This window comes from Lutra lutra, chromosome X (genome assembly GCF_902655055.1).
Source record: "Lutra lutra chromosome X, mLutLut1.2, whole genome shotgun sequence".
In the NCBI taxonomy this organism is placed as follows: Eukaryota; Metazoa; Chordata; class Mammalia; order Carnivora; family Mustelidae; genus Lutra; species Lutra lutra.
This window is the reverse complement of record NC_062296.1, coordinates 45509859-45654037: the sequence shown is the minus strand read 5'-3', so window position 1 is coordinate 45654037 and position 144179 is coordinate 45509859.

Sequence of the window (144179 nt, the reverse complement as noted above, 5' to 3'; positions counted from 1 at the left end):
CATATACAAAAATTAACTCAAAATGGATCAAAGACAAACGTAAGGTCTACATCTATAAAACTCCTAGAAGAAAACAGGCAGTAAGCTCCTTTTTTTTTTTAAAGATTTTATTTACTTATTTGACAGAGAGAGACAGAGCAAGAGAGGGAACACAAGCAGGGGGAGTGGGAGAGGGAGAAGAGGCTTCCCGCCGAGCAGGGAGCCTGATGCAGGGCTTGATCCCAGGATCCTGGGCTCATGAAGTGAGCCAAAGTCAGACGCTTAATGACAGCCACCTAGGCACCCCAAGCTCCTTTTTTTTTTTTTTAATATTTTATTTATTTATTTGAGAGAGAGAGAATGAACTTGAGGGGGGGTAGGCAGAGGGAGAAGTAGACTCCCTGCTCAGCAGGGAGCCCAATGCAGGACTCCATGCTGGGACTCCAGAGTCATGACCTGAGCCCAATGCAGTTGCTTAACCAACTGAGCCACCCAGGCACCCAGCAGCAAGCTCCTTGACATAGGTCTTGGTGATGATTCTTTGAATCTGATACCAAAAGCAAAAGCAACAAAAGCAAAAATAAACAAGTGGTACTACATCAAACTAAAAAGCTTCTGCACAGTAAAAGAAAGCATCAGCAAAATAAAAAGGTAATCTACTGAATGTGAGAATGTAATTGCAAACCATATAACTGAAAGAAGCTAATATCTGAAGTATATAAAGACATCATACAACTCAAAAGCAAGAAAAATATGATTTGAAAAATAGTCAGAAGATCTGAATAGACATTTTTTCCCAAGGAAGACATACAGATGACCAATAGGCAAATGAAAGATGTCGACATCATTAATTATCAGGAAAATGCAAATCAAAACCACAGTGAAATATCACCTCACACCTGTTAGAATGGTTAGTATCAAAACGACAAAAAATAACAAGTATTGGCAAGGACATGGAGAAAAGGGAACCCTTGCACACTGTTGCTGGGAATGTAATTAGGTGCAATCACCATGGAAAACAATATGGGGGTTACTCAAAAAATTAAAAATAGGGGTGCCTGGGTGGCTCAATGGGTTAAGCCTCGCGCACGTGTCATGATGAGCACTAGGTGATATTTGGAATTGAATCACCATATTGTACACCTGAAACTAGTGTAACACGGTATGTTGACTAACTGGAATTAAAATAAAAACTTAAACACTAATTCAAAAAAAGATATATGCACTCCTATGTTCACTGCAGCATCATTTACCCTAGTTGAGATATGGAAACCACCTAAGTTGCCATCAATAGATGAATGGATAAAGAAACTGTGGTGAATATATACAGTGATATTATTCAACCATTAAGAATGAAATCTTGCCGTTTGTAACATGGATGTTGAGGGCATTATGCAAAGTGAAATAAATCAGATAGAGAAAGACAAGTACCTCATGATCTCTCTTATATGTGGAATCTGAAACACACACACACACACACACACACACACACACACACACACACACACACACCCCAAACAAAACAAGCTCATAGATACAGAGAACTGAATGGTGGTTTCATGAGGTAGGGGTTGGGGAATAGTGATTTGAAGAGATAGGGCTGGGGATGGGACAAATGGGTGAACCGGTTTTTTTTAGTTTAAAGTAATTGAATAAAAAAAAGTTTAAAATTTACTCATGGCACTTTTGCTACTCATGACAGACACAGAACTGAGAACTCTGAGTTTTCTAAGGCATGTGTCTCTGCTGAGATTGAACAGGGCAATACTCTGTCTTCTTCTTTCAGCTCATATACTATAAACAAGAGTCCTTTTTGTGACCTACTTAGTGCCACATTTTTGGAATTTTATTATTCTTTTTGTTGGTACTTTGCTGTTTAAAATAGCCCTCATGTGTAGTGTTGAGGTGCTATCTAGCATTCCTAAGCACAAGACTGTGATATGTCTTACAGAGAAAATTTGTGTGTTAGATAAGCTTCACCCAGACCTGAGTTGTAATGTTGTTGGCTGTGAGTTCAATATTAATGAATCAACAATATATACTAAGTAAATTGCCTTTAAACAGAGGCACACATAAAACAAGTTTATGTACTGATTAGTTGATGAAAATATTGTGATCCAGAGACTCACAGGAACTTAACCCTGTATTTTCCTAGGAGTAATGATTCAAGATCATTAGTAGTTACATGACTGCAAATAATGAGGATCAACTGCACTTTTGTTTTTTCCTTCATAGCATTGGTCATGGGTTGTAGGTATATGTTTATTCATGTCATTTTTATTTTTATTTCTTTTTCTTTTTTCTTAACGATTTTATTTATTTATTTGACAGAAAGACATGTGAGCACACAAGTAGGGGAACAGCAGAGGCAGAGGGATAAGCAGGCTCCAGGGAGTCTGATGTGGGACTCAATCCCAGGACCCTGGGATCATGACCTCAGCTGAAGGCAGATGCTTAACTGACTGAACCACCCAGGTGCCCTATTTTTATCTTTTTCTTATGTTCAGTTAGCTACTGTATAGCACATCATTAGTCTTTGATATAGTGTTCAGTGATTTGTTAGTTATATATAACACCCAGTGCTCATCACAACATGTGCTCTCCCCAATACCCATCACCAGGCTACTCCATGCCCCCCACCCCCTCCCCTCAGAAACCCTCAGTTTGGTTCCCAGAGTCCAGAGTCTCTCATGGTTTGTCTCCTTCTGTGATTTCACCCCCTTCAGTTTTCCCTCCCTTCCCCTACAGTCTTCCGTGCTTTTCCTTATGTTCCACACGTGAATGAAGCCATATGATAATGTCTTTCTCTGTTTGACTTATTTCACTTAGCATAATCCTCTCCAGTTCCATCCATGTCAATGCAAATGATGGGTATTGTGTAATTTTTAAATGTTTTTCTTCTCCACTAGCATTTAAGCTTTAGGAGGAGAGAGACTAGGATTGTTTCATTTGATTAGACCTCCAGTATCTGATACAGTGCCTAATATAGAGCTAGTATCTGGTGAAAACTGTTGAAGAATAAGTGAATGAATGACTGAATGAACAAAGTGCCTGTAGTTATGTGGCACAGAGGAATACCTGGGCAGAAGCCAGGCAGGTCATTACAGAGGGAGGTTGCAGACTGTGGTAAGAGAGACCATCAGGGGGCGCCTGTGTGGCTCAGTGGGTTAAAGCCTCTGCCTTCAGCTCAGGTCATGATCCCAGGGTCCTGGGATCAAGCCCCACATCAAGCTCTCTGCTGAGCAGGGAGCCTGCTTCCCTCTCTCTCTCTGCCTGCCTCTCTGCCTACTTGTGATCTCTATCTGATAAATAAATAAAATCTTTAAAAAAAAAAAAAGAGAGACCATCAGTCTCTTCCCCTTTTCCATGATAGCTCTTGTCCTATAGTGTTGACTGTACTCAGTGTATAATGAAAGGATTTTCCTTTGAGAGTAAGATATGTTTCAGGTATCAAAGCAAAATAGCATCTTCCTTTAAGTAGTTTAATATCCGTTCATTTTGCTTACAGTAAAAACAGTCAAAAGCAGCTCCTACAACCTGGTGGCTACAGATACCATATAAATTCAGAAGGGCAATGGGGTTTTCTTCTTTTTTTCCATTGGCAGCTCCACGTGGGCTCTCAGATGTGGCCACCACTCCTTTTGGGGCTTATAAATGCTGACATACCCCAGGCAGAAGGCCTGGATCACATCTCTACATCAGTTTTTTTTTTTTTTTTTTTTTGTAATTAAATCACCCAGGCCTTTCTAGGCATCCTGACATAACATGGTTAGACAGATATTCATTTAGTAATCCCAGATCATAGCTGATGGAGCATAATCCATCTATCAGAAAGCCATCTTGAAGGGTCAGCCAGTTGGGTGATTATGGAAAGGAAATTCAAAATAGATATAGGGTCAAGTCAGGGAAGGTCATATCCAACTTAGTAAAGGAGGGTTTGAAAGCTGACCTTATGTGTAGGCAGAACAGTAAGTAACCTATACTGTGGTCACCTATGTAGAATGTTTCCAGGATCATCAGGGAGAGTCCTCCCACCCCTATTCCTTAATGAGATTTTTTTTTTTACACTCAAACTATGCTCTTGTTTGTTCTATTCCCCTGGATAGACCTTCCTTTTTTGTTAAAGCCATGCTAAATATCATTACCTATCATTCAAGGCCCTGCTCCTCTAAGAAGTCTTTCTGGACATTAGATGTCAGTGGTCTCTTGGAAGCCCACTGTCTGGGCACCCTAGGATGGCTTTGAGTGTACTGCCTATCTTTATCAGTGATAAACAGTGACACAATTAACATTGATGACTCTGTTGATGTTTCTCTGAAGGGAATTATATGCTATTGGAGGACAGGGACCATGTCCAGCATTTCCTTTGCATTCTCAAGATTCCTAGCACAATCTTCTGCACAGTTTTGGTTTTTAGGAAAGATTTGTTCAACAAATGGAGTTAGTCAATAAACCTTTGTAAAGCCTTTTCTGCCTACCTTATTTGGAAGGGATTTGTCTTTCCTTAGGATGTTATATTGCCTCAAAGTTCACTATATTGAAGAGACAACGTGGTTAAAGGAAGTTTGAGTGGTAGGGGCTGATACCAAAAATATGATTATCTTCTCCACCAACCAAGCAAAAGTTGTTTTTGGCATCCAAGGCCAGCCCAAACACACTTGCTCTGCAGATAGAGATGGTTTTTTATGTCCTACATTACATTTTTGGTTTCTTGTTTCCCCTGAGATTCAGTACCCTCTTGCCCATGATCCCACTACCCTATTCCAACTATTTCCTTTAGTTGTGTTTATATGGTTCAAATACATGCATATTGCTATTTCACTCCTCAGGTTTGCTCTAGTCCAGACTTAGATTCTTTCATCTGTCTTAATGAGTTATACCTGCTGATTCTCTGGTATCATATTTTAAGATCTTTTCTAGGCCTCTGCTCCCAGTCTGCTCAGCTCAGGGTATTTTTCCTAATAACTAGGATCTTGGATAGGGTTCCAGATTTCCCTGTGCCTCATTTGGACCCTGAGACAGTCCAGGCACCCCCAAAATGACTTCTGCAACTCACCACAGGTTAAGGCCAACCCCTGGCTCATTGGTAGGCCTAGGTATCTTTCAGCCTTGATGTTCTTCAGCTTCCCCCTATCTCAGAAATATTTGCCTTTTAGATTAATTTTTCCCCAGTTACATGATTTATTTTGTGGTTATCAAAATGGACACCTGGCTATTTCCTGTACATATTATTCTTCTTTTTGCATGCTGCCCGTGTCCCTGTTTCTGTTTCTCTGCTTTTTTCTGTGTTCCTTTCTGCTGAGTCTTCTCTTCTCTGTGAGGGTAAGTTACTCTCATTCATAGTAATGTGGATAGTGCTTCTAGAATTGTGATGGGAACTGTGGTTGTAAAGTCCCCTTTCAAGATTTCCAGGCATGTGAGAATTAGAGCATTGCTTTTAGGGCTCTTAATCAAAAGACCTCTATGGCAAGGGTGGACATTGTAATATCTGGCTCTGGCATTCCTCCATTGCCTTATTTTCTACTTCATTCCTCATATGTAGCTAAAAGAAGCATAGTTCCTCATCTTCAGCCAATTTCTTATACTCTATGTCAAACTTTCTCAACCTTGACACTCTTGACATTTTGGCCCACATAGTACTCGGTGTGTGTGTGTGTGTGTGTGTGTGTGTGTGTGTGCATGTGTGTGTGTATGCTGTACTGTGCATTATAGGACATCTAACAGCATCCTTGGCATCTACCTACTAGATGTCAGTGCATCCTCTTACCCTGTTGCAAACTCTTATCCAGTTGTTACAATTTAAAACGTCTCCAGACGTTTAAAACGTCTCCAGACGTCAAATGTCCCCTGGAGGGGGATTATCCCAAGTTGAGAACCACTTCTCTAGGTTCCCTTTGCCTTGGTTCTTAGTCCTTGAATGATATTCCCCTTTTATTATAGTCTTTTCCCCAGCCTTTCTTGGAAGTCTCCATCAGTTGGCTAATAACATCATCATGGAAGTAGCAAAGGGAACTCTAGACTTATGAGACTTGATTTTCATTGCTGGGTCCCCCACTTAATATGTGACCTGAACAAGTTACTTAATTCTCAGTTTCCTCATCTATAAAATGGAGATTATAAAATAATCCTGCACCAGAGTTTTTCTGAGGATTAAATATCTTTCTTCTTACTATTGTTCACCATTGCTGTTACCCATTCATGGATTCAAAAACTGAAATGATGGTGAATGGAGCCAAAGATAGGGTTGACAGTCTTCAACAGTGCTCTAACTCACAGTGGTATAGAAGAAAGCCACATATCTGGAAAGAAGAAAAACAGGAGCATTTGTTTGAATGCAGTTTAGTATCAGAATCATCTGGAGATATTTTTTGAAAGGACAGTCCTGTGCTATACCCTAGGTATCTTGAATGGCAATATCTGGGTGTGGGATAAGGGATCTGTAACAAACAAGCTCCCCAGTAGATTCTGATGATAAGCCATGTTTGGATACCACAGATTTAGATGATCTTTAAGGTTCCTTCTACTCCGAGAGTCTGTGATTGTATATTTTTATTTATTCTGTAAAGTATTACACAAACTGAAATTATACCTTCTGAGCATGATCTTAGGGAATTTTCATGAATGTTTTTGAAGACTGGAGTTGAAGAATGTCACCTTGTTCTAAGAAAATGAACTGCTTCTGGAGACATTTGAGCTTACAAGCAGGGAAGAGGGAGGCAGCTCCATGAAACATCAATCAGCAGTTTTTTTTTTCCCACTTTACTAATTAAAGAGCACAAACCTACAAACTGGCTGGTAAATAAACTTCAGTTAGTGGTCCAGAGACCTCACTGCAGATTAGGCCAGGAGAGATGGTAGGATTTCCAGGGGCCAGAGTCCTGAAATTCTCTCTGATTGGCTAGAGAATTGACTGAAAGGTTGGTCCAAAAATGTATACAACCCCAGAGAGTAATCTCTGGGATGAGAAAAGAAAGGCCCTTTCTGTTCTAGAAGGCTAGGAAGGCTTTGGAGGTAAAACAGAGCATAGTCCAGAACTTAGGGTTCTCGGTCTTAGTGTCTCGCTTTAGTATTGACTCTCTTACCCCAGATAGTGCTAAAGTGTTTGGAACATCCAAATATGTTCGGAAATTTGAAAACAGTGAATTGTCCAAAAAGAAAGAATGGGGATGGGATATCCCATTAGCTATGCCTGGTCAACCTGTGGAACTAATTGTGTTACTTTAGGATTAGAGTTCAATGTCAATTAGATTTACTTTAGGATTAGAGTTCAATGTAAAATTAGCTGGCTCTATGTTTGTGTTTGTTTACTGATTCCCTTGGTTTCCTAGTAAAAACTCTTTTTGACAAATACCAACTTTATCTTCATTGAACTAAAAGAAAAGAGAGATTTTTCCATACTATTAGTTTTCTATTGCTGTGTAAAACATTGCTACAAGTTTTGGTGACTTAAAGCAAAACAAACTTATTATCTCACCATTTCTACGGGTCAGGGCAGAGTATGGATTAGCTGGTCCTCTGCTCAGGGTCTCACCAGGCTGAAATCAAGGTGTCCACAAGGCTTTCATCTGAGGCTTGAGTCCTCACTGATTCTTGGCAGAATATATTTCCTTGTGGTTGTAGGACTGAGGTCTTGATTTTCTTTCTGGCTGTTGGCTAGGAACCACTCTCAGCTCCTATCGGTTAATCTCAGATCCTTGCCATGTAGCGCCCTCCATGGGCAGTTCAACAACATGGTTTGTTTGCCTCTCTGAGGCCAATAGGAGAACCTCTGCGGATTTAAGAATCTCTAAATTATCTCTAGTGTACATTTGATTAGGTCAGGTCTACCTAGAATAATCTTAAAGTCAACTGATTAGGAAATTTAATTGCATCTACAAAATCCCTTCACAACAGCACCTAAATTAGTGTTTGAATAAATGGAAGAAGATGTATACATCAAGGGCTGGAAATCTTGGGGGCACATCTTAGAATTCTGCTTACTATATCCAACTTAGTCAAGAAGTATTGTGATGGGGCCCAGAGAGAAAATTGTCGTAGGCTATGGGCAGATTGTGTCTGGGTTATGGTTTCCCCTATTTTGTAATGTATAATAGCAAGGATTGTTAGGCAAATCTTTTCAGCAGCTTGGCTCCTCTTGGAGAGGGGAAGGATGTCTTTGGACATGACCTGTGCCACCCTCTCTTTGCTACCCTAAATTACTTATTTGGCTTCCAGGGCAAATATTCCAGTCTTTCCCCCACCTGTGATTTTCAAGTAGATTGGACTGTGATTTGAAACAGAATCAAGGACAGTGTGGTATAGAAGAAAGGTACTTCCTTTGACAGAGACCTTTTCAGCCCTTTGCAAGTGTTCTGTCTCTGCGTACTCCAAATTAGGGTGCAACAAAGACAGATGAGAAAGGAGTCAGGTGACCATGAAGGAAGTTCTATAATTTCAGGTTAGGGTGACTGAATGTCTAGGGATGTGAAAGTTGGAGAAAATTGTCACTTTTGGGAGAAAGAACAAACTATTAGTGTGGGGACCTTAGAAAACCTAGGAGACCATTCCTGAATTTCTTTGTGTGTGGGGATAAGAGAGGAAGGAAGGGATGCAATGTTGGCAACTAGCCTACTTCTCTTAGGAGCAATGGAGTGGGCGGAATTTACTATACTAATAATGAGGATGACCTTTTGAGACTATTTTCTATATGTAGGCATTATTCAAAGTGTTTACATGTATTTTAAAAAGATTTTATTTATTTGAGAGAGAGCGAGCAAGCACACACAAGCATGGGGAGGGGCTGAGGGACAGGGAGTAGCAGATTCCCTGCTGAGCAGGGAGCCTGGTGTGGGGATTGATCCTAGGACTCTGAGATAATAATCTGAGCCAAAGGCAGCCACTTAACCAAATGAGCCACCCAGGCATGAGTGTTTACATATATTAAATTTCCCCCAAGTCTTCTGAGGTAGGTACTATTATTTCCCTCTTTTTATAGGTAAAGAAACAGACACAGAGAAGTTAAATGCAAATAATTGTAAACTATAGTTAATAACATGCATGCTAAAGTGTTTGGGGGGGGAGTATCCTGATGTATGCAACATGTTATGAGATACAACAACAAAAGGATGGTCTGTTACATGGATAGAGGGATGGATAGTAAGTATGCATATATATATATATATATATATATATATATATATATACACACACATACATATATATGATAAAACAAGTATAGTAAAATTTTAATGGTAGAATCTAGTGGTGGGTATATGGGTGTTCACTGTAAAATTCCTTCAACTTTTGTATATGTTTGGAAATTTGAAAAAAGTGAATTGTCCAACATCACACAGCTAGTAATGCTGGAGCCAAAATTTTAATTCAAGTAGTCTGTCTCTAAAGTATGTGAACTTAACAACTATGCCAATCTTCTCAGAAGCTGATTTTCTAAGGATTTGTAGTGTATTGAATGCTTGAAATTGTATGGCTTTCTCAAGTCAGTTGGTCTTTATAAGTTTTGCCATGGAAGCTATGGAATAGTGTCACAGTCTCTGTCACAGGGTCTTGCTGGGGAGGAAAATGTGACATATTTAAATCAACCCAAGAGGGGGTAAAATGAAGCAGTAGAGCTCTGGATGGGGACTGGTGGGAATGAATTGAAGGCATAGATTGTGGCACTGGTTGATTTCTTCAAAGACAGGAGGAAGGAGAGGAATGAGAGCTAGAATATAGAGTTTGAGATATTTGAGGTAGGGTGGAAGGAGTTGGGGCCTGATGAGACTATCTTGTGAGTATAGAAGGAGGTAAGATCATCTGCCAAGAAAGAGTGGATGGAGGCCAGTGCATTAAGGAAAGTGGGCAAGAATTGAAACTGTTGCTTTGGGGAGTGAACATGAGATGACTAGAAAATATGTTACCTAGTAGGCAGATCCCAGCTGGGGTGAGAGGGCAAGTATCTGCAGTTGTTCTAGACTTAGTACAAAGTGGGGTAGGCTCAGAAAAAGACAGGAATAAGACCAAGGAGACAAAGCTGACTTTGATAGGAGAATAACAGTGAGGACAAAAACCTCAGCTATCCCTCTCCTTGAAAATTCTCTGCTTAACATTGCTGTTCATGTGAGAATCTGACTACTTCCTACATCCTGTCATTGGCTTGCAAACCTTTCAAACGTGAGTACTAGCTCTAGCAACCTCACCTCTCAGGCCTTAGTTCTCCGTGAGTTTTTGCCCCATTTCTCAAAGTAATTGGGTCCAGAAGTTCATCCTTGCCTCTCTTCCAACTTCAGATAGGAGCTAAGTTGTGATCATAATGAGAAGAAGGGGTCACCTCCTTGCATAACCCCCCAAAGGGTGGTCTTGTTGGAGGACTGAATTAATAGCAGGTGGAAAAGAGAGCTTGGTGAGGGTAAGCATTGATATTCTTTGTACATGGGTGTGATTCACATACTTTGGGCACATTAGCCATTATGCCTCTTGGCATCCTTAGTACCCCTACTTCAATGCTTATTCGTACATATGTAGACTCATGCCCAGTCTCTTCTTGTGCCTGCTGTGGAAGCACCCTTCTCCCAACACCCATTCTTCACATGCCACCCCTATCAGCCTCAATTTAGATAACCTTCAGACTCAGAAAAGAGTAGAGGATGGGGCCTGGAAAGGTGGTGTGTGTTTTAACTCCTCTGTTGTCCTTGGAACACTCTTATCCACTAACTGAGGACTAACTGAGGGATAGTGGGCAGAACAAGTTTATTCTATACTTTGTCCTTTATTTTTGGATAAGGCTTTTCATTTTCTGTGCAAACCCATATGAAGGCAGGCTAAGAAGCCACTATTATCTTTCCCTTCCCGATGAGAAAACTCTGTGAAATGATTTGGGATAGGTAGGCCTAGGAGTACCCGGCTGCTCATTTTCAGCCTAGGGCGCTTGCCAATTCCCCACACAACTAAACTCAATTCCTGGAGGTCTTGTTTCCTAATTCAGGTAAGCAGTTAGCACTTAAGGGAGATATTTCTGGGGTCAGGCTGAGCGGGATTCTGTTTGCTTTTCTTAGGAGATGGTGAGGCAATCAGAGAGCAGGGGACTGTGAGCTGCTGTGAGAAGGAAAGGAAAGGCTTGGGACTTGGGCCCTGGAATTCCCATCAGGAATGAAACACTTTCCACCTGCTGCCACATGAAGTGCCTAACTCCATCATGGAATTTCCATGCAGATAGTTAGATCAGACTTTGGAAACAGAGGATGAAAAACGAGTTTCCTTCTTTCTGTTCACAGAGGCCAGCCAAGAGCCAGAACTAAAGCCAGGTCTCTGGTCATAAACTAAACAACAGAACCAGTTATTGGTTTCAGGTCTGACTGCCTCCTCTTATAAGGACTTTGGAACTTGGAGAGATTCCCTTACCTTTTATAGACAAGCAGAAAGAAGTAGGATTAAGACCCCATATAGAATGGCTGGTATATTCAAAGGTAGAATGGGAGGTCAAAAGTTCTACTTAGAATGTAATTAGTAATTTTACTATTTTAATTTTTCCATATGTCTATGAAAAACTGGCTGGGAAAGATCTGATTTGGGAGGTTGGAGGTAAGAATTAGGTAGGCAATATGAGGTATTAGGTAAGTACTTGGACCCTTGGAATTATGGGCTGGGAACTTAAAGAGATATAACAACCTGGGGCCCAGGGACAACCAATAGCTAACCAGGACAAGAATGTACCAGGAGGCTAATCCTCTAGTCAAGTCTCCCAGATGGGAGTTGAATATACAACATGTGGCCTCATCTTGGCACCTGTTTTTGACTCTTGACTTTTTTACCTACTAACTGTAGGATGAAAAACATGTCTGGTTACCCGTCTGGGTCTCAATTGTCTTTTATGTTAAATGGGGATAATGCTTAGCTACCTCACAAGATTGTTGCGTGTATTAAATAGATCTAATAAGTATAAACAGGCCTTATAAACCTTGGAGCCTTGTGTAGATATGAAGGGTTAATGTCATTATTACCATATGATCCTGTGGCTTTTCCTAATTAGCACCTTTAGGAGAGATGAAGGAAATCCTAGGATCAAGGGGGAAACACAAATGAGTATTTTAGTCTGGGCGACCTCTAAAGAGAAATGCATGTTTGGGGAGGTTGAAGCTCTTCCAATGATACCTGTTTTCTGAAATGTGTGTTCACTTTGTCCTCAGGGTGGAGGTGTCAAGTTGGGCCTTCAGTTTGGGCCAGAACTGCCTTTTGGATGTCATCCTCAGTTGCCCCTCTGCTTGGTTAGAATTTGAGTAGGGAAATAAAACTAACTTTGGGCCAGTTAGCTTTATATCAAAATAAAGACTGTCTCCATAAACAATGGCTGGGCTAGCAATCAGCCCAGCCAGAGAGGCAATATAGAGTCAGGGAAAAGCATTTGACTAGGAGTCAAGTCAGAGGTTCTGCTCTGGCTTTTCTCCTGAGTAGCTGTGAGACCTTGCATGAGTCTGAGAGTTATGTATACATTATCAAATGTGAGAGCCCCTTTTAAGCTGTATGGTAACATATAAATGGAAGCATTTATTATTATATTATGTGATGTAAGGAATTGTTATTTTTATTATTTTGTCTTCAAATGTGATGTCTTTGGTTGCAAAGGGGACAGACATGTTGGATTGGTATATCCCATTTCCGTTTATTAGATAAAAAATTGAAAATGCAGTATCTATTTTTTCATCATCATCACATTTGAAGAACAGATGTATTCAATAGCGGAGGGGACCTTAAAGATCTCTGCCCAGATATAGGGTGTATTTGGGGGGTGTTGGAAATGTTCTGGAAATAGAAGGGATGATGTTTGCATAACATTGTAAATATACTAAAAAACCCATCAAAACACTTCAAAATGGCAAATTTTATTTCAATTAAAAAAATTACAAAACAAAAATCTCTGCCCAGAAGTCATGAGGGCAGTGAAGCCTAGATTTAAAGCAGTGAGAACAGGCCCAGAGCAGGTAAAGCAAACATTATTTTTTTACTGTGTGAACTTTACACTTGTAAGAGATAGGGGAGTCTTTCAGGTGGTGTGTGTATAAGAGAGACTGAGTACTTTGTGCATCCCAGAAACAGTCAAGATGGAATAGCATTGATAATGGATGTGGAAATGATGGTCCCAGTACAGTTTTTGGAAATCTCAACTGGAGGATCCCTATTGGTTCCAGGGATGAGTAGCTCACATTTACTTATCTGAGGGCTGGGGGGCCAGTTACTGTTGTAAATGAAAATTTAGGTTGACCAACTATCCTGGTTTGCCCAGAAATAATGGATTTCCTGAAATGTGGGTCTTTCTTTTTTAATTTTCTAAAAGACCATTTTTTCTAGCTTTAGTGAAGTATGATTGCCAAATAAAAATTATATATATTTAGGTTATAAAATGTGATTTTGAAGGTATACAACATGATGATTTTAAATATGTACATATTGTGAAATGATTACTACAATCAAGTTAATTAACACATCCATCACCTCACATAGTTACCATTTCTTTTATGTGCATGATGAAAATGTGTAAGATCTACTCTCTGTAAATTTCAAGTATACAATATAACATTATTAACCATAACCACCATGCTGTACATTAGATCCCCAAACTTACTCATTTAACTAAAAGTCTTTGTCTTTGCTTTTTATTTAAAGATTGTATTTATTTATTTGGCAGAGAGATAGAACCAGAGAGCCCAAGCAGGGGGAATGTCAGAGGAAGGGAGAAGCAGACTCCCTGCCGAGCAGGGAGCCTGATGCAATGTGGGGTTCAGTCCCAGGACCCTGGAATCATGACCTGAGCCGAAGGCAGATGCTTAACCGACTGAGCAACCCAAGGCACCTGGAAAGTTTTTGTTATTGACCAATAATCTAAGTACCCATCATTAGATGAATAGGTTAAGAAAATGTGTTATATATTTATACATGGAATATTATTCAGCCACGAGAAAGAAATCCTTCCATTTGTGACAACATAAAGGAATCTGGAGGACATTATTCTGAGCGAAATAAGCCAGATGCAGAAAGACAAATACTGTATGATATCACTTGTACATGGAATTACAAGAAGTTGAACTCATAGAACTAGAGAGTAGAACAGGGGTTGCCAGGAGCTGGAGGATGGGGAAAATAGGGAGATAGGGGACTTTCTATGTTAAAAGTGGGAATGTCCTGGACAAACCATGTTGCCCTAAAACTGATACCCCTGTTAGCAGAAAGAATTAAAGGGCCTAAGGAATGCTTTACAATTCTTTGTTTCTGTCACTTAAAAAAAAATATTTATTTGACACGAGAGAGAGATCACGAGTAGGCAGAGAGGCAGGCAGAGAGAGAGGAGGAAGCAGGCTCCCTGCTGAGCAGAGACCCCGATGTGGGACTCGATCCCAGGACCCTGGGATCATGACCTGAGCTCAAGGCAAAGGCTTAACCCACTGAGACACCCAGGCGCCCTACAACTCTTTGATTTAGAAGAAAGTGAAATGTCATCTCTGATTAGGATAGGAGAAAACCATTCAGAAAAGAAGCCAGAAGGAAAAAAAAATTCTGAGTGACACTGGGGAATGAAAGCCATTGTCAAGATACTGATAAATGAGAAACTATGTCAGAGATGACAAATAAGGTCTTTTGGTGTACCTCTGGGCCTTAGAAGTGATAAAGGATGTCATCCACAGAGGATAAAATTTGGGGGAGCAGCAGCACTTCTCCAGTTTTGCTACAAAGCATAAGGAATATTTATACAAACTGGGAATCGGGGAAAAATTAGGTTCTTGGTTCTCTGCATCTAGAAACAGATTGGTGGCTCACTCTGTTTTGAAGATGACAGAGGTTATCATCATACCTAGATCTCAAATGGCTGATTGAAGTTAAATTTCCTTTGGGACCTTTATTCAAGCTAAGGCATTAGTTCATATGTTCACTGCCTGCCTATAGTGAACTAGATCATATACTAGAGTGTGTTATGGATAAAATAGTAAACCAGATTGACATGATCTCTGCCTCTACAGCAGGTAATCATTTAAGTCTTACAAGAGAAGTATGGAGCCTCAAAGAGAAACTAGGAGGGAAACCTAACACGGTCTCTGGAGTCAGGGAAATCTATCCAATGGAAATAAATTCTAAGCTTAGGCCTAAAGCATAAGGATGAGTTAGGTGATCAGATGGAGGACAGGCATGGAATAGACAGAGAACAGCATGGGCTAAGACAAGGGAGAGAAGAGATGATGTACATTTGAAGAATTATGGTAGGATCCTCTATAGCTAGAGTAGGCTGTAACTGCTGGTGTGGTCTACAAACCATCTGCATCATCTGCATCAGAGTTAGACTATTTTTTAAAACTCAGATTTCCAGACTTACCGTGTATCTGCAGTGGGGTCTGTGAATCTGCATTTTAATTTGTTCCCTTGGTAATTCTGATGCTTTAAAATGTTCTATATAATATAGATGTCAAGAGTATATACATTCATGTATCAAGAAAAAGAGTGTGTGTGTGTGTGTGTGTGTGTGTGTGCGCGCGTGCGCGCACTTAGAGCTAAAAAAGTGGTTAAAGAAGGAGGGAAGCATCAAAGTTCTGAAAGGTCTATTGCTGACCTTGTTTGTAAGTCAAAAGACTTCTCTTCCTAAGGTCAAAGTCTCTGGGGATCATCTGCCCTGGGCCTCTCCACAGGGCTGAGGGGATCAATATCTGTGTGTACCTGTAATTTATTTAGGGCTTAGGGCACACTGGTTGGCAAGTTCTATTGTTGGCCATGATAAGGAGTATAGACTTTGCCCAATAGGCAATGAGGGTCCACTGAAATGTTTTATTAAGAAAGTGTCTTAAAGGGATTTGTTGCTTAGAAAAATTATTCAATTTAGAGAGAGAGACTGGATTAGAGTGGGGCAAGATTAAAGATGGGGAGATTATTTAGGATAATACTGCAACAGTCAAGCTCTTCAACTGATGTTTAATGTGACACAAATAACAAACTTGGTTTGCCATGTGGACAGGTTCCTCCATACCTGATAAATAAAAATATATTGTTTTATTTAGTCATTAGAGGTTAACAACATTCTTTTCATCTCTTCGTTTTCTTTATGCCTGATATAACCAGGCACTGTTATGAGGGTCAGGAGCTGCCAGGAGAAGATTCTGTCCTATATTTGAACTTAACCAATTATAACAGCAAAGATTCATCATCATACTTGAAATTTCTTAACTTGGAAGTATGGGAAACTGAAGGCAATGGAGGTCTTCCCTTATTGGCTCTGGGTTTGGTTCATGGGACCTCCCACATTGAATCGGAGTGATGAGATCAGAATCCCTGAGATGGAGTGCAAAATCAGAAGCCAAGAAGATACCAGTTGGTGCATCAACTTGAAGAAATATAAATACCAGAAGGCAAGTGATAGCTGGCAGTGAGGAATAAAGTGCCCAAAGTAAATGAGGCACGTTCTGGCTGACTCATATCCCATTCTGCCAGTTCCCTTGGGATCTGTGGACAGTGATCCGCTGCATCTATGGATGGTAATCTTGAGAGCACAAAGAGATCGGCAGAGGACAGTGGCGTATGAGCTGAGGGATTTGGAAAGCTACTTGTATATGAAGCCTTTTTCATTTGGGGAGGGAATAATTCTTTTGGGGAGGAACCATCTCCTGGAGATGTATGGTATGGTCTGATCTCCTGGAGCCAGCATGGCCTGCTCAGGCTCAGTCTTCCCACCCTAATTAAGACTTTTGCTGCAAGGAAAAGAAATGGCTGCTGCTATCCAGTGTAAATTAGGCACAAATAAACCTGCTCCTCATTCTGTCTCCTGGTTTCCCATAAATGCCTGGAGCCCAGTCTTTAAGTTGGTATGTACTTTTAATTATTTCAAGAGCTGGCATTGCTTGCCTCATAGTAAAAGTGTCATGAAATTACTGTAAGGTTGCATGAATTGGGGCCATAAATCTTATTCACTTCGGCTACATCTCATACCTTAAATCACTGGAGTATAAAATGCCATTTACACTCGTTCTTAGTTCACTTAATCATAATTAAATGACCTCAGAGGGCAGTAATTCATTGAGGCTCTGGCTTTGATGTGACACAAATAACAAACTTGGTTTGCCATGTGGACAGTTCCTCCACACTTTTACATTGGTCACAGACCTCATGGAGCATATAATGTTGGCTATTTGGTATGGGCACGTGCTCTGGTTACATGGAACATCTGGGACACAGATGTGGTTGAAAGGACCAGCTAAATGGTCCCCTTTGGAATTTTGTTGCACCATCTTCAGGGCCCTCTAGGCCTTCCTTTGGTTCCTTTCAGTTCTCCAAAGATGAATATTTGTCCATGTTGGGCCTAGATACATGGTGATGTGGGCACTTCTTTTTTCAGCTTCTCATCCTTGTTATTCCCTTTCTAAAATGACTAAGAGATCAGTGGCTCAAGGGCTTTAAGAGTTTGCCTCCAAGTATAAAGCTCTCTAAGTTCTTGTTCCTAGTCATGATGAGTTTCCTGGGATCTAGATCCTCAAGATCAATGGTTCTGGGGATTATTGCCATTTGGACACTTCACTTCACTTGGCAAACCCTTGTTGTCTTCCCATCCAAATGAATTCTTTTTATTTTCTCCATCATCATCAATGGTATTACCATCCTTTTGAGCTCCTAAGTTCTAACTCCTGAAGACTGTGGCTGGAAAAATAGTACTCCCAAACTGCAAAAGATGTCCATGTCCTAATCTCAGAACCTGTGAATATTGTAGCTTACATGACAAAGGAGAATTAAAGTTGTAGGAATTAAGGAATTAGGATTGCTAATCAACTGACTGAAATGGGGAGGGTCTCCTGGATTAACCAGGTGAACCCAGTGTAATCACAAGGGTCCTTAAAAGTGGAAGAAGGCAGCAGAGGGAGAGTCACACAGGCAGTTGTGACTAGGAATGAAAGCCTCAGAGAGATGCAGTGCTGCTGGCTGTGAAGATGGGGAAAGAGGGTCATGAAGCAAGGAATGTGGGTGGCCTCTGGAAGCTTGAAAGGGTAAGGAAAGTAATTCTCACCTACAACCTCCAAAAAGGAGTATAGTTCTGCTGACACCTTGATTTTAGCCCAGTGAGACTCATATCAGACAGAATAGAGCTGAAAAATAATAAATGGGTGGTGTAATTTGGCACAACATCAATAGAAAATCAATACAAAGCCCATTTTGACTTCTTTTTCACCATATCTAATTAGATTGTAAATCTTGTGGATCCTTTTTCAGCTACATCTCTAAGATTCTTTAAAAAATATTTTATTTATTTATTTGAGAAAGAGCATGCACACAAGCAGGGGGAGCAGCAGAGGGAGAGGGAGAATCAGGCTCTCTACTGAGCAGGGAGCATGATGTGGGTTTCGATCCCAGGACCCTGGGTTCATGACCTGAGCTAAAGGCAGATGCTTAACTGACTGAGCTACCCAGGCACCCCTAGAGTTTTATGGCTTTTGACAAATACACAATGTCATGTATTCAACATTATAATATCATACCAAATAGTTCCACTGCCCTAAGACTCTTGTGATCCACCTATTCATCTCTCCCTCCATCTCCATTCCCTGGGAATTACTGAACTTTTTATTGTCTCCATAGTTTTGCCTTTTCCAGAATGTCATATAATTGGAATCATGCAGTATGTAGCCCTTCCAGACTGGCTTCTTTAACTTGCAATATGTAATTAAGTTTCATTTTTCCTTTTGTTGGCATTTGGTGGTACAAGCAGGTCAGAAGTAGACCAGACTACAACCTCAAGGCCTTCTTCCTCTTGTGATTTCTACCATGCATTATTTTTGGAAGACATTGAATAGTTTTTCATGAGGAACCCTGACAGGATGGGAAAATAAGAAGACAATTGTGCTAGCTACTGGTGTATCTGGCTAACTGCTGATCAACAGCTGTGGTAGATTGTTAAAGTAATTGTCCTTAATGAATCATGCCTCCTAGGATCTATGTGCTTTTATGGTTCCCTCCCATATTGATGCTTGGCCAAGTAATTTGCTTTGGCTATTGGAATAGTAGCAAATGTGACCTAAAGAGAAGCTCAAAAACAATTTGTGATTTGTAGTGCTTTCTCATGCTCCTTTGATTTCTCCTGCCACCATATGAAAAAGACCAGGCTGGCCATCTTGAGGAGGAGAACCCACACTGAGAAGCCCAGCTGACAGACAGAACCAACTGCCATACATACGGGTGAGGCCATCTAGACCTTCTGGTAGTTATAGCCCTATGAGTGACCTGAGAGAGTCAAGTAGTAGAAGCACCAAGCTTAGCCCAGCCCAAACTCCTTATTCCCAACATTCGTGAGCATAATAAAATGTTTGTTTTTTGCTACTAAGTTTTGAGGTGTTTTGTTACCAGCAATAAGTAATTGCTTCAATAAATTTGATTATGGATCATTGGCTAAAACTGGCCTTGCTCTAATATGCAGCTAGGACCTGAACAGGTACAGATAAGAGTAATTAAACACTTTGAAGGAACCAAAACTTTACGTTCTTTTGAAACTAAGAAATGGGGGCGCCTGGGTGGCTCAGTGGGTTAAGCCACTGCCTTCGGCTCAGGTCATGATCTCAGGGTCCTGGGATCGAGTCCCGCTTCCGGCTCTTTGCTCAGCAGGGAGCCTGCTTTCCTCTCTCCCTCTCCGCCTGCCTCTTTGTCTACTTGTGATCTCTCTCTCTGTCAAATAAATAAAATCTTTAAAAAAAAAAAAGAAACTAAGAAATGTTGTTTTTAAAGATGCCCCCCCTTTTTTCATATAACTGAGAGCCACTGATTAATAGGATGGAAATTTAATCTTATCCAACAGACAATAAAAATTATAAATATGTAAGAATCAATTTTGGAACTACGTGCAGAAAGTTACAAAATTTAGTGAAGAACATAAAACAAATATGAAGATATATGCTAGGTTTCTGGACAGAAAGAACTAATATAAAAACCTCAGTTCTCACAAAATTAATAAATAAGTTAAATGAAAGTATGTTATTAGAATCCCAGTGGATTATGGGCTGGATATACTTTACTGCTCTAGATGCACCCTCTACCCTTCTCCATCCTGATCTGTGCCCCCAGGGGGCTACCCCATATGGAATATATCAACACCCTCTCTTACTCTCTGGTGCCTGGCTGGATTTGGCTAATAGGAAGCATTGGTAGGAGTTCTGGAGATAGGAGGAGAGGAAGGTCAGGACATTGATCTCCACAGCTTTTTCCTAGCCAGGTGATATGGGTCAACTATGGCTTCTGCAGAAGCCTGAAGAATGCTATAACTCCTGTTGGGAACCTTCTCCAATGTAGATATTCTCTTAGGACTCTAGTTAAACTTCTGCCTTCCCTTCAACCTTCAGACCCAGGGGTGGTAATGGCTGCTTGCTATAGCTAGCCTGAAGGTGTCTCACCATCTCCTTTTGGTACCCCTCATCTAATTCACACATATCCCTTTATTAAACTCTTTCTAAGAGTAATCTCCGTTTTTGAACTCTGAAAACATCTTTCTTTTAATTTGTATTTTAGTTCATTAGCCATGTGACTTAAATCTTTTTAAGTCCCCCTCCCCACTTTAAAGAAACTTACTTGTTGAAAACCTTTCTCCTATGCAACTGGTGATAACCCCAACCTTCCTTAGTATCAACTTATTTGCCCAGATGTGGCAGTATCACATGTACACTTGCCTGTATGGTATTGACTGTGTATCTATGAAAAGATTGTTTTTTGTCAACCTTTTTTTAAAACCCACATCATTTAGATACTATCACTTAAAGTTCTGATTATAATTATTTGTAGATACTGTCTTTCTGCTTTTAAGTAAGTGCAGCACTATAACATAGTGATTCAAAGAACATGCTCTGGTGTCAGACTTAATTTTTTTAAAAATTTATTTGAGGGGCACCTAAGTGGTGCCATTGATTAAGTCTCCAACTTTTTGTTTCAGCTGAGATGATGATCTCAGGGTTGTGGGATTGAGCCCTGCATCAGGCTCTGCACTTAGCATGGAATCTGCTTGAGATGCTCTCTCCCTCTCCCTCTGCCGCTACTCACCCCACCCCATGCTCTTTCTCTAAAATAAATAAGTATTTTAAAAATATTATTTGCATATAGTTGACACACAGTGTTACATAAGTTTCAGGTGTACAACTTAATGATTCTGCAACTCTATAGGTTATGCTATACTCACCACAAGTACAGCTCCCATCTATCACCATACAATGTTATTATGATATCAGTGACTATATTTCTTATGCTTTGCCTTTTATCCCTGTGACTTATTGATTCTACAACTGGAAGCCTGTATCTCCCATTCCTCTTCACCCATTTTGCCCATTCCTCCCATTCTGGCAACCATCAGCTTGTTTTCTGGAGACTTAATGGGTTTTTTATCACAGCTCTCCTACTTACTAGCTGTGTGACCTTGGATTAGTTACTTAACTTTATTGTGCTTCAGTTTCCTTGTCTGTAAAATCAGCATTATAATCTGTTTCCTAAGTCTGAGATGATTAAAATGATGTGATTCACATACAGCACTTATTAGAGTGCCTACCACATATTCTCAAACAATATTAGCTTTTGTTATTATATAATGTGGACAGTATCTCAGACCCTAAAGACGGCTTCTTGTCAGGCCAGGCCTTGCACGGAGCACTGGGTGTGGTGCATAAACAATGAATTTTGGAACACACACAAAAAATTAAATTAAATTAAAAATACAGAAACAAAAAGGATTAAAGACCTAAATGTGGGGCCTGAATTCTAAAATCCTAGAACACAGAGAATAATTTTCTGACATAACTATAGCAACATTTTTCTAGATATGTCCCTCAATATAAGGGAAACAAAAGCAAAAATAAACTATCAAGCCTATGTCAAAATAAAAGATTTTGCACAGTGAAGGAAACAGTCAATAAAACAAAAGGCCAACCTATTGAATGGGAGAAGGTATTTGTAAATGGTATATCTGATAGGGGGTTAATATCCACAATATATAAAGAACTTCTACAACTCAGCACCAAAATAACAATCTGATTAGAAAATGGGCAGAGGAATTGAATGGATAATTTTTCAAAGAAAAACAGATAGTCAATGGACACATGAAAAGATGTTTTACATTACTCATCATCAAGGAAGTGCAATTCAAAACCACAATGAGATATTACCTCACAGCTGTGGCTAAAATAAAAGAGACAAGTAATAAGTGTTGGTGAGGTTATGGAGGAAAAGGTACCCTTGTACACTGCTGGTAGGAAGGTAAATTGGTATAGTCACTATGGAAAGCAGTATGGAAGTTCCTCAAATTTAGAAGTAGAAATACCATTTGTTCCAATAATTCCACTACTGGGTATTTACCCAATGAAAATGAAAACACTAATTTGAAAAGATATATGCACCCTTATGTTTATTGCAGCATTATTTACAATAGCCAAGATATGGGAGCAGCTCAAGCATCTATAGATAAATGAATGGATGAAGAAGATGTGGCACACACACACACACACACACACACACACACAGAAAGAGAGAGAGAGAGCCTGGAATATGACTCAGGCACAAAAAGGATGAGATTGGGCCATTTGAAGCAATATGGGTGGACCTAGAGGGTATTATGCTTAGGTGAAATAAGTCAGACTGAGAAAGACAAAAACCACATAATTTCTCTCATATGTGGAATCTGAAAAAAAAACAACCCAAATGAATAAACAAAATCAGAATCAGACCTGGAAATACAGAGAACAAACTAATGGTTGCCAGAGAGGAAGGGGGTGATAGATGCGCAAAGTAGATGAAGAAGAGTGGGAGATACAGGCTTTCAGTTGTGGAATGAATAAGTCACAGGGATAAAAGGCAGAGCATAAGAAATATAGTCAATGAGGGGCGCCTGGGTGGCTCAGTGGGTTAAAGCCTCTGCCTTCGTCTCAGGTCATGGTCTCGGGGTCCTGGGATTGAGCCCTGCATTGGGCTCTCTGCTCAGCGGGGAGCCTGTTTCCCTCTCTCTCTTTCTCTGCCTGCCTCTTCGCCTACTTGTAATCTCTCTCTCTCTGTCAAATAAATAAATAAAATCTTTAAAAAAAGAAATATAGTCAGTGATATTGTAATAGCACTGTATGGTGACAGAGGGTGAGATAGCATAACCTACAGTTATGGAATCATGAAGTTGTACACCTGAAAGTAATGTGACATTGTGTGTCAACAAGACTCAAATAAAAAAAATGAAAAATGAAAAAAAAATAGTAAGTCTTTATTAGAACCTTACCATGTGCAAAAGTTCTCTGTTAGGGGTATAAAAATGAAGCTTTTATAAGGAAGTATGGCCACCTGACATTCTGCTCCTATGCCAACGCCCTTATTTTATTAGTTGGTGAACATGTCTTTATCACATATTGTTTACTGTGGACCTGCTGTGGAGAATATGAAAAATCATTGTATGCTATCCTTTCTCTCAAGGAGCTTCTAGGAAAGATTAAATAACTGATAAAGATGGTAGTACAGGATATATTAGAAGACAATCTATGCTAAGTGCCAAGTGACAGTAAGTGTAGAATTTCAGGGAAGGGTGAAATCTGTGAGGCCAAAGGAGGCAAGACGGATTTCCTAGAAAACCTAATACTTGAGCTGAGCCTTGAAGGATTTATTAGATAGAAAGAAGGAAGGAAGACATTCTAGGCAGGGCATACAATCTAAATAAAGCCAGAGGCTGATGGGGCCATGTGAATTCTGGTGACTGAAAAAACCATTAAGGGACGTACCGAGGGACCCTCAACTTGCAGTGTTTGAGTTTTCCCCACATTTAAGCCCCCCCTGCTCTTCTCTTCTTCTCTTATACTTCTAGCACAACTGGTTCCCCTCAGAGCCTCTGCCTAATAAGATTACATTGTGGGTATTTATTTGGCTCTGTAGGTAGAGGGATCATTCAGCTCAAGTCCAGGCTCCCTGAGGCTGTTACAAAGTCCTTATCTAGCCAGTAATGTTCTGTTCATATTCAAACATGTGTTTTTTGTCTGTTGTATGAAATGGGAAGAAGAAAAGGATGTAAGAAGTTTGTGGCAGAAATCAAGTTCTTAAGTCTGATAAACTGCTAGGATCTTTAAGAGAAATTTCTCTTTAAGAGAAAATTTTGAGCAGCCTAAAACAGATTAACTTTTATGCAGCCATGTGCTCCAAAGAGCAGGGAAATTAGATAGGAGAGGAAACATGTGGAGAGATCTCCTGACAAGGATGCAAAACCATAGGGCTTCACCCATAGACATTCTGGAGCATACAGCCTATGCAAATATATGGCATTTTAATGTGGGGGAAATTTTTCTTTATCCAACTGAAACAGGGTCACAGCAGAGAAGACTCATATGGAGCTGAAAGGTTTTTTTTTTCCCCTCTGTGCGAAAAAGATGCAGGACAAGTATTTTGAAGGTTCTGAAATATAAATGGGAGCATACTAAGTAGGTCACTCATCACTTTCTCTCTTACAATTTCTAAGAATATGGAGCAATAGAAATTGAATAGTCACAAAACATATGGTACAAAAATTTAACATTTTTTCCTTTGTATTACAGAGTTTGACTTTGCTCTGAACCCAGCTCAGACTCATACAGTGAGAAAGAAGCAGAGGGTTCCTCATAAGTCCAAGTTTTTATTTAAATTCCAGTTAGCTAACTCACACTATAATATTAGTTCCAGGTGTAGAATTTAGTAATTCATCACTTGCATATGACACCCTGTGCCCATTACAAGTGCCCTCCTTAATACCCATCACCAATTTAGCCCATCCTCCTGCCCACCACTCCTCCAGTACTGTTTGTACTCTATAGTTAAGTCTGTTTCTTGTTTGCCTCTCTTTTTCTTCCCTATGTTCATTTGTTTTGTTTCTTAAATTCCACATATGAGTGAAATATGGTATATCTTTCTCTGACTGACTTATTTCACTTAGCATAATACTCTCTAGCTCCATCCATATTGTTGCAAATGGCAAGATTTCATTCTTTGTGATGGCTGAGTAATATTTCATTGTCTCTTTATATACCACATCTTCTTTATACATTCATCAGTCAAAGGACACTTGGGCTATTCCCATAATTTGGCAAATGTAGATAATGCTGCTATAAACATCAGGGTGCATGTGTCCCTTTGAATTAGTATTTTTGTGTTCTTTGGGAAAATGCCTAGTACTGCAGTTGCTGGATCATAAGTTGGTTCTACTTTTAAATTTCGAGGACCTCCATACTGCTTTTCACAGTAGCTGCACCAGTTTGCATTCCCACCAACAGAGCAAGAGGGTTCCTCTTTCTCCACATCCTTGCCAACACCTGTTGTTATCTGTGTTGTTAATTTTAGCCATTCTGACAGGTGTGAATCTCATTGTAGATTTGATTTATATTTCCCTGATCTGATGTTTAGCGATGTTAAGTATTTTTTTATGTGTCTGTTAGCCATTTGTAAGTCTTCTTTGGAAAAATGTCTATTCATGTCTTCTGCCCATTTTTAAACTGGATTATTTGTTTTTTGGGTGTTGAGTGGTATCAATTCTTTATATATTTTGGATACTAACCCTCTATCAGATATGTCACTGGCAAGTATCTTCTCTCATTCCATAGGTTGTTGTTTAGTTTTTTTGATTATTTCCTTTGCTGTGCAGCAGCTTTTTATTTTGATGAAGTCCCAATAGTTCATTTTTGCTTTTCCTTCCCTTGCCTCAGGAGACATATCTAGTAAGAAGTTGCTATGGCTGATGTCACAGTGGTTACTGCCTGTGCTCCTCTCTAGGATTTTGATGGTTTCCTGTCTCACATTTAGGTCTTTCATCCATTTTGAATTTATTTTTGTATATGGTATAAGAAAGTGGTCCTGTTTCATTCTTTTGCATGTTTCTGTCCATTTTTCCCAACACCATTCATACAGTGATTTTTTTCTTCAATTATTATAATTATTATTATATCAGGCCACATCTTTTGGGCCTTGTGCATACACTCACTGTTGAGGACCACAGATATTGCCAGGTCCTTCTCTAGATCCCTATATTTTGGTACCTCCTCTTCTGTCTCATTAATGTTTCTTTTAGTATTTCTATGTTCTCTTTCTCCTAATGGGGCCTTAGGAACCCTCTGCTTCTTTCTCTACATCCTGCAGAAGTGTGTAGGCTCATGCAAGTATGTCCTCAAGCCCACTTTCTTTGCTTTTTCTTTTAATCCTAACTACTCCATAGCTTTCACACCATACTGTGCAAAGAACAAGGGCTTTAGGGGCTTCCCTGTGAATCTTTTAGTATCCTGAGGCTATGGCTGGGGAAACAGGGCAGAAGGCTTAGATTTTTTTTTTATTCCCCAATCCTACCTGGTGTTCTCCCCCTGCAATTCCACATGGAAGTTTCAATTTCATGAGTCAAACCAAGAGAATCAAGTCTCAATTCTTTTTCTTCCCTCTTACCCCATCCTTTCTTCTCCAGCTCTAGAAGGCTTCTCTTTTTCCTGTGGGGTGGAACATTTCTATATATTATAACTTGCATTCTCATTCTATGATTTAATTTATGAAGAGTTCTCCAATTTTGGTTATTGAAATTTAACAGCTCAGCCCTTATGATTTTGAGAATAGCTTTTCTTTTCCTTAGAAGGCTGAGTTTCAAAATTGATGACTTTTTTATGAACTTTCAAAAATCTACCTAGAAACTTAGAGCTGAGCAATGACTTTTCTTATAGGCCACTGGTCCTTCTCCTTTATAAGAAGTCATAATCTCTGGGATCTAGTTTTAACCACAGAAGGTCTAGGTCAATGGTACTCAACTAGGGTGGATTTTGTTTTCTAGAGAACGTTTGACAAAATCTGGAGACATTTTTGGTTGTCACAACTGGAGGTTGGTGCTACTGGTGTCTAGTGGGTAGAGGCCAGGGATGCTCCTAAACATCCTACAATGCACTGGACAACCTCCTACAATGCCAAGAATACTTGGCAGAGAAACCCTGGTCTAGGCCATACCATTAAAGACCAAGAAGGGAAAAGCTATTGAGTGATATTTTAAAATGTCACCCTGCTGCTTTTAGTATGCAGTAATGTGTTATAGGTGTTGATATATAATCACGTTGATACTAGTAGTTTTTTTTTAAATTTAGTCTTCACTGTAGCCTTTAAACTTATAAAACTGTTAGTAATGAGTTATTAGCTAGTATTTAAACTTTTCAATTTAACAAATAGCAAACCACAAGTATTATTATCTGTGTTCTAAGTTATATCTACCAACCCCAGCCTGCATAAAAGTTTGCTTATAAAGCCATACATAGGTAACACTGTATACTTACTGGGATTCTTCTGAATAATAGGCATAGTGCCCGAAAGAACTAATCAGCCTTGACAGTGTTGGGCATGGTAAACCCAAATGTACAATGTGATAACAAATGTTATGGCTAAGATGACCATATAGTTTACTTCCCAAACTAGGACATATTTGAAAATGAGAGTTCTATTAATCATATTAGGACAACAGGTATAAACTGAAAGTGTCCAGGAGCAAAGCCTAGTTATAGCCCTCTTGAAAGTGACTACCAATGAATAGCCAGTCAATTCCTCATGAAGTATAAATGCTAGAAGCTTACAATATATCTCTTTCTAGAAGGAACTGTATTTTCCCTTGGGTCTTTAGGCGACCTAAGAGCCTTAGAATCTAAAATAACACAGTTGTGACAATACTGGGGTTGACTAGCAGGGGAAAAATTGGGAGCAGGAAATAACCTTTGTGGGGCTTCTCAAATTCTACTAGGCAGGTGGTCACATTTTCTGCCAATCTTTTGGTGGATGTCAGTAGTTCTGGGCTCCTATGAAACACTTTGATGACAACTCTCGTTTTTACACGTGAATCATTCAAAATGGTTATATGACTGAAACAAGTAAGTCACCTTGACTAATTAGTGCTAGTTGTTTAGCTTTTAAGTAAGGTAGGTAGTTGACATTTGGTTTCCAGAGCTAACTTAATGCCAGCAGATGGTGCTAAAATATACAGTTTCTCCCTCTTAAAATAAATATCTAAATTTCCCTTAAAATCATAAACTAAATAAATGTGGGCATATTAACTAATTGCTCTGGAAAGTTGAGGTGTGGGTTTTGCTTGTCACCATTTAATTTCCTTGAACAGAGCTCCACCTGAAACCTAGGGGCCCCCTTACATTCATATATCCAGGCTCCTTTCAAGCTAAATCAGTTTTCCTTGAGTTGGAATTTCATCCACAGAGAGGCAATTAAAACACAGAATATTTTTATCTCATGACCTAACTGGGAGGCAAAACTTAACCAGAGATCTATCTGCATAGCTCAGCGAAAGATGATTGTTTGCTACATCTTCAGATTTTTAGTGTTATTTCTTCTCAGCAGAGTACCAGTCTCCCAAGAAAAAAAATTCTTTATTTACGAATCTTTCTTCATAGACATAAAGAACATTAGAGTTTATAGGGCACTTAACAAGCGAGAAAGCCAGTAGCTTTCCAACTATTTTTAGCATCACAACAATTTTTTTTCAATTGGAAGTGGAAGCCTATTTATAAAACAGATAGAAGGTGAACTGCTCTGTTGAAATGTGTTAAGGGCTGTGGATTTGTCCTCTCTTGGCCTCTCTTTAACTTTCTCATCTATGAGGTAGCCATTGAGCCATGTGTTCAAGCCATGCCTTAGAGTTTGAAACCTAGGGCTCCACAGAACAGTTTGAAAATTATGATTCCATTCCAGTGCCATCATTTACATACTGGAAAACTGAATCCAGTGAGGGAAAGTGCTCGAGGGTATAAAAGATGGATGGGGAGGAGTCAAGATGGCGGAGAAGTAGCAGGCTGAGACTACTTCGGGTAGCGGGAGATCAGCTAAATAGCTTATCTAAAGATTGTAAACACCTACAAATCCAACGGGAAATTGAAGAGAAGAAGAACAGCAATTCCAGAAACAGAAAATCAACCACTTTCTGCAAGGTAGGACTGGCGGAGAAGTGAATCCAAAGCGACGGGAAGATAGACCGCGGGGGGAGGGGCCGGCTCCCGGCGAGCGGCGGAGCAACGGAGCAAAATCAGGACTTTTAAAAGTCTGTTCCGCTGAGGGACATCGCTCCAGAGGCTTAACTGGAAGCCCAGGCCGGGTCAGCGCGGCCTCAGGTCCCGCAGGGTCGCAGAAGGATCGGGGGTGTCTGAGTGTCGCAGAGCTTACCGGTATTAGAACGGGGAAGCCGGCTGCAGAGACAGAGCCGAGGAGTGACTCTCAGCTCGGGGTTGCCTTGAACCGGTCTCAGGCTCGGTCAGCTCGGAGCGTGGCCGGAGGCCAGGGTGGCGGGAGTCTTTGGGCGCTGTTCTCTGAGGGCGCACTGAGGAGTGGGGCCCCGGGCTCTCGGCTCCTCCGGGCCGGAGACCGGGAGGCCGCCATCTTCATTCCCGTCCTCCGGACTCTACGGAAAGCGCTCAGGGAACAAAAGCTCCAGAAAGCGAACCCCAGCGGATTACTCAGCACGGCCCCGGGTAAGGGCGGTGCAACTCCGCCTGGGGCAAAGACGCTTGAGAATCACTACAACGGGCCCCTCCCCCAGAAGATCAACGGGAAACCCAGCCAGGACCAAGTTCACCTACCAAGGAGAGCGGCGGAATTCCAGAGGAGAAGAAAGCAAAGCACAGAACTCATGGCTTTCTCCCCATGATTTTTTAGCCTTGCAGTTAATTTAAATTTTTTTTCTTTTTCAATTTTTTTTTCTTTTTCTCTTCTTCTGCTGAATTTTTTTTAACTTTTACCGTTTTCTTTTTTTAACGTTTTTTAAATAGTTTATCTAATATATATATATTTTTCCTCTTTTTATATTTTTTCTTTATCGGCTTTCTTTTTTTTAATAGTTTCTTTTTTTTTTTTTCTTTCTTTCTGAACCCCTTTTTTCCCCTTTCTCCCCCCTCACAATTCGGGATCTCTTCTGATTTCGCTAAAGCATATTTTCCTGGGGTTGTTGCCACCCTTTTAGTATTTTACTTGCTCCTTCATAAACTCTTATCTGGACAAAATGACAAGGCGGAAAAATTCACAACAAAAAAAAGAACAAGAGGCAGTACCAAAGGCTAGGGACCTAATCAATACAGACATTGGTAATATGTCAGATATAGAGTTCAGAATGATGATTCTCAAGGTTCTAGCCGGGCTTGAAAAAGGCATGGAAGATATTAAAGCAACCCTCTCAGGAGATATAAAAGCCCTTTTTGGAGAAATAAAAGAACTAAAATCTAACCAAGTTGAAATCAAAAAAGCTATTAATGAGGTGCAATCAAAAATGGAGGCTCTCACTGCTAGGATAAATGAGGCAGAAGAAAGAATTAGCGATATAGAAGACCAAATGACAGAGAATAAAGAAGCTGAGCAAAAGAGGGACAAACAGCTACTGGACCACGAGGGGAGAATTCGAGAGATAAGTGACACCATAAGACGAAACAACATTAGAATAATTGGGATTCCAGAAGAAGAGGAAACAGAGAGGGGAGCAGAAGGTATATTGGAGAGAATTATTAGAGAGAATTTCCCCAATATGGCAAAGGGAACAAGCATCCAAATTCAGGAGGTTCAGAGAACCCCCCTCAAAATCAATACGAATAGGTCCACACCCCGTCACCTAATAGTAAAATTGACAAGTCTTAGTGACAAAGAAAAGATCCTGAAAGCAGCCCGGGAAAAGAAGTCTGTAACGTACAATGGTAAAAATATTAGATTGGCAGCAGACTTATCTACAGAGACCTGGCAGGCCAGAAAGAGCTGGCATGATATATTCAGAGTACTAAATGAGAAAAACATGCAGCCAAGAATACTATATCCAGCTAGGCTATCATTGAAAATAGACGGAGAGATTAAAAGCTTCCAGGACAAACAAAAACTGAAAGAATTTGCAAATACCAAACCAGCTCTACAGGAAATATTGAAAGGGGTCCTCTAAGCAAAGAGAGACCCTCAAAGTAGTAGATCAGAAAGAAACAGAGACAATATACAATAACAGTCACCTTACAGGCAATACAATGGCACTAAATTCATATCTCTCAATACTTACCCTGAATGTTAATGGGCTAAATGCCCCAATCAAAAGACACAGGGTATCAGAATGGATAAAAAAACAAAAACCATCTATATGTTGCCTACAAGAAACTCATCTTAAACCCGAAGACACCTCCAGGTTTAAAGTGAGGGGGTGGAAAAGAATTTACCATGCTAATGGACATCAGAAGAAAGCAGGAGTGGCAATCCTTATAGCAGATCAATTAGATTTTAAGCCAAAGACTATAATAAGAGATGAGGAAGGACACTATATCATACTCAAAGGAACTGTCCAACAAGAAGATCTAACAATTTTAAATATCTATGCCCCTAACGTGGGAGCAGCCAACTATATAAACCAATTAATAACAAAATCAAAGAAACACATCGACAAGAATACAATAATAGTAGGGGATTTTAACACTCCCCTCACTGAAATGGACAGATCATCCAAGCAAAAGATCAACAAGGAAATCAAGGCCTTAAATGACACACTGGACCAGATGGACATCACAGATATATTCAGAACATTTCATCCCAAAGCAACAGAATACACATTCTTCTCTAGTGCACATGGAACATTCTCCAGAATAGATCACATTCTTGGTCCTAAATCAAGTCTCAACCGGTATCAAAAGATTGGGATCATTCCCTGCATATTTTCAGACCACAATGCTCTAAAGCTAGAACTCAATCACAAGAGGAAATTTGGAAAGAACCCAAATACATGGAGACTAAACAGCATCCTTCTAAAGAATGAATGGGTCAACCAGGAAATTAAAGAAGAATTGAAAAAATTTATGGAAACAAATGATAATGAAAACACAACGGTTCAAAATCTGTGGGACACAACAAAGGCAGTCCTGAGAGGAAAATATATAGCGGTACAAGCCTTTCTCAAGAAACAAGAAAGATCTCAGGTACACAACCTAACCCTACACCTAAAGGAGTTGGAGAAAGAACAAGAAAGAAACCCTAAACCCAGCAGGAGAAGAGAAATCATAAAGATCAGAGCAGAAATCAATGAAATAGAAACCAAAAAAACAATAGAACAAATCAACGAAACGAGGAGCTGGTTCTTTGAAAGAATTAATAAGATTGATAAACCCCTGGCCAGACTTATCAAAAAGAAAAGAGAAAGGACCCAAATAAATAAAATCATGAATGAAAGAGGAGAGATCACAACGAACACCAAAGAAATACAGACAATAATAAGAACATACTATGAGCAACTCTACGCCAACAAATTTGACAATCTGGAAGAAATGGATGCATTCCTAGAGACATATAAACTACCACAACTGAACCAGGAAGAAATAGAAAGCCTGAACAGACCCATAAGCAGTAAGGAGATTGAAACAGTCATCAAAAATCTCCAAACAAACAAAAGCCCAGGGCCAGACGGCTTCCCGGGGGAATTCTACCAAACATTTAAAGAAGAACTAATTCCTATTCTCCTGAAACTGTTCCACAAAATAGAAATAGAAGGAAAACTTCCAAACTCATTTTATGAGGCCAGCATCACCTTGATCCCAAAACCAGACAAGGATCCCAACAAAAAAGAGAACTACAGACCAATATCCTTGATGAACACAGATGCAAAAATTCTCGCCAAAATACTAGCCAATAGGATTCAACAGTACATTAAAAGGATTATTCACCACGACCAAGTGGGATTTATTCCAGGGCTGCAAGGCTGGTTCAACATCCGCAAATCAATCAATGTGATACAACACATTAATAAAAGAAAGAACAAGAACCATATGATACTCTCCATAGATGCTGAAAAAGCATTTGACAAAGTACAGCATCCCTTCCTGATCAAAACTCTTCAAAGTGTAGGGATAGACGGCACATACCTCAATATTATCAAAGCCATCTATGAAAAACCCACCGCAAATATCATTCTCAATGGAGAAAAACTGAAAGCTTTTCCGCTAAGGTCAGGAACACGGCAGGGATGTCCGTTATCACCACTGCTATTCAACATAGTACTAGAAGTCCTAGCCTCAGCAATCAGACAACAAAAGGAAATTAAAGGCATCCAAATCGGCAAAGAAGAAGTCAAACTATCACTCTTCGCAGATGATATGATACTCTATGTGGAAAACCCAAAAGACTCCACTCCAAAACTGCTAGAACTTGTTCAGGAATTCAGTAAAGTGTCAGGATATAAAATCAATGCACAGAAATCAGTTGCATTTCTCTACACCAACAACAAGACAGAAGAAAGAGAAATTAAGGAGTCCATCCCATTTACAATTGCACCCAAAACTATAAGATACTTAGGAATAAACCTAACCAAAGAGACTAAGAATCTATACTCAGAAAACTATAAAGTACTCATGAAAGAAATTGAGGAAGACACAAAGAAATGGAAAAATGTTCCATGCTCCTGGATTGGAAGAATAAATATTGTGAAAATGTCTATGCTACCTAAAGCAATCTACACATTTAATGCAATTCCTATCAAAGTAACATCCATTTTTTTCAAAGAAATGGAACAAATAATCCTAAAATTTATATGGAACCAGAAAAGACCTCGAATAGCCAAAGGAATATTGAAAAAGAAAGCCAAAGTTGGTGGCATCACAATTCCGGACTTCAAGCTCTATTACAAAGCTGTCATCATCAAGACAGCATGGTACTGGCACAAAAACAGACACATAGATCAATGGAACAGAATAGAGAGCCCAGAAATGGACCCTCAACTCTATGGTCAACTCATCTTCGACAAAGCAGGAAAGAATGTCCAATGGAACAAAGACAGCCTCTTCAATAAATGGTGTTGGGAAAATTGGACAGCCACATGCAGAAAAATGAAATTGGATCATTTCCTTACACCACACACGAAAATAGACTCAAAATGGATGAAGGATCTCAATGTGAGAAAGGAATCCATCAAAATCCTCGAGGAGAACACAGGCAGCAACCTCTTCGACGTCAGCCGCAGCAACATCTTCCTAGGAACATCACCAAAGGCAAGGGAAGCAAGGGCAAAAATGAACTTTTGGGATTTTATCAAGATCAAAAGCTTTTGCACAGCAAAGGAAACAGTGAACAAAACCAAAAGACAACTGACAGAATGGGAGAAGATATTTGCAAATGACATATCAGATAAAGGGCTAGTGTCCAAAATCTATAAAGAACTTAGCAAACTCAACACCCAAAGAACAAATAATCCAATCAAGAAATGGGCCGAGGACATGAACAGACATTTCTGCAAAGAAGACATCCAGATGGCTAACAGACACATGAAAAAGTGCTCCATATCACTCGGCATCAGGGAAATACAAATCAAAACCACCATGAGATATCACCTCACACCAGTCAGAATGGCTAAAATTAACAAGTCAGGAAATGACAGATGCTGGCGAGGATGCGGAGAAAGGGGAACCCTCCTACACTGTTGGTGGGAATGCAAGCTGGTGCAACCACTCTGGAAAACAGCATGGAGGTTCCTCAAAATGTTGAAAATAGAACTACCCTATGACCCTGCAATTGCACTGCTGGGTATTTACCCTAAAGATACAAACATAGTGATCCGAAGGGGTACATGCACCCGAATGTTTATAGCAGCAATGTCTACAATAGCCAAACTATGGAAAGAACCTAGATGTCCATCTACAGACGAATGGATAAAGAAGATGTGGTATATATACACAATGGAATACTATGCAGCCATCAAAAGAAATGAAATCTTGCCATTTGCGACGACGTGGATGGAACTAGAGGGTATCATGCTTAGCGAAATAAGTCAATCGGAGAAAGACAACTATCATATGATCTCCCTGATATGAGGGAGAGGAGATGAAACATGGGGGGTTGAGGGGGTAGGAGAAGAGTAAATGAAACAAGATGGGATTGGGAGGGAGACAAACCATAAGTGACTCTTAATCTCACAAAACAAACTGAGGGTTGATGGGGGGAGGGGGTTGGGAGAGGGCGTGGGGTTATGGATATTGGGGAGGGTATGTGCTATGGTTGTGAAGTGTGTAAACCTGGCGATTCGCATACCTGTACCCCTGGGGATAAAAATATATGTTTATAAAGCTGTAAAAAAAAAAAAAAAAAAGAAAGAAAGAAAGAAAGGATGAATACCCAAGTTTTGTAGCAACATGGACGGGACTGGAAGAGATTATGCTGAGTGAAATAAGTCAAGCAGAGAGAGTCAATTATCATATGGTTTCATTTATTTGTGGAGCATAACAAATAGCATGGAGGACTAGGGGAGATGGAGAGGGGAGTTGAGGGAAATTGGAAGGGGAGGTGAACCATGAGAGACTATGGACTCTGAAAAACGATCTGGGAATTTTGAAGGGGTGGGGGGTGGGAGGTTGGGGCACCAGGTGGTGGGTATTGTGGAGGGCACAGATTGCATGGAGCACTGGGTGCTGTTATGCTGAAAAAATAAAAAAATTAAAAAAAAAAAAAAAAAAAAAAAAAAAGATGGATGGAAGGCCAGTTAGTCTGTTTGGCAGAGTTAGAGTCCATGTGTATGCACAGAACATGTAGTAGAGCTCTAGTTCTCTGGAACTGGTAGAACTCTAGTCTCTCTTATTAATGCTTGTAGATGTGTACACAGGTCCTGTCCTACTTACAACCATATTTAATGTTTTAGTAGCACTCCTTCAGTTCATATCCCTGGGTGAAGCATATCTTCCTCACCTGTGCCAAAGATACATTTGGATTAATACCTCATGACCCTCTGATACATACCCTCACTGGGTATAGTTGGTTCACTTTTGTTTTGTCCCAAATAAATTTTTGAAATCTTCCACTTATCTTAAAGCATCCTAGTATTACCTTTCTGTGACTTTCTTTTCTCCTATGTACTTGGGTTTTTATGCTAGGGAGAAAAAGATCCGCTGATCTTATTCAGGCCAAGATGCTTTCTTCAGATGTTCTATCTTCAACCAAATTGAACCTATTTATTTCTTTTGTATAATGCAAGCTCTCCTTCCTTTGAACAGAGAAGCCACTTCCCATGGAATTTTTGGGGAGGAGACCAAGGCAGATGTCCAGAGATACATGCCTTCTCAGTGAAGTGGGTACCTGAGGTTTTGGAGTGAGGGACTCCTATGTCAATGGTTAGTGAGAAAATAGGCTTTAAACGAGCATACATGGCCCAAGACATATATGCCATGGCAGGAAACATACTCAAAAAGCATTTGTCAGGTTCCCTTAAATATAATGTCAGATGATCTCAGGGCCTCAGGTGGGTATCCACCACAATGTGAATGGTATTCCTGAGTTGTATAACTCTGAGGTACTAAAGTTGACGTTAATTAGATTTAAAGCCCCAACTTCTGGGGCTCTAACATGGATATATTTCTGTGGACAAATCATGATTATTAGGACCAGAAGGTCCATAGAGATTACATAGTTCATCTGTGTGATTTTACAGATGAATTTTTTAAAGTAGTTTCATGCCCAGCATGGAGCTCAACATAGGGCTTGAACTCATGACCATGAGATCAAAACCTGAGCTGATATCAATAGTTAGATGCTTAACCAACTGAGCCATCCAGGTTGAACTTTAAAAGCCCAAATAATAGAAATGGATTTCTCAAGGCCACTTACATGATGGCAGAATTTGGGCCAGAAGCGAGGCTTCCTAAGTCCCACTTGATTGTTCTGACCAGCGCACATGATGCTTGCTCCTCCATAAGTGTAAGGATCATGAATCCAGCTTCCCAGTGGGAAATGGAGTTCTATGAATGGCACTAAAGTATTTATATTCTTCACTTGTATCTTGAAGTGTGAAGAGGAAGATGAGGTGGTTGCTAGAGGAGCTGAGATATCTGAAGGGTCTGGGGAAACCTACCTGGGTTTATCATATCAACCCAGGAAATCTTAGACCCAGGTGAGTGCTGGAGCCTTTACTAATAGGCTCAAAACCTTAATAGGAAGAATGTGGACATTAAAAAAAATCTATGTCATTGACCAGCAAACTCTAAGACCACCTTCAGTGCTAAGGGATAAAACTCAAACACTGGCAGATTTTCTTATCATAGTCAGACCTGAGCACCTAAGATAACTTAACATACTAAAATAATACAATTAAGCAGACTCATCAGGCCCAGCTTCCAGTCTTATTCACTTAAAAAATTAATTTAGGTAACATCATGAAAAACAGCATTCTTCTTGTGAGTGGATGTAGATTGCAAGAAAAATGATCACATGTCTTAGCTTTGGTAAGTGGAGAGAAAGCACTAAATTTGGCCCTTATGAAAATGTTTTGTAAGTGGTTGGTGATCACACAAGTGAGAGGGCTTGTTTAACACTCGTGTGTGTGTGTGTGTGTGTGTGTGTGTGTGCATGCTTGCATATTTAGGTTATAGATTTGCGGATGTCAGCTCTCAAAGTAACCTTATTTATCCTAAGCCCCTTTTTCTACAGATGGTAATGAGTGAGAATGAAAAATGGGCAGTGACTTGTCCAAGGTCATGCAAGGCATCAATGACAAAACCTAGGCTAGATCTAAGTCCTGCACTCTTTCCTCCCCACCTTACTTTGCACTGGACTAATAAAATTGGGGCACTCCTCCCACAAGCCATCATAGTCAACCTTAGTCATACCTCTATAAAAAGTTAACTCTTTTCTTTGCTTCAAACAGTGGTTTTTGCCTGTTGTCTTTGAAATAATATCCTTTACTATAACAAAAGGATTATCTGGAGACTGGAACTTGCATATATTAGGCTGCAAAAGCCCCTACTGCTCTTGAGACAAATCCCTGGTGAGGCAAAAACGTGGGCAGGAGAGCAGAGTGCACATGGCTGCAAAAGGCCATATGAAAAGCAGCCCTAAATTGGAAGCCATATGGCCCTTTGAAGTAAGTGACAGTGGCATAAAGGGAGTTCAGGGTGACCATTGTGACTGATTAAAAAACATTTATTAAGGACCAATTTTATATCAGATACTTGGTATAGTAGAACACAACTTTTAGCATTTGAATGTCTAAATTCTATTTAGACCACTTGCTAGAAGTGTGATCTCAGACAGATCATCCAACGTTCATTTCTTTCTTTCCTTCTTTTCTTTCTTTCCTTCTTTGCTTTCTTTCTTTCTTTCTTTCTCTCTTTCTTTCTTCCAAGATTTTATTTATTTATTTGAGAGAGAGAGAGTGAGAGAGGGAGAGGGAGCATGAGCTAGGGGGAAAGGCAGAGGGAGAGAGACAAGCAGACTCCCTGTCCAGTAGAGAGCCTGACACAGGGCTTTATCTGAGAACTCTGGGATCATGACCTGAGCCGAAGACAGATGCTTAATTGACAGCCACCCAGGTGCCCTGGTCATCTCATATTTCTGAGCCTTAGTTTTACCATTTTTTATATAGGAAGAGTAATAGTATCCACCTTCCAGGTTTGTTGGGAGGACTTTAGATGAAATAATATATGTAAAGGGCCTATACAACTTCTAGTGTGCAGTGAGTGTGGACTAAATGTTCTTTATTTGCCACGTGGAATGAAGAGGTGAACATGTAGGAGGTAGCCTACCAAAGGAGGTTGATTTCTTCTTTGGATTGGTACTGGACTTCTATACAAAGAGAATATATTAATAATGATGTATATTGGCTTCTGCAAAATTTCTTTGTGATGTCTTTGTGGACAGAATGAAGAAACATGGGCTGAATGATGGAGTAGCATAGAATCCATAAGTTTAACTCCAAAATAGTTGATTTAAGTTTTATGACAGTCTAAAAGAGATATCTAGTTCTATACTAGACTTGTTCCTTTTCTAGACAACATTTTAATCAATGATATGGATGAAGATATAGACAGTGATATAGACAGTGATATGATTAAATTGAAGTTGACAGAAAGCTGGGGAAAAGCGTTAATATGTTGAATGTCAGAATCAAGATGTAAAAAAATGTTGGATAAACTAGTATAGTATGTCAGAGCAAACATAATAACATTAAATATGAACAAAATAGGTCTTGCTTTTGCAACTACAAATGTCTAGGACAGGGAGGCTGACTGGATTACAATTCTTATAGCTAAGACTTGGGAATTGCAAATGATAGAAAGCTCAGTTATGAGCTAAAATTATGACATGGTTGGTAAAAAAAAAAGCTGCTAAAACCACAGGCTGCTTTTTTGGTATGCAGATAAAAGGAAAGCTAGCTCCAGGGTATGGTAGACCTTGAGAGATTTTCCACCCTTTGTATTTTAAGGCACAATACTCTCCTTCTTGTACTGTTCTTTGTTTATTCTTCAGTGTCATTTGAGTAACTCTTTCCTTGTCTCTATTTCCCCACACTCCTAGCTTTATTGAGGTATGACTGATAAATAAAAATTGTATACATTTAAGGTATAGCATGTGATATTTTGATACATATATGTATACATTGTGAAATGATTACCACAATCTAGCCAATTAACACAGTCTTCCATTAAGGGATCGATCCCATTTGTAAATGCACCTAAAACCATAAGATACCTAGGAATAAACCTATCCGAAGAGGTAAAAGACCTGTACTCTGAAAACTATAAAACACAATGAAAGAAATTGAAGAGGACACAAAGAAATGGATAAACATTCCATGCTCAGGGACTGCAAGAAAAAAAATTGTTAAAATATCTATACTATCCAAAGCAATCTACACATTTAATGCAATCCTTATCAAAATAACACCAGCATTTTCCACAGAACTAGAACAAAGAATCCTAAAATTTGTACGGATCCATGATAGACCCCAAATAGCCAAAATGATCTTGTAAAGGAAAAGCAAAGTTGGAGGCATCACAATTTCAGACTTCAAGTTATATTACAAGGCTGTAGTGATCAAGACAGTATGGTTATGGCACAAAAATAGACACATAGATCAGTGGAACAGTATAGAAAACCCAGAAATGAAGCCATAAGTAAATGGTCAGTTAGTTTTTGACATAGGAGGAATAAATATCTATTGGAAAAAAGACAGTGTCTTCCATAAATGATGTTGGGAAAACTGGACAGCTACATGCAAAAGAATGAAACTGGACAGCTTTTTTCACCATACACAAAAAATACATTCAAAATGGGTTGAAGACCTAAATGTGAGCCCTGCAACCATACAAATCTTTGAGGAAAGCAGAGGTAGTAATTTCTGTGACATCAGTCACAGCAACTTATAAAACTTACCAACACAAAACCAAATAATCCAAATAAAAGATGGGCAGTAGACACAAACAGACATTTTTCCAATGAAGACATACAGATGGCCAACAGACACATGAAAAGATGTTCAACATCACTGATCATTAGGGAAGTACAAATCAAAACTACAATGAGGTATCACCTCATACTTGTCAAAATGGCTAAAATCAACAACACAAGAAACAACAGATGTTGGCTAGGATGTGGAAAAAAAGGAACCCTCTTGTACTATTGATGGAAATACAAACTGCTGCAGCCACTGTGGAAAACAGTACAGGGGTTCTTAAAAAAATTAAAAATAGAACTACCCTATGATTCAGTAATTGAATTATGGGGTATTTACCTCAAAATACAAAAACACTAATACTATGTTGAACTAAGTGAACAGTAATACTATGTTGAATAAGAGTGGTGAGAGTGGGCATCCTTGTCGTGTTCCTGATCTCAACGGGAAGGCTGCGAGCTTTTTCCCATTGAGGATGATATTTGCTGTGGGTCCTTCATAGATAGATTTTATGAAGTTCAGGAATGTTCCCTCTATCCCTGTACTTTGAAGAGCTTTAATCAGGAACGGATGCTGGATTTTGTCAAATGCTTTTTCTGCATCAATTGAGAGGACCATGTGGTTCTTCTGTCATCTCTTATTGATTTGTTCTATCACATTGATTGATTTGTGAATGTTGAACCATCCTTGTAACCCAGGGATGAATCCCACCTGGTCATGGTGGATAATCTTTTTTTTTTTTTTATTTTCAGCATAACAGGATTCATTATTTTTGCACCATACCCAGTGCTCCATGCAATCCGTGCCCTCTCTAATACCCACCACCTGGTTCCCCCAACCTCCCACCCCCCGCCCCTTCAAAACCCTCAGATTGTTTTTCAGAGTCCATAGTCTCTCATGGTTCACCTCCCCTTCCAATTTCCCCCAACTCCCTTCTCCTCTCTAACTCCCCTTGTCCTCCATGCTATTTGTTATGCTCCACAAATAAGTGAAACCATATGATAATTGACTCTCTCTGGATAATCATTTTAATGTGCTGTTGGATCCTGTTTGCTAGGATCTTGTTGAGAATCTTAGCATCCATATTCATCAGGGATATTGGTCTGAAATTCTCCTTTTGGGTGGGGTCTTTGCCTGGTTTGGGGATCAGGGTAATGCTGGCTTCATAAAAAGAGTCTGGAAGTTTTCCTTCTGTTTCAATTTTTTGAAGCAGCTTTAGGAGAATAGGTGTTGTTTCTTCTTTGAAAGTTTCGTAGAATTCCCCAGGGAATCCGTCAGGTCCTGGGCTCTTGTTTTTTGGTAGGTTTTTGATCACTACTTCAATCTCGTTACTAGATATCAGTCTATTCAGGTTGTCAATTTGTTCCGGGTTCAATGTTGGGAGTTTATAGTTTCATGCATCCATTTCATCTAGATGCTTAGCTTATTGGCATTTAACTGTTGATAATAACTTCTGATGATTGTTTCTACTTCCTTGGTGTTAGTTGTGATCTCTCCCTTTTCATTCATAATTTTATTACTTTGAGCTTTCTCTCTTTTCTTTTGGATTAGTGTGGCCAATGGTTTACCAATCTTATTGATTCTTTCAAAAAACCAGTTTCTAGTTTCATTGATACGTTCTCCTGTATCTCTGGTTTCTACCTCATTGATCTCTGCTCTAATATTGATTATTTCCCTTCTTATGTATGGAGTTGGTTTGATTTGTTGTTGATGCTCCAGTTCTTTAAGGTGTAGAGACAGCTGGTGTATTCTGGATTTTTCAATTTTTTTGAGGGAGGCTTGGATGGCTATGTATTTCCCCCTTAGGACCACCTTTGCTGTATCCCATAGGTTTTGGACCAAAGTGTCTTCATTCTCATTGGTTTCCATGAATTTTTTAAGTTCTTTGATCTCCTGGTTGACCCAAGCATTCTTAAGCAAGGTGGTCTTTAGCTTCCAGGTATTTGAGTTCCTTCCAAACTTTTCCTTGTGATTGAGCTCCAGTTTCAAAGCACTGTGATCTGAGAATATGCAGGGAATAATCTCAGTCTTTTGATATCGGTTGAGTCCTGATTTGTGACCCACTATATGGTCTATTCTGGAGAAGGTTCCATGTGTACTTGAGAAGAATGAGTATTCTGTTGTTTTAGAGTGGAATGTTCTGTATATATCTATGAGGTCCATCTGGTCCAGTGTGTCATTCAATGTTCTTGTTTCTTTATTGATTTTCTGCTTGGATGATCTGTCTATTACTGAGAGAGGTGTGGTAAGATCTCCTACTATTAATGTATTCATATCAATATGACTCTTTATCTTGATTACTAGTTTTCTTATGTAATTGGCTGCTCCCATATAGGGGGAATAGATATTTACAATTGTTAGATCATCTTGGTGGATAGTCCCTTTACGAATTATGTAGTGTCCTTCTGTATCTCTGACTACAGTCTTTAGTTTAAAATCTAATTTATCTGATATAAGAATCGCTACCCTGGCCTTCTTTTGAAAGATGCTTCTTCATCCCTTCACTTTCAGTCTGGGTGTATCTTTAGGTTCAAAATGGGTCTCTTGTAGACAACATATGGATGGGTCCTGTCATTTTATCCAATCTGCAACCCTGTGTCATTTTATGGGCGCATTTAGGCCATTAACATTGAGAGTGATTATTGATAGATATGTTTTTATTTACATCGTGTTACCTTTGAAGTCTTTCTTTCTGTAGATTGTCTCTATATTTCTGTTCAATGCTATTCTTAGGATTTTTCCTCTTTTATAGAACCCCCCTTAATATTTCCTGCAGTGTCGGTTTGGTGGTCACATACTCTTTTAAGCCTTGCCGGTCTTGGAAACTCTTTATCTCTCCATCCATTTTGAATGTCAGTCTTGCTGGATAAAGTATTCTTGGCTGCATGTTCTTCTCATTTAGTACCCTGAGTATATCTTGCCAGCCCTTTCTGGCTTGCCAGGTTTCTGTGGACAGGTCTGACATTATTCTCATGGGCTTTCCTCTGTATGTAAGGAGCCTCTTTGTCCTAGTGGCTTTCAAGAAATTGTATCTACAATTATTATTTCTCAATTTTACTATCAGGTGCCTTGATTTTTTTAGAATCTATAATCTCGCGGGGAGACTGTTCTACCTCTAGTACATGAGCGCTTGTTCCATTCGCGAGATTGGGAAAATTTTCATGGAGAACTTGTTCCACTATATCTTCTAGACTTCTTTCTTTCTCCTCCCCTTCAGAGATTCCAATAATTCTGATGTTGGAACATTTCATGGCATCATTTATTTCACTGATTCTGTTTTTGTGGCTTCTAAGCTGTTTTTTCCAGGCTTCCTCCTGATCATTTCTCTCTATTTGTTTGTCCTCCAGATCACTAATTCTATCTTCCGTCTCAGTTACCCTAGCTTTTAGAGAATTTAGATTAGTTTGGAACTCATTGAGAGCATTGTGAACCTCATCCCTGGTGGCTTTCAGTTCTGCCCTAACATTGTGAACGTCATCTCTGGTGGCTTTCAGTTCTGCCCTAATCAATTCCGTTTGGTCATCCATGGCTTTCTCCAACCTAGCTATTGCCTGGATAATTGTTAGCCTGAATTCCCTTTCCGACATATTGTCTATGTTGATAGCCATTAGCTCTGTTGCAGAAGGCCCATGCTCTCTATTTTTCTTCTGTTGGGCATTCCTCCTCCTAGTCATTTTGGTGAGAGATGGCTGAATGGATACAGCTGGATGTATTGACTGTGGTGCAGTCAAGGTGCACCCTGGAATGTTTCTGAGCAATCAGGATTCCCCACCCAAATGAGAGAAAAAAGAAAAGAAAAAGAAAAAAAAAAGAGAGAAAGAGAGAGACAGGAAAAAAAGGGACGATAAAAGAGAAGGCTCAGCCCAAATGGGCCCCAGGGTAAGACTTATGAAGTATACTAACAAAAACACTGATAAAAGTATATGACAAGAGAAAAAAAAATATGTATAAAAGCAAAAAAAAAAAAAAAAAAACCTCCTCAAAAAGAACCCCAAGTATAAGATTTATATGCTATCAGGACAAACATAAATACACAGAAACACTGGTGGAAGTAAAAGATGGGAGAGTGGTTATAAATTCTCAGTGTGGTCGAGGAAGGTTATTTTGATTCTTCCTGAATGTATCTTGTTATCTTTGTTAAAGGACTCAACTTTCCTAAGATAAAGGGGGATTAAAAATTGCTTTACCTGTAGGGGTAGCATAGGTTGGGGACAGGGGATTACCTTGAAGTTTAATTCTATATGAATATTAAAAAATAAAAATAAAAAAAGAATAAGCTAAGCTAAACTAAGCTAAAATTTAAAAAAAATTAAAAAATAGAAAAGCAAAAGAAAAACACGGGTATATGTATCAAAAGGTTCAGGTTAAAAGGTTATTATGGAATTTGATGTACTGGACATCTCACTGTGATGGTAAGTAGGTTAAAAAAATAATCTATATATTAAAAAAAAAATGAACCAGAATAGTGGGAACGAATCAAAACCAAAAGTTGTATCTAAGAAGTATTGGTGGTTGTTCTCTTGTCGTCTTTTTTTTTCCTGGTTGGTTTTCTGGGGGAGGGGCCTGATGCATGGGTTTTCAGTCAATGATGCTCCCTGAGTTAAGTCCTCCCGCCCCCCTCAAGGGGCTGGGCTTTGAGGGAACTGGTTTTTCAGGCTTTTGTTCTCTGGAGGTTTTTATGTTTGTTTCTTTTCTCTCACCTTGACAGCTTTTGATGGTTTTTGGAGGTTTAGAGGAAAGCAAACTGCACCCCAACCTCCCTCTCAGAGAGAAGCCTCAGTCTGTTCCCCTGTGAGTGCTCCAGAGCACATAAATTCCCCCTTGGCCACTGGCAGAGCAGGTTCCGAGTCGCGGTCCCTGGGGACACAGGAACTCCTGCTCGTAACCAAAACCATGGCAGCAGTGGCTGTCTGGGCAGCTCCAGACCACCAGAGAGGTTCCAAGCAGTGATTGCACGCTGAGATTTTCCTGCTGGCCCGGGCTGGGAGTGCCTGTTTTTTCCGGGTCTGAGAGCACTGGGCTGGCGCCTTCAGCACCTCTCTCAGGGGAGGGTGTGGGGCGCGCGCCTCAGGCTCTGATAGTACGGCATAACGTTCTGCCAGCTGGCGAAGGTCCCAGCCCCTTACGGGAGCCGGACCCCACACATTCTCAGGCATGCTGGTGACTCAGGGACCAAGACCTCGTTTCTCCGCTGCACTCTCTCTGGCTCAGCGCCAGGGGTGGCTGTCCTGGGTCCGGGAACTTAAGCCCCTATCCCTAACCACCCCGAGTCCCACAATTTCCCCCCGTGATCCTTTGTTCTTTTTGAGTGCTTTCAACCAGACTCCAAGTTAATGCTGGTCCCAAGACGCAGGGCACTCTCGTATTGGGGTATTATTTTCCAATGGGACGCCTCTGGAGGCTCCCTCCCCCTTTTGTTTATCTTCCAATATCAGTCCAATGTTCCCACTCCACTTTACCTGCCCACTGGTGTCTTCTGCCCCTGTAGAGATCCAGATGTGTATAATTCTGATCTCAGGCTGATTTCATGGGTGATCAGAGTTCTTTAGTAGGTAATCAGCTCAGTTTAGGGTACAGGTTGAAATGGCACCTCCTCCTACTTCCCCGCCATCTAGTCTCCCCCTCCATTAGATATATTACCACATCTTCTTTATCCGTTCATCAGTCAATGTACATTTGGGTTCTCCCTTATCATCAAGGAAATATAAATCAAAACCACCATGAGATACCATCTCACAGCAGTCAGTACAGCCAAAATTAACAACTTAGGAAACAATAGATGTTGGTGAGGATGTGGAGAAAGGGGAACCCTCTAACTCTGTTGGTGGGAATGCAAACTGGTGCAGCCACTCTGAAAAACAGTATGGAGTTTCTTCAAAAAATTAGAAATAGAACTACCCTATGACCCAGCAATTTCACTACTAGGTATTTATCAAAAGGATGCAAAAATAGTGATTTGAAAAGGCACATGCACCCCAAAGTTTATAGCAACACTAGCCACAATAACCAAAATATGGAAATAACCAGTTCCTATTGATGGCATTTAATTATTTTTTAGCTTTTTAATTTTATGAACAACGTTGAAAAGTTTTATTCACTTATTTATTCTTATAAACTCATTTTATTTTATTTGAGTATAATGGACAGTGTTACATTAGATTCAGAAGTACAACAGTGATTTAACAACTCTATTATGTTATGCTGTGCTCACAAGTGTAGTTACCATCTGTCACCATATCATGCTGTTACAGTATCATTGACTATATTCCCTATGTTGTGCCTTTATTCCCATGATTTATTTATTCCATAACTGAAAGCCTGTATCTCCTGCTTCCCTTCACCCACTTCCTTCCCTCTGGCAACCATCAGTTTGTTCTCTGCAGTTGTATATCTAATTCTACTTTTAAAAATTATTAACATATAATATATTATTTGTTTCAGGGGTGCAGGTCTGTGATTCATCAGTCTTACACAATACACAGTGCTCACCATAGCACATACCCTCTTTAATGTCCATCACCCAGCTGCCCCATCCCCCCACCTCTGAGTCTGCTTTTGTTTTTTAAAGATTTTATTTATTTATTTGATAGACAGAGATCACAAGTATGCAGAGAGGCAGGCAGAAAGAGAGAGGAAGCAGGTTCCCCACGGAGCAGAGAGCCCAATGCGGGGCTCAATCCCAGGACCCTGGGATCATGACCTGAGCCGAAGGCAGAGGCTTTAACCCACTGAGCCACCCAGGCTCAGCCACCCAGGGGCTCAGGCCCCTGATTCTGCTTTTAAAAACATCTTTATTACATGTGTTGTTAAACACATCTCCAGCATGACAGAAGAGCTATTGTGTCTATTTCCTGAAATAACACTTGTCAAAATAGCTGAATGCATAGTTTTATACCTACATCTTTGCACAGTTCTGATTTTTTCCTTTCCTTAGATCACATTCTCCTAATGAGAATTACTGGGTCAAAGGGTATATGTTTTTCAAATTTTAATACATTGCCAAACTTTACTTCAGAAATGGTGTGAAGACTTTTTAATTCAAGATGTCTTATATCACATAGCTATCTACTTCTAAGACCAGTCCCATAATCCCGTGTATAAAACAGCACTCAAGAGCATGTGCAAATGGGGACAAAAGTAGGACAAAAAAAGAAATTACAAGGTCAGAAAAGAAGTCACAGGGAACTACTGAATTTATAACATCACTGGAATTTAGCCCCACATCTTGCTGTACCGAAAGTAATTAAGAGAAAAAATTAAATAAAGGAATGCCATTATTGACTTATAAAATCAATAAAGGTAATGATACTTAGTGTTGGTATGGTTGTAGGAAATATGCATTCATACATTGTTCATGGAATGAAAATTGGTACAACTTTTCTAGGGGACAATTTGAGAATATTTTAAAAAAACTTTAAAGGGGGCACCTGGGTGGCTCAGTGGGTTGAAGGCTCTGCCTTCGGCTCAGGTCATGATCCCAGGGACCTGGGATCGAGCCCCACATTGGGCTCTCTTACCGGCGGGGAGCCTGCTTCCTCCTCTCTCTCATCCTGCCTCTCTGCCTTCTTGTGATCCTCTCTGTCAAATAAATAAATAAAATCTTAAAAGAAAAGAAAACAAAACACACACACACACACAACTTTAAAGTTGTTCTTGCCCTTAAACTAGTAGTTATAATTATAAGATTTTATACTAAGGAAAGAATCAATGTGAACAAAGGTCTGTGTGTATGGATTATTCAATAAATTGGTATTGGGTAGTCATCTGTCAATATTTAAGGAAATATATTCAGATATCCAACTTGTACCATATAGAAGAATTCCATAGGATTTGAGATACAAATATAAAAAGTAAACTAGAAAGGTATTATAAGAAGATATAGGATATTTGTATAACTTCTCTTTGGTTTCTAAATGTTTATTTTTTTGTAGCATCCTGGTTTAATTTCATGTTTACAATACCTTAGAACCCTGAGAATAACAAAAGTTTCCTTCTACTCTTTATTTCACCTGTTTTACTTGAATTGCTTGTTTTGTTCTTTGTCTTTAATATAGGAGGCTTTCCTATAGGGAAGGGCTTATCAACTGGTGATCTTCACTTTAAGATGACTGAAAAACTGGCTAGCTTACTGGGGACCCCCTCCAAATGGCATAATCATAGGTCTTTTCTCTGGGAGTAGTTCCAGTTTTTTCAGAGATGAATTCTCCAATTTTCTATCTGGAAAATACGTATCTGGCTGCTTATGTTCTTATTTTAAAATTTCATAGAGTGCCCTTATTTTCAATGTAATGCTATTTCCCTACCTCCCATTCTACCTGGGACATCTGGGCCTGGGGGCTTCTATGGATCAATTTTTAAAAACAAACATTTAGTCTCCTGCCAAAGTAGGGAAATTGTATTTTTCTGGCTAAGCAGGATGAGGGAAGGAACCTGAGAGTGTTGTAACAACACTTCTTACACACATACAACCAAGCCCTCTGTTTTTAGGCTCCTGATGCACCCCTGTTTTCTTTAGTCACTGCTATCTCTAATTTCTGAGCTTTCCAGGAGTTCTGTGGCATGCATTATCTTCCTTCTCATTTCGCATCCCCACCTTCTGCCACAGGCACTTGCTTTTCAGCTCTTTCAGCTGTGCTAACCTGCATCTGATTTCCATCTTAAAAAATGTATTTCTATATCTTCAATTTTGAGTTTATCTTTGTGTATGGTATAAGACAATGGTCTAGTTTCATTCTTCTTTATGTAGCTGTCCAATTTTCCCAGCACCATTTATTGAAGAGACTGTCTTTTTTTCCATTGGATATTTTCCCCTGATTTGTCAAATATTAGTTGATCATAGAATTGCAGGTCCATTTCTGGAGTCTTTATTCTGCTCCATATGTGTCTGTTTTTGTGCCAATACCATGCTGTCCTGGTGATCACAGTTTTATAATATAGCATGTAGTCAGGCAATGTGATGCCCCAGGCTTTGTTTTTTATTTTTTAACATTCCCATAGTGATTCAGGGTCTTTTCTGGTTCCATACAAATTTTAGGATTGTTTGTTCCAGTTTTTTGAAAAATGCCAATGGTATTTTAATAGCGATTGCTTTGAAAGTATAGATTGCTCTGGGCAGTATAGGCATTTTCACAATGTTTATTTCTCTAATCCATGAGCATGGAATGTTTTTGTGTCTTTCTCAATTGCTTTCATAAGTGTTCTGTAGTTTCTAGAGTATAGATCATTTACCTCTTTGTTTAGGTTTATTCCTAGGTACATTTTGTTTTTTTGTGGTATTGTAAATGGTATCAGTTACTTAATTTCTCTTTCTATAATTATATTGTTAGTGTATAGAAAAACAATTGATTTCTGTGCATTGATTTTGTATTTTGCCACATGGCTGTATTGCTATATGAATCCATCAAAATCCTGGAGGAGAACATAGGCAATAACCTCTTCAAAATTGGCCACAGCAACTTCTTTCAAGACATGTCTCCAAAGGCAAAGAACCAAAAGCAAAAATGAACTTTTGGGACTTCATCAAGATAAAAAATCTTCTTTTGTGTGTTGAGTTTGAGGAGTTCTTTATAGATCCTGGATATCAACCTTTGTCTGTACTGTCATTTGCAAATATCTTCTCCCATTCCGTGGGTTGCCTCTTTGTTTTTTGACTGTTTCCTTTGCTGTGCAGAAAAGCTTTTGATCTTGATGAAGTCCCAAAAGTTCATCTTTGCTTTTGTTTCCTTTGCCTTTGGAGACATATCTTGAAAGAAGTTGATGTGGCTGATATCGAAGAGGATACTGCCTATGTTCTCCTCTAGGATTCTGATGGATTCCTGTCTCACGTTGAGGTCTTTTATCCATTTTGAGTTTATCTTTGTGTATGGTGTAAGAGAATGGTCGAGTTTCATTCTTCTGCATATAGCTGTCCAATTTTCCCAGCACCATTTTTTGAAGAGACTGTCTTTTTCCCACTGTATATTTTTTTCCTGCTTTGTCAAAGATTATTTGCCCATAGAGTTGAGGGTCCATATCTGGGCTCTCTACTCTGTTCCACTGGTCTAGGTGTCTGTTTTTATGTTAGTACCATGCTGTCTTGGTGATCACGGCTTTGTAGTAAAGCTTGAAATCAGGTAACGTGATGCCCCCAGTTTTATTTTTGTTTTTCAACATTTCCTTAGTGATTTGGGGTCTCTTCTGATTCCATAAAATTTTAGGATTATTTGCTCAAGCTCTTTGAAAAATACCAGTGGAATTTTGATCGGAATGGCATTAAAAGTATAGATTGCTCTAGGCAGTATAGACATCTTAACAATATTTATTGTTCCGATCCAAGAGCACAGAATGGTCTTCCATCTTTTTGTGTCTTCTTCAATTTCTTTCATGAGTGTTCTGTAGTTCCTCGAGTACAAATCCTTTACCTCTTTGGTTAGGTTTATTCCCAGGTATTTTATGGTTCTTGGTGCTCTATAGTAAATGGAATTGATTCTCTAATTTCCCTTTCTGTATTTTCGTTGTTAGTGTATAAGAAAGCCACTGATTTCTGTACGTTGACTTTGAAAAACAATCTGAGGGTTTTGAAGGGGTGGGGGTTGGGAGGTTGGGGGATCCAGGTGGTGGGTATTGTAGAGGGCAACGATTGCATGGAGCACTGGGTGTGGTGCAAAAATAATGAATACTGTTATGCTGAAAAAATAAAAAATTAAAAAAAAAGATAAAAAGCTTCTGCACAGCAAAGGAAACAGTCAACAAAACTAAGAGGCAACCTGAGGAATGGGAGAAGATATTTTCAAATGACATTACAGATAAAGGGCAGGTATCCAAGGTCTATAAAGAACTTCTCAAACTGAACACACAAAAAACAAATAATCCAGGCAAGAAGTGGGCAAAAGACATGAACCAAACAATTCTGCAAAGAAGATATATAAATGACAAACAGATGCATTAAAAAAGTGCTCAACATCACTCAGCATCAGGGAAATATAAATCAAAACCACAATGAAATACCACCTCACACCAGTTAGAATGGCTAAAATTAACAAGGCAGGAAACAACAAATGTTGGCAAGAATGTTGAGAAAGGGGATCTCTCTTACACTGTTGGTGGGAATGCAAGCTGGGGCAGCCACTCTGGAAAACAGTATGGAGGGCCCTCAAGAAGTTCCCAAAGATACAGATGTAGTACAAAGAAGGGGCACCTGCACCCCAACGTTCATAGCAGCAATGTTCACAATAGGCAAACTGTGGAAGGAGCCGAGATGCCCTTCAACAGATGTATGGATAAAGAGGATGTGGTTCATAGATACAATGGAATATTACTCAGCCATCAGAAAGGATGAATACCTACCATTTGCATCAACATGGATGGAACTGGAGGGGATTATGCTAAGTGAAACAAGTCAAGCAGAGAAAGACAATTATCATATGGTTTCACTCATATGTGGAACATAAGGAATAGCACTGAGGACCATAGGGTAAGGGAGGGAAAACTGAATGTGAAGGGGAAGAAATCAGAGAGGGAGACAAGCCATGGGAGACTCTGGACTCTGGGAAACAAACTGAGGGTTACAGAAGGAAGGGGGGTGGGCAGATGGAGTAGCTGGGTGATACGCATTAAGGAGGGCACGTGTTGTGATGAGCAGAGTATTATACACAACTAATGAATCATTGAACACTACATCAAAACTAATGGTGTACTATATGGTGGCTAACTGAAAATAATTAAAACATTTTTTTTAAACTAATGATGTACTATATGTTGACTAACTGAGCATAATAGATAAATAAATTAATTAATTTAAAAAGGTGGAGTCCCCCCCAAAATAAATAAAATAAAATGTTTCTCATTTCAGAAAGAAAGAAGAAAGAAGAAAGAAAGAAAGAAAGAAAGAAAGAAAGAAAGAGAAAGAAAGAAAGAAAGAAGAAGAGAGAGGGAGGGAGGGAGGGAGGAAGGAAATGTTGCAAGTCAGAGGAAAGTGGCAGGATATATTTAAAGGGTTGAAAGGGGAAAATTTACAAGGAATATTCTACCTGGCAAGGTTATCAATCAATTGAAGTAGAGATGTTTCCCAAATAAACAAAAATTAAAGAAATTTATCACCACAAACTGGTGTTGTAAGAAAGAGTAAAGAGTCTCCTCTAAGTGGGAAATAAATGACTAGAAATAAGAAAACATAGGAAATTTTAAAATCTCACTGGAAAAACAAATATATTGGAAAGGCTGTGGATCAGCCACTTAAAAAGCTAGCATGAAGGTTAAAAGAAAAATAGTTATATCAACTGTAACTACAACAAGAACTTAAACAATACACAAGATAAAAAGATGTAAAATATGACACCAAAAATATTAAAACAGGTAGATGGGGTAAAAATGTAATATTTTTAGAATATATTCAAACTTAGGCAACTATAAGCTTAAAATAGACACACATACACACACACACACACACACACACACACACACATATATATGAATCCCATGATAACCACAAAACAAAAACCTACAACAGATACACAAAAACAAAGAGAAAAGAGCCCAAATATTACACTAAATAAAGCCATTAAACTACAAGGAAAGAGACCAAGAGAACTACAAAAACAACTAGAAAACAAGAAAATGGCAACAAGTACATACCTATCAATAATTACTTTAAACGTAAATTCCTAGGAATAAATTCAACCATGGAGGCAAGCACCTATACACTAAAATTATGAGATACTGATGCAAAAAACTGAAGAAAGATACAAAAAATGGAAAGCTCTTCTGTGCTCATGGATTAGAAGAATTAATATTGTTAAAATGTCCATACTACCCAAAGCAATTTATAGATTCAATGCAATCCCTATCATAATCCGAATGACAATTTTCACAGAAATAAAACAAATAATCTTGGAATTTGTATGGAGCCACAAAAATACTCCAAACAGCAAAATCAATCTTGTGAAAAAAGAACAAAACTAAAGACATACTTCCTGATTTCAGACTATACTATAAAGCTATAATAACGAAAAAAATAATGAGATCTTGCCTTTTGTAACAACATGGATGGATCTAGAGGGTATTTTGCTAAGTGAAATAAGTCCTAGAAAGAAAAATACCATTTAATTTTCCAGTTTTCTAATTGTAATTTCTTTTTAAAAAAATTTTTATTTATTTTTTAAAATTTCTTTTCAGTGTTCCAGAATTCATTGTTTATGCACCACACCCAGTGCTCCATGCAATACGTGCCCTCCATAACCCACCACCAGGCTCACCAAACCTCCCACCCCTAACCCCTCCAAAACCCTCAGATTGTTTTTCAGAGTCCACAGTCTCTCATGGTTCATCTACCTCTCCAATTTCTCCCAACTCCCTTTTCCTCTCCATCTCCCCATGTCCTCTGTGTAATTTCTTATGCTCCGCAAATAAGCGAAACTATCTGATAATTGACTCTTTCTGCTTGGCTTATTTCACTCAGCATAATCTCTTCCAGTCCCCTCCATGTTGATACAAAAGTTGGGTATTCATCCTTTCTGATGGAGGCATAACACTCCGTAGTGTATATGGACCACATCTTTCTTATCCATTTGTCCATTGAAGGGCATCTTGGTTCTTTCCACAGTTTGGCAACCGTGGCCATTGCTGCTATAAACTTTGGGGTACAGATGGCCCTTCTTTTCACTACATCTGTATCTTTGGGGTAAATACCCAGTAGTGCAATTGCAGGGTCATTGGGAAGCTCTATTTTCAATTTCTTAAGGAATTTCCACACAGTTTTCCAAAGTGGCTGCATCAACTTGCATTCCCACCAACAGTGTAAGAGGGTTCCCCTTTCTCCACAACCTCTCCAACACATGTTGTTTCCTGTCTTGCTAATTTTGGCCATTCTAACTGGTGTAAGGTGGTATCTCAATGTGATTTTGATTTGAATCTCCCTGATGGCTAGTGGTGATGAACATTTTTTCATGTGTTTGTTAGCCATCTGTATGTCTTCATTGGAGAAGTGTCTGTTCATGTCATCTGCCCATTTTTTGACATGATTATGCGTTTTGTGTGTGTTGAGTTTGAGAAGTTCTTTATAGATCCTGGTTATCAACCCTTTGTCTGTATTGTCATTTGCGAATATCTTCTCCCGTTCCGTGGGTTGCCTCTTTGTTTTGTTGACTGTTTCCTTTGCTGTGCAGAAGCTTTTAATCTTGATGAAGTCCCAAAAATTCATTTTTGCTTTTGTTTCCTTTGCCTTTGGAGACATATCTTGAAAGAAGTTGCTGTGGCCGGTGTCGAATAGGTTACTGCCTATGTTCTCTAGGATTCTGATGGATTCCTGCCTCACGTTGAGGTCTTTTATCCATTTAGAGTTTATCTTTGTGTAAGGTGTAAGAGAATGGTCAAGTTTCATTTTTCTAATTTCATACTGTGGTGGTCAGAAAAGAGGCTTGATATGACTTCAATCTTCTTGAATTTATTTAGACTCGCTTTGTGACCCAAAGTGTGATCTATTCTGGAGAATGTTCCATGTGCACTTAAAAAGAATATGTATTCTGCAAAGTTTGGATAAAATGGTCTGTATTTACCTGTTTAGGCTATCTTGCTTAATGTGTCTTTTAATGTTGATGTTTCCTTATTGATTTTCTGCCTGGATGAATTACCTATCAATGTAAGTGTGATATTAAAGTACCCTATTACTGTGTTACTGTCAATTTCTCCCCTATGGCTGTTAATATTTGCTTTGTATATTTAAGTGTTCCTATGTTGCTGCACAAATATTTATGAATGTTATATCTTCTTCTTGGATTGCCCCCTTTACCATTATACAAAGACCTTCTTTGTCTTTTGTTTCAGTCTTTGTTTTAAAGTCTAGTTTGCTTCAATATGAATGTTGCTACTCCAGCTTTCTTTTTGTTTTCCTTTGCATGGTATAAATTTTTTCATCACTTCACTTCCAGTCTGCGTATGTCTTTAGGTCTAAAGTGGGTATCTTGTAGGCAACATATAGAAGAATCTTGTTATTTTTTATCCATTCAACCACCCTATTTCTTTTAATTGGATAACTTAGTCCTTTTACATTTAAAGTAATTATTGATAGGTATGTACTTGTGGCCATTTTCTTAATTGTTTTCTGGTTGTTTTGTAGTTCTCTGTTCTTTCCCTATTCTCTTGGTCCCTTCCCTTGTGGTTTCATGGTGTTACTTAGTGCAATGATTGGGCTCTTTTTATTTTTGTGTATCTATTGTAGATTTTTATTTTGTGCTTACCATGAGATTCAGTGTAGTACTGATATAAAAACAGACACATATATCTACAGTAATGCTAAATATAAAGACATCAATAGAGATAGATAGATAGGTAGATAAATTAAAATAAGATTACACTTCAATTAAAAAAAAGTTTAAGATGGAAAACTACCAAGGCACCTGGATGGCTCAATTGGTTAAGCAACTGCCTTCAGCTCAGGTTATGAACTCAGGGTCCAGGGATCAAGTACTGTGTCAGGATCCCTGCTCAGCAGAGAGTCTGCTTTTCCTTCTCCCTCTGCCCCTCTGTTTGCTCTCTTCCTCAAATAAATATTTTTTAAAAGATAGATAAAGGGATGCCTGTATAACTCAGTCAGTTAAGCATCTGCCTTCGACTCAGGTCATGATCCCAAGGTTCTGGGATCAAGTCCCATATTGGGCTCCTTGCTCAGTGGAGAGCTTGTTTCTCCCTCGGCCTGACACCCCCCCCATGTGTGCTTGCTCTCTCTCTCTCTCTGATAAATACATAAAATATTTTGTAAAAGATAGATAACTGGTGGTGGGTATTAAGGAGGACACATATTGCATGGAGTACTGGGTGTGGTATATAAACAATGAATCTTGAAACACTGAAAAAATATTAATTAATTAATTAATTATAGATACATAGATAGATAATGGCCAATGTGACTCTATCCAACATAAAATAATAATAACAATAAAATAAAATGGTTAGAAAATAGATTTAAAAAGAAGTATTAGAAATCATAATTCTGGATCACTCTCTTTGAGAGCCAGAGATTTTAACATTTCATAGGGCATTATAGCAACAGAGTAATCCTCCTGGTGAGCAGGCCTCAGTAAGTAACATATACCTTATGAAGCTCTTATCCTAATGAGGTCCCTTGACCAATACTCAATTACTTCATGTGCTCCTCACATCAGCTCTGTAGCAGTCTCAGGGTGATAAAAGCTCATGCTCTATCTACCACAGACTGTGAAGCAGTGATCTCAGCCTCTTTCCACAGCAGCATTTCAGAACCAAAAACAGACATTACAGACTGAACTCCAGGAGTCTCAAGGCACTCTATAACCACAGGTCTAGAGTGTAACCAGGATACTTAGCAAATTTCTGTATTTTCATGGAGATGTGGGAGATTCTGAGGGCAGAGAAGTGAGCTATGTTTTAGACACATCACAGCTCCCCCAAAAAACAGAAAGAAAGGAAAGGAATGGAACAAGAGATACCACACTAACACTAATCAAAAGAAAGCTGAGGTGGCTTAAATTTCAGACAAAACAGACTTTAGAACAAGGAAAATTATTTTTAGTATAATTGGAGATTTCAACATTCCTCTCTCAGAAATGGACAGATCCAGCAGGCAGAAAATTGGTAGGGACATAATTGAACTCAACAGCACTCAGTCAACTGAATATAATTGATATCTATAGAATATTTCAACCAACCAACAAACAGTAAGTTGAGGAGAGAGAGCTAGTAGAAAAGTTGAAGAAACAGAAGCATGGGTATGCAGGTGGGGGTAATTGATCATATAAATGTTTGAGGAAGCAGGATAGAATGAGATCCAGAGCTTGGGTAGGATATACACACAACAAGAAAAGCTATACCTCCTCCAGTGAGGTAGAAAGAAAGGAGTAGATAATAAGTCCAGATAAAATTGAGATTTTAGGCGGAAAGGGAGGAAGTTGAAGGAGGTCTTACCTGATTATCTCCATGTTCACAGCCAAGTGGGAAACAAAGTCAACTTCCACGAGTGAAATGAGAAAGGATAGAATAGATAAAGAGGAATGGAAACACAGAATAGCCATAAAGAAATTCAAGAATGAACTACCTAGTGACATACAGAAGGGTTGCTGTGCAGCTAGGTGAGGACTTAGCAGAGAATAGGAAACCATAAATTTCTATTAGCTCCAAATTTAAGTGTGTGTGTGTGTGTGTGTGTGTGTGTGTGTGTGTGTGCATATATATCTGTATGTGTGTTTTCCAACAGCTTGAGTGTTGAATGGAGAAATGGTGAGAACTTATACTTACCCTGGGTTGCAGCTTCAGAGGGCAAGTGTAGCAAAGGGACTAGGGAATATGGAAAGAATGAATGAGATCAAGCTCCCAGGCTTAAGATGGAGTCCTCAGGAACATCAAAATGGAAAGGGCAAACAGAAGAGGATCATGCAAATGTAAATGAGAAGGAAGAGCCAGAATCCACTGGTGTCACAAAAGAAAATGTCCTGAGAAGTCTAGCATTCTGAAAGCCTTTTGGGATCATGTAGTCCAAACCTTTTATTGCAGTAGATAAATAAAGTGAGACCCCAAGAGGGGAAGGAACTTGCCCAAGGTTTACAAGGAATTAGTGACAGAGCTAAAACTAAAATTCAGGTATTTTAACTCTGTCCCATGTTCTTATTTACTCTATGGTGCTTTATTATCTTTTCTTCTCTTATTTTAAAAGTAATATATATTTTCTATAGAAAATTTGAATATAATATAGAATATAGAATATATGATATATATTATATATCATATATAAAATATATAATATATTATAGAATATATTATAGAATATAGAATATATTATATATATTTTCTATATAAATAAAGAAAAACTCAAAAAGGAATAAAGAATAAAATTTAAATCTTTTGCCACTGACTGTAAACATGTTGGCATATATGGTAGTTTTAAAACAAGTTAAAAAATTCTTTGACATTTGTCCCATCAAGAAGTAAAATCTAAAAAAAAAAAAAAGAAGTAAAATCTAGTTCCCCTCCTTTAGAATATAGGCTAGCTTTAGTGACTTGCCTTTAAAAAATAGAATGCAGTGGATGTCATGTTGCATGATTCCTGATGCCAGGTCATAAAATCAGTATGGCTTCCACCTGGCTCATGCTGGCTCTCTCTCTCTCTCTCTCTCTGTCGATACTTTTTCTTGGAACCCAGCCACCATGTTATGAGGAAACCCAGGACACATGGAGAAGCCAATGTAAGTGTTCCAGCTGAAATCCCTAGCTGAGTTTCTAGCCAGCAATTAACATCAACTGCCAGACATGTAAAGGAGGATGGCTTTGAGATTTCTCCAGCTCCAGCCATTGTCTGACTGCAACTATATGAAAGACTGTGAGCAAGGTCTATGTAACTGAGCCCAGTCAATTCTAAGAGTCTTGAGAGAGAATAATAAATTATTGCCATTTTACATTGCTAAGTTTGTTATACAGTGATAAATAACCAATATAGCAAATCTCCTTCTAATCTTTTAAATGCACATATATTTAAATTACCATATTGGAGGGGTACCAGGCTGGCCAACAGTGGGTGGATCATGTGGTTCTTGATCTCAGGGTTGGAGTTCAACTCATGTTGGGTGTAGATATTACTTAAAAAATAAAAAAAATATTTTAAAAATAATAAATTACAGCATTGTAATTACAAAGTATATACTATTTAATATTCTATTATTTTCACCTGGCATTATTTGTGATCATTTTAATGCAACATTAAAATTTTTTTAAAAGATCATAATAGGGGGTGCCTGGGTGGCTCAGTGGGTTAAAGCCTCTGCCTTCAGCTCAGGTCATGATCCCAGGGTCCTGGGATTGAGCCCCGAGTGGGGCTCTCTGCTCAGCGGGAAGCCTGCTTCCTCCCTTCCTCCTTTCTCTCTGCCTGCATCTCTGCCTACTTGTGATCTCTGTCAGGTAAATAAAATCTTAAAAAAAAGAGATCATAATAGGTACATAATATTCTGCCACACAGACATTTCAAGCATAAATAACAAGTCTTTATTTTTAAACAATTATTTTCCAATTTTTCACTATCATAGTTAATGTTCCAGTGTACATTCTTGTATCTATAAGTTTTTGAAAGTGTGTTTGTTTTGCAATTTGAATAACAAAAGCAACACAGGTTAACTGAACAATTCAAATGTAATACAAAGTTCCTAAAGTTAAATTGATGTATTCTGGGGTGGGTGGCTCAGTGGGTTAAAGCCTCTGCCTTCGGCTCAGGTCATGATCCCAGGGTCTTGGGATCGAGCCCCGAATCAGGCTCTCTGCTCAGCGGGGAGCCTGCTTCCTCCTCTCTCTGCCTGTCTCTCTGCCTACTTGTGATCTCTGTCTGTCAAATAAATAAATAAAATCTTAAAAAAAATTGATGTGTTCTTTCACTCCCTTTCCAAAACTATCCCCTTAATGTAACCACTGTGAACATCTAATGTGAATAGTTACACATTTGTACCTTCACATATACAAATATATGAACATATAGTATGAGTTTACTTTCTTTCACAAAAATGGGGTTACTATAACTTTCTTTTACCTAGCAGTGTGTCATAGTCTTCCAAGTCAATATGCCTTACTCCTTTCAACTACTACATAATAAATGGTATAGATATACATACCATAATGTTATATAACTAGTTCTCTATCAGTGGACATTCAGGTTGTTACTCTTACAAAAAAAATTCAGTAAACACCCTTGTACACTTACCTATACATACTGACACTTTTATTTCTGACTGTTAAACTATCATAAGTGAGATTTCCAGGCCAAAGAGCATGTGAACTTTTCATTTTAATAAATACAATTAGAGGACTTCCCATTATATATGACAGATTAAATCCATGTTTATTATCTTTTCTAAAGCTGCACTAAAATAACAGGAAATGAGTTTTTTAAGGGGTATAAGTCTGCAAAGACAAAGAAAGCAGGAATGAAGGCAGCAAACAACAAGATATGTAAATAAATTTTTTTTATGTTCAGTTAGCCCCCATATAGTACACCATTAGTTTTTGATGTAGTGTTCAATGATTCATTAGTTGTGTATAATACTCTGCTCATCACAACACGTGCCCTCCTTAATGCGTATCACCCAGCTACTCCATCTGCCCACCCCCCTTCCTTCTGTAACCCTCAGTTTGTTTCCCAGAGTCCAGAGTCTCCCATGGCTTGTCTCCCTCTCTGATTTCTTCCCCTTCACATTCAGTTTTCCCTCCCTTACCCTATGGTCCTCAGTGCTATTCCTTATGTTCCACATATGAGTGAAACCATATGATAATTGTCTTTCTCTGCTTGACTTGTTTCACTTAGCATAATCCCCTCCAGTTCCATCCATGTTGATGCAAATGGTAGGTATTCATCCTTTCTGATGGCTGAGTAATATTCCATTGTATCTATGAACCACATCCTCTTTATCCATACATCTGTTGAAGGGCATCTCGGCTCCTTCCACAGTTTGCCTATTGTGAACATTGCTGCTATGAACGTTGGGGTGCAGGTGCCCCTTCTTTGTACTACATCTGTATCTTTGGGAACTTCTTGAGGGCCCTCCATACTGTTTTCCAGAGTGGCTGCCCCAGCTTGCATTCCCACCAACAGTGTAAGAGAGATCCCCTTTCTCAACATTCTTGCCAACATTTGTTGTTTCCTGCCTTGTTAATTTTAGCCATTCTAACTGGTGTGAGGTGGTATTTCATTGTGGTTTTGATTTATATTTCCCTGATGCTGAGTGATGTTGAGCACTTTTTTAATGCATCTGTTTGTCATTTATATATCTTCTTTGCAGAATTGTTTGGTTCATGTCTTTTGCCCACTTCTTGCCTGGATTATTTGTTTTTTGGGTGTTCAGTTTGAGAAGTTCTTTATAGACCTTGGATACCTGCCCTTTATCTGTAATGTCATTTGAAAATATCTTCTCCCATTCCTCAGGTTGCCTCTTAGTTTTGTTGACTCTTTGCTTTGCTGTGGCCTGCAACATTTCTGCTGAAAAATCAACTGATAGTCTTATGGGGTTTCTCTTATATGTCACGGGGTTTCTCTTATATGTCACTATTTGTTTTTCTCTTGCTGCTTCAACATTCTCTTTTTATCTTTAAAATTTGCCTTTTTAATTATAATATATCTTGGTGTGAATCTTTTTGAGTTCATCTTGTTTTAGACTCTGTGCTTCCTGGATCTGGATGTTTGTTTTCTTCCCCAGATTAGAAATTCTTTCTGCCATTCTTTCTTCAAATAAGTTTTCTGCTTCATTATCTCTTTCCCCTCATTCTAGGACCTATATAATGTGATTGTTAGTATGCTTGATGTTGTCCCAGAGGTCCCTTAAACTATCCACATTTTTTTGAGTGGGAGAGGGGCAGAGCAAGAGGGAGAGAGAAAATTTTAAGCAGGCTTCATGCCCAGTATGGAGCCTGATGTGGTTTTAATCTCATGACTCTGAGCCAAAATCAAGAGTTGGATGCTTAACTGACTGAGCAACCCAGGCATCCCATCCTCATTTTTAAAAAATTCTTTTTTTCTTGTTCTGACTGTGTGATTTTCACTATTATGTCTTACAGATCACTGATCTGTTCTCTATCATCTATGTACTGTTGATTCCTTATAGTTCATTTCAGTTATTGTATTCTTCAGCTCTGATAGGTTCATTATTATATTTTAAAAAACTCTTTATTGATATTCTTACTGTGTTCCTCTATCCTTCTGAGTTCAGTGAGCAACTTTATGACTTTACTTTGAATCCTTTATCAAGAAAATTACTTATCTCTCTTTCACTAGGGTTTTTTTCCTAGGGTTTTATCTTACTCTTTCATCTGAAACATATTCCTCTATCTCCTTATTTTGTTTTACTTTCTGTGTTTGTTTCTATGAATTAGGCAGAGCAGCTACCTTTCCTAGTCTTGAAGGAATTGTCTGGTATAGGAATATCCACTGTGTAGACTGCATGTGCCTGGTGGTTTTGGTGGGACAGCTGGAGCTGAAGCTGGAGTAGGAATAGGCTGAGGAGTCCTGGAGAATTACACACTGGGGCCACCTTAATGTGATGGCTGGAGCTGCAGTAGGCATGAGTGCAGAGGGGGTGTTCTGGGACATGCCATTGTACCTTGATTGGGTGGCCAGATCTGGTGCAGGTCAGGTGGTCTTGACATGTATGGCATTATGGCTGCTTTGGCAGGATAGCTGGGGCTGGAGTGAGTATTGGCTTGGAGAGTCCCAGAGTATGCCATGCTGAGGTCACCTTGAAGGGACACCTGGAGCTGAGATGGGCATGGGTGAGGGTGTTCTGGGTTGTGCTGTGCTGGGGTCATGTTGCTGGGATGGCTGGATTGGGCATATGCTAAGGAGGGTTCCAGAATGTGTTGCACAAGGGATCCCTTGGAAGGTTGGCTAGAGCTGGGGGTGTTGTGTGTTGGATGTCCACATTGTGCTGTGCTATGGCCACTTGGGGGGATGGCTGGAATTAGTGTGGTTCAGGGGCCCAGAGTGAGCTAAAGCATCTCTAGCAGAGAGGTTTAATAAGCCTGGACCCTCCTTCCATCCATACTATTAAGATGCAGGGGGAATATAAAAATGTCACTAACTAGTGCCTCTGACACCAGAGAGAGTTCCAACAGTTCCTTGCCAATTTGACAGATGTTCTAGATTTAGTAAATCGATTTTATTCACTTACACTTTAGTTGATTTTTAAACTGCTTTTTATGTGCACCTCAGGGTGTACGACTCTCTGCATAGGCCCCTCAGTGATATCTCTCCATACTGCAAGTTGCTGCAATGAGGATGAGGTTCCCCTTGTTGCTGTGTTTCCTACCATTCTCTACGTTGCCCCTGTATTTTTTAAAATTAACATATAATGTATTATTTGTTTCAGGGGTACAGATCTGTGATTCATAGGCCTTACACAATTCACAGCACTCACCATAGCACATACCCTCCCCAATGTCCAAAACATTCACCCTAACTTTCCCACCTCCCTAACAGGAGGTGAAATAAACAGGAACCTTGTTTATTTCATGAGATGAAGAGTCTCTTCTGGTTTGTCTCCCTCCCCGGTCACATCTTGTTTCATTTTCCCCTCCCTTCCCCCCACGAACCCCGCCCTGCCTCTTAAATTCCTCATACCAAAGAGATCATATGATAGTTCTCTTTCTCTGATTGACTTATTTTGTTTAGCATAATACCCTCTAGTTCCATCCACATTGTTGCAAATGGGGAGAGTTCATTTTTGAAGGCTGCATAGTATTCCACTGTGTGTGTGTGTGTGTGTGTGTGTGTGTGTGTGTGTGTGTATACCACTTCTTTATCATATCATCTGTGGATGGACATCTAGGCTCTTTTCATAGTTTGGCTATTTTGGATATTGCAGCTATAAACATTTGGGTCCATGTGCCCCTTTGGAGCAATACATTTGTATATTCAGGGTAGATACCCAGTAGTGTGATTTCTGTGTCGAGGGTAGCTCTATTTTTAACTTTTTGAGGAACCTCCATACTGTTTTCCAGAGTGGCTGCAGCAGCTTGAATTTCCACCAACTGTGTAGGAGGGTTCCCCTTCCTCCACATCCTTGCCAACATCTGTTTTTTCCTGACTGGTTAATTTTAGCCATGCTGACTGGTGTGAGGTAGTATCTCACTGTGGTTTTGATTTGTATTTTCCTGATGCTGAGTGATGTTCAGACTTTTTCATTTGCCTGTTGGCCATGTTGAGGTCTTCTTTGCAGAAATATCTGTTCATTTCTTCTTCCCATTTCTTGATTGGATTATTTGTTCTTTGGGTGTTGAGTTTGATAAGTTCATTATAGATTTTGGATACTAGCCCTTGATCTGATATGTCATTTGTGAATATCTTTTCCTATTCTGTTAGTTGTCTTTTGGTTTTCTTGACTGTTTCCTTTGCTGTGCAAAAGTCTTTCATTTTTCTAAAGGTTTTATTTATTTGACACAGAGATAGAGAGTACAAGTAGGCAGAGCAGGAGGCAGAGGGAGAGGGAGAAGCAGGCTCTCCACTTAGCAGGGAGCCCAATGTGGGGCTTGATCCCAGCACCCTGGGATCATGACCTGAGCCGAAGGCAGCTGCTTAACCAACTTAGCCACCCAGAAAACCCACAAAAGCCTTTTATATTGATGAAGTCCCAAAAGTTCATTTTGCCCTTGCTTCCCTTGCCTTTGGAAATGTTTCTAAGAAGAAGTTGCTGCGGCTGACGTCAAAGAGGTTGCTGCCTGTGTTCTCCTCCAGGGTTTTGATGGATTCCTGTCTCACATGGAGGTCTTTCATCCATTTTGAGTCTATTTTTGTGTGTGGTGTAAGGAAATGGTCCAGTTTCATTACTCTGCATGTGGCTGTCCAATTTTCCCAACACCATTTGTTGAAGAGGCTGTCTTTTTTTCCATTGGACATTCTTTCCTGATTTGTCGAAGATCAGTTGACCATTGAGTTGAGGGTTCGTTTCTGGGCCCTTTATTCTGTTCCATTGATCTATGTGTCTGTTTTTGTGCCAGTACCATACTGTCTTGATGATTACAGCTTTGTAATAGAGCTCGAAGTCTGAAATTGTGATGCTTTCAGTGAAGGTCTTCTTTTTTAAGATTCTTCTGGCTATTCAGGGTCTTTTCTGGTTCCATATAAATTTTAGGATTATGTGTTCTATTTCCTTGGAAACAATTGATGGTATTTTGATAGAGATTGCATTAAATGTGCAGATTGCTGAGTGAAATAAGTCAAGCATAGAGAGTCAGTTATCATGTGGTTTCACTTGCTTGTGGAGCATAAGGAATACCACGGAGGACATTGGGAGAAGGAGAGGAGAAATGTGTTGGCAGAAATTGGAGGGGGAGATGAACCATGAGAGACTGTGGACTCTGAGAAACAAACTGCAGGTTTTGGAGAGGAGGGGGTGGGGGGTTGGGTGAGCCTAATAGTGGGTATTAAGGAGGGCACCTATTGCAGGGAGCACTGGCTATGGTGCATAAACAATGAATCTTGGAACACTGAAAAAAATAAAATTAAATTTAAAAAATGTATAGATTGCTCTAGGTAGCATAGACATTTTCAAAATATTTGTTCTTCCAATCCAGGAGCATGGAACATTTTTCCATTTCTTTGTGTCTTCCTCAATTTCTTTCATGAGTATGTAGCAGTTTTCTGAGTACAGATTCTTTGCCTCTTTGGTTACGTTTATTCCTAGGTATCTTGTGCTTTTGGGTGCAATTGTAAATGGGATCAACTCCTTAATTTCTCTCTCTTCTGTCTTGCTGTTGGTGTATAGATATGCAACAGATTTCTGTGCATTGATTTTATATCCTGACAGTTTACTGAATTCCTGTATGAGTTCTAGCAGTTTTGGAGTGGAGTCTTTGGGATTTTCCACGTAAAGTATCATATCATCTGCAAAGAGTGAGAGTTTGACTTCTTCTTTGCCAATGCAGATGCCTTTTATTTCTTTTTGTTGTCTGATTGCTGAGGCTAGGACTTCTAGTGCTATGTTGAATAGCAATGGTGATAGTGGACAGCCCTGCTGTGTTCCTGACCTTAGGGGAAAAGATCTCAGTTTTCCCCCATTGAGAATGATATTCGCTGTTAGTATTTCATAGATGCCTTTGATGATATTGAGGTATGTACCCTCTATCCCTACACTTTGAAGAGTTTTGATCAGGAAAGGATGCTGTACTTTGTCAAAAGCCTTTTCAGCGTCTATTCAGAGTATCATATGGTTCTTGTTCTTTTATTAATATATTGTATCACATTGATTGATCTGCAGATGTTGAGCCAAACTTGCAGCTCCAGAATAAATCCCACTTTGTCATGCTGAATAATCCTTTTAATGTACTGTTGGATCCTATTGGCTAGTATTTTGGTGAGGATATTTGCATCCATGTTCATCAGGGATATTGGTCTGTAATTCTCATTTTTGATGGGATCTTTGTCTGGTTTTGGGATCAAGGTGATGCTGGCCTCATAAAATGAGTTTGGAAGTTTTCCTTCCATTTCTATTTTTTGGAACAGTTTTAGGAGAATAGGAATTCATTCTTCCTTAAAAGTTTGGAAGAATTCCCCTGGGAAGCTGTCTGGCCCTGGGCTCTTGTTTGTTGGGAGATTTTTGATGACTACTTCAATCTCCTTATTGGTTATGGGTCTGTTTGGGTTTTCTATTTCTTCCTGGTTCAGTTTTGGTAGTTTATACATCTCTAGGAATGCATCCATTTCTTCCAGATTGTCAAATTTGCTGGTGTATAGTTGCTCATAATATGTTCTTTACTTGTTTGTGTTTCTTTGGCGTTGGTTGCGATCTCTCCTCTTTCACTCATGATTTTATTAATTTGGGTCCTTTCTCCTTTCTTTTTGAGAAGTCTGGCCAGGGGCTTATCCATCTTATTAATTCTTTCAAACAACCACCTCCTAGTTTCGTTGATCTGTTCTACTGGTTTTTGTTTGCTTGTTTGTTTGTTTCTATTTCATTGATTTCTACTCTGATCTTTATTATTTCTCTTCTGCTGGGTTTAGATTTTCTTTGCTATTCTTTCTCCAGCTCCTTTAGGTGTAGGGTTAGGTTGTGTGCTTGAAATCTTTCTTGTTTCTTGAGGAAGGCTTGCATTCCTTTGTACTCTCCTCACAGGACCGCCTTTGTTGTGTCCCAAAGGTGTTGAACAGTTGTATTTTCATATTCATTTGTTTCCATGAGTTTTTAAAAAAATTCTTCTTTAATTTCCTGGTGGACCCATTCATTCTTTAGTAGGATGCTCTTTAGTCTCCATGTGTTTAAGTTCTTTCCAACTTTCCTCTTGTGGCTGAGTTCTAGTTTCAAGGCATTGTGGTCTGAAAATATGCAGGGAATGATCCCAATCTTTTGGTACCGGTTGAGACCTGATTTGTGACCCAGGATGTGACCTATTCTGGAGAATGTTCCATGTGCACTAGAGAAGAACGTGTATTCTGTTGCTTTTGGATAGAATGTTCTGAATATATATGTGATGTCCATCTGGCCCAGTGTGTCATTTAAAGCCTTTATTTCCTTGTTGATCTTTTGCTTGGATGATCTGTCCATTTCAGTGAGGGAAGTGTTAAAGGCACCTACTACTGTTGTATTATTGTCAATGTGTTTCTTTGATTTTGTTATTAATTGGTTTATATAATTGTCTGCTCCCTTGTTAGGGGCATAGATATTCAAAATTATTAGATCTTCTTGTTGGACAGACCCTTTAAGTATGAAATAGTTTCCTTCTTCAACTCTTATTATAGTCTTTTGCTTAAAATCTAATTTATCTGATATAAGGATTGCCACCCCATCTTGCTTTTGATGTCCATTAGCATGGTAAATTGTTTTCCACCCCCTCACTTTAAATCTGGAGGTGTATTTGGATCTAAAACGAGTTTCTTGCAGGCAGCATATGGATGGGTTTTGGTTTTTCATCCATTCTGATACCCTACATCTTCTGATAGGGACATTTAGCCCATTTACATTCAGGGTAACTATTAAAAGATATGAATTTAGTGCCATTATATTGCCTTTAAGGTGACTGTTACTGTATATTGTGTCTGTTCCTTTCTGGTTTGTTACTTTTAGGCTCTCTCTTTGCTTAGAGGACCCCTTTCAGTATTTCCTGTAGAGCTGGTTTGGTGTTTGCTAATTCTTTGAGTTTTTGTTTGTCCTGGAAGCTTTTTATCTTTCCTTCTATTTTCAATGACAGCCTAGCTGGATATAGTATTCTTGTCTGCATATTTTACTCATTTAGTTCTCTGAATATATCATGCCAGTCCTTTCTGGCCTGTCAGGTCTCTGTGGATAGGTCTGCTCCCAGTCTAATATTTCTACCATTGTAGGTTACAGATGTCTTGTCCTGAGCTGCTTTCAGGATTTTCTTTTTGTCTCTGAGACTTGTAAGTTTCACTATTAAATGATGGGCTGTTGACCTATTTTTATTGATTTTGAGGGGGATTCTCTGAGCCTCCTGGATTTTGATGTTTGTTTCCTTCCCCAAATTATGGAAGTTCTCTGCTATAATGTGCTCCAATATACCTTCTGCCACCCTCTCTCTTTCTTCTTATTCTGGGATCAATTATTCTAATATTGTTCCATCTTATGGTATCACTTATCTCTCGAATTCTCCCCTTGTGAGCCAGTAGTTGTTTATCTCTCTTTTTCTCAGCTTCTTTATTCTCCATCATTTGGTCTTCTATATCACTAATTGTCTCTTCTGCCTCATTTATCCTAGTAGCAAGAGCCTCCTTTTTTTAAATTGCACCTCACTAATAGCTTTTTTATTTCGACTTGTTTAGACTTTGGTTTCTTCATTTCTCCAGAAAGGGATTTTATTTCTCCTGAAAGGGATTCTCTGGTATCTTCCACGGTTTCTTCAAGCCCAGGTAGCATCTTGATAATCGTCATTCTGAACTCTGGTTCTGACATCTTACTATTATCCATATTGATTAGGTCCCTAGCCATTGGTACTGTGTCTTGTTCTCTTTGTTTGAGGTGAGTTTTTATGCCTTGTCATTTTATCCCGATAAGAATAGATGAATGACAGAATAAAATATTAAAATGGTAGCAACTACCCCAGAGAAATATACACTAATCAAATCAGAAGACACCCAAAACCAGGAGAAGAAAGGAGAAAATATATATATATATATAATTAGAAATAGAAGATATATATATATATATGTGTGTGTGTATATATATATATATATATATATATATATATATATATCGAGAGAGTGAGAGAGAGAGAGAGTTGTGAATAGAATAGAGCCACACACTTGATTTGGGGTGTATTTTGGTTATTAGAGGAAACTGCCTCCCAAAATTTTAAGGAAGGAAAAACTTATATATATACACAAAAATAAGGATAAACACAATGGAGAGATGGAATATGAGTGTAAAGATGAAAATTTAAAAAGATTTTAAAAACGGAAGTGATAAGAAGTTGTTTGAAAAAAGAGGGGGGAAAAAGGAGAGAGTTTGATCAGGCTGGAGACTAGTACAAAGCCATATGCTAGATTTAGGGTATATTTTACCTGTTAGAAGAAACTGTATCCCAAAATTTTAAAGAAAGAAAAATATATGTATACAAAAAATAAAATTAAATACAATAAAGGGATAGAATATGACTATAACAATGAAAATTAAAAAGATTTTTAAAAAGGTATTGAAGAGATTATGCTGAATGAAATAAGTCAAGCAGAGAGAGTCAATTATCATATGGTTTCACTTATTTGTGGAGTATAACAAATAGCATGGAGGACATGGGGAGTTAGGAGAAGGGAGTTGGGGGAAATTGGAAGGGGAGGTGAACAATGAGAGACTATGGACTCTGAAAAACAATCTGAAGGGTTTGAAGAGGTGGGGGGTGGGATGTTGGGGGTACCAGGTGGTGGGTATTAGAGAGGGCATGGATTGCATGGAGCACTGGGTGTGGTAGAAAAACAATGAATACTGTTATGCTGAAAATAAATTTAAAAAATGATTAAAAAAGGGTATTGATAGGATAAAAAAATTAAACAAGGTTAAAATGGGAAAGAAGAAAAATTTAAAAAACAGAATAAGAAAAAAATAAAATTGAAAAAAATTTGTTTCAAAGACTGAAGAATCATGGGGAAAAAGCCATGAATTCTATGGGCTGTATTCCTGTAGCTCTTTAGTTTTGCAGTTCTCATTGATTGGTGAACTTGATCTTGGCTGGATGTTCTTGCTGACCTTCTGAGGAAGGGCCTGATGCCGTGATTCTCAAATGTCTTTGCCTGAGGTGGAATTGCACTGCCCTTGCCAGAGGGCAGGCTAAGTAATCTGCTCGGTTTTGCTCTTGTAGCTTTTGTTCCCTGAACGCTTTACATACAGCTTTGGAGGAGGAGAATGAAGATGGCGGCCTCCTAACTCCAGCCCCAGAGGAGCCGAGAGCTCAGGGTCCCTCTCCTCAGTGTGCTCTCAGAGAAAATCAGTCAATCACTCCTGTTTCCCTGGTCTCTGGCCACGCTCCGTGCTCACCTGGCCTGTGACTGAGTGTTTCTATCTCTGGCGCATGACCCCATTTGGAGTCTCCAAACCCAGCAGATTCCTGTACCATGCTCCCCCCGCCGCTCCTGCTGGAGGAGGAAGGTGAGTATCCCTGGGTCTGCCACTTGTGGGGTCCCTCCTGGAGGAAGAGTGGCCCAACTGTGCCGCAGATCATGGTTTAAGGTAACTGCAAGCTGAGAGCACACTCCTCAGCTCCATCTCTGCAGCTGGCCTTCTCACTCTGATACCTGAGAGCTCTGCCACACTCAGACACCCCTGGTCTTTTTGTGACGCCAGGGGACCAGAGACGACACTGCCCCTGTGAGGGCTCCAACCCCAGCTTAGCCTCTGAAGCGACGTTTCTCAGTGGAGCAGACTTCTAGAAGTTCTGATTTTGTGCTCTGCTGCTCTACTGCTTGCCGGGAGCTGGCCCCTCCCCCTATAGTTTATCTTCCCATTTATTGCCTCGGATTCACTTCTCCACACACTTTATCTTCCAGAAAATGGTTGCTTTTCCTTTGATAGAATTGTTGCTATTCCTCTCTTCAACCTCCTTTTGATTTTGTAGGTGTTCAGAATGGTTTGATAACTATCTAGCTGAATTCCTGGGACCCAGTGATATTTAGGTGTCCTGCTCCTCTGTAATCTTGCTCCTCCCCCTGTATCTTTTTCTTTTTTCTTTTGTTTTTTTTTTTGTTTTTGTTTTTGTTTTGTTGTTGTTTGTTTGTTTTGTTTTGTTTTTGAGTGTGTGCAGAAGCTATTCAAACAGTCCTCAGTTCTTCAGGAGGAATCGCTCTGTATGTATGTATAGCTTCAAATTGTCTGTGGAAGCTGGTGAGTTCAGAGCCTTCCTATGTCACCTTCTTAGACCACTGTATTTTCACTTTCTTGATAATGCTCTTTGATGTACAAAGTTTTTAGCTTTTAATGAAGTCCAGTTATTTTTTTTCTTTTGTTGATTGTGCTTTTGGTGTCATGTGTAAGAATAGATTGCTAAATTTAAAGTCACAATAGTTGAGCTTTTTTATTCTTGTTATTTTTATTTTATTTTATTATTATTTTTAATCATTTTTTAATTTATTTTCAGCATAACAGTATTCATTGTTTTTGTACCACACCCAGTGCTCCATGCAGTCTGTGCCCTCTCTAATACCCACCACCTGGTTCCCCCAACCTCCCACCCCCCCCACCTCTTCAAACCCTTCACAATAGTTGAGTTTTGCTAACACTATTTCTTCCTCCATTGAATGGAGCAGGCATCCACACTGATAATCAATTAGCCATATATGTATGGATTTATTGCTGGACTCTCATTTTTCCCATTTATTTATATATCTATTCCTATGCATTACTGCACTATTTTGATTGCTGTAGTTTTGTAAGTTTTGAAATCAGAAAGTATGAGTCCTTCAACTTTGTTCTTTTTCAAGATTGTTTTGGGTATTTGGGCCTATTGTATTTCCATGTGAATTTCAGGAGCAGCTTTCCATTTCTTCAAAAAAGCCTATTGGAGTGTTGATAGTGATTGCATTGAATCTGTAGATGGCTTTGGGTAGTTCTGACACCTTTTATCAATAATGAGTCTCATAACCCATGAACATGGGATGCATTTTCATTTATTTACTACTCTCAGCAATGTTTGGTAGTTTTCAGTGTACAAATCTTTCACCTCTTTCCTTAAGTTTATTCCTGGGTATTTTGTTCATGTTGATGTTGTTATAAATGGAATTGCTTTCTTAATTTCCTTTTATTTTATTTTTAAATTATTTTTTATTATGTTATGTTAGTCACCATACAGTATGTCATTAGTTTTTGATGTAGTGTTCCAAGATTCATTGCTTATGTACAACACCCAGTGCTCCATGCAATACATGCCCTACTTAATACCCATCACTGGACCAACCATCTCCCTAACCCCCCTCTCCTCTAAAACCCTCAGTTTGTTTCTCAGAGTCCATAGCCTCTCATCGTTTGTCTCCCCGTCCGATTTTCCCCCCTTCATTTTCCCCTTCCTTCTCCTAATGTCCTCCATATTCCACAAGTAAATGAAACCATGTGATAATTGACTTTCTCTGTTTGACTTATTTCACTCAGCATAATCTCCTCTAGTTCCATCCATACTACTCAGCCATCAGAAATGATCCTAACTTTTGCATCAACATGGATGGGACTGGAGGAGATTAATTTCCTTTTAGGTTGTTCATTACAAGTGTATAATGGTACAACTGATATTTGTGTCCTGATTTTGTATTCTGCAACTTTGCTGAATTCACTTATTGACTGTAGTAGCCTTCTCATGGACTTTATGGGATTTTCTCTATATAGGAGCATGTCATCTGAAAATAGAGATAATTTTATTTCTTCTTTTGAATTTGGATGTTCTTTATCTCTTTTTCTTGTCTATTTAAACTGGCTAGAATTTCCAGTCAATGTTGAATAGTAGTAATGAAAGCAGACATCCTTGTGTTTTTCTTGTTCATAAGGGAAAGAGTTCAGTCTTTTACCATTGAGTATAATGTTAGCTGTACATTTCTCATAAATGCCCCTTATCATGTTGAAGAAGTTCCATTCTATTCCTAGGTTGTTGAATGTTTTTATCAGACCATCTATTGAGATGGCCATGCATTTTTTCCCCTTCAGTCTACTAATGTGGTGAATTACACTGATTTTTATATATTGAACCACACTTGCATTCCTGAGATAAATCTCAGTTGGTCACAGTCTATATTCCTTTTGATGTTGTTTTATTTGGTTACTAGTACTTGTTATTGATGCTTTTTTGCATTCTCTTCTCATAAGGAATATCGATCTATAGGTTTCTTGTGGTATCTTTTAAAAATTTTTAAATTAAATTTAAAATTTTAATTCCAATGTAGTTAACACCCAGAGTTACATTAATTTCAGGTATACAATATAGTGATTCAACAATTCTATACATTACTCAGTGTTAATCATGATAAGTGTACACTTTAATCTCCATCACCTATTTAACCCATCCCTCCACCCACCTCCTGTCTGATAACCAGCAGTTTCTTCTCTATAGTTAAGAGTCTGTTTCTTGGATCGTCTCTCTCACTTTTTCCCCTTTGCTCATTTGTTTTGTTTCTTAAATTCCACTTAAGAGTGAAAACATATGTTCTCTGTCCTTCTCTGACTGATGTATTTCACTTAGTATCAGACTCTATAGCTCCATCTATGCTGTTGCAAATGGCAAAATTTCATTCATTTTTATGGCTGAGTAATCCATTAAATAGATACACCACATCTTCTTTATCCATTCATGGATACTTGGACTGTTTCCATAATTTGGCTACTGTTGGTAATGATAAGCATCCAGGTGCATGTTTCCTTTCCAATTAGTATTTTGTATCCTTTGTGTAAATACCTAGTACTGCAATTCCTAGATCATAAGCTTAGGTCTACTTTTAACTTTTGGAGGAACCTCTATAGTACTTTCCACAGTAGATGCACCGGTTTGCATTCCCACCAACAGTGCAAGAGGGTTCCTCTTTCTCCACATCCTTGCCAACACCTGTCATTTTCTGTGTTGTTAACTTCAGCCATCCCGACAGGTGTGAGGTGATATCCCATTGTAGTTTTGACTTGTATTTCCCTGATGAGCAGTGATGTAGAACATCTTTTCATGTGTCTATTGGCCATCTGTATGTATGTCTATCCATATTTTCTGCCCATTTTCCAAGTGGGTTATTCGTGTTTTGTGTGCTGAATTTTTTAAAATTTAAATTTGATTAGCCAGCATAGTGTACATCATTAGTTTCTGACGTAGAGTTCGGCAATTCATCAGTTGTGTATAACAACCATTCCTCTTCACATCACGTGCCCTCCTTAATGCCCACCATCCAACTGAGTTTTAAAAGTTCAATGTCCACAATTGCCAAACTGTGGAAGGAGCCAAGATGCCCTTCAACAGACAAATGGATAAAGAAGATGTGGTCTATATATACAATGGAATAGTACTCAGCCATCAGAAAGGGTGAATACCCAACTTTTGTATCAACATGGATGGGACTGGAGGAGATTATGCTGAGTGAAATAGGTCAAACAGAGAAAGTCAATTGTCATATGGTTTCACTTACTTGTGGAACATAAGGAATAACTTGGTGGACATTAGGAGAAGGAAAAGAAAAGTGAATTGGGGGAAATCAGAGGAGGATATGAACCATGAGAGACTGTGGACTTTGAGAAACAAACTGAGGGTTTTAGAGGGGAGGGGGGTGGGGCGTGGGTGAGCCTAGTGGTGGGTATTAAGTAGGACACATACTGCATGGAGCACTGGGTGTGGTACATAAACAATGAATCTTGGAACACTGAAAAAAACAAAACAAAAAATAAAAAAATTAAAGTTCTTTATGTATTTTGGATACTCTTTATAAGATATGTCATTTGCAAATATCTTCTCCCATTCCAAAGTTTGCCTTTTAGTTTTCTTGATTGTTTCCTTCACTGTGTAGAAGCTTTCATTTTGATGTAGTACCAATAGTTTATTTTTGCTTTTGTTTCCCTTGCCTCAGGAGACCCATCTAATAGGACATTTGTTGCTATGGCCAATGTCAGAGAGGTTACTGCCTGTGTTCTCCTCTAGGATTTTGATGGATTCCTGTCTCACATTTAGGTCTCCAGCCATTTAGAGTTTATTTTTGTATGGTAAGAAAATGGTCCAGTTTCATTTTTCTACATGTGGCTGTACAATTTTCTCAACATCATTTGTTGAAGAGACTGTCTTTTTTCCATTGGATATTCTTTCCCGCTTTGTCAAAGATTAGTTGACCATATAGTTGTGGTCCATTTCTGGGTTTTCTGTTCTGTTCCATTGATCTATGTATCTGTTCTTGTGCCAGTACCATACTGTCTTGATGACTACAGCTTTGTCAAATAGCTTGAAGTTCAGAATTGTGATGCTTCTACCTTGTCTTTTCATTTTCAAGGTTGCTTTGGCTAATTGGGGTCTTTTGTGGTTCCACACAAATTTCAAAATTGTGTGTTCTAGCTCTGTGAAAAATGACATTGATATATTGATAGACATTGCATTAAATGTGTAGATTGCTTTGGGTAGTGTAGACATTTTAACAGTGTTTGTTTTTCCAACCCATGAACATTTCCATTTCTTTGTGTCATCTTCAATGTCTTTCATAAGTGCTGCATAGTTTTCAGGGTATAGATCTTTTACCTCTTTTGTTAGATTTATTCCTAGGTATCTTTTGGTTTTGGGTGTAATTGTAACTGGGACCGATTCCTTGATTTCTTTTTCTTTTATTAGTGTATAGAAATGCAACAGATTTCTGTACCTTGGTTTTGTATCAAGCAACTCAGTACATTGATTTTATATCAGCAACTTTTCTGAAGTCATGCACTAGTTCTAGCAGATTTTGGTGGAGTCTTTCAGGTTTCCTTTACAGAGTATCATGTTGTCTGCAAACAGTGAAAGTTTGACTTCTCCTCTGCTGATTTAGATCCCTTTTATTTCTTTTAGTTATTTGATTGCTGAGGCTAAGACTTTCAGTACTATGTTAAATAGTAATGATGAGAATGGACACCGCTGGCTTGTTCCGGACCATAGGGGAAAGGCTCTCAGTATTTCCTCATTGAGGATATTATTATTTGTGGGTCTTTTGTATATAGCCTTTGTGATGTTGAGGTATGTTCCATCTATCCCTACTTTCTTGAGGGTTCTTATCAAGCCTAAATGTGTTTTGTTGTATGCTGTTTCTGCATCTATTAAGGGGATCATATGGTATTATCCTTTCTTTTATTAATGTGGTGTATCATTTTGATTGATTTGTGAATGTGGAACCACCCCTGCAGCCCAGGAATAAAATTCAATTGATTGTGGGGTCATTGTAATAATTCTTGTAATGTACTATTGGATCTGATTTGCTAGTATCTTGTTGAGAATTTTGCATCCATGTTCACTGGGGATACTAGCCTGTAGTTCTCTTTTTTAGTGGGGTCTTTGGTTTTGGAAATTAAGGTACCGCTGACCTTATAGAAGGAGCTTGGATGTTTTCCTTCCATTTCTGTTTTTTGAAACAGTTTAGGAAGAATAAGCATTAACTCTTCTTTAAATGTTTGATAGAATTCCCCTGAGAAATCATCTGGTCCTGGACTTTTGTTTGTGGGGAGATTTTGATTATGGATTCAATTTTATTTGCTGGCTATGGGCTTGTTAAAATTTTCTGTTTCTTCCCGTTTCAGCTTTGGTAGTCTGTATGTTTTTAGGAATTTTTCCATTTTTTCCAGATTGCCCAGTTTGTTGTCATAAATTTTTCATAATATTCTCTTACAATTGTTTATATTTCTGTGATGTTGGTTGTGATTTCTTCTTTCTCATTTGTGATTTCATTTATTAGGGTCCTTTGTCTTTTCTTTTTTTTTTAATTACATTATATTAGTCACCATACAGTACATTACATTATTTTTTGATGTAGTGTTCTATGATTCATTGTTTGCGTATAACACCCAGTGCCCCGTGCCATACATGCCTTCCTTAAAACCCATGAATACTATGGACCTGGAGTCCATAGTCTCTCATGGTTCATCTTCACCTCTGATTCCCATCCCCCTTCATTTTTCCCCTCCTTCTCCTATGCTATAACATGCTACACCTTACATTCCACAAACAAGTGCAACCATATGATAACTGACTTTCTCTGCTTATTTCCCTTAGCATGATCTCCTCCAGTCCCATCCATGTTGATGCAGAAGTTGGGTGTTCATCCTTTCTGATGACTAATATTTCATTGTATATATAGACCACATCTTCTTTATCTATTCATCTACTGAAAGGTATCTCAGCTCTTTCCACAGTTTGGCCATTGTGGACATTGCTGCTATGAACGTTGGGGTGCATATGGCCCTTCTTTTCACTACATCTGTATCTCTGGGGTAAATTCCTGGTAGCGCAATTGCTGGGTCTTAGGGTAGCTCTATTTAAAAAAAATTTTTTTTTGAGAAACATCCACACCGTTTTCCAAAGTGGCTGTACCAACTTGGATTCCCACCAACAGTATAAGAGGCTTCCCTTTTCTCCACATACTCTCCAACATTTGTTGTTTCTTGCCTTGGTAATTTTTGCCATTCTAACTGGTGTGAGGTGGTGTCTCAATGTGGTTTTGATTTGAATTTCGCTGATGGCTCATGACAATGAACATTTTTAAACGTGTCTGTTAGCCATTTGTATGTCATCTTTGGAGAAGTATCTGTTCATGTCTTCTGACCATTTGTTGACTTGATTATTTGTTTTTTGGGTATTGAGTTTGAGAAGTTCTTTATAGCTCTTGGATATCAGCCCTTTGTCTGTAATGTCATTTGTGAATATCTTCTCCCATTCCGTGGGTTGCCTCTTTGTTTTGTTGACTGTTTCCTTTGCTCTACAGAAGCTTTCATCTTGATGAAGTTGCAAACGTTCATTCACGTTTTTGTTTCCCTTGCCTTTGGAGACGTGTCTTTTCTTTTTAATAAGGCTGGCTATGGGTTTACCAATTTCATTAATTCTTTCAAAGAAACAGCTTTTGGTTTCATTGATCTGTTCTGCTGATTTTTTTTTCTATATCATTTATTTCTGCTCTAATGTTTATTATTTCCCTTCTTTTGCAGGCTTTAGGCTTCATTTGTTGTTCTTTTTTATTTAGCTCCTTTAGGTGTAAGGTTAGGTTATGTATTTGAGAATTTTCTTGCTTCTTTTGATAGGACTGTATTGCTATTTACTTCCCTCTTATGACCGTTTTTGCTGCATCCCAAGTGTTTTGGACTGTTGTGTTTTCACTTCATTTGTTTAAATGTATTTTTTTAAAAATTTCTTCTTTAATTTTCTGGTTGACCTATTCATTGCTTAGTAGGATGTTCTTAAATATCCATGTATTTGTGGCCTTTTCAAATTTTGTCTTGTGGTTGACTTCATGTTTCATAGTGTTGTGCTCAGAAATATGGTGGTGTGACTGGTGTGACCTCAGTCTTTTTGTACCTTGAGAACTGATTTGAAATTGGTATGTGATCTAACCTGGAGAATGTCCCATGTGCATTCAAAAGCAATGTGTGTTCTGCTGCGTTAGGTTGAAATCTTCTGAATATATCTGTTAAGTTCATTTGGTCCAGTGTTTCATTCAAAGTCATTGTTTCCTTGTTGATTTTCTGTTTAGATGATCCATTGCTGTAAGTGGGGTGTTAGCAGCCCCAACTATTATTGTACTACAATCAACGAATTTCTCTATGTTTGTTATTAGTTGTTTTATATATTTTTGTGCTCCCATGTTGGGGGCATAAATATTTATAATCGTTAGATCTTCTTGTTGAATAGACCCCTTTCTTATGATGTGGTGCTCTTCTTCATTTCTTGTAGTCTTTGGTTTAAAATCTCGTTTGTCCAATATAAGTATGGCTACTCTGGCTTTCTTTTGATGTCCATTAGCTTGATGGTTCTTCATCCCCTCACTTTCAATATGCAGATGTCTATGGCTCTAAAATGAGTCTCACGTAGGCAGCATATAGATAAGTTGTGTTTTTTAATCCCTCCTGACACCCTATGTCTTTTGATTGGAGCATTTAGTCCATTTACATTCAGAGTAATTATTGATAGATGTTAATTTAGTGCCATTTTGCCATTGTTTCCTGAGATTTTCTCTGTTCCTTTACAGTCTTTGTTGCTTTTGGTCTTTCTTTCCCATTCAAGGAGCCCCTTTTAATATTTCTTGCAAGGCTGGTTTAGTGGTCAGGAACTCCTTTACTTTTTGTTTCTCTGGGAAACTCTGTATCTCTCCTTCTATTCTTAGTGATAGCCTTGATGGATAGAGTATTTTTGGTTGCATATTTTCCCCATTCACCATGTTGGACTTATCACGCCATTTCTTTCTGGCCTGCCATGTTTCTGTGTAGAGATCTGCTGCTAACCTTATTTGTCTTCCCTTGTAAATAAGGACTTCTCTCATCTTCTTCCTTTTAGGAGTTTTTCCTTATATCTGTATTTTGCCAATTTAACTATGATTTCTCTTGTTCTTTGCCTGCTTTTGTTGATTTGATGGGGGTTCTCCGTGCCTCCTGGATTTGGATATCTGTTTCCTTCCCCAGATTAGGGAACTTTTCAGCTACAATTTCCTCAAATAAACCTTCTGCCCCTTTTCCCTCTTCTTCTTCTGGTACTTCTATGCTATGAATATTATTACACTTTATGGAGTCGCTGAGTTCCCTACCTCTACATTTGTGATCTAAAAATTTTTCTTTCCCTCTTCTTTTGAACTTCATTATTTTTCATAATTTTGTCTTCTACATCACTTCTTTCCTCTGCTTCTTTATCTCTGTGGTCATTACATCCACTTGATTTTGAATCTTGGCTAATGCATTTTTCATTTTAGTCTGACTAGTTTTTTAGGTCTTTTATCTCTGGGGTAAGGGACTCCCTGGTGTCTTCTATGCTTTTCTCAGGCCCAGTTTTTTTTACGTGACTGTTGCTTTGAATTCTGAATCAGCCATATTACTTATATCTCTTTTGATGAGATCCCTGGCCTTGACCTCTTCTTGTTCTTTATTTTGGGATCAATTCCTCTGTCTTAGCATATTGTGTACATCTTGGTCTTCTTCTCTGTGTTAGGAGAACCTGTTATACTTCCTGCTCCTCAGAATAATGGCTTTATAAAGAAGAGGACATACACTGTCCAGGGCCTGGCACTTCAGTAAGTATCTCTGGTGTATGCTGTGTGCATTCTGCCACTGTGTTTTGGCTGCTCTTTCACCCAGGTCAGTCTTCTGCAGAGTTTCTGCTTGCCTCCAGTGAGGAGTGCTTTGACTCTGGCCAGACTGCAGTGAGTTTTAACTAGGTGTGCTCTGGTCCCCTTGTTAAGGGAGACCTGATGTTATTTCCACTAGATGCTATTTGCAGAACTCTATGATCAGCAGATGTGGTGCGTGTGGGGGTTTTGTGCTGGTTTTCTGGGGTAAGGGCCTGCTGCTCTGGTTCTTAGGCACACTTGCGAGAAAAGCAGGTCCTGCAGAATGCAGCAGAGTGGGACTTGGTTTAAGCAGTTTAGGCCACCCATGTTGGCACTGTACTGTTTACCGAAGTTATTTTATTTCGAGGTGTGGAAGAGGGAAATGGTATCAGCCAGCTCCCTTGTCCCTGGAGAAGGGATGCACTCTGCTATCTGGGAAGCCTTCGCAGAAGAGTGGACAATCTCCCCTCATGTGTCCCAGGAATTCTTCAGGTCACTGCTTTCACACTGTTTGTGTCTGGGTTGCATGCCTGCCCGGCAGTGCAGGGCACTATCTTGGCACCTTGGGCTCTATCCCAGGCAGGTGGTTTGAGTTTTAAAACTCCAAACGTTAGGGACCTGGCATGACCAGACCCCATGCTGGTCTTCTTGGGGAGGGTCTCATTACACTGGCACTGATGCAGGTTTGATCGAGAAGGGCAGTCACACCAAAGCACAGGAGCATGGGATTTGGAGTAAAGTTCAGCAAAGAGCCTGTGTCCCAGTTACCCTACCTCAACAAGTGTTTTTGCACCTATGCAAAAAAGGGGTGGGGGAAGGAAAGTTCTGCCCACCAGTTCCTTTGTCCCTGGAAAGGCAATGTCATTTCTCCCAGATGTGCTCAAAGAAAGGGGAAAGGGTCTCTCCCAGTGTGTCCCAGGGTATCCTCAAATTGCACTGTCTGTTCCCAGGTTATCTGTCCTCCTTCTCCACAGGAGCACTACGATGACCTCAAGGCTTCACACTGGCCACGCTGTAGACCTCTAGAGCTCCAGTCTTTGAGCCCCGCTGGCTGTAAAAACTCAGAAAAATCAGCCTCTCTTGTTTTCCCAGTCAGTGGCTTTGGGGAAATGTTTTTCTTGTGCAGTCCTCTGTGCACTTCCCTCCTCTCTCTGTGTGTCATCAGGGCTTCCTCCCCTCTACAGCACCTACAGTCTGTTTCTCCTCCAAATCGCATCTCTGTACCTCCTGCCTTCCATGATGCAGCCTCTTCTCTCTTCTAGTTGTGCAGTTTGTTCTGTCAGTCCTCAGATTGATTTCTTGGATATTCAGAATGATTTGATATTTATCTAGCTGTGTTTGAAGGATGAGGCAGGCCTAGGGTCCTCGTACTACTCTGGCATCTTAGCTACTCCCTTGGACTTCAGTAGAGTTGATGAGAGCTGGTGGAGGGCAGAACCATCATAGTCAGTCTAAGGATGGAAAAAAGTGGAAAACTAACCTGAGGGGTAGATTTCTATGCAGAGGGCATGGTATGTTTGAACGCCCAGTGGTGTGAGTGACCATGGCAACTTCATGAAACTGAAGGAGTTTTAGTGTGTTGGAAATACTGAGTGTGAAGGGCAAGAGGCAAAAGATGAATCCTTGTAGGCCATGGTAGGGAGCATGAAGTTGATTCTGTAAGTGGTGGAAAGCCATTAGTGTGTCTCAGGCATGGAGTGCTGTGATCAGAGTATGTTTTAGTAATATTACTCTGGCTGCGGCAGCAACTAGGAAGTCCATTTGAGAGGCTGGTACAGAAACCCGTGCCACGAGCAAAACTAGCCCTCTAAGTCAGGAGGGTCTTCTTGGTACCACTATAAAATGTCAGAAGGACAGATTCTACTCCATTGCTTTGCCTCTCCTCTTGGGAGGGGTAGGAAGTATCTTTTCTGGCCCCTAGAATTAATAACACTAAAAACTAGCCACTCCTCCCCCAGACTCTCTATATCTGTGAGCCAGGAATGTAAAGGCTTCTGGGGATGAAGGCAGAGAGGGTAGAAAAATAGGGCTTGTGTGCCTTTTGTCTTATCTTAGAAATGTTACTTCTGCTGGCTATTTCTACCCATTAATGTTTGGGGCTACCCAGACAACAGAACCGGAGAGCTGGAGATCTGGCAGCCTTGGCAGCTGTGATAGATTCCAACAGGCCTGGAAGGAGGCAAAGCCATCCAGACTTGAGGATTTAGAGAAGTCAGGGAAGGGAGAGACTCAAAGGGAAGGTCTCTGAGAATATGAGTGACACAATGACAGCACCCATGCTGTCTTTACTTGTACCTCACAGAGGCCTTCAGAACTAGCACCCTTGTTTTCCTTTCTTGTTCCTTTCATCTCTTCACTCCTTCCTTGAGAACATTATCTTTGTTATAAATTGTCAGTCAGTGCAATGCAGCCTTGGCCACTGTTTCTCTTCTATTCTTTTCCTTTCACAGAACCAGGCAATCTCAGGACAAAAAGGTCATCAAACACATAGGTCCAACTTCTCCACCTGATGTGCCAGAATCTCCTCTATAAACTGTGCCTGACAAAAAGTTGTCCAGAAGGTGTTTTAAGACCTCTTATGATGGTGAACTCGGTGTAACCCCTTCTGTCTCTGCCTATTTCTGGCCAATCTTATTTGTAAGATTCATTACTTGTAATTCATTCTTCTGTAACTTTTATTTCTTAGCTGTACCACTTGGGGCTGCACAGGATAATGTTTCATTTATAGAAATTTATTTTTTTTATAATTTATTAAGTATGGCCATTCCATGTAATGGGTTAAGGTATTTTTGATCCTGATTCTACCTTTTCCCTCTTTCTTCCTTCTCCTTTCTTTTTCTTTCCTTTTTTAGACCAGGCAGTCTCACTTAGAGAGGCACCTAAGAATTGTATCATCTTATAGAAAAGAGAGTTCATTAGGATTATCAGGGAGGGCTTCTGAGAGGAGAAATATGACCTAATTTGTGAAGAAATATTTGTTCAGGAGGTAGGGAAATGGGAAGCTATTCTAGACAGGGATAACAACTTGAGCTTCCATTGACATGGTAATGAAGAGGTCAGGGATGACCCATGGGATAACCATTTTAGTTGAGTATTTGGGGCAGAAGCCAGACTCAAACAAAAAACACAAAACCCAACATATATTTGGGACGTGCTCATTGACTCTCAGGCTCTGTGCTAGGTGTCGAAGATGCCAAGATGAATAAGAAAGTGTGAGTTCTCAAAGAGTCTAGTTTGTAGAAACAAAGAAGCAAGCAAATAATTAGAATTTAGGGTTATTGTAGAGATAAGAACACAGTGATAGGGATTCCTTGTGGGAAAAATGATTAATTCCTACCTTGGGGAGAGGGAGGGAGACTCTAACTTTTATAGAGGGCCCATTATGTGTCAGGCACTATGCCAATCAACTTAAGTGTATTATCTCATCTAGCTTTCACAACAACCCTATGAGGTAGATATTATTATCTCCATTGTAAAAATGAGGAAAGTGAAGTTCATGGTGGTTAATAACTTGCTCAAGTTCACACAGCTAGGGAATGGTAGTCAGGATCTGTACCCTGGTCATGATTTTTTTCAATTACACTATGTTGCTCATAGTGATCTTCTTTGGAGATGACAGTTGATTTGAGATATGAAGGGCAACTTCACCCAGGAAACCGAGCAAAGGGTATTGCAGGAAACTGAAGGGGTATGTACAAAGGCATAGAGTTGCTAGTGAGAATGGTTGGTATGTTTGGGGGAATGGTGAGTTTTTGGGTGTGGCTAGAGTGAGGAATGTTTGGTGAGGAGTGGATAAAGATGATACTGAAAAGGGAAACAAGGTCCAGAGCATGCTGAATCTTACAACTCTTTAAAAGCGTTTCTATTTGGGGGTGCCTTGGTGGTTCAGTCATTAAGCATTGGATTGTTGGTTTTGCTTAGGTCCTGATCTCAGGGTTGTGAGATTGATCTTCACATTGGGCTCTGAGCTTAGGGGCGAGTCTGCTTGGGATTCTCAATCTCTCTCTTCCACTGCCCCTCCCCCGTTCATGCGCTATCTCTCTCTCTCTCAAAATAAGTGAATAAAACCTTTTAAAATTAACATATAATGTATTATTTGTTTCAGAGGTACCGGTCTGTGATTCATCAATCTTACACAATTCACAGCACTCACTATAGCACATACCCTCCCCAATGTCCATCAACCAGTCACCCTACCCCTCCCACCCTCATCCCTTCCAGAAACCTCAGTTTGTTTCCCAAGATTAAGAGTATCTTATGGTTTATCTCCCTCCCCGGTCCCATCTTGTTTCATTTTTCCCTCCCTTCCTCTATGATCCTCTGTCTTGTTTCTCAAATTCCTCATATCAGTGAGATAATATGATAATTGTCTTTCTCCAATTGACTTATGTTGCTTACCATAATACCCTCTAGCTCCACCCATGTTGTTGCAAATGGCAAGATTTCCCTCTTTTGATGGCTGCATAGTATTCCACTGTGTTTTTATGTGTGTGTGTGTGTGTGTGTACCATGTTCTTTATCTATTAATCTGTTGATGGACATCTGGGCTCTTCCCATAGTTTGGCTACTGTGGATATTGCTGCTCTAAACATTGGGGTGCACATGCCCCTTCAGATCACTACATTTGTATCTTTAGGGTAGATACCCAGTAGTGCAATTTCTTGATCAAAGGGTGGCTTTGCTTTCAACTTTTTGGGGGAACCTCCATACAGTTTTCCAGAGTGGCTGCAGCAGCTTGCATTCCCACCAACAGCGCAGGAGGGCTCGCCTTCCTCCACATCCTCGCCAACATCTGTCATTTCCTGCCTTGTTAATTTTAGCCATTCTGACTGGTGTGAGGTGGTATCTCACTGTGCTTTTGGTTTGTGTTTCCCTGGTGCCGAGTGATGTTCAGCCCTTTTTCATGTGCCCATTGGCCATTTGGATGTCTTCTTTGCAGAAATGTCTGTTCATTTCTTCTTCCCATTTCTTGATTGGATTATTTGTTCTTTGGGTGTTGAGTTTGATAAGTTTTTTATAGATTTTTGGATACTGGCCCTTTATCTCATATGTCATTTGCAAATATCTTTTCCCATTCTGTCAGTTGCCTTTTGGTTTTCTTGACTGTTTCCTTTGCTGTGCTAAAGCCTTTTATCTTGATGAAGTCCCCAAAGTTCATTTTTGCCCTTGCTTCCCTTGCCTTTGGCAATGTTTCTAGGAAGAAGTTGCTGTGGCTGAGGTAGAAGAGGTTGCTGTCTGTGTTCTCCTCAAGGATTTTGATGGATTCTTGTCTCATATGGAGGTCTTTCATTCATATTGAGCCTATTTTTGTGTGTGGTATAAGGAAATGGTCCAGTTTCATTCTTCTGCATGTAGTTGTCCAATTTTCCCAAAACAATTTGTTGAAGAGACTCTCTTTTTTCCATTGAACACTCTTGCCTGTTTTGTCAAAGATTAGTTGATCATAGAATTGAGGGTCCATTTCTGGGATCTCTATTCTGTTCCATGGATCTATGTGTCTGTTTTTGTGCCAGTACCATACTGTCTTGATGATGACAGCTTTGTAATAGAGCTTGAAGTCTGGCATTGTGATGCAGCCAACATGGGTTTTCTTTTTCAACATACCTCTGGCTATTTGGGGTCTTTTCTGGTTCCATATAAATTTTAGGATTATTTGTTCCATTACTCTGAAAAAAAAAATGATGGTATTTTGATAGGGATTGCATTAAATGTGTGGATTGCTCTAGGCAGCATAGACATTTTCACAATATTTGTTCTTCCAATCCAGGAGCATGGAATATTTTTCCATTTCTTTGTGTCTTCTTCAATTTCTTTCATGAGTACTTTATAGTTTTCTGAGTACAGATTCTTTCCCTCTTTGGTTAGGTGTATTCCTAGGTATCTTACGGTTTTGGGTGCAATTGTAAATGGGATTGACTCCTTAATTTCTCTTTCTTCTGTCTTGCTGTTGGTATATAGAAAGGCAACAGACTTCTGTGCATTGATTTTATATCCTGACACTTTACTGAATTCCTGTGTGACTTCTAGCAGTTTTGGAGTGGAGTCTTTTGGATTTTCCACATAAAGTATCATATCATCTGCAACGAGTGAGAGTTTGACTTGTTCTTTGCTGATTTGGATGCATGTTATTTCTTTTTGTTGTCCGATTGCTGAGGCTAAGACTTCTAGTACTATGTTGAATAGCAGTGGTGAGAGTGGACATCCCTGCTGTGTTCCTGACCTTAGGGGAAAAGCTCTCAGTCTTTCCCCATTGAGAATGATATTCACTGTTAGTATTTCATAGATGCCTTTGATGATATTGAGGTATGTACCCTCTATCCCTATACTGTGAAGAGTTTTGATCAAAAAAGAATGCTGTGCTTTGTCAAATGCTTTTTCAGCATCTATTGAGAGTATTATATGGTTCTTGTTCTTTTATTAATGTATCACTTTGATTGATCTGCAGATGTCGAACCAACCTTGCAGCCCCAGAATAAATCCCACTTGGTCGTGGCGAATAATCCTCTGTTCCATTCTGGTCTGTTACTTTTAGGCTCTCTCTCTCTCTGCTTAGAAGATCCCTTTCAATATTTCCTGTAGGGCTGGTTTGGTGTTTGCAAATTCTTTTTTTTTTCTTTCTTTATTTTTTTTTTTAATGTTCAGTTAGCCACTGTATAGTACAATTATTCCTTCTTTTTTTAAAATCTATATAGTTTTCTTTGTTTTTAAAAATTTTTTAAATTTATTTTCAGTGTAACAGTATTCATTGTTTTTTGCACCACACCCAGTGCTCCATGCAATCCGTGCCTTCTCCAATACTTTAATTTTTATTTGTCCTGGAAGCTTTCATGTCTCCTTCTATATTCAGTGCCAACCTAGCTGGATATAGTATTCTTGTCTGCATATTTTTCTCATTTAGTTCTCTGAATATGTCATGCCAGTTCTTTCTGGCCTGATGGGTCTCTGCGGATAAGTCTGCCATTGTATATTATGGACTTCTTGTCCTGGGCTGCTTTCTGGATTTTCTCTTTGTCACTAAGACTTGTAAGTTTTACTATTAGATGACAGGGTGTGGACCTATTTTGTTGATTTTGGGATGGATTCTCTGTGTCGTCTGGATTTTGATGCTTGTTCCCTTTATCACATTAGGGAAATTCTCTACTATAATTTGTTACAATATACCTTCTACCCCCCTCTCTCTTTCTTCTTCTTCTGGAATCCCAATTTTTCTAATATTGTTCTGTCTTATGGTATCACTTTTCTCTCAAATTCTCCCCTTGTTGTCCTGTAGTTGTTTGTGTCTCTAGTGCTCAGCTTCTTTACTCTCCACCATTTGGTCTTCTATATCACAAATTCTCTCTTCTGCCTCATTTATCCCAGCAGTAAGAGCCTCCCTTTTTTATTGCAGCTCATTAATAGCTTTTTTTAAAATTTCAACTGGGTTAGACTTTAGTTCTTTTATTTCTCCAGAAAGGTATTTTATTTCTCCAGAAAAGGTTTCTCTAATATCTTCCATGTCTTTTTTGATCCCAGCTAGCACCTTGAGAACTGTTGTTCTGAACTCTAGATCTGACATATTACCAATATCCATATTGATTAGGTCCCTAGCCATCGGCACTGTCTCTTGTTCTTTTTTTTTTTTTTTTTTTTTTTGTGGTGAGTTTTTCTGCCTTGTCATTTGATCTAGATAAGAATATACGAACGAGAGAATAAAATACTAAAAGGGTGGCAAAGACCCCGGAAAAGCATACGCTAACCAAATCAGAAGAGATCCAAAACCAAGGGGAGAAGAAAGGGGGAAAAAGGAAATAAAAATTAAAAAACTAAAAATAAAAATTATATATATGGTGGAGAGATCAGAGCGACCCACTTGATTTTGGGTGTATTTTGGTCTCATAGAAGAAATTATCTCCCAAAATTTTAAAGAAAGAAAAACTTATATGTATACAAAAATAAGGGTAAACATGATGAAGGGATGGAATATGACTGTAAAGATGAAAATTTTAAAAAATTCTAAAAAAAGAATTGATAGGACAAGTTGGTTGGAATAAAAAAGAAAACGGAGGGTATGTGTTCAGGCTGGAGACTAGAACAATGCCATGTGCTAGATTAGAGTATATTTTGATCTATTAGAAGAAATTGTATCCCAAATTTTTTTTGCAGATTATTTTTTTTTTTATTTTCAGCATAACAGTATTCCTTGTTTTTGCACCACACCCAGTGCTCCATGCAATCCCTGCCCTCTCTAATACCCACCACCTGGTTCCCCCAACCTCCCACACCCCGCCGCTTCAAACCCCTCAGATTGTTTTTCAGAGTCCATAGTCTCTCATGGTTCACCTCCCCTTCCAATTTCCCCCAACTCCCTTCTCCTCTCCATCTCCCCTTGTCCTCCATGTTATTTGTTATGTTCCACAAATAAGTGAAACCATATGATAATTGACTCTCTCTGCTTGACTTATTTCACTCAGCATAATCTCTTCCAGTCCCATCCATGTTGCTACAAAAGTTGGGTATTCATCCTTTCTGATGGAGGCATAATTCTCCATAGTGTATATGGACCACATCTTCCTTATCCATTCGTCCGTTGAAGGGCATCTTGGTTCTTTCCACAGTTTGGTGACCGTGGCCATTGCTGCTATAAACATTGGGGTACAGATGGCCCTTCTTTTCACTACATCTGTATCTTTGGGGTAAATACCCAGTAGTGCAATGGCAGGGTCCTAGGGAAGCTCTATTTTTAATTTCTTGAGGTATCTCCACACTGTTTTCCAAAGTAGCTGCACCAACTTGCATTCCCACCAAATTTTTTTAAGCAAAAAAAAAAAAAAAAAAAGTCTATATGTATACAAAAAATAAGATTAAATACAACGAAGGGATAAAATAGGACTATAACAATGAAGGTTTAAAAAGATTTTTATGAAAGGTATTGTTGAGATAAACTAGTTAAAAGAAAACTTTAAAAGAGGAAAAGTGTGTAAAAAACAGAATAAGAAAAAAATAAAATTAAAAAAATTTAACTTTTCAAGACTAAAGGATCACGGAGGAAAAGAGTCATGAATTCTATGTGTTGCTTTCCCTTGGTCTTGGCTGGATGTTCTTGCTGATCTTCTGTGGGAGGGACCTGTTGCGGTGATTCTCAAATGTCTTTGCCCGAGGCAGAATTGCACCACCCTTGCCAGGGACCTGACTAAGTAATCTGCTCTGGTTGGCTCTCGGAGCTTTTGTTCCCTGAACACTTTCCACAGAGCTTTGGAGGACGGGAATGAAAATGGCAGCCTCCCAATCTCTGGTCTGGAGGAGCTGGGAGCTCGGGGCCCCACTCCTCAGTGCGTGTTCAGAGAAAAGCAGTCAAGCCCTCCCGTCTCCCTGGTCTCTGGCCACACTCCAAGCTCATCCAGCCTGTGACTGACCATTTCTATCTCTGGCACACAGCCCTGTTTGGAGTCTCCAAACCCAACAGATTCCCGCCATGAACTCCTGTGCTGCTCCTCCCAGAGGGGGAAGGAGGGGGTCTTTCCAGATCTGCCACTTGTGCGGTCTCTACTTGAAAAGAAGTGGCCCAGCTATGCCTTGGATCATGGTTTAAGGTCCCCCCAAGCTGAGAGCTCAGTCCTTGTCTCCGTCTCTGTAGCTGGCTTCCCCACTCCGATACATGGGAGCTCTGCCACACTCAGATACCCGTGGTCTTTCTGTGACCCCGTGGGTCCTGAGACCACATTGTCCCTGCGAGGGCTCCACCCCCACTTAGCCTCTGGAGCGAAGTCCCTCAGTGGAGCAGACTTCTAAAAGTTCTGTTTTTGTGCTCTGCTGCTCCACTGTTTGCTGGGAGCCGGCCCTTGCCACCGTGCTCTATCATCCCGTCGCTTTGGATTCACTTCTCTGCGTGTCCTACCTTTCAGAAAGTGGTCGATTTTCTGTTCTTGGAGTTGCTGCTCATCTTCTCTTCTACCTCCTGTTGAGTTTGTTGTTATTCAGAATGGCTTGATAACTAGCAGAACTCCTGGGACCTAATGATATTTCAGTCTCCTACTCACCCATCATCTTGCTTCTCGCTAGTTGCTTTTTTAATCGTGGCTTTCTCCCTGTGTCCAAGGACAGAGGAATTTGTTTATGGCCCCTCAATACTATCTGTCCCTCTTACACTTTGCAGCACCAGGAGTGGGGGTTCCCTTTGGTTACCATGTCTTTATCTTTTGCAGTTCTATCTGTTTATTCTTTTGAAGATCTATCTTTTTTTGTGCAGAGTGAGCCCTCAGTTCTTCAGGAGGAATTGTTCTATAAATTGGAGTAATTTGGTGTGTTTTGGGGAGGGGGTGAGTTCAGGGTCTTCCTAATTGCCATCTTAGATCAGAACCTCTCTTTTTTTCTTAACGTAGGCATTTATCACTATAAACTTCCCTCTTAGAACTGCATCTCATAAATTTTGATTCATTGCATTTTTATTTTCCTTTGCTTCAAGGTATATTTGATTTCCCTTTCAATTTCTTCTTTGACCCATTGGTTGTCCAGGAGTATGTTGTTTAACCTCCACATATTTGTGAGTTTCCCTTTTTCTTCTTGTAATTGATTTCTAATTTCTTACCATTGTGGTTAGAAAAGATGCTTGATATTTACAAATGACACCACAGATAAAGGGCTGATATCCAAGATCGATAAAGAATCTCTCAAACTCAACACCCAAAAAAACAAATAATCAAGTCAAAAAAGTGGGCAGAAGACACGAATGGACACTTCTCCAAAGAAGACATACAAATGGCTAACAGACACATGAAAAAACGTTCCACGTCATTTGGCATCAGGGAAATATGAATCAAAACAACAATGACATACAACCTTACACTAGTCAGAATGGCAAAAATTATCAAGGCAAGAAACAAGAAATGTTGGAGAGGGTGCAGAGAAAGGGGAACCCTCTTATACTGTTGGTGGGAATGCAAGTTGGTGCAGCCACTTTGGAAAACAGTGTGGAGGTTCCTCAAAAAATTAAAAATAGTGCTACCCTATGACCCAGCAATTGCACTACTGGGTATGTATTCCAAAGAAACAGATGTAGTGAAGAGAATATGCACCCCAGTGTTCATAGCAGCAATGTCCACAATAGCCAAACTGTGGAAAGAGCTGAGATGCCCTTCAATAGATGAATGAATAAAGAAGATGTGCTCCATATATACAATGGAATATTCCTCAACCATCAGAAAGGATCACTACCCAACTTTTGTATCAACATGGGCAGGACTCACGGAGATTATGCTGAGTCAAATAAGCCAAGCAGAGAACGTCAATTATCATATGGTTTCACTTACTTGTGGAACACAAGGAATAGCATGGAGGACATTAAGAAAGGGAAGGGAAAAATGAAGGGGTGGATCAGAAGGGGAAATGAATCGTGAGACACTGTGGAATCTGAGAAACAAACTAAGGGTTTAGAGGGGAGGGGTGTGTGGGGATGGGTTGGCCCAGTGATGGGAATTAAGGAGAGCATGTATTGCATGGAGCAGTGGGTGTTATTCGTAAACAATGAATCTTGGAACACTACATCAAAAACTAATGACATACTGTATGGTGACTAAAATAATAATAATAATAATAAAAGAAAAGATCCTTGATATCATTTCAGTCTTCTTATATTTATTAAGACTTGTGTTATGGACTAACTTATGATCTTGGAGAATATTCGATGTGCATTTGGGAAGAATGTGCATTCTGCTGCTATTTAATGGAATGTTATGTACATGTCTGTTGGATCCATCTGGTCTAATAGTAGTTTATGTCCAACATTTTCATATTAATTTTCTGTCTGTATTATCTACCCATTGTTGAAGGTGAGATTTGAAGTTCCCCGATGTTAGTGTACTGCTGTCTATTTCTCCCTTCAGGTTTGTTAATATTTTCTTTATCTATCTAGGTGCTCCTATGTGGATGCATAAATATTTACAATTGTTCTATCTTCTTGGTGTATGATCCTTTTGTCATTTTTTTAATTTAAATTCAATTAGCCAACTGATAGTACATCATTAGTTTCAGGTTTAGTGTTCAATAAGGTATTAGTTGTGTATAACATCCAGTGTTTATCACGTCACCTGCCCTCCTTAACACCCATCACTCAGTTACTCCTCCCTCCACCCACCTCCTCTCAGTTTGTTTCCTATAGTTAAGTCTCTCTTGTTTCTTTCCCCCCTCTGATGACTTCCCATGCTGTTTTCCCTCCCATCTCCTATGGTCCTCTGCCCTGATTCTTATATTCTACATATGAGCGAAACCATATGATAATTGTCTTTCTCTGTTTGACTTATTTTGCTCAGCATAATACCTTCCAGTTCCATACACATCAATGTAAATGGTAATTATTCATCCTTTTGGATGGCTGAATAATATTCTAGTGTGTGTGTGTGTGTGTGTGTGTGTGTGTGTGTGTGTGTATCACATCTTCTTTATCCATTCATCTGTCAATGGTCATCTGGACCCCTCTTTCCACAGTTTGGTTATTGTGGACATTGCTGCTATGAACATTGGGTGCAGGTGCCCCTTCAGATCATTACATTTGTATCTTTTGTGTAAATACCTAAGAGTGCAATTGCTGGGTTGTAGGGTAGCCCTATCTCTAACTTCTTGAGGAACCTCCATACTGTTTTCCAGAATGGCTGTTCCACCTTGGATTCCCACCACCAGTGTAAGAGGCCACACCCTTGCCAACATTTGTTGTTTCCTGTCTTGTTAATTTTAGCCATTCTCACTGGTGTGAGGTGGTATCTCATTGTGGTTTTGATTTCTATTTCCCTGATGCCAAGTGATGTGGAGCATTTTTTCTTGTCCCTGTTGGCCATTTGTTTATCTTCTTGGGATAAATGTCTGTTCATGTCTTCTGCCCATTTTGTGACTAGATTTTTAGTTTTTTGGGTGTTGAATTTGATAAGTTCTTTATAGATTTTAGATGATAGCCCTTTACCTGATAAGACATTTGCAAATATCTTCTCCCATTCTGTATGTTGCCTTTTAATTTTGTTGACTATTTCCTTTGCTGTGCAAAGGCTTTTTATCTTGATGAAGTCCCAATAGTTCATTTTTGCTTTTGTTTCCCTTGCCTGTGGAGACATATCTAGCAAGACATTGCTGTGGTCATGGTCAAAGAGATTGCTACCTATGTTCTCTCTAGGGTTTTTATGGAATCCTGTCTCACATTTAGGTCTTTCATTCATTTTGAGTTTGTTTTTGTGTATGGTGTGAGAGAATGGTCCAGTTTCATTCTTCTGGATGTGGCCGTCCAATTTTCCTGATACCGTTTATTGAAGAGACTGTCTTTTTTTCCATTGGATATTCTTTCTTGCTTTGTCAAAGATTAGTTGACCATACAGTTAAGAGTCCACTTCTGGGTTCCATAGTCCCTTTATCATGATGTAATCACCTTATTTGTGTCTTGCTACAGTCTTTTCCTAAAGTCTGTTTTGTCATATATAACTATAGCTACGCTTATGTTCTTTTGGCTTCCATTTGCATGAAATATCTTTTTCCATCCCTTCACTTTTAGTTTCTGTATTTCCCTAAAGCTGAAGTGAATCGCTTGTAAGCAGCATATAGTTGAGTCTTGATTTTTTAAAAGACTTTATTTTTATTTGAGGGAGAGAGAGAGAGAGAGAGAGACAGTATGAATGGGGTGGGGGAATGGATGGAGGGAGAAGGAGAAGCAGACTCACCACTGAGCTGGGAATGTGACAACCTGGGCTTGATCCCAGGACCCTGGGATCATGACCTGAGCCTAAGGCAGCCACTTAACCAATTAAGCCACACAGGTACTCCTGGGTTTGTGTGTGTGTGTGTGTGTGTGTGTGTGTGTGTGTGTGTGTGTGTTGTTGTTGTTGTTGTTGTTTTAATCTATCCAATTAATTACTCTATGTCTTTTGAGTGCAGAATTTAGTTTTTTTTACATTTAAAGTCATTATTGATAGGTATGGACTTACTATTGACATTTCATAAATTGTTTTTTGGTTATCTTATAATTCTTTTCTTTAAAACACTTTTGCTCTATTCCTTTTGATTTGATGATTTTCTTCAGTGGTAGGCTTTGATTTTTTTCTCTTTATTTTTTGTGTATCTACTGTAGGCTTTTCCTTTGTGGTTCCATGTGAGTTATAGAATACATCATACATTTATAACAATGTATTGTAAGCTATAAGAATTTAACCATGAACGCATACAGAAGTGCCCCCCCCAGTTTATATTTTTGATGTCACAGTTAACATTTTATTATATTGCATATTCATTAGGAATTATTATATTTATAGTTATTTTTAATATTTTGTTGGAGAATGTGAGGCCCTAGATGTGTGTACAAGATCTTTCCAGGGAGAGCTATAGAAAGATATAGATATATGGCCCAAACCTTTGCTCCTCAACAAGAAGTTGGGAATTGGGGGGTTATCTCCTTATTGTATGGCATTGTGATGGGAGTGGGGATTATGAGAGTGTGTCTCAGCTTCTGTTACACATTTTAGTGTAGGTATTTTCTCAGAGTCATTGTGCTGGTTTCTGGATCTTTTTCAGTGGAAATTGCTCTATGTATCAGTACATTTGGAGTGACTGTGGGGAGAGGGTACCCCAGAAACCTCCTATGTCATCATTGGTTGACCTTTTTCCAAAATTACTTTCTTAATTAATTTCTTTCATGATTTTTCAAAAATACTTGAAAACTATTAGCACATTAAATAGACATTATTTACCTACAGCTTCATAACAATATATACCAAATTTTAGTGGCTTAAACAACAATAAACATTTGTTATCTCATACAGTTTCTTCTGGTCAGGAATTTAGGAGTGACTTGGACAAATGATTCTGTTTTAGAGTTCTCATGATGTAATTAAGATGTTGGCTAGGGCTACAGTCATTTAACTTTTTTCCATGCCAGTTTAATTAAGATACAATTGACACCTTACATTATATAAGTTTAAGTGGCACAATGTGATGATTTGATACACATACATATTTTAATAGATTTAGCAAAATAAGAGTAGTTAATACACTCTTTACCTTACATAATTACAATTTTCTTACTGTTGTTGTTATGGTGATAAAATTAAAATTGTACTTTCTAACAACTTTCAAATATACAATATGATATTTGTTTTATTTTATTTAAATTTAGTTAACCAACATGTAATACATCATTGGTTTTTTATATAATGTTCAATGATTCATTAATTGTGAAAACACCTAGTGTTCACCACATCATGTGCCAACCTTAATGGTCATCACCCAGTTACCCCATCCCCCCACCCACCTCCCTTTCTGCCACTCTCAGTTTGTTTGTTTGTTTCTGGAGTCAAGAGTCTCATATGGTTTGTCTTCCTCTTTGATTTTTTCCCCTTCAATTTTCTCTCCCTTCCCCCATGATCCTCAGTGCTATTCTTTATATTCCACATATGAGTGAAACCATATGATAATTGTCTTCCTCTGCTTGACTTATTTCACTTAGCATAGTCTGCTCCAATTCCAACCATGTCTATGCAAGCATTAGGTATTCATCCTTTCTGATGGCTTAGTAATATTCCATTGTATATATATGGACCATATCTTCTCTATCCATTCATCTGTCAAAGGACATCTCAGCTCCTTCCAATGAGTTTGGCTATTGTGGACATTGTTGCTATGAACACTGGGGTGTAGGTACCCTTTCTTTTGTTAACTGTAGTCATCATACTGTGCATTAGATTACTGGAACTTATTCATCTTATAACTGAAAATTTGACCCTTTAACCAACATCTTTTTATTTCCCACACCAAGATCCCTTGGCAACTACCATTCTACTTTCTGTGTCTATGAACAGGATGATTTTAAACTCCACATGTAAGTGAATGCATACAATATTTATTTTTTTCTGTCTGACTTATTTTACTTAGCATAATGCCTTCAAAGTCCATTCATCTTCTCAGTAATTGCAGTATTTCCTTATTTTTAAAAATAATTCTCAAAAAGATTTTATTTTATTTATTTGACAGAGAGATCACAAATAGGCAGAGAGGCAGGTAGAGAGAGGGGGGGAAGCAGGCTCCCCACTGAGCAGAGAGCCTGATGTGGGGCTTGATCCTAGGATGCTGAGATCATGACCTGAGCCGAAGGCAGAGGCTTAACCCACTGAGCCATCCAGGTGCCCAGTATTTCCTTACTTTTATGGCTGAGTAATATCCCACTGTATAAATATCTACCACATTTTCTTTATTCACTCATCTGTCATTGGTCACTTAGGTTATTTCTATGTCTTTATTATTGTGAATAATTTTGCAATGAACATGGGAGTGCAGACTTATTTTTAAATAATTAAAGACTTACAGGAAGTTGCAAAGATAATAAAGGAGTCCAATGTACTGTTCACTCAGTTTCCTATAATGGTTATATCTTAATGATAGTACAATATCAAAATCAGGAAAATGCCATTTGTACACAATGCATATGTATTTTTCTATGTCATTTTATCATATGTATAGATTTGTGTAGCAACTGTTATAATCAAGACACAAAATAGTTCAATCACAAATATCCCTCATATCACCTTTCCAATAGCCATAGCTTTGTCTCCTTTTCCCCATCTCTAACATCTGGGAACTACTAACCTGTTCTGTATCTCTATAGTTTTGTTATTTCATACAGTATGTGATGTTTGTGATTGGCTTTTTTTTTTTCACTCAGTATAATGTCCTTGAGATCTATCTAAGTTTTTTTTTAAAGATTTTATTTATTTATTTGACAGAGAGAGATCACAAGTAGACGGAGAGGCAGGCAGAGAGAGAGAGGGAAGCAGGCTTCTTGCTGAGCAGAGAGCCCGATGTGGGACTCAATCCCAGGACCCGGAGATCATGACCTGAGCCGAAGGCAGCGGCTTAACCCACTGAGCCACCCAGGCGCCCTCTATCTAAGTTTTTATGTGTATCAATAGTTTGTTCCTTTTTTACTGTTGAGAGGTACTCCATGATATGTTTGCACCACAGTTGAACAACTTATCCATTGAAGGGCATTTTGGTTGTTTCTGGTTTTCTGGCTATTACAAATAAAGTGGCTATGATGTATCATATTAGGTATTTATGTAGATATAAATTTCTATTTTTCTGGGATGAATGCTCAGGAGTGACCCTCCCTTGTTTTTTTCCTCTACACACTGAGAAACATCAGATTCAACCATTCAACCATCAAACTTAAATTTGAAAACTCCTGAAGAAGAGTATTCATTTTCTTGATTTTTGTTTCTTCCCAATGCTCTAAGCTTTCTGTATTTCTTCAAAATTCTGTTTAGAGAACTTCCTTTCACCATTCTTTTAGAGAAGGTGTGCTACTGACAGATTCTTAGTTTTTGTTCATCTGAGAATGCTTTCATTTCCACTTCATTCATGAAGATTATTTTCACTAGATATAGAATTCAACCCTCCTGAGACTAGTTTATAAATTTCCATAGCATCCTTCCTTTTTCAAAACACTCATTTCACTCTCAATCACTTGATTCATGTCTATTTTTACCATAAGACCAGCAATTCACAGCTTAACCTGAACATTAAAAATTCTACTGCCATGCTGTATATTAGATAAATTAAATCATAGTCTTTGGGCTGGGAGACCAAGACATCAGTATTTTTAAAAAATTTCCCCAAGTGAGTCCATCCTGAAGCCAAGATTGAGAACCAGTGCCCACGTCAGACTTACGGTTTTTTGTGTATTTTATTCTGTCATTTTTTGTTGAAATTAATTGAATTAATTGGAACTGACATAATGAACATTTATAACTCCACATTTGTTTAATAAGGTTCCAACTTATTGAAGAGATATTTGATTTCACAGTCCAATTCTCTAAAGCCTGTTGAGACTTACTGCATACTAAGTGTTGGGCATATTAAATTTAATAAGATACAATCCTAACCTTGACTACCCCATAGTCTAGTGGGAGAGAAAGGGAGACAAAATATAAGTGGCTAGTGGAAGCCATAAAATTTTATATAAGGTACAAAGAGATGGTAGAAATGAACTTTGTCTGGGAGATGAGGCAGAAGAAGTATGAGCATATGTTCACAGATAATCTTTTCAAAAATTTCATTTTATTAAAAAACACTATTTTGGGGTATGATTGGCATATAAAACTGTATATATTTAATATAAAATTAATAATTTAATATAAATATTAATATACTTAATATATATTTAATAATTTGATGAGTTTGGAGATAAATATGCATCTGTGAAACCATCACTACAATCTAGGCCATATTACTTCCAAAAGTTTTCTTTTGCCCTTTTTATTTATTATTATTACTTTTGTAATAATAACACTTAACATAAGGTCTACCCTATTAGCAAATTTTCAAGTATAGAATACAGAATTGTTAACTATAGACACTAAATATACAATAGACCACTAGAACTTACTTATCTTGATAATTAAAGTTTCATACTCTTTGACTAATACCTTCCCATTTTCCACCCTCCCCTCAGTCCCTGGCAACCACCATTATGCTTTCTGCTTCTATGAGTTTGCGTATTTTGGATTCCTTATATAGTGATGTCATACAGTGTTTGTCCTTCTGGGTCTGGTATATTCACTTAATGTAATGTCCTTCAGGCTCATCCATGTTACAAATGGCAGATTTTCCTCTTTTTAAAGGCTGAATAATATTTCTTTGCATGTGTATTTTCTTTTTCTTTTTCCCTTTTCTTTCCACTTTGCCATTGATAGACACTTAGGTGTATTTTCTTTTTCTTTTTCCTTTCCAATTGTCCATTGATAGAAACTTAGGTTGCTTTCTTATTTTGGCTATTGGGACTAATGCTGCAGTAAGCATGGGAGTGAAGATATCTTTTCAAGATACTGTTTCAACTCCTTTGCATATCTACCCAGAAATAGGATTTCTGGGTCATATGGTAGTTCTATTTTACATTTTTGAGGCACCTTCATACTGTTTCATACAGTGGTTACACCAATTTACATTCCCACCAAGAATGTACAAGGGTTCTTGTAGAACATCTTTAGTGAAGATTCAGAGAGGCTCAAATGATAAAATGATTGGTTCCAGATTGATTCGTTCTTTCTTTTTCTTTTGTTTTTTGTTTTGGTGTCTATGTGTGTGCTAAAACCCACAATTTAATGATTTCTCTCTTAAGTAGAAAAGATTTGAGATTGATAACCCTCAAGGATGAAAATGCTATAGTCCTGTATGGCAGATATGGTCCTTGAAACCTGTTGGGACTTCCTAGGTGCTTTTGTATCTGTTGCACTCCTCACAAAAAGCCCATGATGTCATTGGCATGGGGATTATTTTCCTTATTTGACAGAGGAAGAAACTAAGGCTCAGAGAGATTAAGTGATTTTCTTCTCAAGGCTTCATAGCCAGTTAATAGGAATGTGGAGATTTGAACCTAGGTCTCCTGACTGCCAGTCAAATGCTGTTTTCGAAGGGGCCATAAATAGATTCATCTTATATCATGGATCGGGGTCACAGTCATGGAGAAAGTTGGAAAGCAGGTTTGGGCCAGCTTACCGAGGGCCAGATATTCAACACAAAGAAATTTGGACTTTTCCTGGTTAATAGTGGGAAGCCATAGAAAGATTTTGAACACTAAGAGTGACTATGCCTATTAACTGGTCTTCCTTGTCACTTCAGTACTCACTGTTTGGCACTTAAAACCAAGCTGACAAGTTAGTTTTACACCCCTATCAGCATGTAAGAATGTAGTAGTTTGTGGTAAAACTGTTTATGTACTTTCTTTTAACAGTTTTTCTCTCAGTGGCTTTCTGCTTTATTTAAGGGCATTCCCGTCATTTCCATCTGTCCTCTATTAGTGGCCAACTTTAAAGGAGACCTTGTCTGTCCTTCCACCCCCAACTTCATCCTGCCTTAATGAGAAATCTGGTTTCTTTAATTCTGAAATCAGATCTAGCCAGATTAGTAGACACGATCACTTTGGACATGGAACTCTGAAATATGGTGATTAGTCTTCTTCCTAAACATTCTTGTCAAATGCTAACTTCACCTCACACTTTCTTAATTTCTCAAAAAACATCTGGCATGCAGCTTTTTTCCCTCCTCCTTTCTACATATTGCCTAATCCTCTCCCCCTTTGTCTTCTATTTTTGCTACTTGGTGAAGAAAATGCTAAAAGCAAAATGAGGGTGTTAATGAGACAGAAACCTAATGTTGCTACCCTAGATCCCCACTACAGCTTTGTGGAAAGCAGGTTAGAGATTATCTCCATTTTATTAAAAGAGGAAGAAATGTTTCAAAAACTACCTAGAAATTAATGGGAGTAAATAATTTGGGGCAGAGATCCAGGTTTCTTGATGCCCTTGACAGTGCTCTGCACTGTATTCCATGCTTATTAAAGATGTAGACACTGAGGCTCAGAAAGCTTAGGTAAATTGGTGAAGTTTGCAGAGCTAGTAAGCTGTGAAGCCAAGATCTAACCTGTTTTCTTTCCCCTGTGGTATGGAAAGAGTCAAGACAAGAACTCCTGCACACTGCAGGACTTCATAGAATACTGCTTTTTTCATGTTTTTTAAACTTTTCATTTTGAAATAATTTTAAACTCATAAAATATTGCAAATATAATATAGAGTTCTTGTGTATTCTTCATCCAGCTTCCCCCAATGATGTCATCTTACATCACCATGGTACATTTTCAAAACCAAAATCAATATTGGTGCAATTCTATGAAGTAAATTATATACCTTTGCTATGGGCTGAATTGTGTTCCCCACCCCAATTCATACGTTGAAGCCTTAACCCCCAATGGGGTTATATTTGGAGATAGAGCTTTTAGGGAAATAATGAAGGTTAAATGAGGTTTTAAGGGTGGGGCCCTAATCTGATAGACCTGAAGTCCTTATAAGAAGAGGAAGAAACATCAGAGATCTCACTCCATGTGTATGCAGAAGAAAGGCCACATGAGGAAACAGAGAGAAGGTGGCCATCTACAAGCCAGGAAGAATTCTCAGAAGAAACCAAAAGTGTCCTGACACTTTGATCTTGGATTTTCAGTCTCCAGAAGTGGGAGAAGATAATGGCAGACCAAACAGGCTAATATAACCATATTCTGTTCCACCAGTTTTTATAAGCATTAATTTCATTTTTGGTATATGGTGCTGTATTGGTTTGCTAGGGTGGCCATAATGAAAATACCACAGACTGGGTGGCTTGAATCACAATTCATTTCTCACAGTTCTGGAGGCCATCCATATAAAATCAAGGTGTTCATAGGGTTGATTTAAATATGAGGTCTCTTTCATTGTTTTTCAGATAGCTACTCTCTTGCTGACTGTTAGCATGTTCAGCCCTCTGTGCATATGTGCTCCTAGTATTATTCAGTATGTTCTAATCTCATCTTCTTATAAAAAAACCAGTCAGATTGGATTGGGGTACACCTCAAATGTCTCATTTAACTTAATCAACTCTTTAAAGTCCCTACTTACAAATATAGTCACATTCTGTGGTACTGAGGGTTAGGACTTCAATATGACATTTGAGAGGGCATAATTAAGCCCATAACAAGCCCATAACATAATTAAGCCCATAACATTTTATCATATGTATAAATTTGTTAAGAAGTACCCTAAGATAAAGAACCATTCTGGGGGCGCCTGGGTGGCTCAGTGGGTTAAGCCGCTGCCTTCGGCTCAGGTCATGATCTCAGGGTCCTGGGATCGAGTCCCACGTCGGGCTCTCTGCTCAGCAGGAAGCCTGCTTCCCCCTCTCTCTCTCTCTCTGCCTTCCTCTCTGTCTACTTGTGATCTCTCTCTGTCAAAAAAAAATTCTGCCAGCACAAAGAAATTTTTCAGTGCTACCACTTTATAGTTACATCCTCCCTTGTCCCTAATTCTTAATACCACTGATGTCATCATGATCAGTGTAATTTTGTCATTTTAAGAATGTTATACAGGGGCGCCTGGGTGGCTCAGTTGGTGAAGCGTCTGCCTTCAGCTCAGGTCATGATCCCAGGGTCCTGGGATTGAGCCCTGCATCGGGCTCCCTGCTCAGCTGGGAACCTGCTTCTCCCTCTCCCTCTGCCTGCTGCTCTGCCTACTTGTGATCTCTCTCTGTCAAATAAATAAATAAAATCTTTAAAAAGGTCATGCAAATACAATCATACATTATGTGATCTCTCGGGTTTTTTCCCCACTCAGCATAGTGCCCTTGAGATCCATGCAAGTTATTGCATATGTTAATAGTTTGTTAATTTTTACTGCTAAATTGTATTCTGTAATATCTGATGTATCATGGTTTGTTTATCTATTTATCCATTTAACAATACTTGAGTTGTTTCTAGGTTTTGGTTATTACAAATAAAGCTGTTATGAGCATTCATATACAGATTTTTGTGTAAGTATAGCTTTACTTATCTCCAGAATAAATACCCAGAAGTGTGATTGTTGTATGGTAGTTGCATTTTTAGTTTTTAAGAAGGTGCCAAAATATTTTCCAGGGCGACTACACAATTTTACATGCTTAAACTGATGTATGAGAAGTCTAGTTTCCCCACATCTGCAACAAGATTTGATGTTGTCACTGTTTTTTATTTTATCCACTCTGACAGGTGTGAAGTGATACCTCATTGTGGTTTTATATTTTCTTAGTGGCTAGTGATATTGACCAAGTATCTTTTCATGTTTTTTTATCCACTTTCTAATCAAAATTTTTGGTGTGTATTTTATTGTTGGGTTTGAGAGTTCTTTATTTATTCTAGATACAATTCCTTTCTCAGATACGTGGCTTGCAAATATTGTCTCTTGTATGTGCCCTGTCTTCATTTTCTTAAGAGGTGAAAAATTTTTGTTTTGTTGAAGTAGTTTATCAAAGTTTCTATAGCTCATGCTTTGGGTGTCATATCTAAGAATGCTTCACCAAACCTTAGGTCTTGAATATTTTCTCTTATGCTATCTTCTGAAAGTTGTATAGTTTTGTGTTTTATAGTTAAGTTTATGATCCATTTAAGTTGATTTTCATATAAGATATGAAGTTTAAGTTGAGGTTCATCCTATACTCAAAAACTCAAAAAAAAAAGTAATATGCCTATTTCAACTTCTGGGGAATATGGCAAAGTAGGAGGACCCTAGGCTCACTTCAACCCATGGATACAACTAGATAATACTTTCATCAAAGTAAACAATACAGAAAATGACCCTAAAATGGCAGAATAAACTCCATAACTAAATGCACAGAAGAAGCCACATTGAAGCAGGCAGGAAGGGTGGAGACATAGTTGGAAAGTAAACAGACTTGCAGGACTATTTGCAGGAGGGACGGATGCCTTGGGCATGGAGAGGGGAGAGAAAGAGACACCACACCAGGAAGCCCAAATGGGGAAGAGTAATCACCAATAATATTTGGCTTTGAAAACCAGAGAGGCCAAATTTCATGAGCTCTAACAACCAATGGGAATTAAAACCTGGACTTTAAAAAAAATCAGCAGACTTGGCTCCAGGGCAGCTAGTGCGTGAGAGGAAACTGAGTCTCTGCCCTTAAAGAGACAACACAGCAAGCAGCCTGGGGAGATACAGCATAGAAGCAGCAGTTTTAAAGCTACTTGTGGCTTATGCGAGGGAGAATCATTTACTAGTCTCAAAGCACATCAAGAAAGGATAGAAATCTCTGGGGAACTCCTCTAGGAACAAAGGAACTGGCAGGCACAATTTCCCTGTCCTAGCCCCCAGTGTAAACACATGACCACCTGAGAGACTTGCTATCTAAATTGCTAGTATTCCTGCCCTGCCCCTCCATGTTGTGCTTCCACCAACTGATGCCTCCTGACAACCTGGCTCAGTCTAGGTACTTCAGGACATCTCCCACAGAGGAACTGCTGTGTGAAAAGTTTGATAACATTGTCTTCTGTCCTCTGCAGACACAGGGCCTGGCCTGCAGAAGAGCATGGGGTGCAAAGCTTCCTAGCACCACTGTATTGATGCCCGGCTCCCCACTGGAATGTGCTTCAGCAGATCTTCTCTCTCAAACATACTCTTGGCCAGATCCCATACAGGGAAGTGCTACATGTTTGGTAGTTTGCATTCAGTCCCTACAATGGCCGGCACAACTCCAAAGTGACTCCTGCCCAGAGAGAGTGAAATATAACCACACACAAGAGTCAGATGGGTGCCCCAGCAGTGATTTGGAGGAAAACAACTGGTCTGACTGCAGGCACTGCCTAAGAACAAAGGATATTCAAAGGACAATACAGGGAAAATGTCCTGTATTATTAGCACTCAGTTTGGTGCTACTGCATCTATGGTAAACACCTGGTCTGATTCAACTCAAGCCCAAGGTATCCCCAGACTGACCCACAAGCACTGCAGGGACCAAACAATCCACACAAGAAGCAAAGGAAGCCATTGCAGATGACAAGACTGAAGGAAAAATTAGTTCAGCCACAATAACAAGGTGGATGCATCACACACAGGAGACACACATAAAGTGCCAGGTTCTGGTGAACAGGGCACTGCATCACAGGGCACCATAGGACCTCTTCTTCATAAGACCATTACTTTCAAATGCGGGATATGTAGCTGCTTTTCCTAACACAGAGTAACAGACATATATCATTAGACAAAATGAGGAGAAAGAGGAATATGTTCCAGATGAAAGAACAGGATAAAATCACAGCAAGAGACATAAGAAAAACAGAGACAAGTAATATGCCTGATAGATAATTAAAGTAATGATCATAAAGATACTCACTGGACTTGAGAGGAGAGTGGAGGACATCAGCAAGAGCCTTACAAATGAGATTTTTAAAAAATCAGCCAACCAGAGATGAAGAACATAATAAATTTAATTAAAAATGCACTAGATGGAATAGATAGAGCAGATGAAGTAGAAGATGGAATCAGTGACCTGGAGGACAGAGTAATGGAAAGAAACCAAGTGGAGCAGGTGAGGAAAAAAAATGGAAAATGAGAATAGATTTAGGGAAATCAGGAATACCATCAAGTGTAATAACATTCACATTATAGGTATTCCAGAAGAAAAAGAGAAAAAAAATGGGGCAGAAAATTTATCTGAAGAAGTAATAGCTGAAAACTTCCTGAGCCTGGGAGAGGAAACAGAAATCCAGATCCAGGAGGCACCGAAATCCCCTAACAAAACTAACCCAAGGAAGTCTGGACTAGGAGACATAGTAATTAAGATGATAAAAAGTAGAGATAAAGAAAGAATTTTAAAAGCAGCAAGAGAAAAGAAATAATTGTATACAAGGGAAACCCCATTGTATTATGAGCTGATTTTTCAGCATAGTCCGTGGGCCAAAATGGAGTGGCATATACTCAAAGTGATTAAAAGGAAAAATCTGTAGCCTAGAATACTCTGTCCAGCAAGGCTATCCTTCAGAATAGAAGGAGAGATAAAGAGTTTCCCAGAAAAATAAAAGTTAAAAGAATTCATGACCACTAAAGAATTACTACAAAATATCTTACAAGGGACACTGAGTGGGAAACAAAGACCATAAGAAAGACTAATCAAAGCACAAACCCAGTAAAAATAGGTATATCAGAAAAATCTGTCAAGGAACTCCCAAAATAAAAGAATGTAAGTATGACACCATATACCTGGAATATGGGGAGAAGAAGAGTAAAGAATGGTTCAAATTTAAGCAACCATTAACTTAATATAAACTACTCTATAGAGAAGATGTCACACAAATTGAATGGTAGCCAAGAGGCATGCAAAAAATAAATTGAAAAGAATCCAAGTATATCACTAAGAAAAGCCAACTATTTTTTTAAATTAAATTTAATTTTTTCAGTGTTCCAAGATTCATTGTTTATGTACCACACCCAGTGCTCCATGTAATACATGCCCTCCTTAATACCCACCACCAGGCTCACCTAACCCCCAGCCCCGCTACCCTCCCAAACCCTCAGTTTGTTTCTCAGAGACTGTGTAATCTCGTGCTTTGTCTCCCCCTCCAATTTCCCCCAATTCACTTCTCCTCTCAGTCTCCCAGTATCCTCCGTGTTATTCCTTATGCTCCACAAGTAAGTGAAATCATATGATAATTGACTCTCTATGCTTGACTTATTTCACTTAGCATAATCTCCTCCAGTCCCATCCATGTTGACACAAAAGTTGGTTATTCATCCTTTCTGATGGAGGCATAATATTCCATTGTATATTTGGACCATATCTTCTTTATCCATTTGTCCATTGAAGGGCACCTTGGCTCTTTCCACAGTTTGGCAACTGTGGCCATTGCTGCTATGAACATTGAGGTACATATGGCCCTTCTTTTCATTACATCTGTATCTTTGGGGTAAATAGTAGTGCAATTGTAGGGTCAGAGTAGAGGTAGAGGAAACCCACAGAACAAGAGAAGATATTTGCAAATGACACTACAGACAGGGCTGATATCCAAGATCTATGAAGAACTCCTCAAACTCAACACTCAAAAAAACAGATAATCATGTCAAAAAATGGACAGAAGACATGAACAAACACTTCTCCAATGAAGACATAAAAATGGCTAACAGACACAAGAAAAAATGTTCATCATCATTAGTCATCAGGGAGATTCAAATCAAAACCCCATTGAGATACCATCTTACGCCAGTTAGAATGGCCAAAATTAACAAGACAGCAAACAACAAGTGTTGGAGAGGATGTGGAGAAAGGGGAATCCTCTTACACGGTTGGTGGGAATGAAAGTTGGTACAGTCACTTTGGAAAACGGTGTGGAGAGTCCTTAAGAAATTTTAAAAGCCAACTAATTCCACGAGAAGAGGAAAAAAACTACAGAAGCAACCATAAAACAAGTACCAAAATGGCAATAAATACATACCTATCAATAATTACTGTGAATGTAAATAGATTAAACATTCTGATCAAAAGATATAGGGTGATGTTATGAATAAAAAAACCCACAAGAGCCATCTGTATGCTGGCTACAAAAGACTCATTTCAGACCTAACGTCAGATGCAGATCAAAAATGAAGGGATGGAGGAACATTTATTATGCAAATAGATATGAAAATAAAGCCAGAATAGCAACATTTATATCAGACAAAATAGCTTTATTTTTTTCTGTTTTACTTTATATTTTAAAAAAATTTTTATTCAAATTCCAGTTATTTAAATTATAGTATTATTATTGTTTTCAGGTGTACAATATAGTAATTCAACACTTCCATACAATACCCAGTGCTCATCATGACAAGTACACTCCTAAATCCCCATCACCTATTTAACCCATCCTTCCCCCCACCCCCACCCCCCGTCTGGTAAACCCCAGTTTGTTCTTTAGAGTTAAGAGTCTGTTCCTTGTTTTGCCTCCCTCTCTCTGTTTTCTTCTGTTGGCTTCTTTGTTGTTTCTTAAATTCCACATATGAGTGATATCATATAGAATTTGTCTTTCTGACTGAATAGTCTTTATTTTTTTAATTTTTAATTTTAATTTTTATTTTACTTGTTTTGATTTTGAACAAAATAGACTTTAAAAGAAGACTGTAACAAGAGACAAAGAAGAACACTAAATAATCCTTAAAGGGAAAATCCAACAAAAAGACATAACAATTATAAATATTTATGTACCTAGCATGGGAGGACCCAAATATATCAAGTAGTTAGTAACAAATGAAAGGAAGTAATTGATTATAAAGCAGTAATAGTAGGGGACTGTAACACCCCTCTTACATCAATGGACAGATCATCAAAACAGAAAATAAACAAGGAAACAGTGGCTATGAATGACACAGGACCAGACAAATTTAACAAATATGGTAAGAACATTCCATCCAGAAACAGCAGAATTCACATAATTTTCAAGTGTAAATGGAACATTCCCCAGAATAGATCACATATTAGGCCACAAAACAAGTAACAACAAATTCAAAAACAGGGAAGTCATTCCATACATCTTTTCTGACAATAATACTAGGAAACTAGAAAAAAAAACCACAAGGAAAAATATGGAAAGAGCACCAATACATGGAAGTTAAATAACATGCTGTCAAACAATGAGGGTGTCAAACAACAAATCAAAGAAGAAATAAAAAAAAATACATGGAAACAAATGAAAATAAAAACACAACAGCCCAAAGTCTTTGGGATACAGCAACCAATTCTAATCCCACAAAGAGTGAAATTGTGCTGAGGGAGGGTCACGGTGGGGCTGTGCTGCACTGAGGAGCTGGGTGAGAGAGCTCCATGGCACATTCAGATAGAGATCAGTGACAGGTGAGTGTGGAATTTCATGTGGACATTCTGGCTTTAGCATTGGCTGTAATTACAAGCACATCTACAGTGGCTGCAGGGAGGAGTGTCATCCTTCGGCATCAGAAAACTCTCTAGTGAGAAATTCTTCACACAAGTACACAGCATCTTCTAGTTGGCAGGCCCTCCCCTGGGGTTGCAACAGACGTGGGATTCCCCAAGCAGGCCAGGCCAGGCTGAAGTTCAATCACTCACACAGAATCAGGGTTTGTCCATTTAATCAATATTATTGCTCAGCAAAGACCAAATTTTTAAGAACTAGGCATCCCTTTCCATGGCTGCTGTTTTTGTGTGTGTGTGTGTTGAGAGGGTTTTAAGAGGGAAGTTTCTAGCCATGTTGGCCTACCTCAAGAAGCAACACAAATCTCAAATAAACAACATAACCTTACATATAAAGGAACTAGAAAAATAAGAACAAACAAAGTCCAAAACCAGGAAAAGTAAGAAAATAATGAAAATTAGGGCAGAAATAAATGAAAATGAATCAATGTGTCTTTGTTCTCATTGGTTTCCATGAATTGATTAAGTTCTTCTTTGATTTCCTGATTGACCCAAACATTCTTAGGCAGGATGGTCTTTAGCTTCCAAGTGTTTGAATTTCTTCCAAAATTTTTCTTGTGATTGAGTTCCAGGTTCAAACCATTGTGGCCTGAGAATCTGCAGGGAATAATCTCAAGCTTTTAGAATTGGTTGCGGCCTGATTTGTGACCCAGTATGTGGTCTATTCTGGAGAAAATTCCATGTGTGCTTGAGAAGAATGAGTATTCTGTTGTTTTAGGGTGGAATGCTCTCTCTATATCTATGTGGTCCATCTTGTCCAGTGTGTCATTCAAAGCCCTTGTTTGTTGATTTTCTGCTTAGTTGGTCTGTCTGTTGCTGAGAGTGGAGTGTTAAGGTCTCCCACAATTAATGTATTTTTATCAATATGTCTCTTTATTTGGTTAAGAGTTGGCTTATGTAGTGGGCTTTTCCCATGTTGGGGGCATAGATATTTACAATTGTTAGATCTTCTTGTTGGATAGACCCATTAAGAATAATATAGAGTTCTTCTGTATCTCTAACTACAGTCTTTAGCTTAAAACCCAATTTATCTGATATGAGAATTGCTGCCCCAGGTTTCTTTTGTGGCCCATGGTATGAAAGACAGTTCTCCATCCCTTCACTTTCAGTCTGGATGTATATTTAGGTTCAATATGCATCTCTTGTAGACAGCATATGGATGGGTCCTGTCTTTTTATCCAATCAGTAACCCTGTGCCATTTTATGGGAGCATTTAGGCCATTCACATTGAGAGTGATTATTGACAGATAAGATTTTATTGTCATCATGTTGCCTATGAGGTCCTTGTTTCTATAGATTGTCTCCATATATTTCTGTTCTGTATCACTCGGGGTCTTTCTGCTTTTATAGACCCCTCCTTAATATTTCTTGCAGGGCTGGCTTAGTGGTCACATATTCTTTCATTCTCTGCTGGTACTGGAAACTCTATCTCTCCATCCATTCTGAATGACAGCCTTGCCAGGTAAAGAATTCTTGGTTGCATATTGTTCTTGCTTAGTACCCTGAATATGTCTTGCCAATCCTTTCTGGCTTGCCAGGTCTCTGTGGACAGGTCTAACATTATCCTGATGTTCTTCCATTTGTACACAAGGAATCTCTTCTCCCTAACTTCTCTTAAAATGGTATCCTTGGTTCTAAGATTTGCAAGTTTTAATATTACATGCCTGGGCATTGGTTTGCTCTCATTTATCTTGGAGGGCTGGTGTCCTCTCTGCCTCTAGGACATGATGGTTTCATTCCCCAGATTAGCGACATTCTTGGCTATGATTTGTTCAAATATATCTTCTAGTCTTCTCTCTGCACCCCCTCAAAGATCCCAGTAATTCTGACATTGGAACATTTCATGGCATCATTTATTTCTCTAATACTGTTTCCATGGATTCTAAGCTGTTTGTTCCAGGCATCCTCCTGTTCCTTCCTTTCTATCAGTTTGTCTTCAAGATCACTAATTTGATCTTCTGCTTCATTTATCCTAACTGTTAGAGTATCTAGATTAGATTGCATCTCATTGATAGCATTTTCAAATTGTGCCAGATTATGTCTCACTTCTGCCCTTAGAGAATCTATGTTGCCATTAATAGTTTTCTCCAGCCTGACTATTGTCTTCATAACTGGAACCTACAGTCTATTTGTGACACCTTTCTTAGATCCATATCCATTAGATATGTGGGAGAGGCCATTGTCGTCTTTTCTTTGTTGGGAGTTCCTCCTACTAATTCTGCTGAGTTGTGATTGAGGGGATGCACAGTTGAAAATAGCAGCCACTATCCAGGTAAGGTGCACCTAAGAAGGCTCAGAGATATGGGAAGTCACCACAAAAAAAACAGAAAAAAAAATCCAGCCAAAATTAGCCTTAAGAGAAAGATTTAAAAAGTACAAAAACAAAAAGACCAACAACAAAAAAAGGAGGTGATGGGAAGGTGGTTATAATCCCTCAATGTGGGTGGGGAAATGTATTTCAGTTCCTCCTGGATATATTTTACCTTTGTTAGGGAGCTCTACTTCCCAGAGATACAGGGAAATTAAAACTGGTATATATATATATATGTGTGTGTATATATATATATATATATATATATATATATATAATTGAATAGGGAAAAAAGACTACATTGAAGCTTATATCATACACACACACACACACACACACACACATATATATATATATATATATATATATAAAAACAGAAAAAAGTATATAGATGAAAAATATCAAGTTAAAAAGTTATTATGGGGAGGAGTGAGGCAAGAAGGCATAGGAGTAGCAGACTGAAAGGACATCAGATCCCAGGAATTCAACAAGATAGGTATCAAACCATGCTGAACGCCTACAAACTAAACAGGAAATAGAAGAGAAGAAGAGCACCAATACAAGGAAAAGAAAATCAACCACTTTCTAAAGGTAGGATGTGCGGAGAAGTGAATCTGAAGTGACAGGATGATAGACCATCAGGGGAGGGACTGGCTTCCAGCAAGAGCAGACCAGTGGAGCACAAAATCAGAACTTTTAGAAGTCTGTTCCACTAAGGGAAATTGCTCCAGACATTGCGCAACTTAAACTTATATAATGTGAGGTGTCAATTGTATCTTAATTAAACTGGCATGGAAAAAAGTTAAATGACTGTAGCCCTAGCCAACATCTTAATTACAACATCATGAGAACTCTAAAACAGAATCATTTGTCCAAGTCACTCCTAAATTCCTGACCAGAAGAAACTGTATGAGATAACAAATGTTTATTGTTGTTTAAGCCACTAAAATTTGGTATATATTGTTATGAAGCTGTAGGTAAATAATGTCTATTTAATGTGCTAATAGTTTTCAAGTATTTTTGAAAAATCATGAAAGAAATTAATTAAGAAAGTAATTTTGGAAAAAGGTCAACCAATGATGACATAGGAGGTTTCTGGGGTACCCTCTCCCCACAGTCACTCCAAATGTACTGATACATAGAGCAATTTCCACTGAAAAAGATCCAGAAACCAGCACAATGACTCTGAGAAAATACCTACACTAAAATGTGTAACAGAAGCTGAGACACACTCTCATAATCCCCACTCCCATCACAATGCCATACAATAAGGAGATAACCCCCCAATTCCCAACTTCTTGTTGAGGAGCAAAGGTTTGGGCCATATATCTATATCTTTCTATAGCTCTCCCTGGAAAGATCTTGTACACACATCTAGGGCCTCACATTCTCCAACAAAATATTAAAAATAACTATAAATATAATAATTCCTAATGAATATGCAATATAATAAAATGTTAACTGTGACATCAAAAATATAAACTGGGGGGGGCACTTCTGTATGCGTTCATGGTTAAATTCTTATAGCTTACAATACATTGTTATAAATGTATGATGTATTCTATAACTCACATGGAACCACAAAGGAAAAGCCTACAGTAGATACACAAAAAATAAAGAGAAAAAAATCAAAGCCTACCACTGAAGAAAATCATCAAATCAAAAGGAATAGAGCAAAAGTGTTTTAAAGAAAAGAATTATAAGATAACCAAAAAACAATTTATGAAATGTCAATAGTAAGTCCATACCTATCAATAATGACTTTAAATGTAAAAAAAACTAAATTCTGCACTCAAAAGACATAGAGTAATTAATTGGATAGATTAAAACAACAACAACAACAACACACACACACACACACACACACACACACACACACACAAACCCAGGAGTACCTGTGTGGCTTAATTGGTTAAGTGGCTGCCTTAGGCTCAGGTCATGATCCCAGGGTCCTGGGATCAAGCCCAGGTTGTCACATTCCCAGCTCAGTGGTGAGTCTGCTTCTCCTTCTCCCTCCATCCATTCCCCCACCCCATTCATACTGTCTCTCTCTCTCTCTCTCTCTCCCTCAAATAAAAATAAAGTCTTTTAAAAAATCAAGACTCAACTATATGCTGCTTACAAGCGATTCACTTCAGCTTTAGGGAAATACAGAAACTAAAAGTGAAGGGATGGAAAAAGATATTTCATGCAAATGGAAGCCAAAAGAACATAAGCGTAGCTATAGTTATATATGACAAAACAGACTTTAGGAAAAGACTGTAGCAAGACACAAATAAGGTGATTACATCATGATAAAGGGACTATGGAACCCAGAAGTGGACTCTTAACTGTATGGTCAACTAATCTTTGACAAAGCAAGAAAGAATATCCAATGGAAAAAAAGACAGTCTCTTCAATAAACGGTATCAGGAAAATTGGACGGCCACATCCAGAAGAATGAAACTGGACCATTCTCTCACACCATACACAAAAACAAACTCAAAATGAATGAAAGACCTAAATGTGAGACAGGATTCCATAAAAACCCTAGAGAGAACATAGGTAGCAATCTCTTTGACCATGACCACAGCAATGTCTTGCTAGATATGTCTCCACAGGCAAGGGAAACAAAAGCAAAAATGAACTATTGGGACTTCATCAAGATAAAAAGCCTTTGCACAGCAAAGGAAATAGTCAACAAAATTAAAAGGCAACATACAGAATGGGAGAAGATATTTGCAAATGTCTTATCAGGTAAAGGGCTATCATCTAAAATCTATAAAGAACTTATCAAATTCAACACCCAAAAAACTAAAAATCTAGTCACAAAATGGGCAGAAGACATGAACAGACATTTATCCCAAGAAGATAAACAAATGGCCAACAGGGACAAGAAAAAATGCTCCACATCACTTGGCATCAGGGAAATAGAAATCAAAACCACAATGAGATACCACCTCACACCAGTGAGAATGGCTAAAATTAACAAGACAGGAAACAACAAATGTTGGCAAGGGTGTGGCCTCTTACACTGGTGGTGGGAATCCAAGGTGGAACAGCCATTCTGGAAAACAGTATGGAGGTTCCTCAAGAAGTTAGAGATAGGGCTACCCTACAACCCAGCAATTGCACTCTTAGGTATTTACACAAAAGATACAAATGTAATGATCTGAAGGGGCACCTGCACCCAATGTTCATAGCAGCAATGTCCACAATAACCAAACTGTGGAAAGAGGGGTCCAGATGACCATTGACAGATGAATGGATAAAGAAGATGTGATACACACACACACACACACACACACACACACACACACACACACTAGAATATTATTCAGCCATCCAAAAGGATGAATAATTACCATTTACATTGATGTGTATGGAACTGGAAGGTATTATGCTGAGCAAAATAAGTCAAACAGAGAAAGACAATTATCATATGGTTTCGCTCATATGTAGAATATAAGAATCAGGGCAGAGGACCATAGGAGATGGGAGGGAAAACAGCATGGGAAGTCATCAGAGGGGGGAAAGAAACAAGAGAGACTTAACTATAGGAAACAAACTGAGAGGAGGTGGGTGGAGGGAGGAGTAACTGAGTGATGGGTGTTAAGGAGGGCAGGTGACGTGATAAACACTGGATGTTATACACAACTAATACCTTATTGAACACTAAACCTGAAACTAATGATGTACTATCAGTTGGCTAATTGAATTTAAATTAAAAAAATGACAAAAGGATCATACACCAAGAAGATAGAACAATTGTAAATATTTATGCATCCACATAGGAGCACCTAGATAGATAAAGAAAATATTAACAAACCTGAAGGGAGAAATAGACAGCAGTACACTAACATCGGGGAACTTCAAATCTCACCTTCAACAATGGGTAGATAATACAGACAGAAAATTAATATGAAAATGTTGGACATAAACTACTATTAGACCAGATGGATCCAACAGACATGTACATAACATTCCATTAAATAGCAGCAGAATGCACATTCTTCCCAAATGCACATCGAATATTCTCCAAGATCATAAGTTAGTCCATAACACAAGTCTTAATAAATATAAGAAGACTGAAATGATATCAAGGATCTTTTCTTTTATTATTATTATTATTATTTTAGTCACCATACAGTATGTCATTAGTTTTTGATGTAGTGTTCCAAGATTCATTGTTTACGAATAACACCCACTGCTCCATGCAATACATGCTCTCCTTAATTCCCATCACTGGGCCAACCCATCCCCACACACCCCTCCCCTCTAAACCCTTAGTTTGTTTCTCAGATTCCACAGTGTCTCACGATTCATTTCCCCTTCTGATCCACCCCTTCATTTTTCCCTTCCCTTTCTTAATGTCCTCCATGCTATTCCTTGTGTTCCACAAGTAAGTGAAACCATATGATAATTGACGTTCTCTGCTTGGCTTATTTGACTCAGCATAATCTCCGTGAGTCCTGCCCATGTTGATACAAAAGTTGGGTAGTGATCCTTTCTGATGGTTGAGGAATATTCCATTGTATATATGGACCACATCTTCTTTATTCATTCATCTATTGAAGGGCATCTCAGCTCTTTCCACAGTTTGGCTATTGTGGACATTGCTGCTATGAACACTGGGGTGCATATTCTCTTCACTACATCTGTTTCTTTGGAATACATACCCAGTAGTGCAATTGCTGGGTCATAGGGTAGCACTATTTTTAATTTTTTGAGGAACCTCCACACTGTTTTCCAAAGTGGCTGCACCAACTTGCATTCCCACCAACAGTATAAGAGGGTTCCCCTTTCTCTGCACCCTCTCCAACATTTCTTGTTTCTTGCCTTGATAATTTTTGCCATTCTGACTAGTGTAAGGTTGTATGTCATTGTTGTTTTGATTCATATTTCCCTGATGCCAAATGACGTGGAACGTTTTTTCATGTGTCTGTTAGCCATTTGTATGTCTTCTTTGGAGAAGTGTCCATTCGTGTCTTCTGCCCACTTTTTTGACTTGATTATTTGTTTTTTGGGTGTTGAGTTTGAGAGATTCTTTATCGATCTTGGATATCAGCCCTTTATCTGTGGTGTCATTTGTAAATATCAAGCATCTTTTCTAACCACAATGGTAAGAAATTAGAAATCAATTACAAGAAGAAAAAGGGAAACTCACAAATATGTGGAGGTTAAACAACATACTCCTGGACAACCAATGGGTCAAAGAAGAAATTGAAAGGGAAATCAAATATACCTTGAAGCAAAGGAAAATAAAAATGCAATGAATCAAAATTTATGAGATGCAGTTCTAAGAGGGAAGTTTATAGTGATAAATGCCTACGTTAAGAAAAAAAGAGAGGTTCTGATCTAAGATGGCAATTAGGAAGACCCTGAACTCACCCCCTCCCCAAAACACACCAAATTACTCCAATTTATAGAACAATTCCTCCTGAAGAACTGAGGGCTCACTCTGCACAAAAAAAGATAGATCTTCAAAAGAATAAACAGATAGAACTGCAAAAGATAAAGACATGGTAACCAAAGGGAACCCCCACTCCTGGTGCTGCAAAGTGTAAGAGGGACAGATAGTATTGAGGGGCCATAAACAAATTCCTCTGTCCTTGGACACAGGGAGAAAGCCACGATTAAAAAAGCAACTAGCGAGAAGCAAGATGATGGGTGAGTAGGAGACTGAAATATCATTAGGTCCCAGGAGTTCTGCTAGTTATCAAGCCATTCTGAATAACAACAAACTCAACAGGAGGTAGAAGAGAAGATGAGCAGCAACTCCAAGAACAGAAAATCGACCACTTTCTGAAAGGTAGGACACGCAGAGAAGTGAATCCAAAGCGACGGGATGATAGAGCACGGTGGCAAGGGCCGGCTCCCAGCAAACAGTGGAGCAGCAGAGCACAAAAACAGAACTTTTAGAAGTCTGCTCCACTGAGGGACTTCGCTCCAGAGGCTAAGTGGGGGTGGAGCCCTCGCAGGGACAATGTGGTCTCAGGACCCACGGGGTCACAGAAAGACCACGGGTATCTGAGTGTGGCAGAGCTCCCATGTATCGGAGTGGGGAAGCCAGCTACAGAGACGGAGACAAGGACTGAGCTCTCAGCTTGGGGGGACCTTAAACCATGATCCAAGGCATAGCTGGGCCACTTCTTTTCAAGTAGAGACCGCACAAGTGGCAGATCTGGAAAGACCCCCTCCTTCCCCCTCTGGGAGGAGCAGCACAGGAGTTCATGGCGGGAATCTGTTGGGTTTGGAGACTCCAAACAGGGCTGTGTGCCAGAGATAGAAATGGTCAGTCACAGGCTGGATGAGCTTGGAGTGTGGCCAGAGACCAGGGAGACGGGAGGGCTTGACTGCTTTTCTCTGAACACGCACTGAGGAGTGGGGCCCCGAGCTCCCAGCTCCTCCAGACCAGAGATTGGGAGGCTGCCATTTTCATTCCCGTCCTCCAAAGCTCTGTGGAAAGTGTTCAGGGAACAAAAGCTCCGAGAGCCAACCAGAGCAGATTACTTAGTCAGGTCCCTGGCAAGGGTGGTGCAATTCTGCCTCGGGCAAAGACATTTGAGAATCACCGCAACAGGTCCCTCCCACAGAAGATCAGCAAGAACATCCAGCCAAGACCAAGGGAAAGCAACACATAGAATTCATGACTCTTTTCCTCCGTGATCCTTTAGTCTTGAAAAGTTAAATTTTTTTAATTTTATTTTTTTCTTATTCTGTTTTTTACACACTTTTCCTCTTTTAAAGTTTTCTTTTAACTAGTTTATCTCAACAATACCTTTCATAAAAAATCTTTTTAAACCTTCATTGTTATAGTCCTATTTTATCCCTTCGTTGTATTTAATCTTATTTTTTGTATACATATAGACTTTTTTTTTTTTTTTTTTTTTGCTTAAAAAATTTGGTGGGAATGCAAGTTGGTGCAGCTACTTTGGAAAACAGTGTGGAGATACCTCAAGAAATTAAAAATAGAGCTTCCCTAGGACCCTGCCATTGCACTACTGGGTATTTACCCCAAAGATACAGATGTAGTGAAAAGAAGGGCCATCTGTACCCCAATGTTTATAGCAGCAATGGCCACGGTCACCAAACTGTGGAAAGAACCAAGATGCCCTTCAACGGACGAATGGATAAGGAAGATGTGGTCCATATACACTATGGAGAATTATGCCTCCATCAGAAAGGATGAATACCCAACTTTTGTAGCAACATGGATGGGACTGGAAGAGATTATGCTGAGTGAAATAAGTCAAGCAGAGAGAGTCAATTATCATATGGTTTCACTTATTTGTGGAACATAACAAATAACATGGAGGACAAGGGGAGATGGAGAGGAGAAGGGAGTTGGGGGAAATTGGAAGGGGAGGTGAACCATGAGAGACTATGGACTCTGAAAAACAATCTGAGGGGTTTGAAGCGGCGGGGTGTGGGAGGTTGGGGGAACCAGGTGGTGGGTATTAGAGAGGGCAGGGATTGCATGGAGCACTGGGTGTGGTGCAAAAACAAGGAATACTGTTATGCTGAAAATAAAAAAAAATAATCTGCAAAAAAATTTGGGATACAATTTCTTCTAATAGATCAAAATATACTCTAATCTAGCACATGGCATTGTTCTAGTCTCCAGCCTGAACACATACCCTCCGTTTTCTTTTTTATTCCAACCAACTTGTCCTATCAATTCTTTTTTTAGAATTTTTTAAAATTTTCATCTTTACAGTCATATTCCATCCCTTCATCATGTTTACCCTTATTTTTGTATACATATAAGTTTTTCTTTCTTTAAAATTTTGGGAGATAATTTCTTCTATGAGACCAAATACACCCAAAATCAAGTGGGTCGCTCTGATCTCTCCACCATATATATAATTTTTATTTTTAGTTTTTTAATTTTTATTTCCTTTTTCCCCCTTTCTTCTCCCCTTGGTTTTGGATCTCTTCTGATTTGGTTAGCGTATGCTTTTCCGGGGTCTTTGCCACCCTTTTAGTATTTTATTCTCTCGTTCGTATATTCTTATCTAGATCAAATGACAAGGCAGAAAAACTCACCACAAAAAAAAAAAAAAAAAAAAAAGAACAAGAGACAGTGCCGATGGCTAGGGACCTAATCAATATGGATATTGGTAATATGTCAGATCTAGAGTTCAGAACAACAGTTCTCAAGGTGCTAGCTGGGATCAAAAAAGACATGGAAGATATTAGAGAAACCTTTTCTGGAGAAATAAAATACCTTTCTGGAGAAATAAAAGAACTAAAGTCTAACCCAGTTGAAATTTTAAAAAAAGCTATTAATGAGCTGCAATAAAAAAGGGAGGCTCTTACTGCTGGGATAAATGAGGCAGAAGAGAGAATTTGTGATATAGAAGACCAAATGGTGGAGAGTAAAGAAGCTGAGCACTAGAGACACAAACAACTACAGGACAACAAGGGGAGAATTTGAGAGAAAAGTGATACCATAAGACAGAACAATATTAGAAAAATTGGGATTCCAGAAGAAGAAGAAAGAGAGAGGGGGGTAGAAGGTATATTGTAACAAATTATAGTAGAGAATTTCCCTAATGTGATAAAGGGAACAAGCATCAAAATCCAGACGACACAGAGAATCCATCCCAAAATCAACAAAAATAGGTCCACACCCTGTCATCTAATAGTAAAACTTACAAGTCTTAGTGACAAAGAGAAAATCCAGAAAGCAGCCCAGGACAAGAAGTCCATAATATACAATGGCAGACTTATCCGCAGAGACCCATCAGGCCAGAAAGAACTGGCATGACATATTCAGAGAACTAAATGAGAAAAATATGCAGACAAGAATACTATATCCAGCTAGGTTGGCACTGAATATAGAAGGAGACATGAAAGCTTCCAGGACAAATAAAATTAAAGTATTGGAGAAGGCACGGATTGCATGGAGCACTGGGTGTGGTGCAAAAAACAATGAATACTGTTACACTGAAAATAAATTTAAAAAATTTTTAAAAACAAAGAAAACTATATAGATTTTAAAAAAGAAGGAATAATTGTACTATACAGTGGCTAACTGAACATTAAAAAAAAAATAAAGAAAAGAAAAAAAAAAGAATTTGCAAACACCAAACCAGCCCTACAGGAAATATTGAAAGGGATCTTCTAAGCAGAGAGAGAGAGAGCCTAAAAGTAACAGACCAGAATGGAACAGAGGATTATTCGCCACGACCAAGTGGGATTTATTCTGGGGCTGCAAGGTTGGTTCGACATCTGCAGATCAATCAAAGTGATACATTAATAAAAGAACAAGAACCATATAATACTCTCAATAGATGCTGAAAAAGCATTTGACAAAGCACAGCATTCTTTTTGATCAAAACTCTTCACAGTATAGGGATAGAGGGTACATACCTCAATATCATCAAAGGCATCTATGAAATACTAACAGTGAATATCATTCTCAATGGGGAAAGACTGAGAGCTTTTCCCCTAAGGTCAGGAACACAGCAGGGATGTCCACTCTCACCACTGCTATTCAACATAGTACTAGAAGTCTTAGCCTCAGCAATCGGACAACAAAAAGAAATAACATGCATCCAAATCAGCAAAGAACAAGTCAAACTCTCACTCGTTGCAGATGATATGATACTTTATGTGGAAAATCCAAAAGACTCCACTCCAAAACTGCTAGAAGTCACACAGGAATTCAGTAAAGTGTCAGGATATAAAATCAATGCACAGAAGTCTGTTGCCTTTCTATATACCAACAGCAAGACAGAAGAAAGAGAAATTAAGGAGTCAATCCCATTTACAATTGCACCCAAAACCGTAAGATACCTAGGAATACACCTAACCAAAGAGGGAAAGAATCTGTACTCAGAAAACTATAAAGTACTCATGAAAGAAATTGAAGAAGACACAAAGAAATGGAAAAATATTCCATGCTCCTGGATTGGAAGAACAAATATTGTGAAAATGTCTATGCTGCCTAGAGCAATCCACACATTTAATGCAATCCCTATCAAAATACCATCATTTTTTTTTTCAGAGTAATGGAACAAATAATCCTAAAATTTATATGGAACCAGAAAAGACCCCAAATAGCCAGAGGTATGTTGAAAAAGAAAACCCATGTTGGCTGCATCACAATGCCAGACTTCAAGCTCTATTACAAAGCTGTCATCATCAAGACAGTATGGTACTGGCACAAAAACAGACACATAGATCCATGGAACAGAATAGAGATCCCAGAAATGGACCCTCAATTCTATGATCAACTAATCTTTGACAAAACAGGCAAGAGTGTTCAATGGAAAAAAGAGAGTCTCTTCAACAAATTGTTTTGGGAAAATTGGACAACTACATGCAGAAGAATGAAACTGGACCATTTCCTTATACCACACACAAAAATAGGCTCAATATGAATGAAAGACCTCCATATGAGACAAGAATCCATCAAAATCCTTGAGGAGAACACAGACAGCAACCTCTTCTACCTCAGCCACAGCAACTTCTTCCTAGAAACATTGCCAAAGGCAAGGGAAGCAAGGGCAAAAATGAACTTTGGGGACTTCATCAAGATAAAAGGCTTTAGCACAGCAAAGGAAACAGTCAAGAAAACCAAAAGGCAACTGACAGAATGGGAAAAGATATTTGCAAATGACATATGAGATAAAGGGCCAGTATCCAAAAATCTATAAAAAACTTATCAAACTCAACACCCAAAGAACAAATAATCCAATCAAGAAATGGGAAGAAGAAATGAACAGACATTTCTGCAAAGAAGACATCCAAATGGCCAATGGGCACATGAAAAAGGGCTGAACATCACTCGGCACCAGGGAAACACAAACCAAAAGCACAGTGAGATACCACCTCACACCAGTCAGAATGGCTAAAATTAACAAGGCAGGAAATGACAGATGTTGGCGAGGATGTGGAGGAAGGCGAGCCCTCCTGCGCTGTTGGTGGGAATGCAAGCTGCTGCAGCCACTCTGGAAAACTGTATGGAGGTTCCCCCAAAAAGTTGAAGCAAAGCCACCCTTTGATCAAGAAATTGCACTACTGGGTATCTACCCTAAAGATACAAATGTAGTGATCTGAAGGGGCATGTGCACCCCAATGTTTAGAGCAGCAATATCCACAGTAGCCAAACTATGGGAAGAGCCCAGATGTCCATCAACAGATTAATAGATAAAGAACATGGTACACACACACACACACACACATAAAAACACAGTGGAATACTATGCAGCCATCAAAAGAGGGAAATCTTGCCATTTGCAACAACATGGGTGGAGCTAGAGGGTATTATGGTAAGCAACATAAGTCAATTGGAGAAAGACAATTATCATATTATCTCACTGATATGAGGAATTTGAGAAACAAGACAGAGGATCATAGAGGAAGGGAGGGAAAAATGAAACAAGATGGGACCGGGGAGGGAGATAAACCATAAGATACTCTTAATCTTGGGAAACAAACTGAGGTTTCTGGAAGGGATGAGGGTGGGAGGGGTAGGGTGACTGGTTGATGGACATTGGGGAGGGTATGTGCTATAGTGAGTGCTGTGAATTGTGTAAGATTGATGAATCACAGACCGGTACCTCTGAAACAAATAATACATTATATGTTAATTTTAAAAGGTTTTATTCACTTATTTTGAGAGAGAGAGAGATAGCGCATGAACGGGGGAGGGGCAGTGGAAGAGAGAGATTGAGAATCCCAAGCAGACTCGCCCCTAAGCTCAGAGCCCAATGTGAAGATCAATCTCACAACCCTGAGATCAGGACCTAAGCAAAACCAACAATCCAATGCTTAATGACTGAACCACCAAGGCACCCCCAAATAGAAACGCTTTTAAAGAGTTGTAAGATTCAGCATGCTCTGGACCTTGTTTCCCTTTTCAGTATCATCTTTATCCACTCCTCACCAAACATTCCTCACTCTAGCCACACCCAAAAACTCACCATTCCCCCAAACATACCAACCATTCTCACTAGCAACTCTATGCCTTTGTACATACCCCTTCAGTTTCCTGCAATACCCTTTGCTCGGTTTCCTGGGTGAAGTTGCCCTTCATATCTCAAATCAACTGTCATCTCCAAAGAAGATCACTATGAGCAACATAGTGTAATTGAAAAAAATCATGACCAGGGTACAGATCCTGACTACCATTCCCTAGCTGTGTGAACTTGAGCAAGTTATTAACCACCATGAACTTCACTTTCCTCATTTTTACAATGGAGATAATAATATCTACCTCATAGGGTTGTTGTGAAAGCTAGATGAGATAATACACTTAAGTTGATTGGCATAGTGCCTGACACATAATGGGCCCTCTATAAAAGTTAGAGTCTCCCTCCCTCTCCCCAAGGTAGGAATTAATCATTTTTCCCACAAGGAATCCCTATCACTGTGTTCTTATCTCTACAATAACCCTAAATTCTAATTATTTGCTTGCTTCTTTGTTTCTACAAACTAGACTCTTTGAGAACTCACACTTTCTTATTCATCTTGGCATCTTCGACACCTAGCACAGAGCCTGAGAGTCAATGAGCACGTCCCAAATATATGTTGGGTTTTGTGTTTTTTGTTTGAGTCTGGCTTCTGCCCCAAATACTCAACTAAAATGGTTATCCCATGGGTCATCCCTGACCTCTTCATTACCATGTCAATGGAAGCTCAAGTTGTTATCCCTGTCTAGAATAGCTTCCCATTTCCCCACCTCCTGAACAAATATTTCTTCACAAATTAGGTCATATTTCTCCTCTCAGAAGCCCTCCCTGATAATCCTAATGAACTCTCTTTTCTATAAGATGATACAATTCTTAGGTGCCTCTCTAAGTGAGACTGCCTGGTCTAAAAAAGGAAAGAAAAAGAAAGGAGAAGGAAGAAAGAGGGAAAAGGTAGAATCAGGATCAAAAATACCTTAACCCATTACATGGAATGGCCATACTTAATAAATTATAAAAAAATAAATTTCTATAAATGAAACATTATCCTGTGCAGCCCCAAGTGGTACAGCTAAGAAATAAAAGTTACAGAAGAATGAATTACAAGTAATGAATCTTACAAATAAGATTGGCCAGAAATAGGCAGAGACAGAAGGGGTTACACCGAGTTCACCATCATAAGAGGTCTTAAAACACCTTCTGGACAACTTTTTGTCAGGCACAGTTTATAGAGGAGATTCTGGCACATCAGGTGGAGAAGTTGGACCTATGTGTTTGATGACCTTTTTGTCCTGAGATTGCCTGGTTCTGTGAAAGGAAAAGAATAGAAGAGAAACAGTGGCCAAGGCTGCATTGCACTGACTGACAATTTATAACAAAGATAATGTTCTCAAGGAAGGAGTGAAGAGATGAAAGGAACAAGAAAGGAAAACAAGGGTGCTAGTTCTGAAGGCCTCTGTGAGGTACAAGTAAAGACAGCATGGGTGCTGTCATTGTGTCACTCATATTCTCAGAGACCTTCCCTTTGAGTCTCTCCCTTCCCTGACTTCTCTAAATCCTCAAGTCTGGATGGCTTTGCCTCCTTCCAGGCCTGTTGGAATCTATCACAGCTGCCAAGGCTGCCAGATCTCCAGCTCTCCGGTTCTGTTGTCTGGGTAGCCCCAAACATTAATGGGTAGAAATAGCCAGCAGAAGTAACATTTCTAAGATAAGACAAAAGGCACACAAGCCCTATTTTTCTACCCTCTCTGCCTTCATCCCCAGAAGCCTTTACATTCCTGGCTCACAGATATAGAGAGTCTGGGGGAGGAGTGGCTAGTTTTTAGTGTTATTAATTCTAGGGGCCAGAAAAGATACTTCCTACCCCTCCCAAGAGGAGAGGCAAAGCAATGGAGTAGAATCTGTCCTTCTGACATTTTATAGTGGTACCAAGAAGACCCTCCTGACTTAGAGGGCTAGTTTTGCTCGTGGCACGGGTTTCTGTACCAGCCTCTCAAATGGACTTCCTAGTTGCTGCCGCAGCCAGAGTAATATTACTAAAACATACTCTGATCACAGCACTCCATGCCTGAGACACACTAATGGCTTTCCACCACTTACAGAATCAACTTCATGCTCCCTACCATGGCCTACAAGGATTCATCTTTTGCCTCTTGCCCTTCACACTCAGTATTTCCAACACACTAAAACTCCTTCAGTTTCATGAAGTTGCCATGGTCACTCACACCACTGGGCGTTCAAACATACCATGCCCTCTGCATAGAAATCTACCCCTCAGGTTAGTTTTCCACTTTTTTCCATCCTTAGACTGACTATGATGGTTCTGCCCTCCACCAGCTCTCATCAACACTACTGAAGTCCAAGGGAGTAGCTAAGATGCCAGAGTAGTACGAGGACCCTAGGCCTGCCTCATCCTTCAAACACAGCTAGATAAATATCAAATCATTCTGAATATCCAAGAAATCAATCTGAGGACTGACAGAACAAACTGCACAACTAGAAGAGAGAAGAGGCTGCATCATGGAAGGCAGGAGGTACAGAGATGCGATTTGGAGGAGAAACAGACTGTAGGTGCTGTAGAGGGGAGGAAGCCCTGATGACACACAGAGAGAGGAGGGAAGTGCACAGAGGACTGCACAAGAAAAACATTTCCCCAAAGCCACTGACTGGGAAAACAAGAGAGGCTGATTTTTCTGAGTTTTTTACAGCCAGCGGGGCTCAAAGACTGGAGCTCTAGAGGTCTACAGCGTGGCCAGTGTGAAGCCTTGAGGTCATCGTAGTGCTCCTGTGGAGAAGGAGGACAGATAACCTGGGAACAGACAGTGCAATTTGAGGATACCCTGGGACACACTGGGAGAGACCCTTTCCCCTTTCTTTGAGCACATCTGGGAGAAATGACATTGCCTTTCCAGGGACAAAGGAACTGGTGGGCAGAACTTTCCTTCCCCCACCCCTTTTTTGCATAGGTGCAAAAACACTTGTTGAGGTAGGGTAACTGGGACACAGGCTCTTTGCTGAACTTTACTCCAAATCCCATGCTCCTGTGCTTTGGTGTGACTGCCCTTCTCGATCAAACCTGCATCAGTGCCAGTGTAATGAGACCCTCCCCAAGAAGACCAGCATGGGGTCTGGTCATGCCAGGTCCCTAACGTTTGGAGTTTTAAAACTCAAACCACCTGCCTGGGATAGAGCCCAAGGTGCCAAGATAGTGCCCTGCACTGCCGGGCAGGCATGCAACCCAGACACAAACAGTGTGAAAGCAGTGACCTGAAGAATTCCTGGGACACATGAGGGGAGATTGTCCACTCTTCTGCGAAGGCTTCCCAGATAGCAGAGTGCATCCCTTCTCCAGGGACAAGGGAGCTGGCTGATACCATTTCCCTCTTCCACACCTCGAAATAAAATAACTTCGGTAAACAGTACAGTGCCAACATGGGTGGCCTAAACTGCTTAAACCAAGTCCCACTCTGCTGCATTCTGCAGGACCTGCTTTTCTCGCAAGTGTGCCTAAGAACCAGAGCAGCAGGCCCTTACCCCAGAAAACCAGCACAAAACCCCCACACGCACCACATCTGCTGATCATAGAGTTCTGCAAATAGCATCTAGTGGAAATAACATCAGGTCTCCCTTAACAAGGGGACCAGAGCACACCTAGTTAAAACTCACTGCAGTCTGGCCAGAGTCAAAGCACTCCTCACTGGAGGCAAGCAGAAACTCTGCAGAAGACTGACCTGGGTGAAAGAGCAGCCAAAACACAGTGGCAGAATGCACACAGCATACACCAGAGATACTTACTGAAGTGCCAGGCCCTGGACAGTGTATGTCCTCTTCTTTATAAAGCCATTATTCTGAGGAGCAGGAAGTATAACAGGTTCTCCTAACACAGAGAAGAAGACCAAGATGTACACAATATGCTAAGACAGAGGAATTGATCCCAAAATAAAGAACAAGAAGAGGTCAAGGCCAGGGATCTCATCAAAAGAGATATAAGTAATATGGCTGATTCAGAATTCAAAGCAACAGTCACGTAAAAAAAACTGGGCCTGAGAAAAGCATAGAAGACACCAGGGAGTCCCTTACCCCAGAGATAAAAGACCTAAAAAACTAGTCAGACTAAATGAAAAATGCATTAGCCAAGATTCAAAATCAAGTGGATGTAATGACCACAGAGATAAAGAAGCAGAGGAAAGAAGTGATGTAGAAGACAAAATTATGAAAAATAATGAAGTTCAAAAGAAGAGGGAAAGAAAAATTTTTAGATCACAAATGTAGAGGTAGGGAACTCAGCGACTCCATAAAGTGTAATAATATTCATAGCATAGAAGTACCAGAAGAAGAAGAGGGAAAAGGGGCAGAAGGTTTATTTGAGGAAATTGTAGCTGAAAGTTCCCTAATCTGGGGAAGGAAACAGATATCCAAATCCAGGAGGCACGGAGAACCCCCATCAAATCAACAAAAGCAGGCAAAGAACAAGAGAAATCATAGTTAAATTGGCAAATACAGATATAAGGAAAAACTCCTAAAGGAAGAAGATGAGAGAAGTCCTTATTTACAAGGGAAGACAAATAAGGTTAGCAGCAGATCTCTACACAGAAACATGGCAGGCCAGAAAGAAATGGCGTGATAAGTCCAACATGGTGAATGGGGAAAATATGCAACCAAAAATACTCTATCCATCAAGGCTATCACTAAGAATAGAAGGAGAGATACAGAGTTTCCCAGAGAAACAAAAAGTAAAGGAGTTCCTGACCACTAAACCAGCCTTGCAAGAAATATTAAAAGGGGCTCCTTGAATGGGAAAGAAAGACCAAAGCAACAAAGACTGTAAAGGAACAGAGAAAATCTCAGGAAACAATGGCAAAATGGCACTAAATTAACATCTATCAATAATTACTCTGAATGTAAATGGACTAAATGCTCCAATCAAAAGACATAGGGTGTCAGGAGGGATTAAAAAACACAACTTATCTATATGCTGCCTACGTGAGACTCATTTTAGAGCCATAGACATCTGCATATTGAAAGTGAGGGGATGAAGAACCATCAAGCTAATGGACATCAAAAGAAAGCCAGAGTAGCCATACTATATTGGACAAACGAGATTTTAAACCAAAGACTACAAGAAATGAAGAAGAGCACCACATCATAAGAAAGGGGTCTATTCAACAAGAAGATCTAACGATTATAAATATTTATGCCCCCAACATGGGAGCACAAAAATATATAAAACAACTAATAACAAACATAGAGAAATTCGTTGATTGTAGTACAATAATAGTTGGGGCTGCTAACACCCCACTTACAGCAATGGATCATCTAAACAGAAAATCAACAAGGAAACAATGACTTTGAATGAAACACTGGACCAAATGAACTTAACAGATATATTCAGAAGATTTCAACCTAACGCAGCAGAACACACATGCTTTTGAATGCACATGGGACATTCTCCAGGTTAGATCACATACCAATTTCAAATCAGTTCTCAAGGTACAAAAAGACTGAGGTCACACCAGTCACACCACCATATTTCTGAGCACAACACTATGAAACATGAAGTCAACCACAAGACAAAATTGAAAAGGCCACAAATACATGGATATTTAAGAACATCCTACTAAGCAATGAATAGGTCAACCAGAAAATTAAAGAAGAAATTTTTAAAAAAATACATTTAAACAAATGAAGTGAAAACACAACAGTCCAAAACACTTGGGATGCAGCAAAAACGGTCATAAGAGGGAAGTAAATAGCAATACAGTCCTATCAAAAGAAGCAAGAAAATTCTCAAATACATAACCTAACCTTACACCTAAAGGAGCTAAATAAAAAGAACAACAAATGAAGCCTAAAGCCTGCAAAAGAAGGGAAATAATAAACATTAGAGCAGAAATAAATGATATAGAAAAAAAAATCAGCAGAACAGATCAATGAAACCAAAAGCTGTTTCTTTGAAAGAATTAATGAAATTGGTAAACCCATAGCCAGCCTTATTAAAAGAAAAGACACGTCTCCAAAGGCAAGGGAAACAAAAACGTGAATGAACGTTTGCAACTTCATCAAGATGAAAGCTTCTGTAGAGCAAAGGAAACAGTCAACAAAACAAAGAGGCAACCCACGGAATGGGAGAAGATATTCACAAATGACATTACAGACAAAGGGCTGATATCCAAGAGCTATAAAGAACTTCTCAAACTCAATACCCAAAAACAAATAATCAAGTCAACAAATGGTCAGAAGACATGAACAGATACTTCTCCAAAGATGACATACAAATGGCTAACAGACACGTTTAAAAATGTTCATTGTCATGAGCCATCAGCGAAATTCAAATCAAAACCACATTGAGACACCACCTCACACCAGTTAGAATGGCAAAAATTACCAAGGCAAGAAACAACAAATGTTGGAGAGTATGTGGAGAAAAGGGAAGCCTCTTATACTGTTGGTGGGAATCCAAGTTGGTACAGCCACTTTGGAAAACGGTGTGGATGTTTCTCAAAAAAAAATTTTTTTTAAATAGAGCTACCCTAAGACCCAGCAATTGCGCTACCAGGAATTTACCCCAGAGATACAGATGTAGTGAAAAGAAGGGCCATATGCACCCCAACGTTCATAGCAGCAATGTCCACAATGGCCAAACTGTGGAAAGAGCTGAGATACCTTTCAGTAGATGAATAGATAAAGAAGATGTGGTCTATATATACAATGAAATATTAGTCATCAGAAAGGATGAACACCCAACTTCTGCATCAACATGGATGGGACTGGAGGAGATCATGCTAAGGGAAATAAGCAGAGAAAGTCAGTTATCATATGGTTGCACTTGTTTGTGGAATGTAAGGTGTAGCATGTTATAGCATAGGAGAAGGAGGGGAAAAATGAAGGGGGATGGGAATCAGAGGTGAAGATGAACCATGAGAGACTATGGACTCCAGGTCCATAGTATTCATGGGTTTTAAGGAAGGCATGTATGGCACGGGGCACTGGGTGTTATACGCAAACAATGAATCATAGAACACTACATCAAAAAATAATGTAATGTACTGTATGGTGACTAATATAATGTAATTAAAAAAAAAAGAAAAGACAAAGGACCCTAATAAATGAAATCACAAATGAGAAAGAAGAAATCACAACCAACATCACAGAAATATAAACAATTGTAAGAGAATATTATGAAAAAATTTATGACAACAAACTGGGCAATCTGGAAAAAATGGAAAAATTCCTAAAAACATACAGACTACCAAAGCTGAAACGGGAAGAAACAGAAAATTTTAACAAGCCCATAGCCAGCAAATAAAATTGAATCCATAATCAAAAATCTCCCCACAAACAAAAGTCCAGGACCAGATGATTTCTCAGGGGAATTCTATCAAACATTTAAAGAAGAGTTAATGCTTATTCTTCCTAAACTGTTTCAAAAAACAGAAATGGAAGGAAAACATCCAAGCTCCTTCTATAAGGTCAGCGGTACCTTAATTTCCAAAACCAAAGACCCCACTAAAAAAGAGAACTACAGGCTAGTATCCCCAGTGAACATGGATGCAAAATTCTCAACAAGATACTAGCAAATCAGATCCAATAGTACATTACAAGAATTATTACAATGACCCCACAATCAATTGAATTTTATTCCTGGGCTGCAGGGGTGGTTCCACATTCACAAATCAATCAAAATGATACACCACATTAATAAAAGAAAGGATAATACCATATGATCCCCTTAATAGATGCAGAAACAGCATACAACAAAACACATTTAGGCTTGATAAGAACCCTCAAGAAAGTAGGGATAGATGGAACATACCTCAACATCACAAAGGCTATATACAAAAGACCCACAAATAATAATATCCTCAATGAGGAAATACTGAGAGCCTTTCCCCTATGGTCCGGAACAAGCCAGCGGTGTCCATTCTCATCATTACTATTTAACATAGTACTGAAAGTCTTAGCCTCAGCAATCAAATAACTAAAAGAAATAAAAGGGATCTAAATCAGCAGAGGAGAAGTCAAACTTTCACTGTTTGCAGACAACATGATACTCTGTAAAGGAAACCTGAAAGACTCCACCAAAATCTGCTAGAACTAGTGCATGACTTCAGAAAAGTTGCTGATATAAAATCAATGTACTGAGTTGCTTGATACAAAACCAAGGTACAGAAATCTGTTGCATTTCTATACACTAATAAAAGAAAAAGAAATCAAGGAATCGGTCCCAGTTACAATTACACCCAAACCAAAAGATACCTAGGAATAAATCTAACAAAAGAGGTAAAAGATCTATACCCTGAAAACTATGCAGCACTTATGAAAGACATTGAAGATGACACAAAGAAATGGAAATGTTCATGGGTTGGAAAAACAAACACTGTTAAAATGTCTACACTACCCAAAGCAATCTACACATTTAATGCAATGTCTATCAATATATCAATGTCATTTTTCACAGAGCTAGAACACACAATTTTGAAATTTGTGTGGAACCACAAAAGACCCCAATTAGCCAAAGCAACCTTGAAAATGAAAAGACAAGGTAGAAGCATCACAATTCTGAACTTCAAGCTATTTGACAAAGCTGTAGTCATCAAGACAGTATGGTACTGGCACAAGAACAGATACATAGATCAATGGAACAGAACAGAAAACCCAGAAATGGACCACAACTATATGGTCAACTAATCTTTGACAAAGCGGGAAAGAATATCCAATGGAAAAAAGACAGTCTCTTCAACAAATGATGTTGAGAAAATTGTACAGCCACATGTAGAAAAATGAAACTGGACCATTTTCTTACCATACAAAAATAAACTCTAAATGGCTGGAGACCTAAATGTGAGACAGGAATCCATCAAAATCCTAGAGGAGAACACAGGCAGTAACCTCTCTGACATTGGCCATAGCAACAAATGTCCTATTAGATGGGTCTCCTGAGGCAAGGGAAACAAAAGCAAAAATAAACTATTGGTACTACATCAAAATGAAAGCTTCTACACAGTGAAGGAAACAATCAAGAAAACTAAAAGGCAAACTTTGGAATGGGAGAAGATATTTGCAAATGACATATCTTATAAAGAGTATCCAAAATACATAAAGAACTTTAATTTTTTTATTTTTTGTTTTGTTTTTTTCAGTGTTCCAAGATTCATTGTTTATGTACCACACCCAGTGCTCCATGCAGTATGTGTCCTACTTAATACCCACCACTAGGCTCACCCACGCCCCACCCCCCTCCCCTCTAAAACCCTCAGTTTGTTTCTCAAAGTCCACAGTCTCTCATGGTTCATATCCTCCTCTGATTTCCCCCAATTCACTTTTCTTTTCCTTCTCCTAATGTCCACCAAGTTATTCCTTATGTTCCACAAGTAAGTGAAACCATATGACAATTGACTTTCTCTGTTTGACCTATTTCACTCAGCATAATCTCCTCCAGTCCCATCCATGTTGATACAAAAGTTGGGTATTCACCCTTTCTGATGGCTGAGTACTATTCCATTGTATATATAGACCACATCTTCTTTATCCATTTGTCTGTTGAAGGGCATCTTGGCTCCTTCCACAGTTTGGCAATTGTGGACATTGAACTTTTAAAACTCAGTTGGATGGTGGGCATTAAGGAGGGCACGTGATGTGAAGAGGAATGGTTGTTATACACAACTGATGAATTGCCGAACTCTACGTCAGAAACTAATGATGTACACTATGCTGGCTAATCAAATTTAAATTTTAAAAAATTCAGCACACAAACACGAATAACCCACTTGGAAAATGGGCAGAAAATATGGATAGACATACATACAGATGGCCAATAGACACATGAAAAGATGTTCTACATCACTGCTCATCAGGGAAATACAAGTCAAAACTACAATGGGATATCACCTCACACCTGTCGGGATGGCTGAAGTTAACAACACAGAAAATGACAGGTGTTGGCAAGGATGTGGAGAAAGAGGAACCCTCTTGCACTGTTGGTGGGAATGCAAACCGGTGCATCTACTGTGGAAAGTACTATAGAGGTTCCTCCAAAAGTTAAAAGTAGACCTAAGCTTATGATCTAGGAATTGCAGTACTAGGTATTTACACAAAGGATACAAAATACTAATTGGAAAGGAAACATGCACCTGGATGCTTATCATTACCAACAGTAGCCAAATTATGGAAACAGTCCAAGTATCCATGAATGGATAAAGAAGATGTGGTGTATCTATTTAATGGATTACTCAGCCATAAAAATGAATGAAATTTTGCCATTTGCAACAGCATAGATGGAGCTATAGAGTCTGATACTAAGTGAAATACATCAGTCAGAGAAGGACAGAGAACATATGTTTTCACTCTTAAGTGGAATTTAAGAAACAAAACAAATGAGCAAAGGGGAAAAAGTGAGAGAGACGATCCAAGAAACAGACTCTTAACTATAGAGAAGAAACTGCTGGTTATCAGACAGGAGGTGGGTGGAGGGATGGGTTAAATAGGTGATGGAGATTAAAGTGTACACTTATCATGATTAACACTGAGTAATGTATAGAATTGTTGAATCACTATATTGTATACCTGAAATTAATGTAACTCTGGGTGTTAACTACATTGGAATTAAAATTTTAAATTTAATTTAAAAAATTTTTAAAAGATACCACAAGAAACCTATAGATCGATATTCCTTATGAGAAGAGAATGCAAAAAAGCATCAATAACAAGTACTAGTAACCAAATAAAACAACATCAAAAGGAATATAGACTGTGACCAACTGAGATTTATCTCAGGAATGCAAGTGTGGTTCAATATATAAAAATCAGTGTAATTCACCACATTAGTAGACTGAAGGGGAAAAAATGCATGGCCATCTCAATAGATGGTCTGATAAAAACATTCAACAACCTAGGAATAGAATGGAACTTCTTCAACATGATAAGGGGCATTTATGAGAAATGTACAGCTAACATTATACTCAATGGTAAAAGACTGAACTCTTTCCCTTATGAACAAGAAAAACACAAGGATGTCTGCTTTCATTACTACTATTCAACATTGACTGGAAATTCTAGCCAGTTTAAATAGACAAGAAAAAGAGATAAAGAACATCCAAATTCAAAAGAAGAAATAAAATTATCTCTATTTTCAGATGACATGCTCCTATATAGAGAAAATCCCATAAAGTCCATGAGAAGGCTACTACAGTCAATAAGTGAATTCAGCAAAGTTGCAGAATACAAAATCAGGACACAAATATCAGTTGTACCATTATACACTTGTAATGAACAACCTAAAAGGAAATTAATCTCCTCCAGTCCCATCCATGTTGATGCAAAAGTTAGGATCATTTCTGATGGCTGAGTAGTATGGATGGAACTAGAGGAGATTATGCTGAGTGAAATAAGTCAAACAGAGAAAGTCAATTATCACATGGTTTCATTTACTTGTGGAATATGGAGGACATTAGGAGAAGGAAGGGGAAAATGAAGGGGGGAAAATCGGACGGGGAGACAAACGATGAGAGGCTATGGACTCTGAGAAACAAACTGAGGGTTTTAGAGGAGAGGGGGGTTAGGGAGATGGGTTGGTCCAGTGATGGGTATTAAGTAGGGCATGTATTGCATGGAGCACTGGGTGTTGTACATAAGCAATGAATCTTGGAACACTACATCAAAAACTAATGACATACTGTATGGTGACTAACATAACATAATAAAAAATAATTTAAAAATAAAATAAAAGGAAATTAAGAAAGCAATTCCATTTATAACAACATCAACATGAACAAAATACCCAGGAATAAACTTAAGGAAAGAGGTGAAAGATTTGTACACTGAAAACTACCAAACATTGCTGAGAGTAGTAAATAAATGAAAATGCATCCCATGTTCATGGGTTATGAGACTCATTATTGATAAAAGGTGTCAGAACTACCCAAAGCCATCTACAGATTCAATGCAATCACTATCAACACTCCAATAGGCTTTTTTGAAGAAATGGAAAGCTGCTCCTGAAATTCACATGGAAATACAATAGGCCCAAATACCCAAAACAATCTTGAAAAAGAACAAAGTTGAAGGACTCATACTTTCTGATTTCAAAACTTACAAAACTACAGCAATCAAAATAGTGCAGTAATGCATAGGAATAGATATATAAATAAATGGGAAAAATGAGAGTCCAGCAATAAATCCATACATATATGGCTAATTGATTATCAGTGTGGATGCCTGCTCCATTCAATGGAGGAAGAAATAGTGTTAGCAAAACTCAACTATTGTGAAGGGTTTGAAGAGGTGGGGGGGGTGGGAGGTTGGGGGAACCAGGTGGTGGGTATTAGAGAGGGCACAGACTGCATGGAGCACTGGGTGTGGTACAAAAACAATGAATACTGTTATGCTGAAAATAAATTAAAAAATGATTAAAAATAATAATAAAATAAAATAAAAATAACAAGAATAAAAAAAGCTCAACTATTGTGACTTTAAATTTAGCAATCTATTCTTACACATGACACCAAAAGCACAATCAACAAAAGAAAAAAAATAACTGGACTTCATTAAAAGCTAAAAACTTTGTACATCAAAGAGCATTATCAAGAAAGTGAAAATACAGTGGTCTAAGAAGGTGACATAGGAAGGCTCTGAACTCACCAGCTTCCACAGACAATTTGAAGCTATACATACATACAGAGCGATTCCTCCTGAAGAACTGAGGACTGTTTGAATAGCTTCTGCACACACTCAAAAACAAAACAAAACAAACAAACAACAACAAAACAAAAACAAAAACAAAAAAAAAAAACAAAAGAAAAAAGAAAAAGATACAGGGGGAGGAGCAAGATTACAGAGGAGCAGGACACCTAAATATCACTGGGTCCCAGGAATTCAGCTAGATAGTTATCAAACCATTCTGAACACCTACAAAATCAAAAGGAGGTTGAAGAGAGGAATAGCAACAATTCTATCAAAGGAAAAGCAACCATTTTCTGGAAGATAAAGTGTGTGGAGAAGTGAATCCGAGGCAATAAATGGGAAGATAAACTATAGGGGGAGGGGCCAGCTCCCGGCAAGCAGTAGAGCAGCAGAGCACAAAATCAGAACTTCTAGAAGTCTGCTCCACTGAGAAACGTCGCTTCAGAGGCTAAGCTGGGGTTGGAGCCCTCACAGGGGCAGTGTCGTCTCTGGTCCCCTGGCGTCACAAAAAGACCAGGGGTGTCTGAGTGTGGCAGAGCTCTCAGGTATCAGAGTGAGAAGGCCAGCTGCAGAGATGGAGCTGAGGAGTGTGCTCTCAGCTTGCAGTTACCTTAAACCATGATCTGCGGCACAGTTGGGCCACTCTTCCTCCAGGAGGGACCCCACAAGTGGCAGACCCAGGGATACTCACCTTCCTCCTCCAGCAGGAGCGGCGGGGGGAGCATGGTACAGGAATCTGCTGGGTTTGGAGACTCCAAATGGGGTCATGCGCCAGAGATAGAAACACTCAGTCACAGGCCAGGTGAGCACGGAGCGTGGCCAGAGACCAGGGAAACAGGAGTGATTGACTGATTTTCTCTGAGAGCACACTGAGGAGAGGGACCCTGAGCTCTCGGCTCCTCTGGGGCTGGAGTTAGGAGGCCGCCATCTTCATTCTCCTCCTCCAAAGCTGTATGTAAAGCGTTCAGGGAACAAAAGCTACAAGAGCAAAACCGAGCAGATTACTTAGCCTGCCCTCTGGCAAGGGCAGTGCAATTCCACCTCAGGCAAAGACATTTGAGAATCACGGCATCAGGCCCTTCCTCAGAAGGTCAGCAAGAACATCCAGCCAAGATCAAGTTCACCAATCAATGAGAACTGCAAAACTAAAGAGCTACAGGAATACAGCCCATAGAATTCATGGCTTTTTCCCCATGATTCTTGTCTTTGAAACAAATTTTTTTCAATTTTATTTTTTTCTTATTCTGTTTTTTAAATTTTTCTTCTTTCCCATTTTAACCTTGTTTAATTTTTTTATCCTATCAATACCCTTTTTAAATCATTTTTTAAATTTATTTTCAGCATAACAGTATTCATTGTTTTTCTACCACACCCAGTGCTCCATGCAATCCATGCCCTCTCTAATACCCACCACCTGGTACCCCCAACATCCCACCCCCCACCTCTTCAAACCCTTCAGATTGTTTTTCAGAGTCCATAGTCTCTCATTGTTCACCTCCCCTTCCAATTTCCCCCAACTCCCTTCTCCTAACTCCCCATGTCCTCCATGCTATTTGTTATACTCCACAAATAAGTGAAACCATATGATAATTGACTCTCTCTGCTTGACTTATTTCATTCAGCATAATCTCTTCAATACCTTTTTAAAAATCTTTTTAATTTTCATTGTTATAGTCATATTCTATCCCTTTATTGTATTTAATTTTATTTTTTGTATACATATATTTTTCTTTCTTTAAAATTTTGGGATACAGTTTCTTCTAACAGGTAAAATATACCCTAAATCTAGCATATGGCTTTGTACTAGTCTCCAGCCTGATCAAACTCTCTCCTTTTTCCCCCCTCTTTTTTCAAACAACTTCTTATCACTTCCGTTTTTAAAATCTTTTTAAATTTTCATCTTTACACTCATATTCCATCTCTCCATTGTGTTTATCCTTATTTTTGTGTATATATATAAGTTTTTCCTTCCTTAAAATTTTGGGAGGCAGTTTCCTCTAATAACCAAAATACACCCCAAATCAAGTGTGTGGCTCTATTCTATTCACAACTCTCTCTCTCTCTCACTCTCTCGATATATATATATATATATATATATATATATATATATATACACACACACATATATATATATATATCTTCTATTTCTAATTATATATATATATATATTTTCTCCTTTCTTCTCCTGGTTTTGGGTGTCTTCTGATTTGATTAGTGTATATTTCTCTGGGGTAGTTGCTACCATTTTAATATTTTATTCTGTCATTCATCTATTCTTATCGGGATAAAATGACAAGGCATAAAAACTCACCTCAAACAAAGAGAACAAGACACAGTACCAATGGCTAGGGACCTAATCAATATGGATAATAGTAAGATGTCAGAACCAGAGTTCAGAATGACGATTATCAAGATGCTACCTGGGCTTGAAGAAACCGTGGAAGATACCAGAGAATCCCTTTCAGGAGAAATAAAATCCCTTTCTGGAGAAATGAAGAAACCAAAGTCTAAACAAGTCGAAATAAAAAAGCTATTAGTGAGGTGCAATTTAAAAAAAGGAGGCTCTTGCTACTAGGATAAATGAGGCAGAAGAGACAATTAGTGATATAGAAGACCAAATGATGGAGAATAAAGAAGCTGAGAAAAAGAGAGATAAACAACTACTGGCTCACAAGGGGAGAATTCGAGAGATAAGTGATACCATAAGATGGAACAATATTAGAATAATTGATCCCAGAATAAGAAGAAAGAGAGAGGGTGGCAGAAGGTATATTGGAGCACATTATAGCAGAGAACTTCCATAATTTGGGGAAGGAAACAAACATCAAAATCCAGGAGGCTCAGAGAATCCCCCTCAAAATCAATAAAAATAGGTCAACAGCCCATCATTTAATAGTGAAACTTACAAGTCTCAGAGACAAAAAGAAAATCCTGAAAGCAGCTCAGGACAAGACATCTGTAACCTACAATGGTAGAAATATTAGACTGGGAGCAGACCTATCCACAGAGACCTGACAGGCCAGAAAGGACTGGCATGATATATTCAGAGAACTAAATGAGTAAAATATGCAGACAAGAATACTATATCCAGCTAGGCTGTCATTGAAAATAGAAGGAAAGATAAAAAGCTTCCAGGACAAACAAAAACTCAAAGAATTAGCAAACACCAAACCAGCTCTACAGGAAATACTGAAAGGGGTCCTCTAAGCAAAGAGAGAGCCTAAAAGTAACAAACCAGAAAGGAACAGACACAATATACAGTAACAGTCACCTTAAAGGCAATATAATGGCACTAAATTCATATCTTTTAATAGTTACCCTGAATGTAAATGGGCTAAATGTCCCTATCAGAAGATGTAGGGTATCAGAATGGATGAAAAACCAAAACCCATCCATATGCTGCCTGCAAGAAACTCGTTTTAGATCCAAATACACCTCCAGATTTAAAGTGAGGGGGTGGAAAACAATTTACCATGCTAATGGACATCAAAAGCAAGATGGGGTGGCAATCCTTATATCAGATAAATTAGATTTTAAGCAAAAGACTATAATAAGAGTTGAAGAAGGAAACTATTTCATACTTAAAGGGTCTGTCCAACAAGAAGATCTAATAATTTTGAATATCTATGCCCCTAACAAGGGAGCAGACAATTATATAAACCAATTAATAACAAAATCAAAGAAACACATTGACAATAATACAACAGTAGTAGGTGCCTTTAACACTTCCCTCACTGAAATGGACAGATCATCCAAGCAAAAGATCAACAAGGAAATAAAGGCTTTAAATGACACACTGGGCCAGATGGACATCACATATATATTCAGAACATTCTATCCAAAAGCAACAGAATACACGTTCTTCTCTAGTGCACATGGAACATTCTCCAGAATAGGTCACATCCTGGGTCACAAATCAGGTCTCAACCGGTACCAAAAGATTGGGATCATTCCCTGCATATTTTCAGACCACAATGCCTTGAAACTAGAACTCAGCCACAAGAGGAAAGTTGGAAAGAACTCAAACACATGGAGACTAAAGAGCATCCTACTAAAGAATGAATGGGTCCACCAGGAAATTAAAGAAGAATTTTTTTTAAAAACTCATGGAAACAAATGAATATGAAAATACAACTGTTCAACACCTTTGGGACACAACAAAGGCGGTCCTGTGAGGAGAGTACAAAGGAATGCAAGCCTTCCTCAAGAAACAAGAAAGATTTCAAGCACAAAACCTAACCCTACACCTAAAGGAGCTGGAGAAAGAATAGCAAAGAAAATCTAAACCCAGCAGAAGAGAAATAATAAAGATCAGAGTAGAAATCAATGAAATAGAAACAAACAAACAAGCAAACAAAAACCAGTAGAACAGATCAACGAAACTAGGAGGTGGTTGTTTGAAAGAATTAATAAGATGGATAAGCCCCTGGCCAGACTTCTAAAAAAGAAAGGAGAAAGGACCCAAATTAATAAAATCATGAGTGAAAGAGGAGAGATCGCAACCAACGCCAAAGAAACACAAACAAGTAAAGAACATATTATGAGCAACTATACACCAGCAAATTTGACAATCTGGAAGAAATGGATGCATTCCTAGAGATGTATAAACTACCAAAACTGAACCAGGAAGAAATAGAAAACCCAAACAGACCCATAACCAATAAGGAGATTGAAGTAGTCATCAAAAATCTCCCAACAAACAAGAGCCCAGGGCCAGACAGCTTCCCAGGGGAATTCTTCCAAACTTTTAAGGAAGAATGAATTCCTATTCTCCTAAAACTGTTCCAAAAAATAGAAATGGAAGGAAAACTTCCAAACTCATTTTATGAGGCCAGCATCACCTTGATCCCAAAACCAGACAAAGATCCCATCAAAAATGAGAATTACAGACCAATATCCCTGATGAACATGGATGCAAATATCCTCACCAAAATACTAGCCAATAGGATCCAACAGTACATTAAAAGGATTATTCAGCATGACAAAGTGGGATTTATTCTGGAGCTGCAAGTTTGGCTCAACATCTGCAGATCAATCAATGTGATACAATATATTAATAAAAGAACAAGAACCATATGATACTCTGAATAGACGCTGAAAAGGCTTTTGACAAAGTACAGCATCCTTTCCTGATCAAAACTCTTCAAAGTGTAGGGATAGAGGGTACATACCTCAATATCATCAAAGGCATCTATGAAATACTAACAGCGAATATCATTCTCAATGGGGGAAAACTGAGATCTTTTCCCCTAAGGTCAGGAACACAGCAGGGCTGTCCACTATCACCATTGCTATTCAACATAGCACTAGAAGTCCTAGCCTCAGCAATCAGACAACAAAAAGAAATAAAAGGCATCTGCATTGGCAAAGAAGAAGTCAAACTCTCACTCTTTGCAGATGATATGATACTTTACGTGGAAAATCCCAAAGACTCCACTCCAAAACTGCTAGAACTCATACAGGAATTCAGTAAACTGTCAGGATATAAAATCAATGCACAGAAATCTGTTGCATATCTATACACCAACAGCAAGACAGAAGAGAGAGAAATTAAGGAGTTGATCCCATTTACAATTGCACCCAAAAGCACAAGATACCTAGGAATAAACGTAACCAAAGAGGCAAAGAATCTGTACTCAGAAAACTGCTACATACTCATGAAAGAAATTGAGGAAGACACAAAGAAATGGAAAAATGTTCCATGCTCCTGGATTGGAAGAACAAATATTTTGAAAATGTCTATGCTACCTAGAGCAATCTATACATTTTTTAAATTTAATTTTATTTTTTTCAGTGTTCCAAGATTCATTGTTTATGCACCATAGCCAGTGCTCCCTGCAATAGGTGCCCTCCTTAATACCCACTATTAGGCTCACCCAACCCCCCACCCCCTCCTCTCCAAAACCTGCAGTTTGTTTCTCAGAGTCCACAGTCTCTCATGGTTCATCTCCCCCTCCAATTTCTGCCAACACATTTCTCCTCTCCTTCTCCCAATGTCCTCCGTGGTATTCCTTATGCTCCACAAGCAAGTGAAACCACATGATAACTGACTCTCTATGCTTGACTTATTTCACTCAGCAATCTGCACATTTAATGCAATCTCTATCAAAATACCATCAATTGTTTCCAAGGAAATAGAACACATAATCCTAAAATTTATATGGAACCAGAAAAGACCCTGAATAGCCAGAAGAATCTTAAAAAAGAAGACCTTCACTGAAAGCATCACAATTTCAGACTTCGAGCTCTATTACAAAGCTGTAATCATCAAGACAGTATGGTACTGGCACAAAAACAGACACATAGATCAATGGAACAGAATAAAGGGCCCAGAAACGAACCCTCAACTCAATGGTCAACTGATCTTCGACAAATCAGGAAAGAATGTCCAATGGAAAAAAAGACAGCCTCTTCAACAAATGGTGTTGGGAAAATTGGACAGCCACATGCAGAGTAATGAAACTGGACCATTTCCTTACACCACACACAAAAATAGACTCAAAATGGATGAAAGACCTCCATGTGAGACAGGAATCCATCAAAACCCTGGAGGAGAACACAGGCAGCAACCTCTTTGACGTCAGCTGCAGCAACTTCTTCCTAGAAGTACCATCAAAGGCACGAGAAGCAAGGGCAAAAATGAAATATTGAGACTTCATCAAGATCAAAAGCTTTTGCACAGCAAATGAAACAGTCAACAAAAGCAAAACTCAAGTTACCTAATGGGAGAAGATTTTCCCAAATGACATATTAGATAAAGGGCTACTATCCAAAATGTATAAAGAACTTATCAAACTCAAAACCCAAGGAACAAATAATCCTGTGAGGAAATGGGCAGAAGACATGAACCAACATTTCTGCATATCATCAACAGACACTTGTAAACGTGCTTAACATCACTTGGCATCAGGGAAATACAAATCAAAACCACAATGAGATTCCACCTCACACCAGTCAGAAAGGCTAATATTAACAAGTTAGAAATAACAGATGTTTTGGCGGATGTGGAGAAAGCGGAACACTCCTACACTGTTGGTGGGAATGCAATCTGGTGCAGCCACTCTGGAAAATATCATGGATGTTCCTCAAAAAGTTGAAAATAGAGCTACCCTAGTGACCCAGCAACTGTACTACTGGGTATTTACCCTAAAGATATGAGTGTAATGATCTGAAAGGGCAGGTGCACCCAAATGTTTATAGCAGCAATGTTTATAATAGACAAGCTATGGAAAGAACTTAGATGTCCATCAACAGAAGAATGTATAAAGAAGATGTGGTATATATATACAAAGGAATACTATGCAGCCAACAAAAGAAATGAAATCTTGCCATTCGTAATGATGTGGATGAAACTATAGTGTATTATGCTGAGCGACATAAGTCAATCAGAGAAAGACAATTATCTTATGATGTCCATGATATGAGGAATTTGAGAGGCAGAGTGGGGGTTTGGGCTTAGGGAAGGAAAAAATGAAACAAGATGGGATTGGGAGGCAGACAAAACATAAGAGACTCTTAATCTTACAAAACAAACTGAGGGTTCCTGGGGAGTGGGGGTGTCTGGAGAGGGGGCTTATGGATGCTGGGGAAGTTATGTGATATGGTGAGTGCTGTGAAGTGTGTAAGCCTGATGATTCATAAGCCTGTACCCCTGGGGCAATTAATACATTTTATGATAATAAAAATAATTATTATGGAACGTTCTTATTAAACATCTAGTTGATACATAGATAAAAAAGAATTGTGAGAAAGATTTTAAAAAAAGAGAGAGAGAAAAAGATTGTATCTAATCAATATATAGGCTGTGAGGTAATATCAGGATTTAATATACTGTTTTCCCTTGGTGTTGGGGTTTTACAGGTTTATGGGGGACCCTGCGGTTGTTGTCCTCTTGTTCTTTCAGCTTCTCTTCTAGGGGTGGGGCCTGTTGTGTTTTTTTTTTTTTTCAGTCAGTCATTCTTGGGCAGAGTTGCCCTGCCCCCTATCCACGGGTGGGCTCTGTGGAAACCATTTTGGGGGGGGAGCTTTTGTTCTCTGGTTGCTTTTCACACTTTTGTTCTCTGGTTGCTTTTCAGAGGGTCAGAGCAATGCAAACTGTTCACATCCTGAGCTCCACCTCAGACAGAAACCAGTGTCTGCTTCTCTCTGAATCCTCCAGAATACACAGACTCCCCCTCTGCAAGTGCCATTGAATACTGAAGCCTTCCACAGGTGGTCAGCACCCTCAGTGACCCTCCCAGTAGTTGACTGAGACCCCTGCTTTTCTCTGCACTCCCATGCCACCAGAACAGCAAATAGTACCTGTCCAGGCCAGCCTGGCCCCAGGAGCTGTCCTTCCTGGGATCGTGGGCTCCAGTCTTAGCTGGATCCTCTCAGTTACAGTGGTAGTAGAGGAAGCTGCAGTCGTAGCAGCAGCCTCCAGCCCCAGGGACCACTGACTCAAGTCCACACAGTGTCCTCTCAAGCATGAGTGGGCAGTGGCTGCAGCCGGTCCTGAGACCTTGGGCTTATGTCTGTGCTTGCAGCCACCTGGTCCCAGGAACTGTCACTTAAGCCTCTTTGTTCTGCTTGAACACTGTTATCTGTCCCTTCCTCTTTCACAGCCACTGGTCTCCAAGCTATTGCTGGTCCCCAAGTGCAGGGCATTTTTGTACTGGAGTATTACTTTCCAGTGGCTAGCTCCTGGTGGTTTCTTCCCCCTTCTGTTTATCCTCTAATATCTGTCTGTGCAATGCCAACTCCGTCTTTTGTACTTCTTGACTGATGATCCTCTGTCCCCATAGAGATCCAGATGTAGTAATCTTACATCTCAGGCTGATTTAATGGGTGTTCAGAGTGGCTTGGTAGATTTCTAGCTAAATTCAGGGGACTGGTTGAAATGGAGTCCCTCACTCCTCAGTCTTCTTGATGGAACCTCTTTTCTTCTTCTTAGTAATTATTATAGTCTTCATCTTCCAATTTCCTACTTGTATTTGTGGTTGCCTTTGGAAGATATGGCAATAAAGATCGACTGGAAATGGGATAAAACACCTAAAAACTAGTTAGGCTAAAATGAAAAATGCAATAAGCAAGATTTGAAACCAACTGGCTATGATGACCAGAAGGATGAAAGACTCAAAGGAATGAATAAGTGATATACAAGATAAAATTATGGAAAGTAACAAAGCTGAAAAGAAGAGGGAAAGAAAAAATATTAGATCACGAATGTAGACTTAGGGAACTCAGTGACTCCGTAAAATGTAATTG